Source organism: Hoplias malabaricus, chromosome 18 (assembly GCF_029633855.1).
Source record: "Hoplias malabaricus isolate fHopMal1 chromosome 18, fHopMal1.hap1, whole genome shotgun sequence".
Classification (NCBI taxonomy): Eukaryota; Metazoa; Chordata; class Actinopteri; order Characiformes; family Erythrinidae; genus Hoplias; species Hoplias malabaricus.
In genome coordinates, this window is record NC_089817.1 from 14,060,131 (window position 1) to 14,204,309 (window position 144,179).

At 38.1% G+C, this 144,179-nt stretch overlaps 6 protein-coding genes across 29 annotated transcripts in view; 3 read left to right on the forward strand and 3 right to left on the reverse strand.

Moving 5' to 3' along the window:
- The first annotated feature begins 11,300 nt into the window (after positions 1–11,300).
- Positions 11,301–15,541, forward strand: LOC136674905 (myb/SANT-like DNA-binding domain-containing protein 2). Of its 2 annotated transcripts, none has more exons than XM_066651210.1 (4): positions 11,301–11,742; positions 12,810–13,065; positions 13,465–13,528; positions 13,698–15,541. In XM_066651210.1, the coding sequence occupies exons 1-4, from the start codon at positions 11,302–11,304 to the stop codon at positions 14,575–14,577; spliced, it is 1,641 nt and encodes a 546-aa protein (XP_066507307.1). In that variant the 5' UTR covers position 11,301; the 3' UTR covers positions 14,578–15,541. The 2 variants fall into 2 exon arrangements, with proteins under 2 accessions (XP_066507307.1, XP_066507308.1); XM_066651211.1 differs by having other exon boundaries at positions 13,725–15,541.
- Positions 15,542–20,186: 4,645 nt separating this feature from the next.
- On the forward strand, positions 20,187–63,791 carry esama (endothelial cell adhesion molecule a). Its single transcript, XM_066651137.1, has 7 exons — positions 20,187–20,670; positions 58,910–59,049; positions 59,490–59,676; positions 59,943–60,098; positions 60,882–61,004; positions 61,237–61,366; positions 61,804–63,791. The coding sequence occupies exons 1-7, from the start codon at positions 20,601–20,603 to the stop codon at positions 62,273–62,275; spliced, it is 1,278 nt and encodes a 425-aa protein (XP_066507234.1). The 5' UTR covers positions 20,187–20,600; the 3' UTR covers positions 62,276–63,791.
- Positions 63,792–64,165: 374 nt separating this feature from the next.
- On the reverse strand, positions 64,166–85,118 carry fez1 (fasciculation and elongation protein zeta 1 (zygin I)). 2 transcript variants are annotated; one of them, XM_066651139.1, is made up of 10 exons: positions 84,836–85,118; positions 79,985–80,351; positions 74,495–74,546; positions 73,197–73,283; positions 71,386–71,551; positions 69,761–70,035; positions 66,840–66,920; positions 66,671–66,746; positions 65,365–65,430; positions 64,166–65,050 (listed from the first exon to the last, which is right to left on the reverse strand). In XM_066651139.1, exons 2-10 carry the CDS (start codon positions 80,299–80,301, stop codon positions 65,034–65,036), a joined length of 1,137 nt encoding a protein of 378 aa, XP_066507236.1. In that variant the 5' UTR covers positions 80,302–80,351; positions 84,836–85,118; the 3' UTR covers positions 64,166–65,033. The 2 variants fall into 2 exon arrangements, with proteins under 2 accessions (XP_066507236.1, XP_066507235.1); XM_066651138.1 differs by having other exon boundaries at positions 74,495–74,594.
- A 6,627-nt stretch (positions 85,119–91,745) lies between these two features.
- Positions 91,746–99,455, reverse strand: vps26bl (vacuolar protein sorting 26 homolog B, like). 2 transcript variants are annotated; one of them, XM_066651233.1, is made up of 7 exons: positions 99,349–99,455; positions 98,982–99,212; positions 96,862–97,018; positions 96,547–96,711; positions 95,620–95,795; positions 95,227–95,369; positions 91,746–94,527 (listed from the first exon to the last, which is right to left on the reverse strand). In XM_066651233.1, the coding sequence occupies exons 2-7, from the start codon at positions 99,202–99,204 to the stop codon at positions 94,393–94,395; spliced, it is 999 nt and encodes a 332-aa protein (XP_066507330.1). In that variant the 5' UTR covers positions 99,205–99,212; positions 99,349–99,455; the 3' UTR covers positions 91,746–94,392. The 2 variants fall into 2 exon arrangements, with proteins under 2 accessions (XP_066507330.1, XP_066507331.1); XM_066651234.1 differs by having other exon boundaries at positions 99,393–99,409.
- Positions 99,456–100,896: 1,441 nt separating this feature from the next.
- Positions 100,897–109,359, forward strand: ccdc83 (coiled-coil domain containing 83). 2 transcript variants are annotated; one of them, XM_066651428.1, is made up of 11 exons: positions 100,897–101,033; positions 101,411–101,504; positions 101,615–101,699; positions 102,687–102,855; positions 103,181–103,348; positions 104,646–104,737; positions 104,832–104,900; positions 105,067–105,188; positions 106,608–106,702; positions 108,136–108,308; positions 108,948–109,359. In XM_066651428.1, exons 1-11 carry the CDS (start codon positions 100,997–100,999, stop codon positions 109,122–109,124), a joined length of 1,281 nt encoding a protein of 426 aa, XP_066507525.1. In that variant the 5' UTR covers positions 100,897–100,996; the 3' UTR covers positions 109,125–109,359. The 2 variants fall into 2 exon arrangements, with proteins under 2 accessions (XP_066507525.1, XP_066507526.1); XM_066651429.1 differs by lacking the exons at positions 101,411–101,504; positions 101,615–101,699 and having other exon boundaries at positions 100,936–101,033.
- A 444-nt stretch (positions 109,360–109,803) lies between these two features.
- Positions 109,804–144,179, reverse strand: part of picalma (phosphatidylinositol binding clathrin assembly protein a) — a 42,694-nt gene continuing 8,318 nt past the window's right edge. The window contains exons 3-24 of one of the 20 annotated variants that reach the window (XM_066650264.1): positions 136,616–136,758; positions 134,884–134,959; positions 133,935–134,037; positions 133,096–133,189; positions 132,701–132,812; positions 130,954–131,060; positions 130,372–130,413; positions 128,557–128,568; positions 128,303–128,388; positions 126,556–126,679; positions 126,195–126,331; positions 123,480–123,577; positions 119,529–119,612; positions 118,835–118,942; positions 117,975–118,103; positions 117,846–117,876; positions 117,660–117,759; positions 117,398–117,421; positions 115,393–115,452; positions 113,373–113,477; positions 112,621–112,725; positions 109,804–111,465 (exon numbers count right to left, since the gene is read on the reverse strand). In XM_066650264.1, coding sequence (XP_066506361.1) covers positions 112,633–112,725; positions 113,373–113,477; positions 115,393–115,452; positions 117,398–117,421; positions 117,660–117,759; positions 117,846–117,876; positions 117,975–118,103; positions 118,835–118,942; positions 119,529–119,612; positions 123,480–123,577; positions 126,195–126,331; positions 126,556–126,679; positions 128,303–128,388; positions 128,557–128,568; positions 130,372–130,413; positions 130,954–131,060; positions 132,701–132,812; positions 133,096–133,189; positions 133,935–134,037; positions 134,884–134,959; positions 136,616–136,758 — 1,868 coding nt within the window. In that variant the 3' untranslated portion in view covers positions 109,804–111,465; positions 112,621–112,632. Of the gene's footprint in view, positions 111,466–112,614; positions 112,726–113,372; positions 113,478–115,392; positions 115,453–117,397; positions 117,422–117,659; positions 117,760–117,841; positions 117,877–117,974; positions 118,104–118,834; positions 118,943–119,528; positions 119,613–123,479; positions 123,578–126,194; positions 126,332–126,555; positions 126,680–128,302; positions 128,389–128,556; positions 128,569–130,371; positions 130,414–130,953; positions 131,061–132,700; positions 132,813–133,095; positions 133,190–133,934; positions 134,038–134,883; positions 134,960–136,615; positions 136,759–144,179 lie in introns of those variants that run through there. The other 19 variants (XM_066650274.1, XM_066650272.1, XM_066650265.1 and 16 more) reach the window with 19 other exon arrangements.

The window sequence follows — 144,179 nt, forward strand, 5'->3', positions numbered from 1 at the left end:
TTGATTTAAACTTTCAAACCATAACCTATACTCTTAGAAACCACTAAAACATAAGAAAAGTCTTTAAAAAACTCATTGAATCCTAAAATGAACTTTCTAATCCCTCTATCATCACCTATTACATCAGGTTTTATTTTGTTTGTTTGTTTGTTTTTAGAATAAGATTGAACGCATTGAGTGAAACTTTAAGGCCATAACCCAGCTCCTCTAAAGTTAGACCCTTTAGAAGCCACTATAAGAATATAAGTTAACTTATCTGTATTGAACAATGTAAACAGAGAACAATGTTCAGCCGCACTTTATAGTAGGTCCGCATTCATAAGGCTATAGATATATTTATATAAGCCTTTTACAGGATTTTTTTATGTCAGCCCTCTAAGCCACTAATATCATCAAACAGATTTGTGAATAGTCATTTAAGAAATCACCAAAGGCCTGTTTTAATGAGAATATAACAAAATCCGTATTTGTATTATTTGGGGTCTTTGCAGACACAAATCACCTCTAGATTTCTGTGTTTGCACATTGACAAAGCTGTCACATGCACTGAACCTATATGACACCCCTCAGGATAATGAGCAGAAAAGTATCTCAGCATGAGAATAGTGGTCAGTCTTAGCAGCTGCTGGGGGTAATGGCATATTGAGCTGTGGTCAGTGCCCTGGGTCAGGGGCTGATCCCTGTCCTACAAGAGGCAGAATGCAGCTGGCCCACAGCTGGGCCACCACCGCAGGCTGAGGTCTGCCCGGGACCCTCAAACCACCCCCCACCCACGCCATAGTCCGGCCAACTCATCACTCATATATCACTCACACAGAACATCAATCTGCAGCAGGCCACATTATTCACTCCCGCCATGCACCAACCAATCATTATTATAAAGACTCTCTCCCTCACCCACACTAGCTCCTTCAACTGACCATTACACACAGTGATGGACTATCTTCACTCTAACGAGCATATTATCTCTGCTTTTTAGCCACTTGAAAACAAAGTTGTTTCTGAACATTCTGAACAAAGGAATATTTGGGACGACTTGATGTTTCCAGCAGTTTCAATAGTAGTTTTGTTTATTTTTTTTTAACAAAGGTTCAGGCCGACCTCGTCAAATTACATTTTTTGTTGACTGTATGAATGAGAATAAGACATTTTCTTCACATTTTAATGCAGTTTAAAGTACACTACATTACAAATAATCTACATTAAGGGCTAGGAGTATCTCAGTTATAGTATATCACTTCGTAAATAAAACTTATTCTGCATTTTTGTTTTTTATACAAAGAACGTATTTTTGAAATCATTAATATTCACTTTCATTTCATTAGGGGTATCTAAACATTTACATGAAATTTTAATGAAATGAAAGTGGTACAGAAGCTTAATAATGTGTGTGTGTGATGTCCTGTGTTGGACTGGTGCCCTGTCCCTTGTGTTTTCCTGCCTTCTGCCCAGTGATTCCAGGTAGTCATTGGACTCACAGCTATATTAATCAAAATAAATTAGTAACAAAAGATGAATGAATGGATGAACACATGAACAAATGAATACCAACCAAATTTTAAAATAAATTATACAAGCAAATCCATTGTCATTGTCATTACCATGGCTTGAGGGCCCACTGGGGAGTAGGAGCCCTAGGCATATTGTGCTTATAGGAAAAACTGCCTTGCTTAAAAGTCTTGAGGAAAATAATAAACGATCCAAAAATGGTATTTCTTGTTAGAACATCTCCTCTAGTAAGGCTTGGTCATTTAGACAACCTAATTATGGAAAATCAATGGTAATTAAGTGAAATTCTAGCCAATACATTTGCACTAATCTTATTTTAGCTACAAATTAAGAGACACTCTACACAGAACAGATAACAAGATAATAAGGGCTGTGAGTATTGCGGATCTCTAAAGAAAAAAAAGATGAAGGAATAGCCCTCATGCTTTAAAGTGTTTTATAAGCATCTGAACAGACCTTCTAGTAATTATAAGCCTTTAGTTCATTAACTGCCTCATATGTGATACTAGCCTGAGGTTCATTTCAACCCCCAAATATATCAGCTATGTTCATCACAAAGCAGTTAATTACAATGCAAATTACTGCAATTACTCAGTCCATGATTCCTCTGAGAACACAATACCTTCACTGTCCTGTAAACATATTTTTACTGGTAGGACAAAATCTTGTTTTTACTTTTTACATAGTTTGAAAACTTTAATGCCTCTTTACAACGTGTTAAAATATATAGAAAAACTTAGAAACACAGAAATAGTACAAAATGACTTTAAAATATATAGTCAAGTTATTATTTTAAACATAAGGAAGATTTGTCCTGAGGGTGATGGTACAGTGATGATATTATCTGGAGGTCTTCACGTTTGGCAAATCTTTCTTAAACAAAAACAGGTTTACATACCACGGAAATTGGGTTTGGATATTTTCTAGTATAATAAAGATAGATTTATTAATAATGTAAATATGCTCCAATCAAAACAACAATTTTCACAGGACCTTTACCATATACTTTTGTCTAAACATATATCCAAAATGTTGGTACAAGTGAGTGAATAATGAGCTTCTTTAAGGTGCATTCCTTGAGAGCAGCATGAAATGAAACACGACCCTCTGGAGCAGCTGCACATGACCCTAAACACTGCCACCTTTGGGCTGTGGAGCAGTGAAACTGCTTTGTCTGGAGTGATGGAGCTTCATTTGATTTCTTTGGACCAGCTGGTGTGATGCTTGTAATCCAGAACTAGTCGTCTAATATCACCACTTAACTTCACTATAATGGTCATGTCAGAATTCCATCAAATCTTCACTGCAATGTTCCAACATTTAGTGTAAAGCCTTTGCAGACAAGTAGTATGCAGTTACTCCACCACAGGATGACAAACGCCCCTTTGATAGCATTCATTTTAAAATGATACATATCTTTAAAACTCCATTACCATTAATGTTATTTGGACCTACTAAGTTTTACAACAGTGACAATATCTCGAACATTTCACTGGAAGACTCTTAGCATTCAGCACTTCCCATTGACATGTGCCCTCCCAACTGCCAATACTTACCCTAGCCCTGGTGGGGCCTTGAACTTGGATTCCCCCACAGACAGCCCCCCTGCAGACAGCCCTGTTTTATTCATCGTCACAGAGGCGTGACATGGCTTTGGCCCTGACCTTGCTACCTGACTGCCCTGAGACAGGAGACTCTTTCCCTCCGTTATGGACTCATTCATTAGCAGCAGCTACGTCAGCCTCACCTTAATGAGACTGGCGCCTGATGTAAATGTTCTGCTGATGAGGGGCCGCGTGTGGTTCAGGGGGCTTTGTGGAATTAGCCTGATGTGTGATGGCAGATAGACACCTGGGCCTCGCCGCTGGAGGGGTTAACCGCCGGCTCGGTGGTCCCAGAAGACTAGGTCTCAGCTGTGGAAGGCACTGAGGTAAATCCACACTGGGAGGCTGGACAGCTCGGAGGGGGCCTTTCCTCCGGCTCTCTGATGAGCAAAAGTGGCTATTGTCTGAAGACATGCAGGAGAATTCAGGAGGACAGGACAGAGCTTAATGAGATAAAGGATGTGGGTCCGTACCAATCTGTCTGGCATGTGGCGTCATTTTAATTTGTCCCCCGAAATATTCATTTGGCCCATGCTGGAAATGGCTTACCACATAATAGGGTGAATAATAAGTAACCATTCACTCAGAAATGCTGGTGTAAGCAGAATTCTATCACTCAAATACTGATTTTACAGTTGTATAAACACAACTCACACATACAATATTGTGCAAAAGACTGAGACATTATAATATGATATCATTTATTTAATTAAGAATCAAAATGGCCAAATAATCATTAAATAAGTTACTCACCCTTTACATACAGCTTCCATCTATTTCAGGAGATTTGCATTGTTCTTCTAATAAATTAGCATGGATATATCCCAACATCTCCAGTTCAATCCTGCAGCTGGTTACATTTTCTCTTTATCACAATCCCGGTATCCCAGACCCTTCTGGGATGGTCAGGCCATTGGTCTCCAGACACCCAAGAAGCTTGTTTGTAACTTTTTTGTCTTTATTCAAAAGTTGCTTCTCACATTTTTGTGACCTGCAGCAAAAAAAACAACATGTATGTTTAATATCTACATTTGGCCTCTGCTGGATCATCTATTCATTCATTCATTATCTCTAACCGCTTATTCAGTTCAGTGTGTCCAGAGCCTACCTGGAATCATTGGGCGCAAGGCTGGAGGGGGCACCAGTCCTTCACAGGGCTCTGCTGGATCATATTTATTAATAATAATGCTCATTTTATTTTAACAAAATGTCAAAAATGAAGAATTGTTATCAACATATGAAACTTGGAAAAACATTTTAAAAACTTTAACACATTCATGTCAGTCTAAAAAACACCAGTGCTCACCAAACAAGTCTGGTACCCATATCAGTCTACCTCTCTCTCTCTCGCTCTCGCTCTCTCTCTCTCTCTCTCTCTCTCTCTCGCTCTCTCTCTCATTCATTCATTGTCTGTAACAGCTTATCCAGTTTAGGGTTGTGGTATCATAGAACACGTGTTACTTATTAAGTTCTGCGCAGAACTTGACACAAGGCCAATGAGTTTGAGGTTGAAATAATAATAAATCATATTTATTTTTATTTTGGGTAACATTGATAATGGGTCCCAAATAACCGAGCAACACACAAGGGATAAATCTAATCTTTCAATGGATACAGAATAACAATTAGACTGTATTCTGTAGAAATAATGTGCTGTTTTAACTGTGAAAAAGAAAACTGCCTCGGAAATTAAAACCATATATCCTGATATGATACCAGTACATAGTCTAAACACTAATACATATATAAACAAAAATTATATATGTAAACATAAAGGTTTTAAAAATCAACCCACGTTTAGTATTTTCCTTGTGGTTCTGACTTGGTGTCTAGGTGCTTTTGATGCATGCTGTTTAGAGCTAAGGCTGTCTCATTGTGTTAGTTGCCAAATTGCTAAAGTGCTCAAGAAGTGAATGCTTGTCTGCAGGTGCTGCAATCAGCCGTGCCACTGAGTGAATTTAATGATGATTCACAGTGGTGTAATTATGATCTGATCTCCAATCAGCCACGTCGCTCAGTGAGCCTAATGATGATTCACACCGCCGTGATAATGATCTGATCTGGAACCAGTCGAGGGCAATGAAATGAAACAGAATTTGAAGGCGGGTGTGAAGAGACATGCAACAATGATGACTCACTCAAAACTGTGAAGGTTGTGTGCCACGGACAGAAAGCACAGCAACACACTTTGTTTCATATCAAGACATTTCTGTATATTTACATAGTGTTCCCTGTAAGAAATGGGGAAACAAGAAAGAGAAAGGAAGTATATTTAGCACAGAAGTGTAGCAAAAAATATAAAAGTGATGATTATATTAAATTGCAAGTGCAACTCACATTAATAAAATATTAAATTGCTTTGAACGAAATGAACCAGTGTATAAAGCAGGTATACATAGATTATAGTTTTAGTACAGTATCGCTGGAACATGCAGGCCATTAGGTGTCAGATGGGAATCAGATGCAGAGCCTAAGGTAACCTTTGCTCTTTCCTATTGCACACATATTTCTTCTGAGTGAAATTCCTCACTGTGCTCAGTGACCCATCTGGAGCTTTTTTGGAGATCTCAGAAAAAGTCTCATACTATGATAACACTCCTAGTAGTTTTAAGAGAAACACCATTAAGTCTCCTTGGCTATCAATAAGTAACTTTTGAGCAATAAAGTTTTCCTCTGGGATTAACTCATCCTTCTTTTTACAGAAGATTCCTGAAGGTTCTGATTTCCTACATTTAATTTACCTTTTTATTTTCCTTGGACACAGAAGACCTGTGCCTTAATCTTTTTTGTTGGTTTGGGTTTATTTTTACTGCTCAAACATATCTTTGCAATCAGGTAATCAAGAAACCCTTCCCAGAGACCCTTCCCCTCCCCTTCCAAAGTGGGTTTGTTGGATCAGGGGAAATGCACTTCAGAAAAGCCAGCCAGATTTACACAAATGCTGAGTGTTCTCATTATTATAGTTTAAAGGCAGTAAGGATTAAGATAGTGCCTTGTAATGACCTAAGACTACATCATTATCAGATATTCACATCTCAAGGTTTAAAATACTTAAAATTATTATGACATATTAAATAGGAATCAAATATGGGGTGTCGTAGTGGCACAGCAGGTAGTGTTGCTGTTACACAGCTCCACGGACTTGGAGGTTGGGGGTTCGATTCCCGCTCCGGGTGACTGTCTGTGAGGAGTTGGTGTGTTCTCCCTGTGTTCGCGTGGGTTTCCTCTGGGTGCTCCGGTTTCCTCCCATGGTTCAAAAACTCTCATTGGTAGGTGGATTGACTACTCAAAAGTGTCCAAAGGTGTGAATGTGTGAGAGAGTGTCGCCCTGTGAAGGAGTGGTGCCCCCAACAGGGTTTGTTCCCGCCTTGCGCCCAATGATTCCAGGTAGGCCCCAGACCCACCGCAACCCTGAACTGAATAAGCGGTTACAGATAATGAATGAATGAATGAATGATCCAGCAGAAGCCAAATGTAGATATTAAACATACATGTTGTTTTTTGCTGCAGGTCACAAAAATGTGAGAAGCAACGTTTGAATATAGACAAAAAAGCTACAAACAAGCTTCTTGGGTGTCTGGAGACCAATGGCCTGAGCATCCCAGAAGGGACAGGGATGCTGGGATTGTGATAAAGAGAAAATGTAACTAGCTGCAAGATTGAATTGGAGATGCTGGAAAATATCCATGTATGTAAAGGGTGAGTAACTTATTTAATGATTATGTGTGAGTGAATGAATGAACTATCAGATATTATAATCGTAAATATGAAATAGTAATATATACACGTTTTGAGACCTTTCTCGTTGTTATAACTTAAAGGCTTCTTTTTTTAATGGTGAAAACAGACTTGCATATCAATCAGTGAGCTGGCTGAGACCAGCAGTAAGAACTGTGAGGGTGATCTTGGCACAGTTGTCCCTGTCAGCCCTGTGAGAGGCGAGAGGCAGCACATCTGTAACCCCATGTGGGGTCAGTCAGTCTGGACACTCCAAACACCAATTGCACAAACAGGGGAGAAAATTGCTTCCTGGCAGCTGAGATCATACGCAGAATGATGTTCTCATCCCCTTTCTACATGATTCCAATTCAAGCACAACCCCTACAGTGTGGTAGAACTTTTTGTAGATGTGCTAAATATTTGACTACTTTAAATATTGTTGCATACTGTGAGTTATGCATATTTGACATTTACTGAAATGCAAAGGAATTTAGACTCTTTAAGGCCACTTAAATTGCATTCAAACACCTAAAAAAACAAATTGGAAATATTAAGGTAATCATTGTTCATGTCCAAGAGGACATTAATGTTTGAAAAATTAATTATAATTTCTTCTCTTTCTGTCATTAAAATCCAGACTTCTCTGAGCATAATTGGCCACTGACTTGATTTCACTCAGAGGAGAAGAGTGTGATCTTTGCAGTTGATGTGATCTGACTGAGAATAGCAGTAGTTAAAGCCCTGCGATGGGAAACACTTCAAGAACGAGTCGGATCATGCTACCTCGGTCTCGAGCATGAGCGAGCATCTGCCTCGCCTCATTAATCTGTAGGTGTGGCACTGCATAACTGACGGGTATAATATGCACATGACATGAGTTTTCCTATTTAGATTTGCATTTGCAAATATCCAGTGATATATCCCAACATTTGCTGCTGAGATTTATATTAGATATTCATTCTGAAAGTGGGTTTCAAATAGTGCATGTCAGTTGGGACTGAGTGCCTTGATCATTTTAATATAATTTGCAAGCGAGTGGAATAAGACTGCAGATCTTTCATTGCTGATTCATTTTCTGAATTTCCCATCGTCTCTCTGCCAGTACTGTAACAATAGGAGAACAGTTGTACTGAGGGGTGCAGACCAACTACTGATCCACTCGTACTACAGCAACACACACTGTATGCTAAGTTAATAATAAATACATAGGAAAATATAATGTATGCTATAAAAATTAAAAGTGAAGGGGTATTAAGTATACAAAATAAAATAATGAATCAAGCTGCAAAGATATCCCCACTCGATTGGGAATGTAAAACTGCATTGGCATTTCAAACTTGAAAACACTTTAAATTTGTACTGCAGTGTTATACCCATCTAAGTAGAAAGACTCCAGTCATTTTACACTTTAATACACTCAGACATGGTGAAGTATCTGCAAGACCCTGTTGACCAGCTCCCCTCCTGTCCACAGCTGCTGCCTAGAAAAGATCTTTAGTGCTTAAAGGTTATGTTGTCTCTTGATTCCTCATATCTAACCTTTAGAAGACACAAAACACATGGAAGTTGTCAGTACACAGCACAAACATGCACACAGATATATTCGGCCAGGTCATGACCTCTGGCCTTATGAGAGGTAAGTGTTGGACAGCTGGCCAAGCTGCGGCTAAATTGAGCTGTAGTCCCTGTAGGACGACAAATGACAGCCCTTCAGCACAGAAAATCATCTCAGAAGCAGAATTACACTCCTCAATGGCCACTTAAGGGAAATGCATGCATGGACAGATCCGTCACTCATCACTGAATCAAGAGAGGAGCTCGGATACAGCAAGGTCTCATGACTGAAATTAATTAACAATAAAGAAGTGACCTTAAAAATATGTGTAAGTATAAAAAATATTGAAAAAAATCCATTTTGAATTTAATGTCTCTGATTTAAAAAACAAAGGCCGAAAGTTTTGTGCAACAGGTAGCATTGCTGTCAGCAGCGCTCGGGTTCTGTAGGTGTGGGTTCAAGCCCTACCTCAGGTGAATGACTGCCCGTGAGGAGTCTGGTGTGTTCTCCCTGTGTCTGTGTCTTGTTTCCTCCAGGTGGGCCAGTTTCCTCCCACACTCCAATAACACATGTGCATTGGCTACTCAAAATTCTCCATTCTCAGGTGTGAGTGTGAAGCCCCATGAATGGTGTGTTCCTATTTTGCACCCAGTGATTACACGAACGAATGTTTTTTTTTTTTTTATGAATAAAAATATCTACAATATAGTCATTGCAATATAAAAGTGCCATAATTCAATTTTTATACAAGCAATGTATGGATGATTGACAGTTAGTGTATAGAATACACTAGAATTAGTGTATAACATCAGTCTTTAAATAAATAAATCAATAGATTTATTAGTTAACAGAATTTACGTCTTTACATTAAAAAAAAAACAACACTATAGCAGTGTACACACCTAGATCTAGAAATATCTGACTGTCAGTTCTCCAATAAAGCTTTGCAGCGCCGCCTAGCGGACAAGAGGCGAGTTAGAAACAGATGTGCTAATAATATTTTGTTTGTTTTTTGTTTTGTTTATTTATTCATAGAGGGAAAATTCTGACAATTCTATGTGCTAAAGTTTGAACACCTATTATTAAAGGATTTATTTGTCTGAAAACGAGTTACATTTGTTCTGTTTAACATATTATATATTTAACCCATTCGTGGCAGTGAACGCACACACACACACGCACACACACACACACTAGGGGTTGTGAACGCACACCCAGAGCGGCGGGCAGCCATCCCCGGGGCCTGAGGAGCGTTTGGGAGTTCAGTGCCTTGCCATGGATGTTCATGCTGGTCCTGGGTAACCTACCGGTACCAAGCCCGGTCCTCTAACCATTAGGCCAAGGCTGCCCTCTATTATACATCAGTGAACGGGCAGATTACAGGGATTACGAGGATATAAGCTATTATACTCTAAAATGACTAAGGAATTAAAGCAGAAAGGAAAAGTTTTTCCAAACTTCAGATAAACTATCAAAAAAAAAAAAAAAAAAAAACACAAAAAGAGATAGCAGACTGTGTTCTTGCTAAATTCTTTGGGAATGTCATTGGCATTGCTCTGTAACTTTTGCCGTACAGTGCAAACTTATCACAAGCGAGTAATTTAGTCTTGAACAAAGAAGGAGTAAGAAGCCACAGGCACCCCTTGCACACTGACAACTTGTAGGTCAAAAACTGCAATAAAACTTCAAGAAACCTTTGTGTTTTAACTGCCACATATGGCTTGGGTGGACTGGAACAATGCTTTATATAAACTGATAAATACGAGGAAATACTTAATAAACCTTTAATAAACCTGTTGTTTACTTTGCAGATGGAGCATACAGAGACCTACAAAGTTTGAACTTTTGACTTCATTTAACTGTGATGATGATAATAAACATTTTCAAATTCATTAAGCTTGCACTGATTTTGCCTCAGTATGTCATTATCAGCATAATAGCAGTTGAGTTTTGTCATTATTGAATTAGACCACCATGGCAAATCAGAGTGATTTTGAGTGATTTTATTTATTATTATTAAATGGGAATGTTAAAGGGAGGAATAAAATAACTACATATTGAGAAAGAGTAAAGGAATATTAAAAAGACCAGCCCTGCACCCAATGATTCCGGGTAGGCTCCAGACCCACCACAACCCTGAAATGGATAAGCAGTTACAGACCGTAAATTAATTCATTACTTAATTAAAAGAACCATCATTTGAAAAATATCTCAACTTTTGACACTGCACTGTTGACTGTTCCTCGCATCTGACACGTATCTGAATAAGAAAGAACAAAAAAAATGGAATTATAAACCTTCAAAGAACATTAAATTGTCAGTGTAAACAATGTTGAAGTAATATTCAGGGGAAATATATTCTGGAAACTATAAGAAAATTTGACTTTTTTCTCTTTCAGGGAACATTTCCAAAGCAGACTTAAGAAAAACATACTGAGAACGTAAAAATTACTGAACAAATTCACCTTGAGGGAACATTCCAGTGCAAAGTTCCCAACAACCAAAGCAGAACATTATGGGAACATTCTAATAACATCATTTTGCAGCATTCTAAGAACGTTCGAAGGCAATGTTCCTAGAATATTAAATTATTGGTGTAAATAATTTTGAGGTAATGTTCCCGGAACGTTTTTGTAACTAAAAAAAGGTTCTCAGAAAAACTGGACAAATTCACATTGAGGGAACATTCCAATGCAACGTTCCCACAACCAAAATGGAACGTTATTGAAACCTTCTGAGAGCGTATTTTGTTTCCAGGGTTTGTAGTTCATATTTGAATTAGTGAATCGGATAGGACAAATAACAAAGGCCATAAAGAGTCGGTTCGGTGAACTTGAATCATTTGAGCCGTCACTAGTGACGCTGAACGTCTGACTCCCTCCCTCCTCCCCTTAGCAACAGAGCGACAGCAAGATGGCGGCCCCCAGTAACGCGGAGCGCTGCGCGGAGTCTTCTGCGCCGCTGAAGGCTCCGAAAACCGAGGCTCCGTCCCCGGACTCGGAGGAGCTGAGTGACGGGGCGCTGCAGCGCTCGAACTGCTCCACCCCTGGCCTCTTCTCACCGCTAAGCGCGGGGGTGTGCGCGGCGGGCCGCAGCGCCACGGCCTCGGCCGCCTCCAATAGCGGCTTCAGCACCGTGAGTCGCGGGATGTCGTGGACTCCGTCCGAGACCAACGCGCTTATCGCGGTGTGGGGCAGCGAGCGGCTCGCCGAGGCGCGACTGCAACAGCTGGAGGTGGCTGGGACTGTGTTCTCCGGGAAGGCGCCCGGTCCCGCCATGTACGAGCGCGTCTCCCGTGCGCTGTCAGAGCTCGGCTATGAGAGAACACCGTCCCAGTGTCGGGAGAGGATGAAGGTACAGCAGCAAAACGGCTTTTTTGTCAACAGCAAACACTAACCAGCGTTCTACAGAGAGCAGAAGCTAAACATTTGTCTTTCAACAGCAGACAAACAGAAGACAAGAAAAAAACACCTCTCTCCACAGCTGCACAGATGTGTTCACTCTGGATCACTGAGACAATAGCTAAAGCACAGTCATTACCTTCTATAGCGCTGCCTTGCCGTTTGCATTGCCTTTTTGGCGGCTGATTTCCATTTAACTCTCTAGATCACAACACAGTAGCAGTGAGTTACCTGTTTCCATTTAGTACCATGCATCTTGGCAAAAATATGTAAGTTTATATTGGTATACATAGTGTTAAATGATAACGCTGCTATGCTTTGTACTTTGATGTTAATTTAAAGCGATAAATCAACTCTTTCCTCTATGTTATTAATTCATATTTAGTTCCGTTGTTATAGGTTCAGTTTCATTCTGTATGAATACAGTTCAGTTTTTGTCACTCATACCTTTTAGTTTTGAGCTTACCAAGAGTATGACAAAATGATAAGCTGCTGTAGAACGTCAGTCTGCCTAATGTAACTAAAAAAGGTACACTGGATGTCATTTGTAACTAAGGAGTAACATTTTAATTCTTCAGACTGTTTCACTGAAGTAACAATTTTTTACTTAAAAAAGAGCGAAGGTGCACTTTAACTAAGTAGCACTACGAATTGGTTTGCTGCCTTCAGATGCTAAGTCCACTTACTGCATCCCTGATAACAATAGAAGAACAGTAAATGAATTGCATGACTCCATTATTTTGGCAGGTTAGTCCATGTACAGGTTGCTACAAATCATTCAGTCTTTCAGGATTTTTGCATTTATTTTGACTGAAAAAAATAAATAAATTAGTTCCTTTCCTTGCTCTTTAATTTTTGCAATGGCGTCCAGTGTTTACGTCTGCAGCTGACACCATACATTGTCCTTTGTGCTTATGCAGCACTTGATATATCCATACTTTAATCATACTCTGTGGTCTCTTTATTTAGTCCTTTACTATACACATATTTGACAGTGAATTTTTATCTTGTTTTCCACAGACCCTGCGGCGATGCTACAGCCGTGTGAAAGAGCATGGCATTGGGAAACGAAAGAGCAGTTACTCCATCGAGCAGCTGGAGAAGGTGTTCGGGCAGGGAGGCTGGGATTCCCAGAGCTGCCAGCCAGTCCTGATTAACAGCAGCGGTCTGTATCAGGAGATGGAGTCAGATGGCAGTACGATGGAGGATTACCCTCAGGAGGACTGGTGTAACCAGGACCTGTCTTCTGTTTTCCAGGAGGGAGAGATAGAGGCCGGTAAGTGAGCACAGCTGTGGTAGTGCCTGTTAATAAACACAGTCTGGTATTCTTGTGTTGAAACTGCAGTTTACAAAAAAAGCTGATGTGTGTTGCCTCTAGAGGGCAGAAGTACCTGTGCATATAATACTTTCACAGCCAAGTGTGCACAAACTAATACTATATTGTACAGATGAACTGGACTGTAACTAAGAAAAACATCTACATTTTTATTACAAAAGCCACTGATATATAAAGTTTATATGCTTCATTTTTTATGTCACAGCATTTCAAAATGTTTATAAGGTGCTAATTAATCATTTTTAAGTGTTATTATGGCAAAAGAGCATATCAATATTTTTATGTATTTTATGTAAATTACAAATGTATCATTTTCATAAAAAGTGTCCTACTTCACAGAAGAAATTCAGCTCCCAAAGAACAGAATTCTACAGTTAAGACCAGAGGCTTCAGAACATACCCAGTAAGTACTTTATATGAAGTATGGTCATTTCTATCCAACATTCCTTTTCCCAGATTCTGGTTTTTGTAGTGCATTGTGATATCAACATATACATGCAAATTGTAAATGTATTTCTTTTATTCTTTGATTCTGATTTGATGATACAATATTTGTTTGTGCATGTTCAAAGGAAACACTCTGATGTGATTTCCTGTAGGCGTCAGGACGTGATGCATAATGTGATGCGCATCCTGGAGTCTGTGGAGGCTAAATGGGAGCACTTCCAGACATGGACGGATTTTTCACGACTTCACCTCTCTAACAAGTTGGCTATCTTCGGCATAGGCTACAACACTCGCTGGCGTGAGGACATTCGCTACCATTACGCAGAGATAAGCTCCCAGGTGCCTCTGGGAAAGCGCCTACGGGAATACTTCAATCCCGAAAAGACAGAGGGCAGGGTCATCATGACCAAGGTGCAGAAGATGAACTGGAAGAATGTGTATTATAAGTTCCTGGACATCACGATCAGTGAGGCACGCTGCCTGGAGCTGCACATGGAGGTGGACTGGATCCGTATTGCACAAACCAGCACTTCAGGCTGCATCAACGGATCACAGTACCTCTTGCCAGGTGGCATACCCAAAACATATGGCCTCTATGCTATCGGGTATGAAGAGAGGACAGGGACTAGTTTCTCCGGTGCAGAGGACAACGGTTCCTCCTCTGGAGAACCAGAGACGGGTGAGAAAAGACAAAATAATTTGTCAGCCAAAGTGACCTATTGCTACCTCGGGATAGCGGAGGATCGCACCCTGCAGCAGTGCTTAGTCCAACACTTTCAAAGTTCAGGCAAACATTGCAGTCGCAGTGAGCCGTCTGCCATCACCAGGTTTCTACAGGATAACTGTTCTGGCCGGCCCAAGGACGAGGACTTCTCTTCTGGCTTGCCCATCTACATTAAATTCATTGAGGTGGAGCTGGACTTTCTCTCTGCCGGATCTTTGGTGGAATGTTTAGAAATCGCAATCGGGTATTCCTTAAAGTTCAACAAGAAAGACAGCTTGTAATTGCTTAAATTGGCTTAAAAATGTACTTGACTAATGTCTGTGTTGCACAACCATATTAAAGAAATCTAGGCACCAGTCACCTCATAATCTAGACTTTTCAGTCAGAAGAAAGAACTGGTTACGAGATTACAAACCCACTAGGTTAATTCTGTCTGTTGGGTCTGGTTGTGCTTTCAGTCTGGTTGCCCAGATTAAAAAAATTCAGGAAGGCTGATTTTTCTCCCTTGCAGTATCGCTTTATCAGGGAGTCTTGGGTCTCTTCAGGTTGAAATGAGGGAGAGAGTGGCATTTAGAGGACACCCTCTCCATTTTAAAACTGCCTTTATTTTTATCTATTCTGTCAATGCATCAGAGGTCAGAGGATACAAGCGTACGTTGGGACAAGGGCACTTTTAATTTCCCATTAAAAACTGGGGAAGAATGGAACTAAATATAAAGTTTATCGTTATAGAAGTCTATATATATATTTAAGATTATTGATGTTGTCAAGCATTCCAGCATTTCCAAAATGCATTGAAAAGATGTTTTCAGAGTATCAATATTTGTTTATATTTGTTTTTATTTGTGGACTCACACAGTGTCTTTTATGTATAATTGTTTCCAGATCACAGTATTGTTTACATGTTTGAAAGAAGGAAAAAAAAATAAATGGAGCACTATTCACTCATTTGCCATTTGATAATAATTTTCAAAACGTATGTGTTTCTTGTTTTTAAGCTTTTATTATTTTATTTTGCATCAAATGAAAATTTATAGGGACACGTTAGGGGAAAAACTCTGGAAATAAGTTGAAAATGTAGAATTGGCTTTAATGTTTAAGATAGAACATAGTTCGATATTGATTGATTATTGATTAAACATATTTCGATTGTGATGGGAAAACGAAGCTGTTTCTTTTGCTGTCCTGTATCAGTCTGATAGGTTTTAATAGCATGGGAAACAAGAACAATACATTAATATAATATATGTTATATAGTAAGTTGAAATTGGTTTTGTTTTCAGGGTTTTTTATCCAGTGTGAAACTCTCCTGAATTTTGGTTTTAGTGCATCACTAAAATGACAATGTAAAGCATTACCCCTTTAGCTGATCCAACATGCCTTTATCGGATGTTTGTATTGAAATCAGACCTCATTAACATTTGCTGGCCTCTCCAAAACAAACCAAAAGCCACTTTATTTTACTGATATTGTTTTAGTTTGTTGAAGTTCAAATGACTTGGAGTATTCCTTTGGTTCCCTTACAACCAAGAGGTGGCAGCAGAAACCCAGAGTCAGATGTGTTGCACCAGTCCTTGTGAATAAATTGTATGTATTGTGTTGTGGTAGAGTAGTAAATAATTAAGTTACTGTAAGTATGGCTGCCTGTGGAACGGTGTCGTGTTTAAATGTGCCTGTCAACCTGTCAGAGTGTGGCTTCATGGATCAGAGAAATGTATTACTTTAATTGAACCCAATAGGGCTGTAGTGCCTATGTGCTTTCACAACCATTATGTTCTAAATGGTGTATTCTTCTGGTCAGTGTGATAATATGTTTTTGCTGAACTCTGCTGATGTATAAGTGACCAAAAGCCTAGCAGACAGGAAATGGTGGTAGCTCTGACCTTACTTGTGTTGCTTAAACACATGCTTAAAAAATGAATGATTAAACATCTGACTATATTTTCCCTATTAACTGTGGCAGACTTGGCATAAGACATGACATAACTACACTGCTTAAGCAAAACTCACAGCCCTTTGAGGGACTTAAATGTACATAATTCATTAATATTCAGAATATTATTTATAAAAACTGCATTTCTGTATATTTGATGATAATAGACTTATAGTTGAATGAGATTTTAGTGCTTTAATTGAGATATTGTAAAGTTTTGGACATTTAGACATCATTTCAAGTGATTTGGAAAGAACAGTTACTTTAATTTGTTTAATTATTAAGTCATTATGACATTTTATCCTATGTTATGTTACTGCTTATTGTTTAATTCTTATAATGAATTCGTAACTCATTAATATACAGACACACACCCATTATATACTATCTGTTATTATTATATGATTAGAACACAACTGCACTTCACTCATAAACCCAATGAAAATATATGAAATATTAGACAATACTAATTAATTATTAATAAACTAGACATTTATTAATACATTATATATTTATTATTTAAAAAAGTCAGTTTAGGCTGCCTTGTACAATAACGAAAGTAACCATGTGTATGTTTAGGTGACAATACTGAAATATGACCTGGTGTCCTCAGCACTGATGGTTGTGTTTTTATTGGGGATTGTAAAATATTGATGTCTTCCTTTGCTCAAACAAACAGACAGCAGCAAACAGCTTTAGGTGGATGCCTGATTTATTTCACTGATCTTAGCTATAACATTATCTTTTACATTGTAAAAAACTGTTAAAAAATCACACAACTGTCTGTACTACAGTAACAAAAGAGATGGCCTTACATATTCTATCAAACTCTGTATTGTAACAAGTGAAAAACAGATTTCATTTTGCAAACAATTTGCAAGTAATCATTCAAATTCATGTTCACAGCACTATCAAGCAGCTTGTACATAAACATGGATAATAGCCTACAACCGTATTCAGTCAGTGATATCATTTTTGAATTAATGACACATACTAAACTAAAAGTACAGGCTACTAAAGAATTTATGGAATGTTACAGTACATTCAATGCCTATCAGCTAAAATTTAAGTGATCAATCTCAACAGAGCAGTTTAATACTGTCAGCACTTCATTATTGAATTAAGTAAAAACAACAAGCAAACAAACAAAAACAACAACAACTTACGAATGTGTAAATAGCTAAACTTTACCTCAGTGAAACATTAACCATCCATTAAAAATGTATTTGAGTACATGTAACAGTTAATGTAACAAAATACCATTACTACTATGTACTAGTCATTTACTTAAATAGCTGCTAGTCCCATGTACATGCAGTTCTGTTGAATTTGTAAACACCTGAGTGTTGTTTTACCACTAGAATATTTCAATAGAAAAAAAATAATTATCATTTCACACTTAGGTCCTATTTTGAGTTCCATCTCTGTCCCTTCCTCCATCCACCATTCTGCCGCTTGTCTGAAGTTTGAGCTTAGTTTGAAAGCCAAACCCACAAACTGACAGGATTGGTTTGTTAATTTTATGATGTAAGAAACCCTGACTGTCTGAATCTGCCTATGTGAGACTGTCTTTGGAACACTGCAGTTTCAAAGCTGAAATGCTCAGCCTGGAACGGACTGCTTATTTTGCACCACATGAACGATCCTGGTTCCATTTGATATAATGTGCTGCAGAAAATAAATAAAAAATAAAAGTGCTTAAAAATGCACATATTCCTCTGATATTCTCCTATTAAATTTGTTTTTACCCAAACTGTAGAGGCTGCAGTGCGATCTCTATTAGCCCTGGAAGGGCTAGTCCTAAAATACTTTTATCGTATGTAACCTCTGGCATGTTTTTAAATGCCCCCTGCTCAATATTCCCCACAGTGCACTATTATAGGGGGAAAATTCAGGTGGGTAGTAAATCTAGTGGTTACTGGTGGTTTTGCAACATGAGATAAAAACTGTTCAATATTATTTTCAATAATGTTAGTCATGTTTTCTGATTAATTTGTACACCAGACTGTGCCTGTGTCTAGATGTCAAGGCAACATGTGTCTAGATGCAATGTGTCACAATGAAACACAATGAAAAAGCCACCTTAACTGTCACCTTAAAAAACTAAATTATATATATATATATATATATATATATATATATATATATATATATTAAAAGATCTGTTTACTTAAAGTATTCTCTAAGAAAACACTGTATAATTTAGAACACTACCCCTATTGCTAGTCTGCAGCTGTGTGGAAGCTACTGCTATATTAACCGTCACACACAGGTTCATTGAACATAATCCAGCCAGAGGACAGTTTTGACCCTCATATTGCTTTCCTGTCGATCTCGGCTCGCCCTCCTGAGGTGGTGAGTAGCCTACATTTGAGAGACGAGCTGAAAAGCTTGAGGTATTAAATCGCAAGACGGAGCTCATCCGCCACTAATAACCGGCCGCATCATACCGCATCAGTCTCAGCGCTGTCTCCATGGCAACAAGCCAGCCGGCGGCGCAGGAAAAACACACATCCAGCGGAGGGGCGGGGTTTCAGGCACGGGGTGCCGCTCAGCAGCCTATCAGAAGTCGCTAATCTGCAATCCCTGCCCCCTCCTCCGCTTCATTAGCTCGGTGTTTTTCAGTCTTGCTGCTGCACTGCATATTTCAGCACTCTCCCTGCTCTAAAACTCCCTTACACTCAGCGATGTGCTGATGAGTTCAGTCAGGTGTGTTAGAAGAAAAGAAACCACTAAAGTGTGCATGAGCATCCTGGAGACCAACCTGGAGACTATTTGTCACAACTTTCTCTGGAACGGATTCGGAATTATGTCGAAAATGCCCATGCACAGTTCGTATTAATCATTTTGATTATTCCTTTTCAAGGTATTATTGTATATATACAATAATATATATATTGTATATACAATAATACCTTGAAATTGGATAAGCGGTTACAGATAATGGATGGATGGATGGAATAATACCTTGAAAATGAATGAATGAACACACAGGTTGAAAGTTGTTTTTCTCAACTCCACCCCCTCAGACTTATTCAGGACACCCAGCTATGAATACGCAATTACTCCCCGCCTTTATCTACCCCTTAACTGCTCATCTGCAGCTCGAAAGCCCTGCCCCAAAAGTTGAAAGATTTAGTCCCTTAATTTTTATTACATAAAAAAACCTAGCTCTCTGAATCCACCCTTTAGAGACAGATTTTGGAAAACTAGTTTCAAAGTGGAAATGCTCAGCCATGGCTGTGTCTGCTTATTATGCTTATGATACAACTTCTAGCATATAAACAACATCACATAGACATGATAAGGTTTAAACCTTGATATTCATTCATTTGTTTTTCTGTAAACACTTTATCGTGTTCAGTGTTGTGGTGGGTCCAGAAACTAACCGGAGGGGTGCCTATCCATAGAGCACCACACATTCAAAAATATGGACACTTCCGTACAGCCAGTCCACTTTCCATGTGTTTTTGGACCGTGGGAAGAAACCGGAGCAGCTAGAGGAAACCCAGGTAGACACAGGGAAAACACACCAAGGAGAGTTTCGACCCTACAACTCCTGGAGCTGTGTGACAGCGATATAGTATTGCCACTGCGGTTCTATGGAGACTAACCAAATAGTTATGTATGATATATATATATCATCACACCTGGAGTTTTCACATGGGCAAGATACTAACAAAAGAACAAGAACTGACAATAGAATAAATGCGTGTAATTATGAGCGTTTTTATTTCACACCCGTTTTCCGACCCCAGCACCATTGGTGGCTGTATTTATTACTCCCAAGCGGCCAGCCAATCCCGCCGCAGAGTGGGCGGCGCTTGTATGAAAACAGGTGTGGAGTGAAAGCGCACCGTGAGACCGAGCAAAATACAAAATCACCTGTAGGAGAAGTGGTCTAGGTGACGTGTCAGCCACGGTCGGGGGGCGTGTCTAATGCAGGTGCAACGGCCCCCGCTGAGCTAACAGTGTGAAGAGTGAAGAGAGAGACTCACATAGAGACAGTTACTCCGCTCACCTCCGTTAGGGCTGAGAGCTGGAGGTCGAAGTGCAGCTTAAACAAACTTGTACACTTCACAGTCGTCAATAATATACCGCTCACTTTATTCGAATCCATGGCACTTCCAGAAGTTTCTGTCTCGTGTTTTGAACCGAGAAGTCGTCGACAGTGAGCTGCGAGCCGTTTTCCCGCTCCGAGGGTCCGTGGTGTTCTTTAAGAGGCTCTTGTGTTTATTTAGGAAGAGCACTTGAAAGACGCAGCTAAGCGGCTCTGCCTTCGCTAAAGGCGGTACGCGTAGATAACGGCTGTCTTTCAGAAAGGACTGAGGAGGAGAAACGTGAAGACTCAGAAGAGAGAGCAGCTGAGGAATGGAGCTCCGCAGCGGAGAGAAACTTGGCACCTTGCTGTCAGCTTTCACATTTCTGTGGTTGTTCTCAGGTAAGCAGAGGATACGGTTTACTCTTTCAGCCTGTATTTTTAAAGAGCATTATATCACATTTTAAGGAAAGGGCATTTAACTGAAGAATTTATCCGAGTTTAATGAAACCACTTCAGTTGCTTGATACCATAAGAAGTCAGTGTAGGGTTCCATTATTTAGCAGTGTACTTTTGTTATGAACTGCTATGGGTGGTACAGACTGAATCTGCCTTTACAACAGGTTTTCCATCACAGAGGACCACTTAGTCAAGCAAAATATACAGTGTAAAATTTAGATATTGCTTGGGTAATTGATTCTCTAAGATGCTGCCATTACAGCAATAAATAACAGAACTGTTGTGTAGGATTTTTTAAAAACAGCACCAAAATGCCGCCTGTCCTAACAGGTATCAGGATTTTACCCGGTAAAATACATATTCATAGTAATTTAACACAGCTAAAAATGTGAGTAACAAGATAATCGCAATATATTTAAATTTCTCCCCCGCTCTTTTCCTCTCATGTTGTTTTTCTCAACTAGACCAACTCCCAGGTTTTTAATTGTGTTGACACAGCCTAATGTAGTTTATGACTTTAGCAGTGGTCTGTTAGCTTATTTTCACATATGTGTTCCTTAGCCTAATGAATCTTCCTTTATGTGCTAAACATTCCAGACATGAACTCTTAGCCAAAGGGCTCGGTACGGTATCAGGAGTATCACGATTTGTAACCATAGTTTTACCGTTTCTTATTCTACCTTTAAAAATTCTTTAAAGGATCCGACACAACAGGTTTCATCATGTTGATGTAAAGGAAAAACCACAGAGAATCTTTCAGCTAAGCAAAGTCCTTTATATATTTTGTGTAACTAAACATGTTCCTGTTGTATATGGTATACATAATTCTATTTGTAAAAAGATGGTGTAACTCAACACAGTAGCCGAAACATTATTTAGTTATATAGGACTATTTTAAAAGCATATACGCCTATAGCAGTTTAGTATATTGAGTTGTAAACTATTTTTAAATTCAAATAATTAGTTGCTGCGCCTTTACAAATGTAAGGCATGACTTGAGTTCCCACCGTGTAAGTTGAAGTCATCCCATGCTGTGCTTTTCACACACAAACACAAGTGTTTCACTTAGTGTTTTCCCATGAATAAGAGAACTACGTCACTCTCTGACTTCACCGTACTGTTCATCTTACTGTTTATTCTCACCTGTGTAGTGTGCACCCCTATGGGATATATATTTTCAAAACACATCTCTGTGCACCAAATCCAACTTGGTTTCATGGAGGTGTGGGAAAAAGCTGATTAAGGAGTAAGGCTGAGAAAATTTGTGTTTTCTCAAAAGTGTTGTACTTGTCTTGTGACACAGGACACAGGATGTCTGGTTGATTCTTATTGGTCAACATATCACAAACTCTATAACATTCCCTTTCAGAATTCTTTAATAAAACAGTGTTAAAGATATATGTCATAATACAAATAGCAGCTTTTTCCATTAGATTTAATGAAATCTTCTGCTTTATTAAGAAGTATGACATATATATATATATATATATATATATAGACTGTAGGAAATGACACATTTTACTTCCTTGTAGGGCTACTGTAGGCCTTTACAATGTCATTGACTGGCTATTGTTCATTTTCCTGTGCTCTGCACAAAATGAGCAGTGTGTATTTAGTAGGCAACAAGTTATGTCTAATGGTTTGACCTTGGCTGCTGTTGTGGACTGACGCATTCACAGGCACACACTGACTTGCAGGTGTGTCCTCCCATGTTCGTGGAGGAAGCTAGAGAGAATAGCGTCTTGTAAAACAGGGAGGGTGGGGAGGTAGGACCCGGTTGCTATGATGAATGTTGTGGTTCAGGAAATTACGGGGAGAAACAGTTGGCTATTTTTGATTATATGATGAAGTAATTGCTTTTCAGCAACAAGGGGAGGTGGGAAACACTAGTCTCTTATTGTTTTTCCTTTGCAGAATCATTTCAGTTTTTAGAACAGGGCCAATTAAGCCATAACATTAAAATGTTTAAAACAGTGCCTATAAAGCCAGAACATTTAAAAGACCTCCTTGTTTTTACACCAATATATATTTTATCAGCTCCACTCGCCATATAGGTGCAATTAGTAGTTTACAGCTATTGCTCTGTGCATATTCTTAGCCCCCATTCACCTTGTTTTTTCAATGGTCTGGATACTCACAGGACAGGGCATATATTAATGGGGTAGTTGATCATTGTCAGAGGATGTGGTGGAGTGTTAGTTTGTGTGGCACTGGTACGAGTAGATCAAACCCTTTTCACACACTGAGGCTTCTCACTGGCCACTTTATAAGCTACACCTATTTTGTCGGTTGATCTTGTAGCTGCAAAGTCAGAGAGGGTAGCTTATATTTTGCTCACCGGTTAGTGTACATCAATGGTCATAGGATACTGTTTGTTTGGTTGGTGGACTATTTTTAATCCAGCAATAACACTGCAATGTTTAAAACCTCCACTAGCATTGCTGTGTGTAAGCCACGTCTGCCAGAAAAACACACTAACATGTCACTACCATCACGTCAGAATCACTGCTATAGTACATAGTTATGTATCACAAACATATCAGTACCGTCAAGTCAGAATCACTTGACCACTGAAGAACAGGGTAAAAGAAGGCTAACAAAGTATGCAGAACCACAGACGCACTGCAGTCTGTGGCTGTAAAACTATAAAGTTCACCTTGAGCTGATAAAATGAGCAATGAATAAAGGAGATCACCTTAAAGTTTTGTCTGTTTCCCAATTGTTTACTACATACTAATACTATACAAGTGTGAGTTCCAAAAACTAGGATGTATTCTTAGTTTAATGAGAATAAAGAGGCTTTTATTTTTAAGTTAACACTGTCAGCAGCATCTGTGCTATACAGTATATTGCAGCTGACAGTTGTTGTAATACATACATAATAAAGAATACTTGCAGTTTAAGCCCTGGGCCAGGTGCTGAACTCTGGATAGGACAAATTTGATATCACACTGAAAAATGTCGTCACATGCTCATTTGACAAGTTTTAGATGGATTTAAAATGATCTCATGTGGTGTATGATGCTAAATATGAAATTGTTTTGGTAATGATATGTAGACTGATGGATGATAAATTCAAGGTGAGGTCATTCTTGAGGTAGCCTACTGAATATAGATGTGTGCCCATTGTGTGTTTATACCTGATAAGCAGAGGCAACCTGCTCAGTGTTATCTTGCTGTTTGCATCCATGGTCCTAAACACACCCTATCTAGCAGTGAACTCATAGTTAGTTTCTTCTTGTTGGCACAGAACCTGAAAGATTATCATTTTTACATATGCAGTCAAGATCAGAACCAGTGGTCAAGATAAATGCCAGTTTTAATATATTACCTACATTGAAAAAAGTGACACATTGAACTGACCTAATTTAATTAATTTATGCATGTGGCATGGTGGTGCAGCAGGTAGTGTTGCAGTCACACAGCTCCATGGACCTGGAGGTTGTGGGTTCGAGTCCCGCTCCGGGTGACTGTCTGTGAGGAGTTTGGTGTGTTCTCCCCGTGTCTGGGTGGGTTTCCTGCTACGGTCCATGGTAGGTGGATTGGTGACTCAAATGTGTCCATAGGTCTGAGGGAACGTACATGTTTTGGTTACTCCCTTGCGCCCAATGATTCTGGGTAGGCTCACCCCACCCTGGGTAGGACCCACCATGACCCTGAACTGGATAAGCGCTTACAAATTATCTCTGGATATAGATTATTTAGTTTCCTGCAACACTTTGATATAAAATATCAAATGTAATTTTTTCAATGTAGAAAAGAAATGCTGAACTAGTTACTTTGTCAGAGTCAGAGTTACTTTGTCAGTCTGTTCAGAGTCATCATGAACTTGAAGCCAAAGAGACCTTAGAACATTGCTCTGGCAATGATTTTTATAGGTATTTCTACCAGTCTTCCACATATATTGTGAAAATCAAGAGAAGATATGGTGTGGTACAGAATGATAAAGTAATTCTATTTTTCTTGTGGCAGAATGATCAGACACTTTCCTGATATCTGGAATTTTCAGTGCTATCGTTAAATATTTCTAAACGTTTATTTTAACAATATTAGAACCTTTTGTATTTATTTGTATTATCAACTGTTGTACTAATGTTATATGCATTGTTTTCAGAATTCTGTTCTGACTAATATTATTTTTTTCCAATCAGTTGACGGATTCATTTTACAGATGGTATTTTTGTAGCATTCCTGTGTTCTAATGTTGCTTTGAAATGATCATTTCCCTCACTTCTTCCTAAGATAACTGGCATCTTCGAGTTGGGACGTTTTTATTTTGTGGTTTGTCTCAGTTTACTTTGTCTGTTGTGTGTCCCAAAATACCAAAATGTCTCCAAAGGGAGGTCCTGGAATTGGAATGCACTCCCTCAAACTCGTACCAGCCTCTCCTTATCTATAATTACTCATTTCTTAAGATAATCATAACTGAATGCTTGCCATAAACCAGACCCTGTGCCAAGTATCCAAGTCATGAATGCAGTTGGTGACCACTGGTTTTGTTTTGTGGGACCAATTCAATTCTAAGGGTGTAGCAAATACCAAGTACTTTGTAAAATTGTGGAATCGCTCGAATTCTCCTCTCAGAGCCAGGTGGCTCACATATTTTTAAACCTCCATCGAAAAGAACATCACAGCTGGTTGTAATCCTCCATGTTGCTCTGTTAGTGTTTGCAAGAAATGACATGGTTTTGAGCAAAAGCCCCCCTGAGAACGTCATAAAGACTAAATGGAATCGCTCATATTTCCAGTTATCTTTTGATATAAGCAATTGCCTGTAGAGACAGTAGACTAGATTAAGTCAGAACGATATACTGTTGGATTTTTAGCTTCATTTTTTTAAATACTCAAATTACATATACTGGATTTTATAGACAATATAAATATACATATGTAGGTGTGTACACATTTTTGACTTGTAGTGTAAACCATGGGTTTCATATATATCACAGAGTAAATATATAACTCTATTAATAAAATGATGTAGGGTAAAGACTGATCCTAGAACAGCATCGTTTTAAGTTCTTAAATAGACCTCAAGCATTCTTGGACTCTGATATTGTTTGACTTGAGGCCAGATGAGTTAGTTCTCTCTGACTGCAGCACAGGCTTGATGATGCTGATGATGTGTGTGTAATACTGTTGTCGTTTAACGGCCTAAAGCATTCCCCCATCACACATCACATTGAGGGAGAATTAATGTCTCACTTCACTGACAGGATGTTTCATGTATGTATGTGTGAGAAGTCTCTTTCTCTCTCTCTCTCTCTCTCCGCTCTCTCTCTCTCTCTCTCTCTCTCTGTCTCTCTCTCTCTCCGCTCTCTGCTATCTGTCCCTAGAGGAACATGCTCAGTATGGGATAAGGGTCATGAGAAAACCAGTGGGCTACTTTCCCAAAACTCTTCCTGGTCTATGGACACACACATACACACATTTCCCTTATAGTTGTCTTTCACTTAAAAAAAAAGATAAAACAGTAAACTTATCAATGTTCATATAGTAAGCTATTGCCATAATATAATGCATTTATAATACTATTGGAATTTGTTAAATATGTGCACAAAATATAACATAATCACGTGATGACAGTTATTTAGGCTGACCACAGTATTTTCTCCCCAATATTTTTAGGTTTTGCAATGTTTACATTAAAAAGTAGAAAGGACATTTATTTAGAAATGTTATGGATCTTATGAAACGTACTTAGTTCTGACTTGGTGCTCTCATATATTTAGAAAAGCAAAATCGAGTGCCTTTTGTTGATGTGAGCTTGAGCCATGTCTGTTGAAAAATGGTATTTTCATGGTGCTTTTCTCCATGACAAAAGCACTATGTAAAAATATATATGATTTCTGTCCAAAAAAAATGGTCTCCAACATAACTTTTTAAAGAGAATAAAAAAAATACTGATAGCTTTCAATTGAAGTCACAGTAATTTGTCCTTTCATCATGAAATTTTCACACAGTGTAAAGGATAGCTGCTGTGTTTAAATGATGTAGTAAACTAAAACTTTTACAAAAATGGAAGTACATGTTTGTCTTTGGACAGTGGTGATAGGACACTATAATAGGACATTTTATTATTGCTGCTAACCAAGTAATTACAAGTGAATATTTATATCAAATGTTTTGTCATTGACATGGCATTTTGCTATCTTGATGGCAAAACAAATTCCACAAGGTAATTACAGAGGTCATGAGAGTATTATATCTGCCAGAGTCGAGATGCCAATTACACACTCACTCAGACTGCTGTAGAGCTACTGCACTGTGTTTAATGCCAACATTGCACTTTTTACAATACTGCATGGTCAAACATGTCTCATTTGAATCATTCTTTGCCCCAGAGAACTTTGCGTCAGCTGATGTATTAACTGGTGTGTGTGTGTGTGTGTGTGTTGACATGCTGTCTTCTTGTAGATTATGACAGTCTGCTGATGTTTCTACTCTTACATGCTAGAGCCAGCTCTAAGACAGAGGGGAAGGAAGAAAGAGAGAGAAATAATAGATACAGAAAGTAAAGAGACAGAAAAAGGGGATTTTTCTAACTGCTGTCAACAACATATAAGCTGGAACAACCCCCAAGTCATCAACTGACACATGGCAGACAGATGCTGCCACAGCATCAGTTTCAACCTTTAAAGCCACATACTGTCACTTAATAACGTGATATACACTAGGTGCCAGTTGCTGGGTGCCTAACCTGGCAGCAACACTAATTGGCCATTTTAAACTCTTACCAAACAGCTGCACTTTTTTAGGTTTAAAATTAGTGATGTTCTGTGGTTGTACAATGCACCAGCCATGACATCAATCTGATCCATCAATAAAAGGACCCCCGTTGGACTACCACTGGCCATATATTATTTACATGGTGGACCATTCTCACTCAAGTGTCACTGCTGGGTATTTATTAGTCCATGGACCAAAAATGTCCAGCGAGCCATAGTCCAGTGGTAAGAGAAAAGTGTCTAGTGATTAAATGCTAGAGGATGATCAACATACACTGTGCATTAGAAAATGTACTTGTAACAACTATCTAACTAATAAAATGTATATTCAAGAGAGATATGTTGTCAGAAAGTAACTCTAGGTGTATATCTCATTATTATTATTATTATTATTATTATTAGGACAGTTGTAGTAAAGTTGTTGAATTAGATTTAAATATAGTCAATTTTGAGAGGACATTTATTTTTGCACACAGTATGTGCAGTATCACTGCAGAATGGGTGTAATTTAAGCTTCTATAGAAAATTCAAGCCTATGATCTTATGAACCCTGGAATGCCAGTGCGTCTCAGGTCAGCAGTAATCTGGGCATGCTGCCTGAGCTTGTGAGGAAGATGTGATGCTAGACTGACCACAGCTGAAATCCTGGGTAATCTCTTACAACCAGAGGGAGCATCAGTGAATTTCAAAGAGTCTTATTCAGCATCTTTACCAGAGCTTATTAGGTCTGCATGACATGGACAAAATCATCCACTGCAGTTATAATGTAGTCTGTTGCAATTGTGATATGCCCAGGCTTGTGAAATGCCCTTTATAAACATAAAAATATTAGTAAACATTCAGTGTCACATGATACAACTCGTCCAAATATATTTTGGTTTGTCTAGATTCATCCAGAATGCTTATAATTTCTTTAATAATCATTAGGTTTTTATGCTTACTGAACTCTGCTCTTATGTCAGCATTACAGAAGTCAATATCATGATCATAAACAAACAATACATTACACAAAAACTACTATATTGTTGAAATTTGAAAAACCAAACGTTTTATAAAGATCAGTCTCAGGTTTAGTAAATAGAAGTTGTTCATGGAGGGATATGGAAGTCACTCTGGTGGAAAAAATGATTGTGTTCCCTCAGTTAGATGGAAGCCTGCAGGGTCGCTCACAGCAGTTCACTCTTCATGTCGGCATTCCACTATTTCGCTAATCATGAGGCACTCAGGGTAAAGTGGGCAGTCCTCAGGGTCATTGTGTACTAGTTTGAGGTAAACTAAAAAATAGCAGTTTTTATAGAGGCTGAGAGAGAGAGAGAGATTCTGTCAGGTGATCTATAACAGAGAAGACTAATGGCTTTAGTGAGTTAGTCAGGTTATAGAGCTGCCTGCAGTCTTTACAGCCACAAACACAATTCTGTTCTTTATAAATAATTACACACACACACACACCACACTTAATTACTGTCTAGGGGTTCCTCAGCATACCTTTGTACATCTCTAAAACTGTAATTTTAACCCCATTTTTATTATACATTGTCATTATAGTACCTCAGTCACAATGATGCTGTTACACCCTGTTGTTTTTGAGATGTGTGACTCAGTTATGTCGATTAAAGTTCAGCAATGGAACCTCAAGCCCTCACAATAAGGAGTGATTTCTCTTGTAAGCACACAAAAGATGATGTCATGCTCACAGGGGGTTGATTCATGACCCTGGCTTTTAAATATGACTCCCAATATCCTGTTTTTTACAAGTATTAATATGTTCTAGATCCCAGTCCAGTTTAAATCATGAACCTTGGGAGGCCTATTGGTTTCCTAAAAGCACACTCTAATTTATCTAATAATGTGCAAATGTGATTTTAATGGATACTGCCAAAACTAGAGGACAATGCCCTAAAAGCCACTGATGTCAGATTTGAAAGTGTGCCACTAGCTCTGAGCTGACTTTTGCGACTTTCTGTTAGCAGTGGGAAGGGATTAAATGCTCCAGAGTGAGATTACCATGTTTAGATTTAAACCCCATTGTCTAAGGTCACTGGCTCTTGGGCCCTATCCATACAAATTCAAGGAAGTCTTGCTTCAATATAAGGAAATGCTCCTGCAGTACAAAACAAGTTTACTGTTTATTTTCAGCACATATTGTATACATTAACATATTTTACGACAAATGTAGGTCAGTGTGGCTGTCCCAATGCTTTGTTTAAATGTCACACATAGATCTATACTTGCAAGAGCATTAGTAACCACACCATGTCTTCATAGGGGAAGAGTGAATTCAAAGTAGGATCTACGCGGATTATATCTGGATTTGAAGCAGTCTAGCTTAGCAAGACTAATATTTTGGTGCAGGGAGAAAAATGTAAAATTCCACATCAGCCAACTTCAAATGGGATCTTGCGTTTTTCGCATTGATGTGTAAAAGTGTCTCCCTATGAGTTCTCTTGATCAACATGTAAGAGATTAGGGACACTTTTATTTTTCATGTATTAACTAGTGTTGTATGTCTGCATTCTGGGCTGTCACAGGATAATGTGGTTTCCGCCCATTAACTGACACTCAGTGACCTATTGGTCCCCTCTCTCTAAACCTCATTGACATTTTGAGTGTGTACAGCTTACTTCATTAGTGACCGATCATTACTGTCATTGACTTTCTTACTTTTGCCATCCAGCCATTAAGGTGATGCTGCTGTCTCATTTAAAATGGGTTCATTATTTCTGGACATTTTAAATTATAGATAGTGGTTATATTTAGCCATCGTTTTAGGGATAAACCAGAAAGATTCTACTCTGATCTTTAGAAATTTAAATATTTCAGTCATTCTTAGCTGTTTTGTTTCTGCCTAGTTTTCTAACCATTCTTAACCAACATATGTTTTCATTGTATATCCATCCACCTGTTAAACCCACAGCAGTTACAGACTATTTACATCGAAATTATGAAGAGTGTTTTTGGAACGACATACAGTATAGAGCAACCAGTTTGTACAGAGGCCATTTACATAAATCAGAATTAAATACACAATAACAACAGCCTATTTAATTCTAAAAAAGAGGAGGGAAAAGCTTATGTAGAATGAATTGTGACTATTTTTATTACACAACATCATACAAAGTACTATGATGCACAGTACTATAAGTTAGCACTGTGTGTATAACTATGAGGACACTTGACATGTCACACTGCGTTGAACCTGTCACCCAGATGGCTAATAGGCACTGAAGGTGAGGGAAGGTGACAGTGTGAGGAGTTTTTCAGCGTGCAGTGCTGTGAGAGTCAGCCACAGTGTGAGCGAGTGTGCCTGAGTTGATGTCATGTGACACCTGAATCTAGGCTTGTGCCTAAAGCAGCTGCTTGGTTTCCTGGCTCTCCGTACTGTCCCAGCAGCACCACGACAGCACATCCTCCTCACGACAACGTACTGCACATAACCAACATTCTTAAAGCCATAGTTTGACAAATAAGTCAATTTAAACAATTTTCCTTACAACAAACGGTTGTACAAAGACGTGACGTTTGGTAGTTTAGCTTTGCAGTAGGACTATGAGGGGAATGTAGATAACGGGCAGTGGTGACTTGAGATAAAGAAACTACAGAAGTTAATTTCAGATTAAACAATGAATCACAAAAGGGAGTGTGTTCTTGCCCTTGTGGTTCAGTCAGAGATAGAAGCCAAGAGTGATTACTGGGAATAATCCCAGTAGCACACAAACACAACAGTTCTACAAAATAAGGAAATTAGTAAAGCAAAGAAAAAAAATACGGATCTATCTATCTATCTATCTATCTATCTATCTATCTATCTATCTATCTATCTATCTATCTATCTATCTATCTATCTATCTATCTATCTATCTATTTTTCATAACTAATAAAATACCTAGGGTGGCACAGTGGCGCAGTCACACAGCTACAGGGAACTGGAGGTTGTGGGTTCAAGTCCCACTTCAGGTGACTGTCTGTGAGGAATTTGGTGTGTTCTTCCCGTGTTGGTAGGTGGACCGGCAACTCAAAAATGTCCGTAGGTGTGAGTGAGTGTGTTGCCCTGTGAAGGACTGGTGTGATCCCATGTTGCACCCAGTGATTCTGGGTGGGCTCCGGACCCCGAAAAAACTAGAAGCAGAATTGCATGCTGAAATCTCTTTGCTGATCAGTTAAGGTCTACTGTGAATTCTTGATTTTGAGAATTGGGTTCAATAAAAATAGATTCCTTTAGCTTTAAATACTTTAGCCAATTCTCTTGTTCCCTCTCTCTCCTCTCTGTCACTATGACTTTCCCATACACATGTAATGTTTCATTGTTTCAATTTCCCATCTTCTTTTCTTGTCATCACTTTCTCACTAATAAGGGAATGTCACGATGTGTGTTCACCCTCCTTCCAATTCTGTTGAAACGTACAATAATGTTTATGAAAGCTACAGCCCACAGTTGCCCAGTGTAGCTTTTCATTTAAATCCACATTAGGGCAAACAGGAGGAACACCTCATCTGAAAGATCCTGTAGTATTCCCCTGCTGCTGCTACACTACCTGTCACTGACTGTTCGTTTCCAAACTCTGATCTGAAATAATCTGCGGCAAGCAGCGCCAGGGAGCTCATCTGCTCCTCGTCCGTTTAAAAATAGCCACAGCTGTCAGGATCGGGCTGCTCTCTCCCCTGACACTATCGATAATTCAGGCTGTAATTACTGTGTTATACATAATTGAGCACTTGATGAAAATCTGCGAAATGTTCATTTGAACAGCCTCACCCTTGACCTGCTCTGTTGCAGAAAATGAGCAGCACGCTGAAGGTCATTCTTGTTAGTGAGACCTAGAGTCTCAGATTTTTCTTGCGTCTTTTAGTTCAATTGGTTCTCATGTGGCTATCAGTCATTTTTCAGCATGCATCTGGTTTTGTGCATATGTTTCATGATTTGTGCTGCATGTGTCAGTATTTAATCATCTGGAACATTAGCAAATATCCTCTATGTTCTGTGACCATTTTCTGAAGAATGAGAAACGTGTTGAAGAATGTTAATATTTTGTAGAATGTTATAATGTTAGAACAGAAATATTCTAAAATGCCATGCAATAAAATTTATTTCCATTAATGTGCATTACAGTTAAGCAGGGTTTCCTTCTGCTTTATCGTTTTATTTAATGATTTAGATGTAAAATATTTGGTTTGACAGCAAATTTCCACAAATGTTGCAATGTAATATGTATGTAGTGTCCTCCCTCTTTTCCTAGCCTAGGTTTTTTTTGGTGACTCTCATGGAATCTGGAGAGATAAAACAAGAGTGTGAGCAGGTCTTTGTGTTCGATATTTCTCTGTTTTTTTTTTTTTTACTTGACTATAGCCACCAGTAGCTCCTAGAAAGTCAGTCAGAGTATTGCTGAGAAGAGGTGTCTGTTAAAGACCCAGAGTGCTACTGAGCTCCAGATTTGTCTGTTTAATCGAGCCTGTGAGGATTACTACAGGGATTATTAAGGCATGGGGAAGTATCAGCAAATTAGCTTGTGGCTTTAATCTGAGAATAGGACAAAGCGGCCTGTCTTGAGGGGGAGTTCATTGTGGATGTGTGTGTATGTGTGTGTTTGTGCCTGAGTGGGGGCTGTCTGAAATGTTGTAATATGAGGGCTTTATAGACTCTTCCTCTTTCCCTCCCCCTCTCCTGCTCAATCCTTTAGTCACTGGAGCATTTTGGGGGACGGGGGTTTAATCTCAAATCTTCTCATTTGTGTCTGCACTGTTGACACATGTATCAGAGCAGAGCCTCAGATGCTCACAGCAAAGTATAGTCTCTTTCTTTCAACCTTTCAAAGGCACTGCCAACAGCATCTGAAGAGTGAATGTAAAGTTTTCCAAGATTTTTAAAGAGACGCATATCCTACATTCCCTTCAGTTTCATATGCCCCTTGAGTAGTTCATAATTATATGACCATTTTCCAAGCTTTTTTTTTACTTATCTATTTTTTAAATAGAACATGCTGATTTTGCAGGAGATTTCAGTGTAAATGGCCTGTATTGTGCTTTATTCAAAAATAAACTTATAATAGGGGTCCACAACTTTTTCTTCTTAAGGTCTGCATTCAGTCAATAACACAGCATCAAGGGCCAGCTTCTTAGTCTAATATTATTATTCAGAATTACATACAGTATTTATTATTGCAGCATTAAGGTGATCTTAAGCATTAAGTGTAGTCATTACTATTTACAATGAAACTGTATTTCTATTTAATGAGAAAAGTGACTAGAGTAGAGTCAGGGTAAAACAAGAGGCCCGAAATTGGAGCAGTATGGAAACACTGATCTAGGTGTACACTAGACTCAGTCCATCTTTTGAATTTACATTTGATAGAATTTATTTTAAAAAAATGTGTTTTACAATCTTCGGCACTACATCAATTGTGCAGCTTATTTTTCCACACTGTTCAGAACCCACAGCTTTGATTTGTGAATAAGGTTAATGGCAGCTAACCAGTTTACCAGACCCTTGTGTTGTACAACCATGGACAGAGGCACAGACACAGATTTACACAAGTCCAAGCCTTTTTTTTCAAAGAACTAGGTCAGTTCATAAAAAATTGTTTTGCCAGAGTTGCACTCATGCAAGGAGAGCAAACATCTCAACTCCAAAAAGCTCTCCTGTCAAAAAACATCTCACCAACACAAAGAGATGTTCTGTGTCCATCTTATTGCAAGATGTGTCAGTGGTGAGTGACACGGAATCATCTTTCTTTAGATCGGAGACCAGAGCACACAAGCAGTCCTCACATATAGAGGGGGGTTGGCAGTGAGATCCTATGATGAGTTTCCAAATGGTACTTTATTTCAGCCACTTTACAGATAGCTACAGTTTGAGAGCATAGCAAACAAGTTTAAATAGCATAGCTGTGGTACAGCAAAATAAGATATATATGTTAATTTATTTGTTACTCAATATTACAAAAATATTTAGTAACAAATAAATGGCTAATTCTAAAAAATGAAAACAAACCCTTACAAACACTGGTTTCCACAAGATTAGCTGAAAATATTGAATTGTGGTTTTTCTGACCGATATTGAGATTACGACTTAAATTGCAATTTTTTCCTACAAATTAATGTCCAGGTGTATTTTAATACCAAGAAGATCAGACGATCTGGCTTAAACCTGGTTCACACTACTAGATAATCAGACCAATTTTGAGGCCGGTTTAGTCCTCCTGATAATCACAAGAGGCCTCATGATTGTAGGGTGATTGTAAACGATTATCTTTCCAGATAAAACGCCAATTTTTGGGTGTGAAATGTCACGTTAGCGTCATGCCTGAAAGATGATAAACCAATTAATTGGTGTGTTTTTGATTGGTGTGTAGACGGTGTGCATCTGAAGTTTACGGGTGCTTAATTGGGCCGATAGTTGAAAAAATAAATGAACAGATTAATTTCCTTGTCGCAGTGCTTCAGATATTATGGCATTGCTACAAGCAGTCTGGACCAAACAAGGTACGGGTGAAAACACACTAATGCTACATCAACCTGTTTCAAAGAGTCGGTTTTCCATGATGCATGTATTGAAATACATCTTTGTCGTTCACTGTTTTCAGAGAGTGCTAGTCTTTCAGCGCAGTCCTACTCTTTCTACAGGTTGATAAGGCAGCCTTGACATTGAAATCAATCAGTGTTGTAAAGACATTTCAGGACTGAAATGCATGGATTATGTTAATGCTTCAGGACATTATACCAAGGCACATTATGTTTCCTTGTGTGTCACTAAGGTAGCAGAGAACTGATAAAGCAGTCAGAAAATAGCATGCAAATGATTCTTCTTCTTGTGAAATGGTAGCTTTGGAATTCCATTATTATGCTTGAATAAATTAGCCTGGGTATCCATTTTTCAATAATGTCTGTTTGAAGTGCTCCAGCTCCAGGTCTTGCAACAGCACAAGGCTTCGAGAAACCTGCTGGAAGGTGATAAAGTCACACAACTGCAAATGGCCAGCACCATCCCCTGAGTGATTTTTCTATTTCTAGGGGCAGAATTATGGCAAAGCTCATGCCACTGGATCTGTGCAAACTGACTGAGCTTAGGCTCACCATTCTGTAAAAATAAATTTAAAAATAAATTAATAATAAATAAATTAAAACACCTTAAAGTGGAACATCTGAAATATTATTTATTGATGCAGTAAAGCGGCGTGAGGAATTTGCTTGCCCAGGTTCTGTCGACATGGCACCCAGGTTCACAAGCTTGTCCTCGGCTGTCTGTTCGAATCTGTGTGATCCAAGAAATAAGGCTGTGAATTTGGAGACTGTTTCGCAGGAGGAGGAGGTAAACAGACTGTAGTGATCACTTCATATTTACACAGTGCGCTGTTCAGCCCCAGACCGCAGGGCTGTGTGTGTTTGTGTGTACACACATTAGATATCTTACTCTCTGCAAAAGGCAAAATGCCATCTTCACATAATTCATTTCATGCTCATCAACACATTGCTTTCTTCCCACTTAAAAGAATATTCCAGGATTTCACCAGTTATTCTCAATCATCTCTGTATTGTGAATTTAGTTATTGCAGGTGATAATTCGTTTCAATTTTCGTAGTAAAACAGAAAACTGGAACTGCCCTTTGGTGTCTACTGAAAGTGAATATTGAGTCACCGATCTTCAAAGAGCTTCACTGACACAGTATGCAAGGCATAAATTGAAATTAAGTTGAAAATGCAGGAGTGTTTTTTTATATATATATATGATGGTTTTTCAAAGGAACGAATTTAAATTGTTAAAGCGGACAATGTTCACTTTGATCTTAATGGTTCATCCATTTCAAAAGATTACAAGAATTTTCTTCAAAACAGCACTTTTTATATTATATTAACATAATTCCCATTCAGTCCTTTGTTCTGCTTGTCCCTTATGTTCCATAATCCTGCATTTCATTATACAGTAAGTTCCCAGCATGCACATACTGCTAGTAGTGATGGGATAGTATGATAGTTTTCCTGTCATGGTTTCAGATCATGTAAGTTTTGTTGTTGTCATCATATTGTTATAATTTTCTGAAAATTTCACAACCGTTCACTTTAAAAAACAGAACAAAACAAAAAAGTAAATAAAATTATGATGGATGTGCGCTCAACTTTTGTATAAATGTAGTTGTTGCTGTGTTTGTTGTCAGCTCAAAGTCAATTTACATGAATGCTTCTTGTATGTGGTCAAAAAGAAAGCTTCTGTCATTGGGGGACCACTGGTCTGCATGTGATACCACAGATCCTGCTCCCTGGGCCCCGAGGAACACTGAAACACAAAAATTTAAAAGGGATTCCTCTGGGGAGGGAAACATCAATCAGCCCTGGGGATCCTGAAACTGGAGGAACAGAGTGGCCTTGTCCTTAAACAAGAAGGAGCATCACACCTTATGGAAACCAAAAATGTGAACTCAAGTGACAACCATCAACTCGCCAGAGTTGGTGTGAAAACAAAATTTGCTCAGTTGGTAGAGCATCAGTCTACAATGCCAGATAAGCCATTCTGTTTCTCCTGTTTGGAATTTCTCAAGCCAGAGGAGTTACTTTCAGAGTTCCTTTAGGTATGGTGGGTGGGATCTGTAGTAGCGCAACAGACGAGTGGCCCCTCATGCCTTTTCATTTTTTACATTTATGTCATTTGGCAGGTACTCTCATTGGTATGGTGTATGAATTTATTTTGGAATTTTGTATTGGAATAATTTTTGGTGCTTGCCTGGTAAGAGAATGAAATACAGCATTGAATTATTTGTGCGGAGAACTGCTGTAGCCACTACTCTGTACCAATATTCTTATAGCTGCAAAAACAAAAATATGAAATTTTACTGAAGGATCTCTATATTTTACCTTATCCATTATATATTGTATTACTTTTGTCACCATACCATTGCATGAAATGACTTGTTTTGTTTTAGTGGTGGGCAGCACGGTAGCACAGTTCAAGTCCCATGTCCCCCTGGGTTTCCTCCGGGTGCTTCGGTTTCCTCCCACAGTCCAAAAATACATGTTGATAGGCGGATTGGCGACTCAAAAAGTGTCCATAATTGTGAGTAAATGTGTGGATAAGTGGTTTTACAGAAAAGTGAATAAATGAATTAATGTTTTAATGGCGTAAGACCATAACATTTTATATAATACATGGTAAACATATAATATGACATTAACACTAACATTTTCAGCGGTTGTTTTAATGCAGGATTGCACAACTTGATAAACTTATTAGATAACAGTAATCATTTAACTGTTGTGTTCATTCTTTTCAGAGGAGCACCGCCGTTTGCTTGCGGGAATCTCAGTTGAAAGGGTAAATTTGCTGTCCCTGAGGGATGAAGGGCAATGCTTTAAGGGTCTCTTCCTCTCTCTCTCTCTCTCATACACAAACACAACATAAACACCCTACCTTATCTCTTTTGTAATTGCTCTTGCTGATCAAAGGCATGATCTCTGTGATCAGTCATTGTTTATTATGTAGATCGGATGCAAGGCAAATAGTACCAGGGCCTTCAAGACACCCTGCTTTAGACATCCATCTGGCACTACCAGATTGTCAGCCAGAGGTGATTGGCTGGTCATGTAAACAGTAATGTGTTCATAATTCTCCATGGGAATGGACCTAGCTGTAATGGTATTTTTATATATTGATGAGAGCATACTGTTTAGCTTTTCTAATGCTTCATTTTATCAGCCTTGAAGTTGTAAGACCACTTAGCTTCATAAATAAAGCTTGTGGAGTCTAAATTGTAGGTAGAAGCAGCATGCATTATTTACAAGCAGAGTGACAAAAATACATAAGTGAGACAAAACAGGAGCCTGTGATTATAATTTTAGACGTAGCTAAGACTTGAAATATCAAGATTATTTGAAGGTGCATACATAAAGTATAATGTGTCTCATTGATGACTACTCATCATGAAAATACATCAGAAGTAATTCTCTACTGATGAAGAACTAAAATCATTTTGATCATCTAATGATTATTTTGAAATTGGCCTACAATTTGTATTATTGTATACTATATACTATATACTATATTTTATACTATATGTATAATTGTATTACTGCAACATAACATAAAGAGCATATAGTGGAAATCATTACTGGTATTTAATGTTTAATAATTATGTATCAGAACTTTTCCCTTAATTGTACATGTACAAGTATAATGTGAAGTTATAATATAATTACTAGCTAATTAGAAACAATCCAAATCAAAAAAAGAAGAAACATTTGCAACCACTTGCTCTAAATCATGCATTCATGAGAAGTACATGATAATGGTTAGGGTAATTAGAGGTATTTAGGGAAAGTACACATTATGTAAAGATCTTGAACCTTGAAGCTATTGACTAATGAAGTAAAATGGATGTACCCTAAAAGTCCCACTTTGTTCTATGCCTCCACAGCCAAATGCTCATTTTCTCTACTACAAATAAAGTGGCCACACTGTAACCTGATCGTCTGTTACCTGATATCTCTGACCCCATTATTAGAATCTCCAATGCAGCTAGTGTTTTGTCTTGGTCTCTGTCATAATTTGGTATGGGAATGACATAGGGGTGAGTTAGCTCGGGAGGTGGATTGGTCCAACCATACATATAATTACCAGCTATACTGCATCTAAACCATTTTGAAATCAAGTTGTACAAGTTTAAAATTAATATTAAGATATATCTCGCTAACATTTATACATATTAATGATTGAAGAAGATTGAAGTAATGAATTAAGTAATGAGCTTATGTAGCAAAGTGAGTGAGCTAGGCTTTTGGCTAAACAAATGCAGGCAATAACATCTGTAATTTTTGAGTAACTAAAAAACAACACCCTTTAGTGAAGGCCCATTTAAATGTTTCTTCTGTATTATTTCTGTTCCGTTGTTTTATTATATGACATTTTGATTTCTGTAATGTTGATTTGTGACAGTAGCCATTGTATGTTTTGTAGATTATTCATTTTAAAAGGGTGACATTGGTAAGATATTAGCTGTGAGACAACCCAAGATAGAAAGGTTGAGAAAAGTAAAGGCTCAAACACTGAAGCAACCCTAAATAATGCAGCAGAAGTTGAATCAGGATTAACGGTTAGATATTTACTGGTCACTGTCACTGTTTTATATCTGATGCAGCCAGCAACACTTTCAAGCCTTTGTCAGTATTGCAGCTTTGACTGTTCTGCCACAAGATTTTTACTAAGCCAAGCCCTGAAAAGTGATACACTATTAAAACATATGTGATTATTAAAGAGAGGTGGGTGTTTGAAGAGCAAGAAAGCTAGGAATATAGAAGGAGTCTTAATATTCTGGGAAGGGAGAAAGGCATACAGGCGTCTTATGCTTTTGTTATGCCCAAATGCTGAGTTTGAAACACTTAAATGAAAGAAGCAAAGATGTATTTATGGTTGTTGACATCACCTGGGAGGGAGAGTGTGACACTTTGTGTGCTGTACTTTTCTCTGTATTGTGCAGACCATATATGAATCACACCAATTCTGCAGCATTTCTGAAACTTATTTTCTTTTGAATTTCAAAGAGAGAGAGAGAGAGAGATTGGCTGGTTAAGGATAGCAGCAGATCTGCAGGAAGCGTGTCCGTTCTGGCTTTTCCTCTCCTCTCTTCTCCACTTCCCCTCACAGCTGCCTGCCACTCCCTGATAAGCTCTGGCATTCATGCGCTCTGCAATTCCACTGCACCCAGATCACCTCGATAATGCCACAAAATAAATAAATACATTTCTCCAACCCTGTGTCACAGTGTTCCTCTTTGAGCCTGAGGCATAGTAATTCATTTAGAGGAAGGTCTCATGCAGGCCACAGAGCAAAGATAAAGGAAGTGTCCACACTATGATAGATTAAACTTAGAAGTTGCACAGTTTTTGTGTCAGTGCACTACATGTAATGCTAACCTTTGTGATTACACTTATACTAGTTCAATAAATTGAAAAATAGAATTAAGAATTTACATTTATTTCTCAAAGTTTTCTGAACCTCACTAAAGTTTGGTGGTTTTTAAAATTAATTTATTATTTTTTATTGGAAGGAATCAACATCATTTTGGAATACGCTCTTCAAGAAAAGCTGAAAATTACAGCTTCTGAATTGTTGACAGTAGTGGTAAAAAGAAACATCCAAATCTACAAAATCTACTACATTACATGAAATAATTAATACAAATCTGGGAATTATTTTGTAAAATATTTTTAAAAACTCTATTTTATAAACATGCAGGTAAACTTTAGCCAAAAAATTTAGAATTTACCACAATCTTAACATTACTTACATTTATTATAAAACTAAGAAAAAATTAAAATAAATTGACACTTTGAAAAATGTATTTGTTACATTTACATAATTTATTTACATCTCAGATGTGGATATTAATATGCAGACTTTGTGGAAAACAAAAGATGGAATTCCCCTTTAAATCAGGTGTTATTGAGTAGCCAAACTGGGCTAAGGCCCTTCACAACTGCAGCTGAACTCTGTTGACACTTTATGGTATTAACAGTTTATATACACTAAATTATGTACATTTACTGTAAATGGCTTATTTTGCAAGATATCTCTCTGCAAATAAAATCTTTCTTAGATCATTGTGATCTGGTTTGTGGTCTAATCTTCACAGTAAGGAGGGGAAATGTAACCCCCTTTGTTGGTCCGGCCTCCACCCATCCTTCCTGTTACGGGATTTTTGTTAGACATACAGCAGTAAAGAGACGCTTTGTAGGGTATTGTCTTCTGTCTCATGGGATATTGCTACTGAGGAAGGATATGCTAACAACTTCTGCTACTGGTTAATGCACTTGTGCAAGGAATACATATGTTAAATAATGCAGAAGCATGAACAGTGTATTAAACAGTGAAACAGTTCTTGGCAGTTTTAATGTAACTTGATGACCTTTTTACTTCTGGCTGCTCAATTTACACAGATCAACCATAACATTATGACAATTTTCTTGTTTCTACACTCACTGTTCATTCTTTGAGTTACACTGACCCTACAGGAGCACTTTGTATTTCTACAATTACAGCCCCTTAGCTACCACACTATTTTTGCTTTTCAGTGTCAGAAACCTCAACCTGCTGGTGTACTGTAAGTCTTAGATTTAATGAAAGTGTTCAGGAAGTACATTGTACTTAGCTTTTTACATTTAAAAGCAGCTTTGAGACTAGAGGATGGTCAGAAAGTGTCAATATAGCTTATAGCACCTGCTGAAAAAAGATGGGAGTCCAATTGAGGTACCTGAGATTTATAACACTTCTTACCAATCATCTTACACCAAAGCACAGCACCTTTACACCCACTGCATCATTGTCTTTTTCACGCTTCCTCGGGTTCAAGTCTTTTTGTGAGAGAAGGATGTGGATCCTGTCACGGACAGAGGTTAGCGAGTTTAGCGGTCAGCAGATAAGATGGCTTCAGAGAAACCAGGGCCACTGACTTGCATCTCCATGACCACACATCCTGTCATTCAGATCATTTTAAGCTTTTCCATGAGAATGAGCCAGGGGCCTTTGGTAGAGTAACAGAGAAACATGATTCATAGAAGAGGATTGGAAATTTTTTGTAAGCTTTTTAAATATTTTTTTAAATACTAGACACTGTGAACATTTATGCATATAGTCACTCAGCAGCTGTCAAATAAAACACATAGTTGTGTATTTTTGTACAGTATTTCATAACATCATCTGCCATTTTGAATGTATACAAATGTCAAGAAGATATGATCAAAGGAAAGATTTTTTTTATCATTTTAGAAATGCATGATTTAGTTACAGTGTGACCTTTAACTGAAACTTAGTTCATTCATTTTCTGTAACTTCTTCAGGGTCACTGTGGGTTTGGAGCATTGAATCACTGCACAAGTCAGGAACATAGCCTTGACAGGGCACTAGTCTATCATTGTACACTTTTGCACAACCAATAAAATAATCTAAGCATTTCTGGGCTACCATAACATTATATCCTAGAATACATGCTTTTTAAATGATATGCACCTCACATTTAATAAAACATTAAACTGCCCTGAATATCTAAGCATTCTTCACATCTGCATGGGTTTCTACCAAGTGCTCTGGTTTACACACAGTCCAAAAATATGTGCTTTTCTGTTGACCGGCTATGAAATGTAAGTGTGTGGTGCCCTTCAATGGACTGGCATCCTGCTTGCTTTGTGCCCTTTGATTCCCAGTAGGCTCCTGACTCACTATGACATTGTTCTGAATTAAGTGACTATAGAATATTAGTCAATGAATAAATGAATGAAGATCTGTGCATCATATTGAGCACTTCTTTCACATGAAATTAAGTGTTAGAAGCAAATTTAATCAGCTATGTAAATCTTTTTATTTAATGGGATAAACTGAAAGAGAAATATTATTGTAGTAATTTCATTCACTAAGAATAACAATTATGAGTCAGAAGAATAGAGAAGATTGCATTTTTAGGTGCGATTATGGCATGAAGCACACAGGACAGGTATATGTACATGCAAAATTTGTTTGACCCGCCTGAATTATGCTGTTGACATGCAGAATTTAAAGTGGATGTAATGGGGTGTCATGCTAGGCTGGTTAGGGGTTATAGAGGGGGCACCGGGGGCATTGCAGATTGGATTGAGGGGTTATAGACTTGATAACATTGGTGGGATATAGATTGGATGATGGCCTGCCTTGTAGCATGGATTTATAGTGTGGTTAGGTGGTACAAGCAGGTGTTAAGCCACGTAAAGTGGTTGGAATTTTAATATTAAACTGGGCTGGATTTGGAGGAGGTTAAAGAGTAATTTTAGCCTACAGACAAGATTATAAAATGATGACTGCAGTTAGGGTTATGAAGAGGAATGAGTTACAGTTGAAGTATACTGTGGGATGTGACTGAGTGTTTATGTTTCCACGGGTCTGTTATGACAGACTGTTGGTGAACTAGTGGTTAAGTCTGACGTCAGTAATGGACAGGGCACAAGCTGATACACGTTTTAGGAATATAAAATATAAATACAATAACAGTATTTAAGACCATACATTATTTTCCAGTCAAATTTCACCATTTTTTCAATGCCAGAAAATTGTTATAGATAAGTGCAGCGGTGGTTTTCACACTTCCAAAGATTCCCTTCCAAAAGTTACATAGTAAAACTTCGGCAGTGTTGATCCTGGAATAGCAAACAACAGTGGCTCTGTTTTTCCTAAGCTAGGTCTGTGAAGCATCACAATGATTTTGAAGCTTTAATTTTAAGGTAAAATACTACCTAGTGTTCCTTTAATGCACATTGTTGAATGAGTAAAATTATATGATTAAAGAATAACCTGCTATTTTTTCCAGTATTATAATATCAGTTTGGCAATGACAGTTAGTATACGATATATGGTGCAACCTTGGTCTGAACCCATAAAAATGACTATGAGTATGTGATAAGTTTACTCTAAGTCCCACCTGCAGTGCCAGCAGATATTGTGTGTTGTTTTGGTGTGTGTGAGTGTGTGTGTATATGTGTATGAATCGTGTTGTGGCAACTCTCAATAAGCCAATCAACCAGTTTCATAATGTCACAGGCCAATTATGTAAATCAGCTGCTCAGGACTAAAAGTCCTGACTAAAGGACACAGCACTTTAATCACTATGGCATTAACATGAAAAACATTTTGTCATGCTCAGCATTCTGGAAATTAAACTGGCATATGTTAATAGAAGTTGCTTGTGTGGCATTTTCCATGCGGCAGCGGATTTGTTCTTTAAAGAGCTTAAATGTAGCATGATTTTACACATTGTTTTACAAGACTATCTCCAGTGCTTTTACATTTTACTCATTAAAATCCTCAAGAATAGACACTTTGAACATAGCAAAACATGCAGTATAATTATATGCAGTGGGAGATGTAAAGGCAAAGTACTGCATTGATGGAGCATGGTGATGGTTTCTAAGCAAGAGTAACAAGTGTAAAATATATTTCTAGGGATGTGCTCTAATGTAAATGTTAGGCCATGATAATATCCAGTAATTTTCATGTGTACATTTACTGATTCTGATATATTTTACATTATCTTTAAAATCCAGTAAAACCCAGAATCTGTGATATGTTACATGTTTGAAGAAAGCACAAAAATGTCCATTGTTTTCACAGGAAAAGTAAATGCAACACTCAAGTGGTTACACCCCAAAAAAGTTGGGCCTTTTATATACAGCATATAAAACATTTAGCATACATTCCACTGAAACCCTGCATTATCTTTTATTTTATAATACTCACAAAAGATGTGAATGTTGGTGTTTTAGGGTTTTGTCAGTGGTACGTAGAAGTGACACTGGAAACACAATATTACATCCCACATGCAATTAGTCATCTCTCCTCCTGCTGGGAGACATACAGTTGACCACAGAGCAAGCAGATAACATCAGGGTGTGTGTGTTTCAGTCTCTTTTTCCTTTATGTTATGTTCCATCATATTTGGTCAGGAAGAGGCAGTATCCAGCAGTGACTGCACTCTTCAGGAGGGAAATGGTTCAGGTACACAGAATAAAATAACCTGAAATGATACATAATAGTGCAGGAAAATCACAGTGCTGGGTTATTACCTGGAAATAAGGCTGGTGTCTTATATGTCTGACCACCATAAGATGGTGGATTGAAAATAGTCCTGCTGACAGCTGTGTATCTCCCACTGACACACCCACAGACATACACACATCTCCCAGCATGTTTAGCAGGGTTTAATAGAAATCCATCCCTTCTTAGTGGTGGCTGAGAGAGCAGTATCTCGCCACTCATGGCAGGCCCACATTCAATGTGTGTGTGTGTGTGTGTGTGTGTGTGTGTGTGTGTGTGTGTGTGTGTGTGTTTGAGAGTGCACGCAAAACATTTCTGCTGTGTAAATTTGCTGCCACACAAAAAGACAAAGTCATGCAAATTTATTTTTCAAGGAGACCCCCCCCTCCTCTTTAAAAACACATCAAGATGAAATTTTGCACAAGCAATTTCTTTAAGATTTACATTAAGTAGTGTAATGCATTCAAAATAAGACCCTTCAAAATAAAGATTTCTTGAGGGCTCTTGAATTGAATTATTTGATTGTAAGTGATACCTTTAATTGGTATAGAACCGTTACACTATGTGGGGGTCTTTTAAATTTATTTCAGTTGTAAAGAGCACAACATGATTTTAATTTGTAGAATAGTAAGTACATTTATTATAATTCACATATAATAATGAATTACTAATCATTAGGAATATAAGTCACAAATCAAATGTGTTTTATAGTTACTCAAACTTACAAGCATAGATCTGAATGGGGCCCTGATTTATTCCCTTATATGTTTATAGTCTGTTAGAGATGTATTCATAAAGAACAATTCATTGAATGTTTCCTTATGCAGTAAAACATGGTTCGTTTATGCCGTTACTTCACTCTTTTTGGCGCCATATTTTATTATTAAAGATGCATGCATATTGTTGTGGGATTTCATTTGAATTTGCATTTACCACTTAATGTGCTTAATGAAATCAAAAGTGGCTATCATTTCAATATTTTGAAATATTACTACATATTTTATGAGTTTGAATCAAAATTGTGTGATTGCATGGCTTTTCAGATGAGGATTTTCCACTTTTCGCCATCAATACTACGACTATAATCTCTGTTCAAAGAGCAATAACAAAAGTAAAAGTGAGAATAATAAAAGACACAAAGATCAGCAGAGTCAGGTCTGTCCTCATATTTTGAGCTACTGAATGTGTGCATGTCTTGGTGAATGTATTCTCCTGATCTGTATGTATAGGGGGCCTGAGAAGCCATTAAACTGTTATAAAAATACAAAAGCATTATAAATCAGAAAGCATTTCTTATTCAGACCACCAGGCAGTGATCAGCGACTGCTGATTTTGTGAGTTTGACATCTCCAGTGTTAAAGAGTAGATGGCATATCCTGAGATTCTCCTGCTAGGGCAAAGTAGTTGTAATGCAACATGAAATGAAGGTCGTAGAACACATGTCTGTTATCTTAAGGGGGGTTTGTGTATAGAATGTTAAAACAGCAGAAAATATTTCTGGACCCTAATTCACTCTATACTGTCCTGTTTATAATTATTTCATGTATCAGCTTTCTGTGCACTACCTTTCAAAGGCACTGGACCCAGAAATTGTGTGATAAAAAAAATCATGTTAGTAAATAATATTTTGGCACTCTTATTTGTAAGTTCCATGCTTGATGTACCATATTTCGCCTTGTTTCAGTTTGTCCAAGTTATCATTTTATTATACTGTCAAGCCTTAAAGTGTAATGTTTTTATTACTTCGTTTCATTTCTTGGGCCCCAGGGAGCTGTGTGACTGAAGTTGTTCCTTTAGGAAATCAGCCAAGAATGGGGACACTCAATGTAATAGTATTTTTCCATAAACAGTTTTTCATAGGCCAAAGGAGCTGTGTTGTCATAGCCTCTTTTTTCCCCTGAACAAATTGTTTTCTTTTTAAATTTAGAGGCTGAGTACCATAGTGACTAAATTATGCTTTTTCCACTGAAGTAAACTATATGATAAATTCAGACATTTGTTCTGGGAAATGGCATTACAAAATAGTGTTAGGGTTTTACAGTCTCAAGCAGAAGTGTGTGTGTGTGTGTGTTTGTAGGTGGGACATGCTACTGGGCTCACATATTCTAAGCTTCTTTTTGTCTCTGATGACCTTTGAGCTAATCACAACTCACATGCTCAGCAGCCTCAAAGACAGCCACTTACAATTATTTAAAGCCCAACACAATATCCCAGATCCAGCACTACTGAAACGCAACATCCTCTTTGCTTCCTGTCACCTTTGACCTTCCCTCTGTGCCTACTGTGGTCTGTTTTTGGACTCTGTCATCAATTATTTGGCTGTTTTCTGGACCAGTTTAACAGTGGAATTACACTGCTCAACCCAGACTGGATGTTTTAGTGAGAGCATCTCTAAACTAATTTGACAGTGTGTGGGAAACAGTAACCCCCTAAGGTTAGATATACATTAATCCATCTCCATGATGCCAGGCCTGTATTTTGGCTTTGCTCATTTTGTCACACTTTGTGGTTGCTATGTTATTTTTATTTATGGATCTGTCCAGTAAAAGTGGTAAGGGGGAATATTAGAACAAATATACTTTAACAATGATTATATTACATCTGTGTCTATGTCTAAAAATTAGCTTGTGGCTAATGAAGAAAAAATACTGTAGACATCTGTTCATATCTTGGATGCTTGCACTGTTCATAACATTTTCAATTGGTCACTGATTCACTCATCTTCTGTCACTGCTTCAGACTGATCAGGGTCAAAGTAGACCCAGGTGCAAGGCAAGGGACTCCAATCCGTTAAACAGCATCACACACTCTCCTATTTACTCACACACTCAACCTGTGGACAGTTTCACAAAACCAACTCATGTTTTTGGATTGTGGGAGAAAGCCAGAGCATCCATAGGAAGCCCATGCAGTCATGATGAGAACATGCCAAACTTCTCACAGACCATATTTGACCTTAGTACCTGAGGCGAGGGTCAAACCCAGGACCCTGGAGCTGTGTGGCAATGTCACTACCTATTCAAGCTGTATTTTGTAGATTTAATTTAAAGTATTCATGTGCAAATAGAAAATGCTAATGTGTATATAGAATATGTAAATAAGCAGATATATCATTTTTGTTGTCTAGTTTTATTTGCAACAAAACTAAAAAATCCTAGAAATGATTATGGTTGTGATCTCTACAGATCATAGTATTAATGTATGTAATAGGACAATTAATAATCAGATCCACTAAAATAGGTGTCAGATCCAATTCCGGAGGTGCTGTCTTTGTCATGCATAAAAGAGAATGTGTGAGCTATAATGATATGTAATGATGAGTAAGATTAATGCTAAATCCATTGTGTCAGGGGAAGTCAGTTCTCCATTTATCTTGTACACTAGGAGAGTAGCAGTGTTTAAATGTAATTTGTATGATAATTTGCACAAGTCTTGCTTGAATTTCTACTCTAGTATTTTGTAAATGGTCTGTAAATCTTTTAATTCAGTTTGTATCTATGCATCTATCTGTCTACCGACACTATATGGACACAAAGCTTGGAAATATGCTCATCCAGTGTTTCTTTTGAAATTGCTCCATCATTTTTGTGCAATGTAAGTCTGGTCCAGCCTGGTCCTGCTGTAATGATTCTGGGATACTGATCTTTTTGTCTTTGGTATTACATGGTTACCTCCTTTACCCTTGCTGTTGCCTCATGGTTATCCTCAACATAAACCTGACATCTGGCCAAAGTGTGGAATGTGATTAACATGCCTTTAAGAACCATCAGACCAACATAAGCGATAAGCTTTGCCTCTAGCACTGGATCGGATAGATGTGAGACATGAGGTTTATGTGTCAGGGATGATCACGTTTTACAGGTTGTGTAGTATATGAAGCAATCCAAGCAGAACTCATCATGTTAATCCAGGGCATCCTGAGCAAACAGCGTCACCCGCCACTCTTCAGTGGTCCACACATCCAGCTCTTAGCTGTCCAAGTAGACCATGTATATTACTGTAAATGTTAAAATATGAAAAGAAACCCGATCACATCTCAACATTCGATCACATTTCAGCCTTGTTTGTGTTTTTTTTTAAACGTGTAGCAGAAAGGGAAATGATGCAAATTATAGGTGTTTACAAGGAAGAAAAAGAAGATACGTTATAAAATTTCTTCAGTCATAATACATTATAGTGTCGCAGTCACACGGCTCCAAGGGCCTGGAGGTTGTGGGTTCGATTCCCGCTCCGGGTGACTGTCTGTGAGGAGTTTGTGTGTTCTCCCTGTATCAGCGTGGGTTTCCTCCCACAGTCCAAAAACACACGTTGGTAGGTGGATTGGCGACTCAAAAGTGTCCGTAGGTGTGAGTGTGGGTGTGTGTCTGTGTTGCCCTGTGAAGGACTGGCGCCCCCTCCAGGGTGTATTCCCGCCTTGCGCCCAATGATTCCAGGTAGGCTCTGGACCCACCGCGACCCTGAATTGGATAAGCGGTTACAGATAATGAATGAATGAATGAATAATACATTATTTATTTATTTATATCTGTAAATGTAATCATCTGTAAAAAGAAATCTGCTGAAATAGTTTTCCACACATCAAATATTTAGTATTAGAAGCTCATTGTGGTTTTTTTGTTTTGTTTGCTTCTCATGATCCAAGTAATCCCAAACATGCTTAATAATGTTTGATGACCACTTGGGTGGACAGTCCATTGTTCTGAGAACACCTGCTGCTTCAGTGTGAATCTCATAGTAGATGTCTAAACAGTGTTTTTGTGGTGTTTTGATGTTTAATGTTATCGACATATTTTAGTATTTTATTTGTCTGCACTTTTGGAACCCCCTGTTTTGTCCACATGTTTGCAAGATTATCTACTCAGACATCCAAAAAATCACTTAATCAATTTTAAGTTAAATATTTAGCTGATTTTTCATTTGTTCATTCATTTTCTGTAACTGCTCCATCCTGTTTAGGGTTGCGGTTGGTTTGGGGCCTACCTGGAATCATCAGGCACAAGGCAGGCACACACCCTCACACATTCACTCATACCTATGGACGCTTTTGAATAGCCAGTCCATCTACAGGCATGTTTTTTTTGGATTGTGTAAAGAAACTGGAGCAAGTGGAGGAAACCCATGCAGACACTGACTCCTCACAGACAATGAGCTGAGGCAGAGCTTGAAACCACCCCAGAACCCTGGAGTTGTGTGTCAGTGACATTACCGCCCTGAACTTAATATACAGTATTTTAGAAAAGATAAATCACTGTGCAGAAATAACAGCATATTTTATATTTTTCCAGTTAAACATGGCCCATAAAGTAAGATATGAAAACAAAAGCTAAATAAAGTCCTGTGAAACTTTTATTGAATGCAGAATACATTATCTTCCCATCAGATAATCTTTTTTCCCCCTATTTTAGCTCAGTAGTTTCGAGTATCAGAATGATTACTTTTCCTCATCTTCACTGTAATAAAAGGTTGGGTCCTTGCAGAACTCATCATGCCTAGCTTAACCACGGAAATGGGTGTAGCTCACTGATGCACGTAACTGGTCTAGCTTTTCAAGCAGCAGCGGTAGTTGGAAAATATAACAGTATTGAAACATGCACTCTTTCCTATTTAATGATCTCTGAAACAACCTTAACATTTGACCTGTGAGTTTGATCTGTATGTGTACGTTTGTATGGGATCTTTTTAAGGGTTAGGTTAATAGTACATACACTGTCAGGGGGAAAAAAAGTGTATAACATTTGTTTATAAAGTCCAGCTTTGTTCCGTAAAGCTACATTACTTTCTCATCCCCAGAAGGAGAGGTATATATTTGTAAGCTTTCATTTACGGTTCAGTACGGGAGATGAAATGGTACACATGATAAAGGCAACATATACAACCTCCTATCAATATAGAATATGGTACACGTGTTTGTGTATGTTTGTGTGAGTGTGTGTGTGTGTGTGCGTGCGTGCTTGTTGCCTGATATTGTTGGAATATGTCCCAGGCTTTGTTTTTATCTGTAAGTGCAGGTCTTTCCTGTCTCTCCTGTGTGTATAAAGCAAAGGAAGTATGGAGGAGGGGAAGGAACACATGGAGGGAGTCTTAAGATTCCCTGGCTGTTGGTCTTCTCCTCCAGGTGCTCTACGAAGTTAACAAACCTGGTTTTTATTATCTCAGGGTGACTATCCACAGTAGTGCTGCCAGGTTAAAAGAATCAGAGTCTGTATCAGATGGCTTGTTGACATGAACACATTTCTCCAACGTTTCTGCCTTGAATTCCTTCATGGAATTCTTCAGCATAGAATCACAAATCATTTCTTCCTTCATTGTTGAGAAGTACATATCTGAACAAAGAGAAAACTTTGGAAAATATGTTGATATATTTGTGTATATCAGTCAAGGATCAGCTTCTCCTGTCTTATCTTTTTCCATGTTTTTTTTACAACAAGGTATAAAGCAAGGTTACACTTTGATTCCAGGATGACTGAAACTTAAAGCCAAATTTGCAGTTAAGGTGCTGCAAGCGTCCGGAGCAGTGCAGGGCTCAATCTGATTTCATTACGACTTTCATTAACCTTCAGCTTCTCAACTCCTCTAAAGCTGAGCAGTGGGAGACAGTTATCAGCTCTGTGTAATGTCAAATCCATTGACACCCCCCCACCCCACACACACGCACACACACACACACATTCTCACATATACACTTAGGCTCAGATGCTAATCCAGCACATATGCACAAACACACACAGATGCCTACATTCACCCTTTTATATTAAAACACACACACACACACACACACACACTCTCACACTCATACACAGATCCTCTGAAAAGACTCATCCTCTACCAGCAATTAAACTAATGCCCTATAAATACATCTCTGCTGAACTGTCTCAGAGTGATAATTCAGAGACATTTTCTCCTCTGTTGTCTATAATTACCATCTGTGTGTGTGTGTGTTTGGGTACGTATGTGTGGTGGTGGTGACAGTGAGTTCTTTTTGGCTATCTGATCATTCGCATTGCTACTTTTTTAATTCTTTGAGTGGATCGGTGCCTTAGAAGTTTATTACGTCTGTTCTACCAACCAAAGCAAGACACTAGACCTTCCACAAATGAACATAGGAGCTATGTGCAGGTATGGCAGGAAGATATTATGCATGTACAAAATAAAGGGCATCCTTAGCACCAGGTTTCATATGTGAGACTAAATGACTAAATGGGTATTTGGGGAAAACAACCTCAAGTAAATTGCATCACATTAAGCAGTTACAGATATTTAGGGCCTCAAACTAAATTGGGCTGTAAAGGCTCAGGCTGTAAAGATTGTGACTTTTATGGTTCCTGCTAGATTAGTTAGTAATTAGTCTGTGGCAAAACTAAGGGTCACTGTGTAATTGTCACTTTCAGAACAAACCTAATACTTGTGAAAACAAACAGTAATTTCCAATTATTCGTCTTCAATTATTGAATCAGCAATTAATGACATCTAGAGGTCAGAATCAGAAAGAACTACTCTCTGGAGTATAATGGTCCATTCAGGGACTAAATTGCAGTATGCTTTTCCTTCACTTAATTAGATAATCACCTCTGGAAATATTGGGCTTTTGAGGTACAAACAACTTATTGCTTCTTTGAATTAATTGCAAATATCTGTTGCTTTTAATGCTGTATTTGAATTTTATGACAAATGCATCGGAAGAAAGGCCCAGAATACATTTTTAAAAACAGCCTTATGTTTCATTATGTGTTATAAACATATCCAACTTCTAAAGTTTAACCATCTGCTGTTTCTTGTAGATATTAAATTAAGATTATTCCGTTACTGGGACAAGCGAAGCTTATAGTAATTCCACTCCTAGTCTCCTTACTCTCCAGCCTTTCAGTTATTCTGACATTTGCCAGGAATGAGCCTGGCAGGCAGATGGAGCTGATGGATGGAGCCTTTTAGACACATCCAGCTTCTTTTAACAGACAGCTGATCTTCATCAGCATCCAGTTAGCAATTACTCAATGTGCCTAGGCTTCAGAGACATTCAGCACAGTACACATTTATCTCCTGCCCTAGGGAACGTGATGAAGACTCGATCTAGCTTTGAGTTTACCAGTCACTCTATTGCATCTGTTATCATGCTGGGTGTGAACCACATTTCAAAGCATTGACTTTGCCTCACAATGTTGAAGTCAAAGGCTAGAAGAAGGGCACGGTGTTCTGACATTAATTTTGTGGTTTACATAGAGGTCAAGGAGGAAGTGTAGCCTTCCACCCCACCCTCAGTGTGAACGCAAAGCATTCTTCCGGTCATTCCATCATAAGTGGAGTCTTGCTGGTGGAGAATGAGGAATAAACACACATCTTTACTCTTCCTGCAATTACCAGTGTTAACAGTTCAGTCCACCTCTCACACGGTCTGTAGCAGTGCTGTCCACTCTACACACTCACGCTGTATTTAACAGCACTGTTTTGTACGACGGAGTATAACTCCACCATAGTTATGGCTCGCAAACACTTATTTTTTGTCCCTTGTGTCTTTCTAACTACCATCTGCTTCCCTGTCTTCAAAAACTAGAGATTGTACATGAAACAATAAGTAATATATATAATAAGATACAGTGTCATTGCATTTATACAAGCTCATCTGCTTAAAATAACACACAAAATTGTGTGACACAAAATTGACCAACTGACGTTTTATGTCATGAATGAAGTGGTATCATTTATGAATTCATAGGTTCTGAGATACCTTTTGTTTCTGTAAGCAGTAATTTTATTTTATTTATAATAGAAGGCTATTTTACTGTCATGTAGCTTCTATTATAACACATTAAGTAACCTTGAAATCATATGAATAAACAAAATTGGTATTTGATGACAATTTTAAGCTCCTGAAGACCTGAGGTTACCTTACTGCATTTCTTAATTTACTGTATTTGTATCCCAACATTTTATTTCTAATACCAATCCAGATTGATCACTTCCTGTTGGGATCCATGTTAGAGAATGCCGTTTCCTGTTCTGTAAACTTTGTGAGAAAGTGATATACTGCACAGAAATGTAAGGTTAACACACTTTGCTTCAACACATCTTTTTAAATTTGCAAGTGTGAGCTTGACTCTGGACCAGACACAATGCTTTATGATGCCTCCTACAGCATTTGATTAATGTTAGCCACAGGGCTATCTGTAGAGCACAAGCTGATCAGTTCACTGACTCATTGCCTTCTCTTGCTGCCTGCATAAAAAAGGACCACATCTCCTAGGACATGAAATATTCACCTCTCACATCTTCACCCCTCTGCATTTTGTATGTGCTAAGAGCAGTTGAATACATTTGTGTTCAGAAGTTGACCTCTCTGTGGTAAAGGTGTGTTTTTCATTATAAAGACAGTCATTTGGACTATCATTTCAAAGAGAATGGGTAGTGAAACTTGAATTTCACTACCCATATGAATTCATATTTACTGTGGCATGACTTTTACTGTAGTAGTTCATTTTTAGTCTGTAATGTTAATCTCAAAACAGTGTCAAAGTGGAAATAAAAAATTCTACCTCATAAAAGCTTCAGTAGTTTTACTCACACTGATATTTTCTTTTGTTTTTACTGCCTAGACAACAAAGAATACACAGAAAAACGTGTATTAACATATACTGACATGTAAAAGTCACTCTTTTTAATAGTGTGCTCAGGGAATATTTAATATATGATTATGGTAAAAGAAAAAAAATGTTAGAAATTTGTCTTGACATACACACAAAAGAGAACAGTACACAAATATGGTAGTTTAAAGTTCAGTTTTTGTACTGGCATAATGAATATAAAGTTCTCAGTTCAGCACTCTGGCTTTCTGTTTATTTCCTTTAAAAAGATGTGACATTGCCCCTGTATTTATTCATTATTACCTCTATTTGTTTCCCTGAACGTAAGTGAAATATTGAACACTTCTTCATTAAAAATGTACCTATAGTTGAAGTATACCTTTAAGTAAAGTTGTAGGAATTCATCAGTCAGTAGTGAAGCATGGTTTCTTCGAGAGAAGAGCTACTGAAGTGAGATGAACAGACCATGTGTTTCACATTCCAGTCCGACAGTCATTCCTTAATGTCACTCTCTGGTATATATAATTTAGATCTGACCCAGCTGCTGCTGTGAGTGGATTAATAACTACAGATCAGAAAGGGGAAGGGCAGATAGCTACGTCTCCCCTTTCTATCTCTGTTTTGTCTCTCTCTCTCTCTCTCTCTCTCTCTCTCTCTCACACACACACACACACACACACATAGCTAAGGGCAGGCCCTCCATTATGCAGGAGATTACTTTAGTGTGAAAAGTTCTTCATTCCTCATTAATTAACAGGCTACATATCTCCCATATGTCTCTCATCCTCAGTGCTGGCCTCCTTCATTCATCTCCATGTTCATCTTTATCTTCCCTCTGGATCTTCACATAAACCCTCTCTTTCTTGGTCTCCATCACAGATTATACATTCTGGTGCCTATTCATAATAGGAAAGTTGAGTAATTCTAGCGATTCTTGCAACAAAAATGACTTTTTTACAAGCTGCCACATCAAACGTTTTGTGAAATCCTAATCCTTGTAAATTTATATCATTTACAAATAAATATCTGATGTGATGTCTCTAGACAAACAGCATAATTCAAATCAAAACAAAGGAAAACAGTTATTGCCGAGAGTGATTCAGATAAGAAGCTGGAATGGCAAAGTCATTTTGTGGGTCATTTGATGAGCTAATGTGGAGAAATAGAGTAAATGAGATTGGTATTCAGGCTGATGGGAACTGTCATTAGAGAGCTGTGATAATGGCTGATGATTATCAGCTTTAGGCATGGCTCTCTCGGCCTTGATTTCTGAACAGTTTTACATTGTGGGTGTCTAGTCAGCCTTATAGCTGGGTGCATTTCCACATTTCCTCTCCTGTTTTGCACTCTTCTGGATTGTCTGGATTATGACTCAGGTGTCCTTCGTGACAGGTGAAACGTCTTCATCTAAGCCACCACTGAGTCACAGTCTGTTGGAATAAAACGTGATTTCTCAAATGGCCAGAATACTCCAAAGCCATGGGGGTGTGCAACTTCACAGAGAGGATTAGTTTTGCTTTATCAGAGTAAACAAAAAAAGTGCTTAAAAAAGTTTGTTTGTATAAATTGTCTTTGGAGTTGGAGTGTTGATCTACAAAGGACGAGCTTTGATATTAACACAATGGCATTTGAAGTGGTAGAAATGCATTGGCTTTTCCTCTTACAACTGCAATTCAAAGTACTTCACATAACAGTACAGAAACTAGACAAAAATGTTGCTTGTGAACAACTAATATTTAATGTAACAGCAATGAAAAAACAATACATAACACTGAGCAATGCTACAAACACAGGTAAGAAATTACTGTTAAATATTTGCTGCCCTCGTCTGGTGACAGACATGTAATGCTACCATTCCACCACTGGTCACCATTCCTGTGGGGTATTCCACAAAGCAGGATTTCTCAGTTAGCTAGCTAACTCTAAGCCCGAAGTTGAGGACTGTCCAACAGGAATCTCCCTCAGCTCTTTTCCTATTAGATGAGCTTGACTTTGGGCTGGCGTTGACCGTGCTGTAGAAGTAAACAAGGTTTAAACAATGTATTTTTATTATCTGTAACCGCTTATCCAGTTCAGGGTCGGGGTGGGTCCAGAGCCTACCCAGAATCACTGGGCACAAGGCGGGAATACACCCTGGAGGGGGCGCAAGTTCTTCACAGGGCAACACACACACTCATACATTCTCTCACACACTCACACCTACGGACACTTTTGAGTCGCCAATCCACCTACCAACGTGTGTTTTTGGACTGTGGGAGGAAACTGGAGCACCCGGAGGAAACCCACGCGGACACGGGGAGAACACACCAACTCCTCACAGACAGTCACCTGGAGTGGGAATCGAACCCACAACTTCCAGGCCCCTGCAGCTGTGTGACTGCGACACTACCTGCTGCACCACCGTGCCGCCCATTATTATTGTTATTGTCAAGAATTATAACTGCAGTGTACTATGGTACCAGTTTGGTTACCTAAATAAAGGTATTAAATATTAGTCTGGTCCTACGTTCCTGCCTTGTCAAGTTTATTAATCTACTGAATAAAATGACTGTGTACATGTATTTGTTGATATATGTAATAAGCTCTGCTCCAGCTGCCTATCATATATATATATATATATATATTTTTTTTTTTTTTTTTTTTTCTGGTAACATTTGTGTTTAGGCTGAGGCTGAACCGCAGGCTTCTGGTGAGGCTTTGCTGCAGAAGAGAAGGCTGCTAGGAAGTGACCATGTGGCTATAAGCCTTCCATAAATGGGGAGAAATAGTACAGAGAAAAAGTGCAGCCCATCTCCTGTTTAAGGATTAGAGCGCTAAGTCTTAGTGATGTGGATTCTGGGAAAAGATGGTAGATAGGGCACTGTTGTGAGGGCAGAGTCCTATTAGGGATATATTCTCTTTCTCTCTCTCTCTCTCTCTGTCATTATTGATTTTAGCCATCTGTCCTTTCTCTCTTGCTTACGCTAATCATTTTAGGGCTCTTATTGATAACCATTACCAGTAATTGATAGAAAGACTTATAAATGTGTTTGGTTTCTCACTGATGAAAACATTTGTGGTATAGTGTAAATAAAGCTGGAATTTAATTATTTTGTTTTGACACCAAAACTATGTAGAGTCAGCATGCTGAGTAATAACCAATCACTGCTGATTCATCTGGAGGATAAATATTAATCATATTTTTATTTAAAATGTAATAATCATAATTTACATTTTTTCCTTTATTCTCTCCATCTAATTATTTACTTTCACCAATGTTCTCCAGCTGATTCTGCTTAAATCTCCTGAAAGAGTGGAGGATTTGGAGTCTATCAAAATCTGGTAGTGTCCATGTGTTGGTATTAAGTGTTTTGGTCAAGACCTGGAGTCAAGCTGGAGCCTATAGTCGAGAGAGGAATACTGGATGGGGTTTGTTTATTTTCACCTGGGGGAATGTGAGTGATTCAGAAGTCTAAGGGAAACAGACTGAAATTATCACATATTTTAATGTATTTCTTGGTACACAAAGTCAAATTTGGGATGCTGTAATATTTAGAGAAGTTATATTTATGAGAACTTAGTAGATTGGTAAGGCAAAGTGTGTGTGTGTGTGTGTGTGTGTGTGTGTGTGCGTATGTACGTACACTGGTGGTTATTGTAAGAACATGATTGGGCAGTCAAGAACATTTTACTGACGCTGTAAGTGAAAGTTGTTCATTGTAAGGACATTTTACCTAAGGCTACTATTTAAATAATAAAGTTACAGAAAATGAATGAAAATTCAACTGAATCACATCAGTCCTCCCTCTGTGCATTGTATGATAAAGCTGAAAATCTTTATACTTACATCATTTCTGCTCTGATTGTAGACCTGCCTACAGCAATTACTGCTATTACATCATCCACATATTCTTTCCTCCATGTTATTTCATGGGTGACACAGTGGTGCAGCAGGTAGTGTCGCAGTCACACAGCTTCAGGGACCTGTGTGTTCAAGTCCCGCTCCGGGTGACTGCCCTGTGAGGAGTTTGTGTTCTCCCTGTGTCTGTGTGGGTTTCCTCTGGGTGCTCCAGTTTCCTCCCCCGGTCCAAAAACACATTGGTAGGTGGATTGGTGACTCAAAAAAGTGTCCTTAGGTGTGAGTGTGTGTGTGTTGCTCTGTGAAGAACTGGCGCCCCCTCTAGGGTGTATTTCAGCCTTGTGCCCAATGATTCCAGGTAGGGTCCAGACCCACCGTGACCCTCAACTGGATAAGCGCTTACAGATAATGAAGGAATGTTTTTTCAGCCTCTTGCCTCTGCTAACCATAATTTTATAGGGAATATGATGTCAACATATTGTTCAATTCTCCTTCTCTCTTTCTGTAGGTGTCCTTGCTAATCTTGTTCTCCCACAGAAAAGTGTGGAGGTGATCCAGGGGCAGACAGCTGTACTACAGGCCAGCGACAAAGTGACTGTCCTCTCAAAGGCCACTGTTATATGGAACATGGCTGACAAGGCTGAAATGGTGGGTGATTGACTGCTTTGTTTCTGTTTATAGAGAAGAGAACACAACTGTTGAAAAGCCACAACTACCGCAGTCTCTTTGCTTTCTGAAATGGACTCGAATTCAGTATGTTCAAGCACCAGAGACTGATTAGAGTAATACAAAAAAAGCATAACAAATGTATCTAATGAACATCAGTTCACTTAAAATTCAAGAAATATATTTAGTAAAAAATGTAAGCCAGTGAAAAATTGAGGCTGAGAGACTATTTAGTTTATTACTATTAATGTGACGTCACGTTCAGTGTGTAAAGTAGTATCTTTAGATGTGTAATCTATAATCACAATCATAATCACTGATTTACTATGAGTTTGGTAGATTTTCTGTTAGAATGAATGTTGTTTTTGATATTTAATTTTCTCTAATGACCCTCACGTTACTGTCTCTCTCCCTCTCTCTAGATTATTACATATATGAATAATCAAGAAAACCGTGGCCCTCAGTTTAAACACAGAGCTGGTTTCGTCCACGCAATGCCCTTTTACAACCTGTCTATCTACATCAATAACACTTTGGAGTCAGATTCGGGGACATACGTGTGCCAAGTCATCCCTGGATCCCCCAAGAATCTGACACTTACTGTGAAGGGTGAGTAAAATTCCATAATCTTATAAAATATTCACTAAAATCTCTGAGAAGACAAGGCTTTCTCTAAGTAAATACTATGATGATATTTGTTGTTTGTATATTTCAAAACTACTGATCAGCTTTTTACCACATTCTGGTGCCCTCTGAAACGAAGGTGTAACATTTGAAAATGTACTTTTCTTTTGAATATATATACAGAAAAACAAAGGATTAAAGTTCTGTGAAGAGCCATCTCTCACTGTCAATGTTATCTCTGTCTGTTATAGTCCCCCCTGCCCCGCCTGTGTGTAAGGTGGAAGGGAAGCCAGTTCTCGGAGCTAACATCACACTCTCCTGCCACTCCAGCTCTGGAAAACCTATACCCACATACAAGTGGTCCAAAACTAGCCCCGTTTCAGAGGTCTTCTTCTCCCCCATGCTCAGTATGTCATTCATACACAAGCTTCACTGTTTAAGCTATTGTAATATCACATATGAATATAATCACTGAATACAGACAGGCTTATCTTTAAAGTACTAATGTACTTTACTAATTTATTAATTTCTAATCAAAAAGCTATAAATGCAAATTAATTTTTAGGATCTTATTAATGGTAAAATTTAAGATATTCATTCTTTATTTAAAGCAGATTGTGTACGTGGAAAATAAATTGAAAGTTAATTCTCAAAACTGGATTAATGTTTACAACTGGCTACTTATAAAGAGAAGCATACAGGTTATTTTTTTCTTTTCTTTTCTTTTGATCCCAGAACATACACCCTACAGGGTATCATGAGAAACAGCCACAGACTTCCAAATGTAGTTGAACTGTTCAGACAGATATGAAGTGAAAAAATTATATAGCACTGGGTACACTAATAGAAATGAGACTTTTGAGAAGTGTTTCATGTGAGATAATGTCAAACGCAGCAATTAAACAGAGTAGCAAATGGTGGAGTGCTTCAGGGTCAGAAGAGGACAGGTAATTAATGACACTAATGTGTCTCAGTTTCCAGGCAGAATTCTTTGAAAAACCAAAGTCCCCTGAAAAGAAAACAATGGACGGCGTTAAAAAAAAGTGTTGACTAAAGCACATGAAGCCAAGTTTAAAACTTTATTTAAATTTTAAGGCGTCTGTGGGTGTTGTTTGTTAAACGTATATTTCTCTTGTTTTTCTTGATGGTGAAAAATGCTTTATTTATTTTTATTTACTGTTGTATTTCAGGTGCGACTAAAGGCACTCTGAAGCTCAATAACCTGAGCGGTAATATGTCGGGGAAGTATGAGTGCACATCCTCCAACTCTGCTGGAGAGGACAAATGCCTCATCCTCCTGGAGGTCATCACCGGTACGTATCGTCCAGCTGTCTGGTTCTATTTCTGCTTCAAGCTATGGTCTACTTCTCCCCTTATTAATTTAATGCCGTATTTAGTTTTTCAACCTTTTCTTGCTTTCTGAGAGCAGTAAGCACTGGGTAATCACTGAAGTTAAGTGCAGAATCATGTTAAACTATCAAAACGCATTCTGGACGACCTGTTGTAATTAACTTGAATTTTATGTGTGTTTTTCTGACTCCATAGCGACAAGTGCTGGGGTGATAGCTGGCGCCACAGTGGGCGTAGTGGTGGGCGTCATTCTCATTGTGCTTTTCGTCATTTTCTTATGGACAAAAAGAAAAGACATGGAGGAAGATCTGGCCAATGATATTAAGTATGTTTTATAGGAATGCTACACTAGTTTATATGAGAATAAACAATAAATACACTCTATGAATTAATGTTTGAAGGCATCATCCACCATTTCATCTAAAATTGTGGAAATATATAGGTAGTTTATGGCATGGCAATGCTTACCATTGACCATAGTCCCCTTCGGCTGTGTGTAATATTCTCCACAATCATTTGTACATGGTGTTGTTTAAATATTCAAATTAATAATTTTTAAATGCTAAGCTTTATTGATTGTATTATTTTAACTAAATTATAGACACATTCTTATGGATTCATCTGTACATTTGTTTGTAACTGTGGACCTCTCCAATGGCAGAAGTTCCTGTTTATCTGCTAATGCATAGGTTTCACTGTGGGTGAGGCGTTATAAATACAGCAAAAATCACTGCCCACTCTGACCTTGTGTTTGTGTAACAGGGAGGACGCTCAGGCTCCTAAACGCGTCTCTTGGGCCAAGAGTGGTACAGGCTCCGACATTATCTCTAAAAATGGCACCCTATCTTCGATCCAGTCCAGCCCTCATCCCAGAGACACCCACAACCACTACCAGCAACACTACCCCCACCACGCCACCGACACAGCCTCCATCATCACCGCTACAGGCAGCACAGCTGGGTACCGTCCACGTCCAGTGGCCAGCTCCTCCACCCCGGAGCGCACTCTGCCCGGCTACAACACTGACCCCACACTGCCCAGACAGCCTTCCATTCAGCCCCCTGGTCAGCCCAGTTCGAACGGAGGCTCCATGTCCCACATTGATGCCCAGACACAGCAGATGCCCCACCACCCATCACCCATCCCTACAGGAGTCAGCATCGCTAACCTTTCCCGTATGGGGGGCGTGCCTATTATGGTGCCAGCACAGAATCAAGCTGGTTCTCTGGTGTAGTGTCAATCTGCGTTAACAGCTCACAGAAATATTACAGCGCTCACTGCTGGAGCTATGGACCAGAGATCACAGTAACTGAACATCCTTCAGCTTGACCAGACAAGTGGTCTTAACATGGAAGGTGTGTCTTTAATAACCCCTTTAAACGACTCTGTCCAAGAACGTGCAGTATGACGTAACTTTAGTGTAATGATTACTTTATGTTTTTATATACACACCTTATATTATGAATTCATGCAAAACAAAGCTATAAAAACTAAATTTGTTTAATATCCTATTATTTAATATATTCTCTTTTTACAGAGTATTCCAAAAATGTCTGACCTTGATGTACATTTATAATGAACAAGCAAATATTGTTAGTACATGAGTTTATATGGTTTTGATGCTGTCATTACTGAAAATACTGTGGTTTGCTCTTAAAAAGACGTTAAAACTGAATTCAAGGCCTAGTGTACATGATTTACATTATGATTTTGCATATTATTATATTATTGTTTACCTGTTTGTATATAAGCAGCTGCAAAACAAGACAGGGGACAGTTCGTTAATATATTTGCCTTTCAATGTTCTATGGCCAAATAACTATAGAAGAATACATGGTAGTTTTTGTAACTGTTACACTATTGTAGCAAAGACTTAACATAGAATGTAGAATTTGGCAAAAACAAAGTAGTAGAGCAGCAGTTTGGTCCTATTTTAGTGTTACCAAAAAAATAAAGATCGATAAACTATACAGACATCTACCTGAAACAACTGTAAATAAGATATTTATTCTTATTTTCTGTCGGTGATCAGCTTTTTCCCCAAATTACAAGTGACATTTATGGTTTAATTTCATGTTACTTTCAAAACTACAAAATGGACATAAAGCCAAAGATACGCTGTGAGAGTTATGAATATTTATGATCCATGAATGGTATTTACGTAACTTGTGGATGTTTGTGGTGTAATTATGTGGACATACAAAAGATTCATTAAGTAGGGGTTGGGGGGGGGGGGTCATTTTTCAGTACTTTTTAAGGCCATTGTGTACAATATCACAATTATCAGTAAAACCAGCAAATCAGTAAGTCCTTGCTGACGCTTCACTGTAGAAAAAAGCTTTTGTGTCTAAACTAATGCATTGATTTAATTGATTCTATTAATATTTCCTTCAGAAGCTATATTTACCAAATGCTGTATTGTTTTATATTTTATTTTTAAAGCATTGCTCAGTTTGATTTGCATGAATAGCTGTTGCAGGGGGGCATTAAAGCTATGTTTGTTTTTAAACTGAAATCCAGAACTGCTTTCCAGCAAAAAGATGTTTTTCACTTTTGAGTGAATGTTTGACAAAGCATATTCCTTTCGTATCTGGCCAGACAAGCTGTGTTTCATGTACATACCCCAAGACATTGTACATTGGATTTTAAAGTGCATTGTGTTCTGGAGGAAGCTCTTATGTATATGGGACATTTGTATTGATATTTTTAATTAAATGGGAACTGGTGAGAAACGTGTTGTTACAGTGTTATTTTAATCTAAAGCATTTAATGGCAATGAGTTTATAGTTTTGTTTGTGCCATGCTTTATTCCATCCATGATCTCTCTTGAAAACACCCAGTTGTCCTAGTCTTTAATGGGGAAACCAATTAGATTCTACACAAGGCACTGCATCAGGACACTGTCTTTAAATATAAATGTAGGAGGAGTACTTGTAATAGTTTAGCATTTTTAAATATCCCTGAAAATGTTAAATTGTTGTCAATGTTGCTGGATTTCTTGTTTTTACAATGCTTTCGTAATTTTTCCACAATGCTCTCATCTACAGGACTCAGGCATTCCATGTAAATACAATCATCCAGTTGCTTTACCTCAAGACAAACAGAAGAAAATAGAACAAGAAAAGCTAGCATTTTTTTTCCACAGGGTTTGACATTTATTTGAAATTTGACTCAGCCATACTTTGCTTTCCTCCATGCCCCATAATAAACAAGAAATATATACATTAAAGATATGAGTGCATTATGGCATAATAAAGATGATTTACACTAATTCTGTGCAGAAACAGCACAATGGTAAGAAATTACATGAATAAAAAAAGTGATATAATCAAACAATTAATGTTTAAAGAAATTACTTAAAACAGGATTTAAAAAAATAATAATAAATAAATTTCTCTGGTTGTCATCATGGATTTCCCCAGAAAATTGGCATTAATGGTGAACATTAAAACATGCTAGCTGCTGAAATGAAGCCACAATACTGAAACAGCAAAAAGCAGGTGACAAATGGAAAGACTATTCAACAATGTGCGCAAACAACGCATCTAGGTTTGACCTTGTCTCTAAGTAATGTCCCTCGGTACACCTGCGATCTGGACGGATGAGAATGACGGAAACGCCCTTACACGGGCTCAGTTTAGAAAAGGAAAATAATACAGAATACCTGATCAGAGACTGAGACGGATTCGCATTTACCTGTTTTCCCCCTGACATGCTCCATATGGCTTTTGGCCCATTGGAAAGTATACGGTAAAAAAAGGTGGAAAGCACCGGGCGCCGCTGTACTGGCCTTGTGGATATGTGCAAGCGCAGGAAGGACAGTGAGATGAGCTGGATTAGCAAAGCGAAGGTAGGATGGTTAGATGTTAAGGGTCCCTCGTTGATAAATGGGTTGGGGAGCTCATGCAGTTGGGACTGGAGCACAGAGAGAGAGGGATGAAGACCACCAGCCTTCCTCACAGTCCCAAAGACAGGAGAGCACACACAGCAGTTTACGTAGGACACAGGACTGAAACACACACATCACACACTGTCAATGCAATGCACTGCTTCTGACCAACTGAACTGTATTGTGCCTCAATAAGAAATATAACACGAATGAGGAAACTACACTGCTGTTGGCTGAATACAGGAACGTACGTAAATGAGTTGTATTCATAAAAAGCACCAACGACTCTATGTCTGGATTGTTGAAGGCATTTTCAGAACTGTGCCTCTAAATCAAGAGCCATTTAAGGGGCACTAGCAAAACTCAATATCATATTTAGACTGTTGCTAAATCAATAAAATGCAGTGAGAATAAACAGCCACATTACTCTTTACCTTTTAGTATATAGTCAGTTAGCAGTGTTGGGACTTTTTCGCTGTCTTCTTTCATGGCGTACAGAACTGAGAGAGAGAGAGACAGACACCAGTGTTAAATTAGCAATATTATGAGAATCACCTAGCCTGCGAACTTATTGGTAAATTTGTAAGGTCACTTCAACATTGAAAGACTTACTTTCAGCCACAAGTTCAGAGGGAGTGAGCTAGCATATCGTCGCTGTCCAACGACAAACACGCATCTCCAAAATACTAACGTTACAGGACGAGGAAATAACCTCAACTTGAAATGAGTGTAAAAATATCCTAGTAATTTGAGCATTTCTATTGGTCCATTTATCATGAAATTCTCAAAAACAACGTGAAAACTTCACAGCTGCTGTGTAGTAAACTGAAGACGCAAAAATGATACATGTTTTTTATTGGACAGCAATGATACATTTTTCAAAGTTGCACTAATTAATATGCAGTCACCTAATGGCTCAACACACTTGGAGCAGAACAGCAAATGTCAGTTCCTATGCCAGCTATCAATGCTTGTGTGGGCTAGTATTATGCAGAGTGACTGGGAAGAGGACGTCCATTCAGCAACCCTGTAGTTTAGAGCTGTGTCCAAAACTGTACCCTACGCACTGTATAGTGCACTATTTTGGTGTTCCATTTTTTTTTGTAGTGTCTGAAAACATAGTGGACAATTTTCAGTGCACTTAAACAGTCCCACAATGCACTGCAAAAAATTGTACTCATGTACACTAGCAGATAGTAGGTTACCCATAATTCACAGTGGCCAAAATAACTACCCTCCTGAATTAACTTCATATAATAGTGTACTCTAGTGAATAAGACACCATTTTGATTGCAGGGCCAGACACCCAGACCAGGACAGACATGGCATCACCAGGCGTCAGGCTTGTGATGTGTAAATGGTAGATGCACCACTCGTGCTTGTCTGCCACACACTAACCAATCATTACTGTGGTAGTCCATCTCTGAACATAGGGCAGCTTTTTACCAGGTGTTATTTGGATAGCACAATATAATTCAGAGTGTGTGGAGCACAGGAAGGTGGACATTGAGCCCGGGGTCTGAAACTGTCTGTTGATAAAGAGCTAGAGGGTGAGTAACACAATGTGCATCAGCAGATATAACGTCCAAATATGCATTAATAATTTGACCCTATAATTAGATGTTTCTGATGAGTTGGTTTGTCAGGGTTTATGCAGTTTTCAAAATATTAAAATACACTTTGAATGCTCAAAGACAGCCATAGTTAATGACTCATAAGCACTGTGGTGTCTTCACTTACTTTTTGTGAGCATTTGAAGCTCATCCACAGTTGGAGCATATCCCTTCTTCTCATAGGGGATAACTGTGTTTAGGTACTGCACAATACAGGGAAGTCAAAGAGCCATGTTTAGAGAAAGAAAGACATAAACATATATGCTTTGATATTTTGATGTGTCATGCTTCCTCACCTGTCTGTCTGTCCCTGAGTTGCCGAATGTCTGCCTAATGCCCGTCTGCAGGATGTTAGACAGCCCCTCCATGCTGAAACGCTGCATGGAGACATCAGAGACATGAAATATTAAACAGCTCTTATATAACGCTCCTAGAAGGTTCAAAACCAAGTTCCTGCAACTGGAGGATCATTCGAGAACAGAACACGCATTCTAGAAATGCCCAAGGATTGTATTTCTGTAACGTGGCAGCTCACCCAGGAGTGGATCCGAATCCCAAACCCTTGATTTGTGAGACTACAGTAAACAGGGTGAGCTACTAACCGAGGACCGGAGAAATAGAACTCAAGTGCAGACACAAACAACCCTCTGACCTTAGAATGCCAGGAAGAATGAAACAAAAGAGAGGAAAACTTAAGATCAGCTCAAAATTACTGAGCAAAATGAAAACAAAAGCAATGAAGAGTTTCCCAAAACAAAATGGAGGAAAAAAAGAGTCACAGTCACTGGCAAAAGAACAAGAAACTTATTTTATTTTTATTTATTTATTTATTCATACACAAAATGGGAAAAGGGAAAATACTGAATCCCAAGGAGAGAAACCAGAGAAACCCTCTGAGGTTAACTCAAACAGAAAGCTCTGGTGGAGAACTAGAAGATGGAGAGAAAGGGAGACCCTGGAGAAACCTCGAGGGGGTTTGCCATATTACCAGCCAGTCCTGTGTAGTACTCTGATAACAGAACCCCAAGACTGAGCACTGATGTGCAGGTTGGTGTCCCTTAAATAGGAGTGGCCCAGGTGGAACTAATTGCCTTAAATTAAGGAATAGTGTTTCTATGTCTCCCTCTAGTGGCTGGGGGTGGCGCAGCAGGCAGCCTTGCCCCAGCCCCAGGCAGACCTCTTACAATTTCCAACAGAAATGTCTGTCCGGCACTGATTGTGGCTTTATGCTTTAACAGCGTTTTCTACCAACAAGTAGAATCAGCTCTCAGTCAGAACATTTTTCAGCTCTGTTCAGACAGACACTGATTGTGAGGATGCTGTGTTTAACTCTGAACTCTGGACTGATCAATACTATTTTTATGCCGTCCATGCCAATCCAGATTTCTAATTGTATTACAGATTTGTCATCAACCTTGATGCTAATATGATTCATATAATTCAGTTTTCAGCTGTCTGCCAATTCAGATTAATCCAGGGAACCTTATAATGATTCCATTGAACTTTCAGAATTTCTGCAGTAGACAATTATTTAGATGATACAGTCGTTCGTTATGGTTTGCTGTGTAATGTGCCATACACATGTACAGATTGAAAAGCTTCCTTCTTGAATGTCATTACAGAGATTCTTAGTAATACTTCACTGCCGCTTCACTGTGTATATGTTTATGCGGAGAATCTAAAGTCAAAAATGACCCAGCACTGCTTCATTCATTCATTGTCTGTAACCGCTTATGCAATTCAGGGTCGCGATGGGTCCGGAGCCTACCCGGAATTACTGGGAGCAAAGCAGTCCTTCACAGGACGACACACACTCACACCCATGAACACTTTTGAGTAGTTAATCTACCAACCAACGTGTGTTTTTGAACCATTTGAGGAAACCGAAGCACCCAGAGGAAACCCATGCGGACACAGGGAGAACACACCAAACTCCACACAGACAGTCACCCGGACCGGCTCTATGACAAACATGTGAATTATGCTTGTGATGATTTGTGACAGACACAACATGGAAATAATTTCCTTAGACTGCAGACAGCAGCAGTGGGCTTTCCACCTGATGAGGCTGAGTGTCTGGGAATGCTTCCTCTGCTTTTCCAGTAAAGTGCAGTTAAAGCTAATTGAGGAGGTCCATTAACCCAAGACTAAGAGAGAGAGAGAATACTCTGCAGAAAGCATCTCACATACTTCTACTTACTTTCACTCATTGTCTCTCACTCTCTCTCATTCTTTCTCACTCACATTCAAACATAATACCTGTCAAACTGAAACACTCTCTCCACTGCTTTCTCATGTCTCATGTCTATTTCAAATTGCTTCCATCTCCCTTTGTGTGACTCCATCTGCCATCCTGTAGTTCTCTTCTTTACACTTTCACAACTGTTCTTTTATCTAGTCTCTCAAAGTCTGTCTTTATCATGGTCTTTCTAAATCTCTCACTTGCCATCTATTCCTCTTGCCATCTTATTTTACATCTTATCTCAGTGTCCCACTTCTCTCTCTCTCTCTCTCTCTCTCTCTCTCTCTCTCTCTCTCTCTCTCTCTCTCTCTCTCTCTCTTTCTCTCACTCACAAACAGACACACAGGTGTTCATTCTCTCTATCTTAAGCCCAATTTATATTTCTGCGTTAAACCTATGCCATAGGCAACATGTCGAAGTGGACCCTATGCTGCAGCCTATAGCATGGCCTGACGTTGCATTTACACTGGTTCCATCAGCCGCAGCTGTGCGGTGCATCATGGGTCTAGTGTGTTGAGATTGGGGAATGCGGTGTGGTGAAAAATTGAGCCGAGATTACATGTATGCAAATGAATCTGGCCAACGGGACTCGTCTATCCAATCAGAAGACAGCTGGTGTTTGCCTGCTAGTTGCAAACACCCACACGTAATTTAATTGAACAACGCAGCCAGTTGGAGAGGTCCGATGCGTTCACCTCCGTTAACGCATTGGAGCAATGTAAATGCAGCGTGACTCGCTCGTCTCCAGAAATGTAACTATGCATCGCATCAGTGCAGACTGCTATGACTGGTCAGCAGTCGGGCAAACATTGTTTATACAGAACCGAAGAAGTACAGGAACACAAACTCCTCTCCTACACACACACAGATGCAGAAAGCAGCAAATATAAAATTCATAGTGAGAATATAAACCGGCCTTTACACATTTAAATGTATTCTCTGCTGAACTGTCTCCATTATTTTCCTCCTACATACCTTCACTGGCATGCTGCTGGACTTGTCTGAGCGTGTTGACCCCTGCAGGCTCATGGCCTTGTCTTTACGGCGGCGCTTGCTGAGCTCACGCTGCTCTTTCTGCCGATTCTGCACTTCCATCAGTGCGGTGATGAAGGTGTTCTTCACTTCCTTTTCAAACTCCAGCTCGTCTCGCCGGGCCAGCTGAGCTACCAGCTCCTCCGAATATTCCCGGATAGCAGCCTCCACTCGGCACAGCAACTCCATTAGAGCTGAGCTCGGCATAAGACTCAGACCTGACATACAGTAAACACAGCTGAGTTAGACATAAACCTAAGATATAAACAAGAAGAATAATCATTTATTCAGCAATTTTTCAGATGATGAATTTACTGTCTGATTCAGACTCGGCAACAACACGACATGTTCAAGACACACGTTAATGGAATACATTAAAGTCGACTGAATCGGTGACATATTGTGTTTTTTTCTCGGTATTAGTTCCTGTTTTCTTCCACTGACCAAGTTATATTCCAACAATCAAGAACCTCAGAAACATTTACAGTAACTTGATATTGTTCTTGATCAACCCCAAATAACAAGTCCATTTTTCACAATCTTCTTATCCTTGTATTTCCATTTTTATCTTTACTTATATTCTATTTATGTTGTTATATAATTTTCTGACAAATACATCAACAGAACCTTAAACGTTACGAACATTAAACAACGTGGTGTTAAATAACTTTGGTGTAAATTTATATAAAATGTAAGACTTTATGCTTCTCCCATATAGTGTGCATTTTGGAGACAAAGAATTAGACAACGAGCAACAATATTTATTTATTCATTCATTATCTGTAACCTCTTATCCAGTTCAGGGTCATGGTGAAATCACTGTGCGCAAAACAGGAACACACCCTGGAGGGGGTGCCAGTCCTTCGTGGGGTGACAAACGCTGAAGCATTCACTCACAAACTCACACTTTGAGTAGCCAGTCCACCTACAAATGTGTGTTCTTGGACCTTGGGAGGAAACAGGAACACCGGGAGGAAACCAGACACAGGGAGAACACACCAAACTCCTCACACAGTTACCCAGAGCAGGGCTCGAACCCACAAACCCAGGACCCTGGAGACACTCCCTGCTGTGCCACCGTTTCTCAATTATAAATCAGTTATATAGGGGTTGTTCAAGTTTCCATTTGGTTCCATTATGACTGTTTTGAGTCCAAACTTTCTCTATTGTTTCCTGGAAAACTGCTGATTCATGTCTGTGGCTTTTTCATTGAAATTCCTTTTTGCTTCAGAACAAGACTTGATTTGATTCCAAGTAACAGAGCTTGGCACAGATGCAGACAGTGATGTATTGGTCAGCAATATGTTGTGTACAACATAACCACAAGAGGACACCTTTATTCTGGCCACTGAAGCAATGCACTTTTTATTTTGTACTTCAATAAACAAAGGAGACTATTTATATGGGCAGTTACTTTATCGCAACGTTTTGTTACACACTAAAAGTAGTTTTGCCTTACGCTCACAATGACAGAGACTTCCCCATTAATAACCTATTATAATTTGCATTTTCATATATATATATATAGTAACAGACCACATAAAAGACTTGAGATGTGAGTGCCTCACCTTCGTAAGAGCAATTGTTGTTGGAGGCCTGAGACAGCTGGCGGATCTCCTCCAGGAGAGAGGGACTGTTTTTAGAAGAGACAACAACGCTTTCTTCCTCCTCCTCTTCCTCAGTCTCTCCAGGGTCTGGAGAATTCTCCATCATCTCCACAATCTCCTCAATCACCTGATAATGAGGTGTTGAGATGAGGGGGTAAACGACATTTACAGAACATGATAAGAAAGCTCTGAAATCAATACATTGGCTTAAAAGCAGTGGGGACAACAGAAGAACAAGCAGAGCTGAGCTCATATGCTATTTCTTCAGCTATTAATGTGACAAACCACACTGGGAAACAATACCCCAACAGCTACACACCCATTTCCCCAAAAAAGATGTTACAATCGTAACAATTCACAAATCCGTCTATACCATGGGTATCTCATTTACGGAAAACAAATATTAAAAACACTATCATATCCATTAAGGTGATGCCATTCAAACTTCCACTATGCACAGATTCAGTACTAGTATATACACCACATGTTTTTAAATTCAACATCCAGTTCCATTAATAATAATAATAATGATGATGCCGACTGCTTTGCCTTAACTGGCCAATAAGGAATGTTACAAATTAGGTCTGTAACTCGAGTGCAGCTAAATTACACTATTAAGACTAAATAAATAAATAAAGAAATAATCTAAATCTAGTTTACTTCAACATTTCTAGGTAATAACACAAAGGCTACACGTCAATTGAACAGAACTACACCCACTTTGTTGCCACCCACCATTAAAAAAGCAAACCATAGATTAAAATGTAACCTCTGCTTAAAACCAACACACAAAAACACACATTGATGTCAACAGTACTTTTTCCAACGGTGTATGATTTCTTTGAAATTCAGAAAGTACAGTAAAGATCACTTAGATGCAAACAGCATTACTTTAAAGGAATGATGGTGCACAAATAAGACTGTTACCTAAACAAGGGCATTTGGCCAAAACAGGTTTCCTATGTTAAACTTGAGCCAGACTTAATCCCTCCTACAAATCCCCTACAGCACCATGCAATGTTCCACTAGGACTGATATGATTAGACTCACTCAATTAGGTGTGTTCTCTCACAATGTACACAAAACACAGTTCAGTGTCAACTGCAGTTAGCAAGCCTTGACTTCCTTCCTGCTATCATGCCAATCATGTCATCGAGACTGATTCATTAGAATAAAACATGACTAGCAGAAAATGGTTTGCACAAATATCTATCAATCATAAATCATTCATTTCTGTTATGGTGTTTTAGAATAGGATTAGGCTGTAGAACTGAACATGTTGATCATTTGGATATGATTGAGACCACTTTTAAAAATAAACTGAAATACGATATGTTCACAGAGGTGGTGATAGGAACCAGACATCCTAAGTCTTTAAAGTGTTTAAAAGCTATCTCACTGGAAGCTATGGTAAAATGTTAATAATACACTATTTTTACCCCATATATTGCTCTACAACAGATTTTATGTGAAGTAGCATATGTGGTCATTTTGGACATAAATGAAATGGCCATATTTCTGTTTAAGACATTTTTATCTTCCTACCACCAGCGCTGAAACACAGAGTCTGAGTTTCACTAAAACACACCATTTCACGTCAAACCATTAATGAGGAATCATTAGAATTACAATTTAAAACAATTTACAACACTTTATTTGGATTTTGATTCTTGAAAATAGCCAGGATTCAACTGCCATTTCAATTATGATTTAGCTGAAAAGACACTTTCCACTAGATGTGAGCGGAAACTGAAGGGTGTTGACCTGCTCACCTGGTCAGCTGTGATGAGAGGTTCCTCACTTAGACAGTTGCCATTTTCATTCTTTTCATTCATCTCCTCCTCCTCTTTTTCATGTATCTGTACAAGATTTATGAGCAACAGGGTTATTAAAACAACCTTGACTGTAACTCTGATCATATTAGTGTCATGCTCACACATAATAAATGACAGAATAGAACTCTACATTATTCCATTAAAATGTACTGGCGAGCGCTGCTGTACTCTGGCCCGGACTCTGAGCCGTATTTGAGCTTGCCGTATGATGAACAGCTTCAGAGAAAGGAAGTCCATTGATCTTTTAAAAGAATTTTCCTGACATTTTTGATATTATTTGTAACTACGTGTCTTTGTACATGTATTTACCAAATATTTACCAAAGTCAATATTTTGAGACATTTCTTGTAATAAAATATATATTTTTAAATGTTGAGTTAACACACATTTATTTTAGAAACAAGTTTGCAGCTCAATCATAACTTTCCCTGGAGTTTCAATTATGACCCAGAGGTTCAGCTGAAAAACATTACACTGAAGCATTCCATGAATGGTTTGATTTAATCTGATTATTCTTTTAATTCTGATCATTTTCACAGCTGCATATTATAGAGTGAGCACATTTTTTTTCTCCAATTCCACAAAGTGCCATGTGAGGCTGTCATTCAGCTGGAAATTATCCCAGAAATGACTGACAGAAAATTCAGTGCACTTTACAGGGATTTTAGCAGTTTATTATTATTAGATTGAACAGCACATGTCCGACATAGAGCTTGGTTCTGGCTTCAGGTTGAGGGCAAAAAGAGAGAGAGAGTGATAGACAGAGAGGGTGAGAGAGAGGGCAGGAAAGTGAGAGAGGGTAAGAGAAAGAGAGAGAGAGAAAAAGAGAGAGAGACATGGTGAAAGAGCAAGTGAGAGAGAGGGTGAAAGAGAGGGCAGGAAAGTGAGAGAGGGTAAGAGAAAGAGAGAGAGAGAGAGAGAGAGAGAGAGGGAGAGAGAGAGAGAGAGAGAGAGAGAGAGAGAGAGAGGAAATGGTGAAAGAGCAAGTGAGAGAGAGGGTGAAACAGAGGGCAGGAAAGTGAGAGAGGGTAAAAGAAAGAGAGAGAGAGAGAGAGAGAGAGAGAGAGAGAGAGAGAGAGAGAGAAAGGGCGATGACAGAGGGTGAGATATTAATTGTATGATACTAAATCTATTAATACAAATACAATTTTGTATACGTGAACTTGAACTTGTGTGAGCTAGAGAAGACAAGAGACAATTCAGAGTTTCCTGATTTAAGGTATTAACTGACTTACCTCGTCATCTGAGAGGTTGCCGTTCAGCGTCTCCGAGTTGGGGCCATCCCAACTGGACACAGAAGACGGCATGTAGTTATCAGTCAGTGCGTCCCACACACTACAAACACAAATCCAAGCACACACATTTATAACCACAAACACTTACACACTCAACACACACAAGACAGAGCCAACATACAGCAGCTGTGCAGTAGCAAGCCTAATAGAAGTGGTAGGTCTTTTATTTATATGTATATATAAATCTGGTGTATATATATATATATATATACACACACACACAAACACACACACACACACACACACACACACACACACACACACACTCCAGAGGGTGTCAGCTTACTGTTCAAGGTAGTTCAGCTGGTAGTAAAAATGGAAGGCAAAAATTTACCTTTTAAATTCAAGCACTGCTTGGACTGTACACTGATATTATATTATTTCCAGTAATCAGCTAAAATGACTGCTGCTAATTATCACCAGTGAAGAAGCTGAATGAACTGATTCATAACCGCATGAACAATCCAACACATGATTCACTAATCAGTTATTACAATTTTAAGTGGGATACAGTGTCACCAAAGTGACCCATATGGCATTGACTATACCTTTATATAAAAAGGTACAGTGTGATTTAATTTAAAGAGATATTCTGATGTAGGGTTGGGAAATTAATCGAAAATTAATCAAAATCGACATTCAGAACTAATCGACATAATCTTGTCTATATCGATTATATCAATTTTTTTAACTGTTTTTTTTGTTATGTCCCCACCGTGTGTTCATGCACTGTGCCTTTAAAACCACGTTACCAAGCTGTAGTCACGTGATTCAGCCCCTATCTGCCACATGGAGGCCACCTAAACGCAGAGGCCGACCAAGCAACTCGAGCAGCTCGTACCAAAGAAAAACACAGTGTCTGTGGTTTGGACGCGCTGCGTTTGGACTATAATTAATACGACACTGAACAAAAAGAAGTGAAATGTAAACGCTGAGAAAAAACAGTTCCAGCGGCCAAAGTACACTCACACACCAAATATAAACACTGCTCAAGAGAAGAACAAGCTCCCAGTATCATTAGAAAAAATATCCCATATTTAATACTGGAGCATATTTACAGTACAAGCCTCGTCACTGAACTATGAGGGTCAAAAATACAAAAACAAAGTAATCGTTCATTAATCGTAATCATGGTAAAATGTACAAGTAATTGTGATATTGATTTGCTCTCATATTGCACAGCACTATTCTGATGTTTTCTTTTTGGCTCTTGATGACCCCAACACAGTGGCTATAACCTATATAAGTAACATAATATAACCTAGAAATCACAAAGAACACAAATACGTCAACATTTTCAGTTGTGTACAGCTGATAATCCCTGTCACATTTAAAGCAAGAATACTCAGGAAAAACTTACATAATAATTCAGAAAATAATAAAATGATGATCCAAAGCATCAATAAAAAGAGATTTAATATTTAACAATGCTTTAATATAACTGTTTTTCAACATACATGGATTTAGCTAGAGACATTTCATATTCACATAACAGATGGAGCTGCAGATGTTTTTCCTTTTTTCTGCATTGTGTCCATTGGTATGTGTCTATCCGTAAATTCCCAGAGCTACAGTTTAGTCAGTCAGAGAACAAGCACTCATTCACAAGTGCCCTGACCACCAACAAGCACAACACCTCCAGTACTGCGCAGCATCAGGAACAAACTGGTACTGACCCATTGTCTTTCCATAGTCCAATGTCTAGAACTACCAGACTACTTCACAGCCAGACAAAACAAATCTTAGATCATCCCAGTTATACAACTGACCCCCAAATGTGTTCTTTCCTAGTTAGTGTTGGCAAGTTACCGAGCTTGACAGAATGTTGGCAAAACTCCAACCTAGCTCACTCTACTAGATTAGTATGTTTTAAATGCTATTTATTTTGCATTCACGTGGCATGTAAATAAATGTGATACATTCACAGGTTTTAAATTCCCTGGTCAAATTACGTTTTCTTGTCAACAAACATAAATCGGGGCTTTTCTTCACAGTGTCTATTTGTGAGTTTGACTTGTTGGAAAAAATAACAAAAACATAAAATATTAAATATTTCATAGTTTTGATAAACTCTGAGCATAATCTAATATGATGGATGTGGACTGTGTATGTAGAATTTTTTTTAAATGGAAACCCAAAGCTATGCAATTTTTCTAGAGAAATACTATTCAATTTGTGTTATTTATTTTGACAAAACTGAATATTATCAAGGTCACAGCAAATAGAATAGGATTCCATGAGGCTTGAACAACCCCTCGACATTTGTTAACAATGAAAATATTTGTGGTTCTGTGTTGAGCACAGAATCAAACCAGACCCATACTAAATGTGTGTGAATTATTAGATCCAGATTAGAGATGATTCTAGGTTTTTGAACAGGTTTTGTGTTGGAAACTCTGGAAGAGGGACAAAACAAATCTAAGCCAAGAACAGACGCTATGGGGAATAAGAACACATCACAGCAGGAGCGTCTGTGTAAAATAATTTCACGCTGGTCCACAAACTGACTCACATCAAAACAAGCCATCAAAACAGCCTTCGGCGCCCAACAACTGCAGTCACCTCAGACAAAAGACTAACTGGGGAAACTGATAAAAATTCCTCAAGAGTTCACATTAACTGTTGGATAAGCAGTGATTATGAAGCCAAAGCAGTCAAGCGCCTGCTCCAAAATATTATGTAAGATTGACTTGTTTTACAATTCCCTGTATGAATATGTATAGTGTATGTATGGTGTGTGTATAATGCTGTATAGTGTGTATTACTAAGCAATAATACACTCAAGGTACATGCTACAAGCAGAAGGTGAGTACCTCATGTTATAGCACGAACCTTGAGTGTATTGTTGCAGTTAAACCACAGTCCGTTATCACTGTTTTTTTGGAAGAATACTTCCATTCCGTCACACATTCCTTTTTGGCCAATGAACTCTGGATCTTTAACTTGGGTGATCCTCCCCAGGATGTTTTAACTTTGGTTCTCTCCAGCGAGTTGGTCCGTGTTCACATCAGATTTGTTGGGAAACAAGTTCTGCATTATTCAGAGAGCAGCTGAAAAATATGCGCATTGACTCGAGTTAAACACAATCACAGAAACTACGTGGACGTAGCAATTTTCTTTTATTTATATCCGTTTTTCTTTTGTTCACAAATCGGAAAGCATATAACGGTCCACCGCGTCTTAACTATTTACTCTGTTTAAAATAAGGTGCACAAATGGAAAATGAACCGGTTCCCTGTTGTGTGAATAAGTCCAGGTTTTGTAAGCACTGGCATCATTGCTAGGTTACATTTATTTTGCGGAGTAATATCTGAAGTCAGATCAGTCAGAGTGCCATTATCGTGCAATATGAAACATCTCTCAGCCAATCACATCGCAGGGTCGGAATTAACTGTGGTATAATAATGTATATATCTGGTGTGTTATGCACACAGTGAAATATACTGCATAGAGCTGTTTAACATGTGTATATCTGACACATTCGGACTACTTTGAAAGTCAGTATAAATACAGCATATGTGATTATGTATAACTCTAACAGTATACATATAAGCAATATTGTGCAAAAACATGCTCATACCATGTTTTATCTGAAATTAAGGGTATTAACTGTGAGTTTGACATTTTGCTACAGTAATATGTTCAGATTTTCTGGAAAGGCTTCTCATGAGACAAGATGAATTGATTTAGTCTTACACAATACTTTTGCTAACTTTATATTTTTAATAATAGTCTTTATGTGGTAAGTTACAAATTTCCAGAAAAGCTGGGAGGCTATGCAAAAATGCATATTTAATCCTTATTGTGATTAATTATAGCCTTGCTGGTCTATTATTTCAGTTGTTAATTTTAGCACTGACACAGTACTGGGAGAATGGAGGGATGTGGGTGATACACAGTTTTGATGGACAGGTCTAGCAGCCAATGGAGATACTTGTTAAACAAACTGTGTCATTTTTCAGCATTGGTCATTTTGATATTAGCTGCTATGAACAGACAGTGATTAATGCCCACATTTAACCCATGTAAAAAGGTGAAAACGGAGATGTGTGTTTATGTGTACATTAAATATTTAATATTTTATATGAAAAAACTAAATATAAGTTTTAAATGATTTGCTTTATTATTATTAATATTTTTCACTGCATCGCAAGTTTTCTGGAACTGGGGTTTGTATATTAAAACGTGGAAACAATATACACCTTCAGGAAACAATATACACCTTTTTTTTCAGTGTTTGATGATGTGTGTTTACATGCTACTGAAACATAAAGACATAGCTAGTCTGTCATTATATTGACTTTTAAGGTTTTGTTGGTTTGTTTTGCTGAAAAAGCATAAATCATAAATAGGCCATGGTTTTGGCTTTTGCTGACATAGTTTTATTGATACATGGTGTGCCCTCTGCAAGGCTGGATCAATAAGAATACCCAAAAGCACCTCTGCACCACTGTGCTATATTTGGAATGTTCATATTCCAAACTCTCCCCACTGGAAAGCAGAGCAGTGACAACTAGCTGATAGAGACAGGCCCCAACAAACAAAAAGCTCTGAGGCGTATAAAAATATGCTAAATAATTCAGGGCCAAAGTGCGCACACACACACACACACACACACACACACACACAAATACACACACACAGCAGTGGTGAATTGAGAGCATTCTGGTGTTGTTTGACAGACACAGCTGACAGACATCACATCAGTTCACTGGTGGCTGGTTGCAAAAACTGACTGCAGCTTCTGAAAGAAGAGCTCATTTCACAAGCTGCAGTTACATGACTTGGACATCTAAGGAGTTATTTGTAGATGACATGTTTTGTATTGCCGTCACCATTAAGGATTTTATTTTTGTGTTTCTATATATGGCTATTAATAACTTTTTGCTTCTGCTTGTTTTGGACATATTACTATGCCCTGTTGCCTGAAATTGCTTCCCATTTTTGTTGCATTTTTTACTAGTAATTAAATATTAAGTATGTAAAGCTCTAATGACTGGAACACTATATAAATTACATTGATTTCTGTCTATAAGTGCAATTATAAAATATGCTTTGGACGTGTTTGGACGTGTTTTTTTAAGAGGAAGGTAGATGTTTACAGTAATAAATGTACTCTATTTGTCTATTTATAGACATTTTTGTCACCTTGAACGTGTTTGGACATTTGTGCCAGACGTTCTGTAACATTACTACAACATTGGCACTTGAATATATTAAGAGTATATGCAATAGAGATTTCCTATAGTATGAAGCAATATCCAACCCGTACATTTTGGGGGCCAGTATTTCCGCCTCAAGATTTAAGCGGATATGATTATATAGTTTGTTTAACGTATTAAAATAATACACGTAAACACAAAGTGTTAGTTTGTAATATAAAACATTTCATCTTTGCACTTTTAATGAAGAAAAGTAAAGATTACGCACTCTTCATCCTGAAGTCTTTCCTCATCCTCATCAGCATGTGATTGGTTGCGCACTGGGGCCAGGCCCTCCGTCTTGGTGTTGTAGTTGTGAAAGCAGACGTTTAGCTTTTCATCAAATTCATTCACCAGATCCTCCATGGATTTAAAACTCATCATCTCTGAGAAGTTCTCCAGCTCAGAGAAATCTTCCCGTCCCAGAGGGGCCAGAGGGATGGTGCCGTATGGTCGACGGGGCACTTGCTCTGGTTCCAGCTCGTCCATTTTACACGGCCTGAGATCTTCAAACTCTTCATCCAGACACACCAGAGGAGCCTCCATACTGACGCCTTCACTTAGACAACCACTTCAAGATCAGCTCGATCACAATCCTAAACAAACCAGCCAATAAATACAATCATCAATTGCTGTATGACAAACTTAATTCTGCAATACTACCAAAACAAATGTTTGGTGAATGTCAAATTTCCACAGGATAATTTAGGTTTGTCCAAACTTGATTGTTTAGTTTTGCACAAAAGCTAATACAGCTTATGAATACTGAAGGCTTACCATCTACAAATGATGAATTTGACATTAAAAACTTTATTATATCATTATAAGAGGAATTATAACATTATTATAACATGAATTATATCAGCCCTATGCATTGAAATATCAGTTCCATTAGTCCTGTACCAAATCCAAAAATAAGCTAACTAGCTAAATTATACACCAAGATACACATAACCCACACTGAGGACAGCTCTAGTCAAAGCTTCGCTCTATGTGTAAAGACTAATATCAAATCTTCAAATGCCTGCAATTACTGTAACTGAACATGTCAAAATATTGAATCTACTAAGGCTACACAACTGAGAATACATCAAGTTTATTTCCTATTTAAATTATTAACAATTTGCTTTTTCTAATTAGTTTTAAACTTTAAAAAATATGTAGTAAGACCTTTCTGACCCTGTGTGGCCCTATAGTTTATGTTTTATTCACAATCTGATTAATTCAGCAGTGCTGTGGGGGAACTTGCTGATGAACTGTGGGACTCAGGGACTAGGAAAGGAATGATTACACAGACCTAAAACAATGTGCTTCCCAAACAAAGGACATTTCTTAATAATAATGGGTACATTCTCACAGCTGAATACAATACATAACACTTGCAACATTACCTACACTTTCACCATAAAATAAAGATCTTAAAAATATTCTCAGTGAATGCTTGTTTGAACTATTCTTGTAACTGTAACACCGATGAGACATAACATAAATACCATCATGTTTCAACATTCGCTGTCTATTTCATCATTTCCACTGACTATATACTTGTATTTTTGTAGGTTCAAGGTTTGTAGGTTCATAGCCCTAAAATTACAGAAGGCCATCCTTCCTAAGCTCTCCATACTTTGCTAGCCCCCTTTCACACTGTGGTGCGTAGTAGTAGTTCATTAAGGCTGATTGATGTATATGAATTGAATAACCTGCTTAAAATCAAAATGCAGTAACCTCTATTTTCTAAGAAAGTTCCCTTTCTGAGAGATGTGAAATGCTAAGCTTGTAAAATAAACCTTCATTCCGTATCTGCACAACATTGGATCCTTTTTATTTATTCATAGCCTATGCCTGTATGGCTCCTGGCTGTTTTGACAACTGAAATCTCCCAATAAGATACAAGAACAATCAAGAAATCACGGTCCAAAAGGTGAATCGTAAAGAGAATACAGGTGCTTTTTTAAGGATGAGGTAATCTTATCATCAAAACCTGGCATCATTCCTAATAGAATTAATATAGTAGGAGGGCAAAGATAACAAAAAAAACAAAAAAAAAAAACAACAAACAGTTGAGTATGATTTGGACTTTTGGTTCTATAGCCATGAATGAGGCAACTGAACTTGCACAGTAATGGCTCTGTTTTAAATCTTCAGTGCAAAAGTAAACCCTTTATCTAAGTCCCAGGAAAAGAAGCTAAGTCATTAATTTTTCAGGGGAAATTTCAGATGACTAGGGTGTGTTCCAGCATTGAGCACAGTGACTCTGAGTAGGCTTTGGACCCACCCCATCCTTGAACAGGATAAAAGTTCACACAAGTTTAACTCACCTGTGTTAAACTAACACAGACAGTGTTCAAAAGTGTTACATTTTAACACTTAATGTGTTAATTTAACATGAATATTGTTGATATGGCACTGATAATTGTAATGATTACAGGGAAAATGTGAATGAATGAATGAATGAATGAATATTTCTCAGGAGAAAAATAACAATTAATTTTCACAAGAAAAGATAAAAACAGTAAAGCAATAATAACAGAAATCTGTTGAAAGATTATTGCAAGAAGGACTACTAATAACCATGCAGCAACTTTTAGACAAGTACTTTTTATCATTGACAAAATCAACATCTCTTGTGAACTATGAAAAAAAAAATCACCAAATGTTCGTTAATTCCTCCACTGTGAGAAGTCAACTGAAAACTCTGGGTCTGAAAGAATTTGTAGATGTTACAGAGAAAAAGAAATAAAATTGTCTGCTAATCAAAAGAATCTGCTTAAGTTCTCAGAATAAGGAACTGCCGGTCCAAAAGCCCAGACATTGGTCTCACTGAAGGTGGGTCTTTTACATAAAGAGAAGCAGAAAATGAAAAATGCAATCATTATCTATTTTGCAACCAATTGCTGAACTTGGGAGATGTGGAAAAAAATGTCTGCACATTTCATACTCTCTTGTGGATCAAACAGACCTGCATAACATTACAAATGCCTTAATACATGGGACTACCCATACACTTAAATAAAATATAACAATTAACTGTTTTATAAGGTTTCTCTTTGGGTAAAAGAAAAAAGAAAGCATTACTCTATGAGATTATATTTTCCTGGAAAATGCTGTCTGTACTGTCTCAGTGTAGTAGACTTAAAAGGGGTGTGGGAATTTAACATCACTAGGCAAAAGACAATTGGATAAAAATCCTTTTGAAATGTGCCTGACATAAGCCTTTCCCTCTGCACTGCATTACTCAGCAAAGTGCCTGGCCACTAATGCTTTACTATTTTACTGTACCAAAGTGTGTGTATGCTTAAAGTAATTTACGTTGAGCCTTTGACCTTCTACTCAGGTTTAACCTCTCCGGGACATGTCTCTTTCCATGCTTCCATGGCTAAAGGCAAAAGCAGTCCAAATAAACTAGGCTCTTTTATACATTGGATAATCAGAACACAAAGCTGAGGTCATGTAGTGTAACATAGTGACATGGTGGGGAGTTGCTGGTCTGATTCACTCTGGTGAAGAGGAAAAAAGCAGCATTGTGCCGAACTGTAAATAGAATGTGGACAACATAGTAATCGATGGAACACAGACGTCATGGCTGTGGGGAAAAAAATCACTGAATACTTTCCATAGCTGAATGACATAACTCTGGAACATATGATAAATCACAAATCTCTCAAAAAACAGAATGGAATTGTTACTTTTCTATATTTCTATCGTTATATAATATCTTTATCTATAAATACATATTACTCAAAGTGTTATGACTATGTTTACAGTAAATTTCCCAGTTTAACATGACTCCAACAGCATATTTCAAGTGTTAACATTCTTAAAATTATTACTCAGGCATAATGGGTTTTAAATATTTCAGTGTACTCTGCATTAGTGTCACACAGAGGAATACACTGTTACAACAATATTACTGCAATTAAAGATGCATGATATCAGAATCAAATAATTTACATTTTTTTTAATATATTAAAAAATACTTTTGGGTATTACATACTAAATATATAAAATATTTCGATTTTTAAAAGATCACACTGGACAGATGCTTCCATTTTTATTTTATTTTAAAAAATACTGTTTAATTGTGTCATTATTAGACTGTGGAAGTGCAAACTATTTTAGACAATGATGGGCAACTATGAGAAACAATTTGTATTTTATTAATTGGCTGCATTTGACACCAAAATTAATATTCTGTTTCTCTGAAATAAAATCCAGAAATACTCTTTGTATATCGACTTTGGCAGATATAAATATAAAAAATAAATAAATATGTCAGACAATTTCTGTATAGTTACTCTATATATCTGAATATAATTATGCCAACTGATGCTTATATTACATTAAAATACCAATTAATACCGTCATTAAAAACAACATATCCCTAAAATATTTATTTGAATTAGACCGGTGAAGGAAATCCCTGGAAGTGCTATCACTAGCTAAGTTTCTGGAGTTTACCTGTCTGTGCTAAATATTAGCATCATAACGACAATCAGGACACTAGCGTCGAGCTGAGGAAAAAATATGGCGGCACGAAAAAACAAAAAAGCGAGAAACAGCAAGCCTCCATAAATCAACCCTGCCAGCCCGAGGAGTGAAGACTCTTTACACTGTGTAAAACTGATTCAACAAAATTACACAAGCATTGGCAAATATATTATAAATTGTTGTACATAATGTCCAATGACGAAATCTCAAAAAAAAAATGTCGCAGAAATATCACAATTATAAGAGAGAAGAGGCATCTTATTTGTCAATAGATGGAATTGTCTCAGTAGATGGAACACAATTCTACACCTAGAGCGAACTATTATGAATAATGCATTGTAAGAGGAAATGAGTCCAGCTGTGTTGTGTCTAATTTTAAAAAAACATCATACATTACATTTTGTCATGATACGAACACATAGGGAACCTGCTGTAGACACAAAAGCTGGGTGAGATGAAAGGGGAATAACAATAGAATAGAAAGGATGGATGAGGAACGAAGATCAAGGTTACACATTCCCTGGAGAAAGAGAGGATGGGGGGAACAATGGGGGACTGGAGCGAGAGAAAGAAGGAGAGATGTAATTGTTACCTGCAGTCGAGTTCTTCCTTGTTGTGCGGCAGGCTTGAGAGAGCCCCTCCTTAGTACAAGCAGGTCAGAACCACACCACCATCATGGACCATGAAATGACGGCAGACACTTTCATTTCTCTTTCTCCCACTCTTTTCCACTCTCATACACACTCCCGGACTCGCTCACAATGGCCGTGCCACTGTTTTCCACAGTCTAAATCAAGTGGAGGGACAGGGACTCGTCTTCTGATCAATAAGCAGCAGCCTTCCCTCATGGAGCCTGCGCATCGCTACGGCAACTGACCACATCACCGTCACCACCCACCCAGCCCCGCCCCCTTCGGCAGCTCTCCTCATCGACATCATCAATCCCTCACTTTGACCACGCCCCCTCTCCGTCCTTCCACCTTCCCTGTCTGGCACAGGGCGTACAGACTCCATATTCATGAGGCAGAGAAAGAAATGGAAGACAGTGATGACGGGAAAAGCAGAGATTTTGTGTGGTTTCATTCACACCTTGCTGTCTTTTGTCACCACCATATACTAGGTTGGTGTTTGGCCACTCCAAACTCATTCTCAGCCCATTCAGACTGTAAAATGCAGGACAAATATGCACCCACTGCATATAAATAGGTCATTGCTAATGACATTCATATATTTCCTAAAGGTTATCTCACTGTACATAGGAGCAGTAAATGCTTGGGGCTTGTTATGCTGTAAGAGATGTATCCTACTTTCTAAATACCACTGCCTAGCATATAATATTATATATGTATATGAATAAAGAATATAAAATAATTGGAGCTTGGTGTAGACTAGTGGGCAGCACAGTTGATTTCATCATGACAAACCATGTTCGTTTTTTCCATCAGTGTAAGCTCACCACTCTACATCAGTAAGGGGCCTTGGGCCAGACTCTTAACACCACAGGTGTTACCTGTGTAAATTTTACCTGTTTAAAATGATTAGAAAGGAATGTTGCTCTGGATCAGAGCATCTGCCACATGTTGTAATTGTACATACTGATAGTCTGAATTAAATTTCATTCCAGTGTATATAGTAGATCATTGTAGACAAAGCAAAAGACACAAGGAGGGTGTATCAGCTATAAACATAATTAAAAAAAAAAGTGTCTATCAGGTATGAATGTGTACGTGTGTTGCCCTGTGAATGGCCACCCATCCAGAGTGTTCCTGTCTTGACTGCCTAGACTCTGGACCCAGTGAAGAGAGAAATAATTGATTAATGTATTGTACAAAAAAAAACAATTCTTATGTTGTTTTTTAGAAAAAAAAAAGAATTATTTGATGTGACATGAGGGAAAACTGTTCTTAATATTGATTTAAAGAAAGACCTAGAATTTTCTACAAGAGGAGCCACATATACTTTTAAATTATGTTAAGACATGAATGTTTCTATGGATCATTTAACTTTTTTCATATACATTTCACATTAGACTTTACTGTACACACAAAAACAAAAAGGAGGACTCTAATCTCTGTCAACATGTTACTGTTCATTGTAATCAGCTGCAGTTTGTAACTTTATTACAAGAACTACAGTCACTAACTGTAATATAAGGTGCACCTATATGGTAAGTAGAGATGATACATGGATAAAGAGTGTAGAAAGCCACTCACACATTGTAATAAGTGTGCTTGAGGCAGTCTGATTTTATAGCATTGTGCCAAGAAATTTCAATTGTTAGAGTTTAAGAGTCAATGGATGACTTGGGACGGTATTTTTGAAAGTCTATAGGATCAGATCAACAGCAAAATAAAGCATTCAACTTATTTAGATTTTTTCAATATAATTTATAATATATATGTAGTAGATATATATATATATATAGTAGACTATGTATGTGTATATATATATATATTATATATATAGTGTACTACAACACATCCAATATAGTACCTTAGTAAATTAATACTGATTTATTTATATGTAAATGAGCACTGTATATGGATAAATGCCCTGTTTATGTTATTGATGGACCTAGCTAATATGAAGTGACAGAGCATTTATACGAGCCATCAAATCACTCCCACTCTTCCATCTTAAACGCCCACACGTACATTGGTGATGGCACATCTCCCGCTTGTCCCTAATCCCTGACTGGGCTTAATCTGAGCTTCATGCTTTAAAAAGAATTGTGCGTACACACACACACACACACACACACACACACACAGGGTAAAGGGACACAGACAGACATACACAATCTCTCTCTAAAGCCTGAATACAAATCAATCCTGTAACAGAGCAAGCGTGTGGTGGCGTGTCTCCAGGCTTTATGCATATGCAACGGATTAGCATCTGATCTGGCAGATTATAGAAAAAACTCTCTTAGATTCACACTCACAGCTCACAGAGCATGTGACAACTGTGGGAGAGAGGAGGAGAAACGAGGAAGGTGTTCATTAATAGCTGAAGCGTCAAAGCCTTCTATTTGTGCTATGGTCGGCCTAAGCAGTGTACTCTGCTTTCATATAGTGTTGTGAAGAATGACACTATATTCAACCAAATGAGCACAGACATGAGGGAGTGGACCAGTTACAAACCAGTTCTAATAGGTGCTGCTATAAAACAATGAGATGTTGAAAATGTGCTTCAAATTTATAAGTTAAAGCTCTGCTTTTCAATTTCTTGGTGATAAAATTGCAGTGCATGAAATGGAAGTAATGCTTTATTAAAACATTCCAGTCTAATATATTAAAAGAGAGGCAGAGAATCTGGCACAGAATCCACACAGCTTCTGTCTGTAGAGCAAGGAACACTTTGGCTAACTGAAATGACATCATCCAACTCTCATGGGAACCCACCTACTTAATATACAATAAACACACACTCAGACTATTAAAATGTAAAACAATGCAATAAAATGTGCAAATGTAAATACATTATTAGCACACCAGCTTTTATACAACATGCCAGAAGAGTGAAGCTCCGTTAGCTTAAAAATAATTTTAAAAAACAACAAAACAACACATTATGCTGATAATTACATGAGCGCTGTCTTTTTGAAGGCTCATTTCCCTGAGTTGAATTTCAGTCTTGATTTCATGATCTGTAATAAGGATGTGAATAAGGATGTGAGTGGGATAAACCAGTAAGCCTACTCAAGGACAAACTGTAACGACCTGATTTTTCCTCAATAAAAGGACAGCCCTTCCTAGACCCCACCCCCTTTTGAAACACACCGCACACACAAAGCTCCCTCCACAGGAATATTTGGAGGGGCCCTGTTGCTATAGGAACCTAGGAGTGCAGCTGAGCATTGCACTTGAAGCAGTTGCTGTGGTTATCACTGAAAGCCGCTTTTCTTCACCTTGTGCTTCACATAAAAGAACCAGTGACGATATGTTTACAGAAGCAGTCTGAAACTATAGGCCTGTATTATGGTCTCCTATGGCACAAGCCTTGTGTTAAAAAAGCATGTCAAACCATGCACATACAAAAAAGAAAAAAAGACCTCTGCTATACCACTTTATATGCTATGCTGGTGTCAAGTGTGGTTGATGAACTAGCAGCAGAATCTCTAAAATAACCGCTGTAAACCTATATGAGGAATACGCTTCTGATACACTGACTGGTCACTTTAAATAGGGTGACCAGACGTCCACTTTTTCCCGGACATGTCCTCTTTTTTAGACTTAAAAAATGTCCGGGTGAAATTTCACAAACTTCCGGGATTTTGTTTTTCTAGAGCTTACGTAGAATTTGGAGAAACGTTTCGTTCACAAACTAGTCCCGCCCTCCCCTACTCCGATTGGTTCACTTGAGTGAGAAGGGGGCGTGGTGAAATCGCCTAAAATCTTCGGATTGGACGGTCTGACTGTAGAGCTACCGTTATTGGTCCTCTTTTTCATCATCTAAGATCTGGTCACCCTATTTTAAAGTACATGTTAGGTAGTGTTTAGTATTCCACACCTCTGTAAATACTAAAATCATTATCATAAAACAGGATATTTCAGTTAGCAAAACTATCCAATAGTAAGCCCCTCAGTGAGTTTGTACAAGAAATCTATAACTTCCTGTCAATCATTCGTTCATTATTCGTTAGACAATCCAGCCATTATACTGACACCTAGTGGCCTGGAATTTCTACACTAACCAGACAGTGAGCATATATAGGTCCACTGGTGAAAAAAGGTTGGCTCACCACTGACTGTAGACAACTACTGATTCACCACTCAGATTACTGTCCTGTACAGGATATAACTCATTTCTAATCTCCTCAAACAGATTTTAAATGCACAGAGACTTTTATTCTGAAAAACAAACTGATACAAATATTACCAACAACTATGAGAGATATAATATAATAATGAGTATAAGCCTGATATAAAATTATTATGCTGAAAATGTTGACGCTGTGCTAGATTAATATAATTTACTAATCTAATTTATAAAGAATAACAAAAGAACCTAATGAAGGAAAAAATAGTAAACTGGACTTTGAATGGAAAAGTGCTAAAATGTGGCATTTTGTAAAAATTCTTTTTAATCCCCGGTGGTCCACCCAGAAAACGCTGTGCAAAACGCCTGTGGACCTCCAACTTTGCCCTCAGTGGACCAACCTCCTTGCTATCAGGGTATACCCATTTCAAACCATAGCTGCCTCATGTTTGGGCCCACTCTATAGAGCATAAATTGTTTCATTCAGAGATTTCAAAGAAATTTCATGAATCTGATGTAGGTTTGTCTTTATAGAAAAACAGAAATATGTCAGACATATTCAGCAGTCTGAGAGGGTGGAGAGAACCCTGTGGCGGTGATCGATACAGAGAGCTCCTCTGACTACAGTTTTCAGCCTGAAAAACACAGGCGTAAGCAGCACTCTCACACTGATCAATACTGATACATCCTCTCAGCCACAGCTCTACTGTAACACACTCTGCTGATGTTAGCTGAAGGAGATTTTTATGGAAAATGATCAATGCTTTCTGTACCTTATAAGTCACAAGAGTGTCTGCTTAGGGCCCTCTAATAATTTAATAGGGGGCCCTCTAATAATTTTTTTTATTTGGACTTTGGGCCAGTTAACTTGCTCCTATCACTGTGATTGGATAATCTTAAAATAATAATAACAATAATAAATAATAACCCCCCCCCAAAAAAAAAAAAAAAAAAACAGCCTGTTCACACACTTTATTTAGGAATGTAGGAAGGTTTTTGTGTTCAAATACTGATCAGACAACATACATAATGAAATTTAACACCACTTTCTAATGTTGAGCAAGTTTCTAATCTCCTATATACAGCTGCCATTTTAGTGTGGGAGGTTTCATGGCTAAATTGGAGCAGCCTGGTGGCCAATCTTCATTAATTGCACCAGTAAGACCATGTGCATCCAATGGTTCAAACATTGTATCCTGAAGGTGGTGCCATGTATCAGGACGACAGTGCACCAATACACACAGTAAGACTGGTGAAAGATTGGTTTGATGAACATGAAAGTGAAGTTGAACATCTCCCATGGCCTGCACAGTCACCAGATCTAAATATTATTGAGACACTTTGGGGTGTTTTGGAGGAGCGAGTCAGGAAATGTTTTTCTCCACCAGCATCACATAGAGACCTGGCCACTATCCTGCAAGAAGAATGGCTTAAAATCCCTCTGACCACTGTGCAGGACTTGTATATGTCATTCCCAAGACGAATTGACGCTGTATTGGCCGCAAAAGGAGGCCCTACACCATTCTAATAAATTATTGTGGACTAAAACCAGGTGTTTCACTTTCATTGTCCAACCCCTGTATATATATATATATATATATGCACACAATATCAATATGTAGAACTCAATATATATGTGTATAATGACTGTAGTGATTGTGACTGATTTGTGCTATTTGTGCCAGTTGAACTTTTTGAGCCCAGCTCCCTTAATGAACACGTAATTATTTTCAGCTCAGATCTCATTATTTGTTCCTTTTCAGCTATTTTAGCCTTTTAGATCAGAACAGTGATATTGTTTCTCTTGTTGAGTATATATCTCCCACATTTACTCAGAATTTTAGCTTTTTCAATCAGAGATTTGCTTCTTTTTTTCTTTTAAATTGTAGAATTAGTATTGAGCTTCTTTCTGTACACCATACCAGTCATCCCTCTACAAACATACACCAGTGTGCTGTTTGCCACAGGCTTAAATGCAGGGACCCACAGGTGCACCTCATTAGCACTGATTACCCATTGAAATTCTAGTACTTTCGTCTCCCAAAACTGTGTGCTGCTATCGCCCTCTGCTGGCAAACATCTACATAGGCTGACTGAATGTATGTGTGTTCATTGCATGAGTTTCCTTCAAGAGCTCTGGTTGCCTACCTCCGCACCATTAAATCATATATGCTTTTTAATTACTTACTTGCATTTATAAAATGTCCATCTATATTACTGTAATCACCTTCCAGGTATCTGTAATATACACCTTTTCCACATGTAATATTTATAATGTCCAAAGGTTTATAAACACCTTTTTCAGTTACATTAAAATGAATTCAGCCATTTCAAGATGCACCTACTCTGGGCAATATTGTTTAACAGGTTTGCAGTAATATTTGCAGCTTTGCTTATAAGCCACAAGTGTTTGTATAAATAAAATAATGCTCGATGTCAAGACAACCTTCTCTATCTCCAAAAAAAGTATCCAGTGAAAGTTAAAGGCATTGGTCTATTCATGAAATATTAAATAATCAAATAGTTTGAAAAACATTTTTCAGAAGACCTACTCTCCTTGGTTCTTCTATTATGATGAAACCCTCTATTTATCTAGGAAAAGGCTTACCAATATGTTTACTATGAACAAACTGTGAACAAGTGTAAAGCTATATAGTGTCGGTGCTGACAAATAATCAGCTCAGGCCCAGTGCTGCAAAAGAAACACTGTAATCACAAAAGCAAACAATGAAAATTTCATAGGGCTGTTTTAATCAGGGCAATCCAAGTAAAAACACAGTTTCATTTACAGAACATGGGATACAAGCAGTGACAGCACTGTCAGTCTTCTGTAAGAACTGCTCATTTCATATTACCATCTAGCACAATACAGGATTTTGAAATTCCCTTTTCACTAATTTTGCAAGTACCTTAAAGCTGGTCATAAGCGATTTTAAAGAGTTTGTTTCAAAATCATATATACTTTATTTTCTGTAAATAAATTTTGTACATACATAATATTAATATAGAAGTATAATTGTTTGTCTAATGCTGTTCAAAGCACTATTTTTTTTTTCTTTTTCACACAATGATATATGATTAGGATGTTAGAAACTGGATCCTACCGCAAGCAAATAAAAGACATCTTTTTTTCTCCTCACTCTCAGAAAAAGACAATGATCACCTGAAACATGGAGAATGGACAGCATGACTGGCGTACCAAACCATGGCTTCCACAAAACTAGAAGCAAAACAATTCACACTGGTTTCAATGTTTGAGGGATCCCGTTGAAAGCTTTGGCCAGGTAGGCCATGCTGTGCTTAACAGTGACTATGCTCTCAACCATTAACCAGAAAAAAATGCCATAAGCAATGACTCTTAAAGGGCATTTCCACTGATTTTTTTAAATGCATTCATAAAGGGGAAAAATGAATAAAATTAACATTGTTATGGGTGAATTGTAGAGAAACGTTTCTATACAAAAGGTAGTGATAGGTACCAAGGGATGTCATATCTGTAACACAAGTAGAGAAATTTTATTTCAGTCATAACAGTCTGCAATTTTTTCTTTGAGCACACACTGGGTCATTGATGTGAAGCACGGTATAGCCTCACTTGTAGACCAGCTCCTAACCCACTGATTTTGTATGTGACTGAGTGAACAAGTCTCATGCCAGTTTCATGAGGTCTTTTACATCTTTAAAATGATCAGACTAGATCTGATCATAAAGCAGTTATCAAGCAGTCACATAGGAGGCTTGGTTCCTACCACCACTGTTTCTATGTAAACATGTGTTTCATATCAAACCACAACACATTTTTACATTTTAACTATTTAATTATGCATATACTTTAAAAATACTGCAAGTTAGTTGGTAAGCTATCAGATGCTGGTCATAAATTCCCTTTTATCTGAAAGACAAAAGCAGGGCTGGGCCACAAGGCCAATATCAAGACACAACTCTTGCACCTAGGACAGATATGATGTCCTGGCTGTGTTTGGGAGTAAACATAAACCACCTTCAAAGCCATACACATAGAAAAATCTGAGATTTTAACAGTTGGAGGAAAAACATGGGAGTAAAATAATCATAAATCAATTATGAAACCGCCACCACAAAGACTTGCGCAAGTGCACTGGAATGACTTAGAATCACTATAGTTAATTCTCTGAAGAACATTTCAATAGATGAATTTTTAAAATAGCACTTCTATAAATGACTTGCAAATGGGAAGGACATATTTTAACTTCATCGAACCTCCACAGACTGTAAAGATTCAATACAATCACATTTCCCTAGAACTGTAAATCTAAGCCAAGTTTTACTTACGAACTTTTATATTTTAAGCGCGTGGGTTCTGAATTCTGCTTCACTATTTTGCACACGAGTAATTTCATAAGCATTTTTGAAGGACTAAGAGCTCACACTTCACCTAAAGCTGTAACAGTCAAAGATTCTATCAAACAGCAAATTCCATGAGTTAGTTAATGGTTAGTTTGAGTCTCACTTCCAGTACTACGGAAGGTGTAAAATTGGTAGGCACAAGAATTAAGACATGATTCTAATAAAGTCCCAGAAACTGTGGCATCACATTTACATAACTATAAGAAACACTGAAAGAAGGTGAGGCATGTCTAAAAACAGGCCCTAACAACTGCATTTCTTATTCAAATGCCTTTAGAACATGAAGATAATTAGCAGACATTTAATACTGAGCTCGGCAGCCTCAAAGTGTGTTGCTTGCTATAAATGTTATAAAAGTCACAATTAATCCAAGGTTTGGTCCTGCTTTCTGCTACATTTAACCTGCAAGCAGCATCCTCCGAAAAAATCAATTAGAAACACAAAGTGCTTTAACAAGACACAGGAATGGCAGCAAATTCAAAGGAAGAAGGCATGTACATGGACTTTGAATGCATTAAAGTTGTTAGAAATAATGTTCTGAAAAAAAAATGGACTGCAGTGGATTTCATCATGGGCAGTGACTAAACAGTTATGTAAAAACAGAATATCAAAATATCTTAAAAAGAAGTTAAAAAACAAATCACATCTTACTAGGAAGCAGAGACTGGAATGTGTTTGGAGATTTTAGATGGACTGTGCAAAACAAGAAGTAAAATTGTTGGGATTAATTCATATATTGGCAGATGAGACATGTTTCACTCTTAAACAATTAAGCTTTTCTTCATTTACTTCCCTTTTGAAAAGCTTTTGGAGCTTTTTGATCGCAAAATTCAATATTTAGGATTGGTGAAGGTCATCATGCCATAGCTGCACCTCCAAAAGCATACATTCACAGCATCTGCTCTCACACAGGGTCACACAGGCACCCACTTTCTCTCTCACACACACACACACACACACAGACCCTTCTTTCTGTTGTTAGATATTGAGCTGATGTGATTTTGTTCAGTTGCTGTCCTCTCTAGCTTGGGCCAGTGCCTTCTCTGCATTAGCTGTCCCCTCAAAGCGCTGGGAGGCAATGGCAGCTTGATGAGACATGCTCTTCCTCACAATATCACCCTTCCTCCATAACGTGATCTCCTGCAAGGTCAGCGCAATTATAGCCATCAATGCAAAGTGAAATCATGTATAGATGTATCTGGACGCTGTTTGGTTATAATTTAGTAATTTAAATGAATTATGATTATGTAACACACTACTACTGCACACATTCACCACTTCTCTAGTGAAAGTACTGAATTTTCCAGTTCAATATATTTTTTTGTGTGTTTGCTATGCATCAGCATGTTTTCATACATCTCTGAAGCTGTATCACAGGATTAGGAAATCCTACCTTGTATCCTAAGCTAATTGTCCATTTTATCAGCTTCACTGACCATAAAGGAGCACTTTTTAGTTCTACAATTAAAGACTGTAGTCCGCCTGTTTCTCTGCATACGATGATAGCCTTATTTCACCCTGCTCTTCAATACACTGAACGTAGATACAAATTAGGGGTGCATAATCCAGTGATACTAATGCCGAAGGGGAAGTTACTTGCTAGATTTTTTGCAAGAGACTGAAATAGCTGAATTTTGCAGGCAGTGGGCAAACTGCTGACTATTCAGTGTTGAGCAACTCAATTCATTTTACTTCACTATTCCTCAAGTAAACTTTAAATCACTTGATAAATGTACACTGTATGACTCCCTTCTCCTTTTAGTATATAAAACCTTTGCATTCCTTGCTCATAATTAGGCCTTAACTATCAAAAGAGAAGTGTTAAAAAAAAGTGTTTACCTGCTGTTTAAAGTAACGTCTCTCCTCTTCGTCAATGAGCACAAGGTTGAGGTAATAACGAACAGAGAACTTCTTATTGATGTCTCTCATTGTGGGAGTAATTTCATATCCAGCCAAGAAAAGTCTAATTGGGATTGATTCACCTGCACATGCCCAGAGGAAAAAGTAAGAACAATACATCTTTGGTTGCTTCAGTACAATCAAGACTTGTGTCAATTCTTCACATCACTGAATGTACTTTCAAGCTTCAACACAAAATATCACTTGCACCACCCTCAATTTCATATTTTAAGAATGTAAATCTGTATCTAACTACAGAAGACAAAAGTTTATCTTTAGCACTTAAGAAAAAACTACATAGACACAGAACTAAATAGGTCTAGTTCTCTGTACCTCTGACTGGTGCCCCATCCATGATTTCGTACTTAGCAATGGTGTCATTTTCATGATAAACGTTGGGCCCAGTCCCTGTCGTCTCCCTCTTAATGATGTCTATTTCCATGTGCTTGATTTTAATCCGCACAAGCAGGAAATAAATCTTACCCACTATCACATCCTTCAGATGATACCTGAAAACAATTAAAGAAAATAAACATCTTAAAAATTACGTGTTACATTATAATTATTATTATACCGTAAGCAACGCAAGAACTTGTTGTGAGTGTTTATACTTCTGTGTTGGTGTCTGTATCACTCTGCAATTACACCACCATCCCACCAGGATTAAATCTCAAACATCTTCCTCTCCACTGTGCAGTACACAATGTAGTGGTGTAGTTGTATTAGATTTATAAATCTTTAAAGTGCGCTACTTATTGAGTATGTTGTTGTCTGGGACAGAGCATAGGTTACATGAAGTGCCAGGAAAGAAACAAATGCAAAGCCAGCATGTTATTCCCATGTTGTTTTTCCCTGAAATAGTATTTTCGATATGTTATAACAGCTCTTGTGAGGAGCCTTTAAGTTATATGTTGATAAACTGCTGTGAGTATTTGTGTATTACATTCCACTACATGTATGACTAGCTCTTCATCATAAAGTCAACTCAATTCATCCAAAACTACTGGATAAAACTCCATCACATACCATACAAAAATTGTCAGCACATTAGAATGTGTGTCAGCAATCTGAGCACTTTAACTAGCTGTTTGGTGTCTGCATATCTTTGGACATATGACTGTACCTATTCTAACTAATGATGATATTTAGTAGCATGAAAATGCTAAGGCAAGGGGTGTTAGATTAAGACTGGTACTTAACTCTGCAGCAAGGTAGCGCTCAAGTATATTAGCAAACATATACCTAATACATAACACTTACTTGGACTTGTTGTACTCAAATTCGATGTGTAGACAGTCCTCAATTCCTACTTCCATCTTAATAGAAGAGTTGAGCTCAGGATAAGTGCTGAGTGTGTGCACAACAATGTCCATCTCCTTGCTGATGTCATTTAACCTTCTACTGACAGTTGCTCGCAGAAAATATCTTGAGGAAACAATACCAGTAGCAATATTCAGTATTATATAACAACATAAATCAGAAATTAGACAGGAGCCTTAATGAAATTACGGGAACAAAAAAAAAAAAACATTTCTTACATTAACATTAAGCACGTACTTTGTGAAAAACACATACCGGAGTTTGACGTTCTGGCCTGTGTAAGACTCGTATGGTTTTTCCACATGAGTGAATTCAAAGTCAAAAGTCTGAGACTGGGTCATCTCTCCTGGCCGAGCCAGGTCTTTCACCAGAGACACAAACTCATGATGGTTCCCTCGGTCATAGTACAGCTCTGAAGAGAAATTAAAAAAACAAAACAAAACAAAAAATACAGATACAGAGCATCACTATAAATTCATGACCCATTAATCAGTGTGACTATTAATGGAATTGGGAACAGGTTCTCTCTTTGACAATAAATCACAAACGAAATTATAAATAAAAGACTTCTTAATATGCATAATATCATACACACAGACCATGCATATATTACACACAGTTATATTCTAATGTGTGCTCCCGCCATTTGTATCCGAAGTAACAGTACTGACTCTTAATGTATAAGGGGCAGGGATAAAGCGGCAGGTAAATGTACATAAACACTGTTTATGAACTTTTTAAAATATGAATTAGCATTTCCTTCCTTTTTGAAAGAATGTTTAAAGGGATGCACTCATACAGCTCCAGACAGTTCCTTGGTTTATCGTAATACATGCTTAAGATTTTTGAAGAGAATTTCAAAAAGCAGGATTTCTCAGTAAGCACAATATCTGAAATCTAAAGCTGAGGATTGACAAATGACAGGGCCCCTCAGCACTTTCCTATCTGACACACTGGATTGTGGAGTTAAACGGGACAGATTATGGAAAAAAAGATCCCACTTTCAGTGCCTTCGCACATTAATTTGGACATCTAAAGCAAAAACCACAAAATGGGACCCAATCAGATTTGCCTAAATCAAAATGGACTCTTATGGGCTTATGTGAGGGTAGTGGGAGAATGGAGAATGAGAACTGAGCAAAATGGCGAAAATAGGGCTTCTGTGCCTTGCATCTTTAATATGGAAAAGAGTATGATATATCACCTTTAATTCTGCTTTGATGCAGTACAGTCCAGGTCTACTGTGCTGAATGTAGTTACAAACTTTCTAAATCCACCTTATGAATCAACCTTAACTAAAGCAAGCCTTTAAAATAAATGAAAATGTAGCCTAAACTCAGCGATGCAGTTTAGTATTATATAAGCAAACAGTGGTCTAGAAATTAGTGTGTATTCCATCCATTGCTCTGCATCTTTTGTTCACATCCTTTCACCCCGCTCTTCAATGATTAGGATCCCTAAAGGACCAAAACAGGACAGGCAATTTTGGGTTGTGAATCATACTCGGCGCTGCAGTAACATGGATGTTTGGTGGGGTGTTAGTTTTTGTTGTGCTTGTACAAGTGGATCAGACAGCTGTTCTGCTGGGGTTTTAAAACACTACGACCACTCATACTTAACTCTATTAGACACACTTAACTTGTTGGTCCACCTTGTACATATAAAGAAAGAGAGAGTATCTCAACTATGGCTGCACAATTTCTGTTGACCATTCTTAAGTCCTTCATCAGTGAACATTGGACACACTGGTGGCTGGAGGACCATTCACAGCCCAGCAGTGAAACTGATGGGTTTAAAAACACCAAAAGCAATGATGTATCCGATCCACCCATACCAGCTCAACATACACTAACACACCACTCCCTAAATATCTGCTCTGCTGTGGCCCTATCCATTGAAGACTTGGTGAAAGGGGGCTGACTAAGTATGCAGAGCAACAGAGGGACTATAATCTGTGTTTGTAAGTCTACATAAGCACACCTACATGGTCAGTGGAGCTGAAAAAATGGACAACGAGTGTTGAAACAAGGAGGCGTTTGGATCAGTGAATGTATGAAGTGTTTTCACTGGTCACGTGCATTTAGGCCAAAGGGCAGCTGATATAAAAACTCGTTTTCTGCGCCGGATATCACGTGTGTCACGAGACAGGAGCTGCTCAGATCCAGACATGTTGCAAATGAATGAACTCTCCAAATAAATGTCCATGTTAGTCTTTCGTTTTAGAAAAAAGGCAGTGTGTTTATTGATCTGGTTCCTGTTTGCGTCATTACCTAATAAACACTGACCCGCTGCTGTAAACTGTCCACAGAGTGAAAATTACATTGCTACTGTTTACACTGTTTAAAATGTGTGTGGGGCAGGGACTTGTTCCTCACCGATCTGTCCTATGAACTCGATCTTTATTCCCTGGTGCTCCAGTCTCTTTCCCGGGTTCTTCAGCGTTATGTTGACTTTCCCGGACACCGTCTCTCCGTCATAAAATAAGAAATACTTGTCCTTTTTCCCATCCTCCGTCTTGTGTTCCACCTTCTTTCTCGTTTCGGCGTCATTCAGGACGATGTCTATTTCAGCGCTTTGCCCGAAGCTGAAGAAGCTCATTCCGGCTCCTTTACAAACCGAAGAGGGTCCCGTTTAATTTCAGCACCTGATTCAGACTCAGTTCAACATTTAGACTCTAAACTCCGTGTCTACGCTGACTCCGTTACTGAACCTTCGCCAGTAAACACTCCTTAAATAACTCACACACTGTCCTGTTAGTTAAATCCACCGACGAGCGGAGACAGTACCCAAGCTGGAGATTTTTTCAGAAACAAGCGAAGTGAACACCGAGACGTAGCAACACCGTCCACGAAGGCCCCAGAAACAACTATGTTTCAAAATAAAAGTCCCTAGTTGTCGCGTATTGGTATTAACCAGCGTATTCATGTAACCTGTTGGCTTTCCGTTATAAAGACTATTTAAACACAGAATTATTTTATATATTTCAAGCATGTAAATCACCGCAGTAATGGAGGAAAAAAATCAAATGTAGTTTGTGCTCTCCACAAGTGACAGTGATTGCTCTCAAAACCTTGTGTATGCAATGACAGACTCGAGTGCAGTGTGAAAGTTTCAGGAGAAAGCGACTGTCTGAATATTTCTGTACTGAAGAAAAATAAAATAAAATAAAAATCTTCAGCAAAAATGTCCACTGACAAAGAGAGACAAGACAAGACTCAACCCTGGACTTTTCTAACACTGGTGCTCCGGAGTTATGGATAAAGACAATATAAATAAGATATATATTTTATTATTATAATATTCCATGTAAGTTTTCATGAGTGTCTGGCATCATAATGTTAACTGTTACTGATTAATTAGTTTTTAATTATGAGCTCGGGGGTAGCACGGTTGTGCAATTAGTGTTAGACCTGGAGGTAGTGGGGTTGAGTCCCGCTCCGGGTGACTGTCCGTGAGGAGTTTGGTGTGTTCTCCTCGTGTCTGTGTTGGTGTCCTCCAGGTGCTCCGGTTGGTAGGTGGATTGGCGACTCAAAAAGTGTGTGTGTGTGTTTGGGTGTGAAGTGTGTGAAGGAATGGTGCCCCCTCCAGGGTGTGTTTCTGCTTTACGCCCAGTGATTCCGGGTAGGCTCCGGACCCACCGCAATTGGGTAATTCTGAATTGGATAAGCGGTTACAGACAACGAATGAATGGATAAATAATGAGCTCAGTTTTGCACAGTGTTTAGCAGCTCCTGCTTTTGCTGCGAGAAGCTGAAAACACAACAGGATGGGAGTTACGAGGCTGAAAGGAATGGGCATGGCTGAATAGTATTTCTTTGGATCAGAGATGCTGTCAATGCCATAATTAATTCATAACACTTTATCTTCTCTAGTATTAAACCAGACACTGAGCTGAGGAATATACATAGCTTTGTTTTATTGACAGGCTGTGGCAGTATGCATGGATATTTATTGCTCAAATATCAAATGTTTATTTTGTGTTACAGAACTGCTGTGGACTAGTATAAAGACACGAGTTAAAACTTTAAGGAAAATATTTTAAAGTCATCTGTCATCATTGCGTTGTGTGGGGGAAAAAAAAAAAAAAAAAAAAAAAAAAATATATATATATATATATATATATATATATATATATATAAAAATATATTATTGTTAATGGTTTTTGTTTAATACTACTACTAATAATAATAATATAGACAATAACCCATGCTTTTAAACAAAGCGGCTATATCTGTATCTGTCATTCGACAGTGTGTGCGTTTGATATTCTGCGCATGCGCTGTCCAAATTGGGCAGGAGTGCAAATCTTCCTCAACAGTTAACGGACAATAACGCACAATAAGATACAGAATAATAGACCCCGATTATATCATACTGTCAAACATATGGAATGTTTTTTGAAAACCGTATGTACCTCCCGCAACAAGGTAGCTGTGAAAACCTTACAATGGTGGCATTTTTGTGCAAATTACCTGTTTATAATGTTTAGATTTTCATATTCCTTTTTTTTTTTTGGGAGGGGGGGGGGTGTGTTTATGATGTATACTCTATTACAAGAAAACAACATTAAAAAAAAAAAAAAAAAAAAAAAAAAAACGGTTGTTGTGGTTTCCATGGCAGAAACTAAACAAGTCTATGTATCTATGTATCTCTCTCACGCTGCAGTAACGACCGCTTGTTCGTTTTACACTATTTTAATTATGTTACGCTAGTATAAAAAAACTGCGGTTCGGTTCTTAGCTTTTAAAGCATTATTTTGTATCTGAAAGCTGAAATCATTGACTTGTTAATGTTCAACATAAAGCAAAAATATCGCTGACATACCCTTTAATGAATATGACCAGGAAGAGGGCAGATAGAGACAAAACTACGCCCGCGGAGGCGTTTATCCGCTTTCAGTAAGTAAACGCTCACTTTACTAGATTAAATGTAAATGTATTATATATAGTCCTATAAGTCGATTTAAAACGTTTGGCGGTCATAGTCATTCGTGCTGTGTCTTAAGCAGAATTCAGGTTAAAAGAAAAGAGATTGAGGAGCTCAGCGGTGAAGTGAGTGAACTGGAATCGAAGAACCGAAAGCTGTCTGAGCTGGTGAGACTCTGCAAACACAGACGTTCATCCAAAACCTCACATTTCCCCTCTAAACAAGGGTACTCATATGGAATTGCTGTGGGAATTTAACTGCATTCAGCCTTAAGAACTGAACACACTTACTGAATTGAGGCTAATCAATCTCAGGATTAAAATGTAATTTAATTATTACACTCACAAAAAATGTGAAAAAAGTTTTTTTTATTTGCATTCAATAAACGGTGGTGTACGGAATCCGGTGTGAAAAGCAAACGGGTGGAAAACGAAAACGGGCGTGGACGTTGGTGTTCTTTGCGATGTGCATAATGCTATAAGCACTTTGGGTTCTTGATCAACTATATATTCAATATATTTAAGTATAAATGACTAATAAACGATTATTAGTAAATTTGGAGACCTGAATCATCTGACTTTAGTTTCATGAATATAATCAAATTTGCAACTTGCAAACTATTTACTGCTCTGTTTCGTGTTATTCAGTGTTACTCAGTCCTTCTGAGCTAAAGCACTACACAGATGATTAATTGCAGGTGGATGAAGACCATAGAAATGTAAATGCAATCCAGTATGCATTTCCAATTCTGAAGCAGGAAAAGCACATTTAGGAAAATGGTTATCTGGTTTGGGAACGCCCTTTTAATTTAAATAATTATACTCAAAATGTCTCATTCTTGGGCGGCACGGTGGTGCAGCAGGTAGTGTCACAGTCACACAGCTCAAGGGACCTAGAGGTTGTAGGTTCGAGGCCCGCTCCGGGTGACTGTCTGTGAGGAGTTTGATGTGTTCTCCCTGTGTCCATGTGGGGTCCCGCATGAAGGGTTGATATAACTACTCCATAGCTTCTTACTGGGGAACTGTAGAAAATAGGCAATTGGCTTTACTTTTTTTGGATATTGTACATATCACAGATTGGATAATTTGGACATAAGTACAAATCTTTGCCACATTCTGCTTATACATTAATGAAATGGTCATTATGTTCATCAGTGGGATCAGCTGAGAGATGAACAGCTGAGTCATATCCGTGAGCTTCAAAAACAAGCCAAGGAGCAGGAGAAGAAGCTGGAGCAGGGAGAAGTGGAGAATAAAGAACAGGTGGAAAAGGCCCAGCAGATGAATATAAAGCTCATACACAACCAGGAACAGGAGCTAGCAGGTAAACATGCATAATTATGCATCACCTCAGTCAGCCAGTAGGCAACTGAGGTATTCACACTGAATATTCAGGTGTTCTAAAAGATGGGCAGCATTTCCCATTCAGGGACCACGGTTAGAATTAAGCACAATTTAAGAGCTGGAGTCCAGAAGTGCACAACTGCCCTAAGTGTTCTTCTCCAAGTGTGCTTGGCAGTCCAGGCTGTTTGTGTTATCAGCAGTTTGAAAAGTAGTGGTCTGTCAGCTAAATTAGAGAAATATGAATGCAGCTTGTTGAGGTCTTATATGTGTGTGTGTGTGTGTGTGTGTGTGTGTGTGTGTGAGAGAGCTGTGCAAACGTTCAGCAGACCTGCAGGTGAGGGTAGCAGAGCAGCAGCAGGAGAGGCAGGTGTGTCTTAAATACAAGAATACGGAGCGCCTCAAGTATCGGCAACAGATCCAGACTCTGCAGTCAGAGCTTAAAATTCTACAAAAGAACTATGAGGATATGTCAGGTTTGTATGATCACAGAATGTACACATTTATTACTAAATAATATTTCATAGGGGGCGGCACGGTGGCGCAGCAGGTAGTGTCGCAGTCACACAGCTCTAGGGACCTGGAGATTGTGGGTTCGATTCCCGCTCCGAGTGACTGTCTGTGAGGAGTTGGTGTGTGTTCTCCCTGTGTCCGCGTGGGTTTCCTCCGGGTGCTCCAGTTTCCTCCCACGGTCCAAAGTGTCCATAGGTGTGAGTGTGTTGCCCTGTGAAGGACTGGCGCCCCCTCCAGGGTGTATTCCTGCCTTGCGCCCAATGATTCCAGGTAGGCTCTGGACCCACCTCGACCCTGAATTGGATAAGCGGTTACAGATAATGAATGAATGAATGAATATTTCATAGGAAAATATATATTATGTTAATTTTAAAACTTAAAATAACAGCAAACAATACAATTCTGTGTAAATATATAATGGACAAATGTGTCCCGAGAATATCACACACTGTGTTTTGTTCCATGCTCTTATCATTCCCAGGCCTGCTGCATTTTCATATTAGGGAAGGGCAAGGCCTGGAGAATATGAAGCATTTTTTAAGGTTTGAGATGCTGGGGCTCTAGTGCTACATCTAGTGACAGCACGTCAAATATATTACTCTTCAAGTGACTGTATAATACAAAATAAAAACTGAAAACTCTTTATTCCTGTGAAAAAAATAATATAGAATGTAGGGTAAAAATGTAAAGTTTCAGAATGTCATTCAATACCATTCCCTCCCCATCTCATTTGGTCCAAATTAGGAAATTAAGACACAGTGCAACCTAAATTCATAGTTTTGTCATGTCACAAAAAACAACTCATTTATGTTTATCCACCTGTTGAGCCTACAGCAGTTTAACCTCCTCTAATCATGCTGAAGTTATAAGGTGTGTTTCAAACTGCATTTTGAGGCACAGTACTACCCCAATCAGTCAAAAAGCACAGTGAAAATGTAAGAAATAGATATTTTATAATACATAAAACACATTTAATATACAAAAAGGTGGGGCATTGTGTAAAATGCAATAAACAAATAAGAGCTAAGTTTTATTTAACAGATAGAAGAGCACAGAATATATATCCAGTGTATATAGCACATATAACAAACTTCAAACTTGACACCTGCAACCCACTTTAAAAATATTCGAACAGAGGCAGGTGTACCGCTGTGTTACATCATCTTCTCATTTAATTATAGGAACTGAGCATACCAATTTTTAAAAGTGTTTTACGTGGAATTTTTGTGCATTCTTTAAAATGAAATCTGTTTTCTACAGAAAACATCAAGTGTTCTTTTGATGCCACCGTCAGTGAAATTGACAAGAAGAGCTCTCAACTGATAGATGCAAAGAAGCAACAAGCTACAGAGGTGCGCACATACTCCCCAGAACACTATGTATATAAAGTAGTGGGATTTGAATATGCAGTGTCTCAGCATTAATTATACTTTTATACTGTTTCAGAAAGCAATAAAGCATCTTGACAAATGGAGCTGCCAGGAGATCAAAGAGAATGACTGCCTTAAGAGAGTGGTAAGACCATCCAACTATAAAATGGCCATGTATTAGCGTCTTGTTCTGCTCCAATTGGGAAATAATTAAGAATCTTATCTTTTGATAAAACCCTTTTTTTGAAATGGCAATCTGGTGTAGATATAAAAGAAATGAATGTAGCTTTGTTTTGTTTTTTCAATGTGAGCTTGCTATATACCGTAAGGAGGTCTCTATACTGGATGCTACAGTGACAAGTCTAGAACAGGAGAATTTAAAGCTCTTGAAACAACTTTTCGAGGAACGTCTCAGTGATCTGCAGACATCAAGGTAATGCTGACTGTAATGATAATGGTTCAGCTAACTCTAATATTCTCAACCTGGATGTTTAATTCCAGTAGGTTTATAGGTTTAAATGGGATGGAGAAATTGACTAGCTGCTACATTGTAAAAAATAAATAAATAAATAATAATAGTAATACTTTGTTACGGGTGGCATGGTGGCGCAGCAGGTAGTGTCACTCTCACACAGATCCAGGGTCCTGGGATTATGGGTTTGAGTCCCGCGTGTTCTCCCTGCGTCCACGTGGGTTTCCTCCGGGTGCTCAGGTTTCCTTCCACAGTCCACAAACACGTGTTGGTAGGTGGATTGGTGACTCAAATGTGTCCAGAGGCGAGTGTGTGTGAGAATGTACGCTGTCCTGTGAAGGACTGGCGCCCCGTGCAGGGTCTGTTCCCGCCTCGCGGCCTGTGATTCCAGGTAGGCTCCGGATCCAACGCCACCCTGAACTAGATAAGCGGCTACAGACAATGAATGAATGACTGTTTTGTTAACAGCTTTCTATCTCGTACACCAATGATAACACAAAGTCATTATGAGCTTTAAACGTAAACAGACTAGTCTCAACTAAATATCAGTGTATGGCAGCACATAGCTGAACAGATAAGAACGTAGCTACACTTAAATATTATGCTTCTTCAAAAGCTCTTCAGCAGAGAAAATAGTTCTTATATAGAACCATGGACACTTAGAGCCCTTTGCGTGATTCATAGTAAATGTGCTACAGGGTTCTACATTGCACCTAAATGGTTCTTCTATAGTTGTGATCAGGGGCAGAGCAAGGTGGGGGCTTATGGGGCCTAAGCTGCATAGGATTTGCCAAAAGTCCCCCCCCCCAGAACTTAAACTTTAACTGAAGTTAAAAAGAATTCTCTACTTGGACTGGTAAAATCAATGCTCAAATAAATATATCGCCTTCTAATTAACATTAATTGAAGATTTAAAACCCATGATAGAAGTTCTTTTAGCTGGTTATAAAGTTTTACTGAGTACTAAAATGTTAGATGTAGAACTGGGGCTTGTACGATGTGTGTCTGACCCATGTGTTTTATTCTGACCCATTACAATAGGTGAAATGCCTCTTTAGACATTATATGAAAATGTTAAACTAAGAAATAGTGAATAATATTTCACAGATGTAAAGTTATTTACATTTTTAAAAATAATATATTTATATAATATTAATATTTTAAACCTCCCAAATCTATTGCACATGCTCTGTCACTCCAGAGAACATGTACCTTTGCAACTCAACCCCTTTTTTGGGAGCTTTATACCCCTTCACACTTAACTACGGGCTTTGTGAACTTGTGTGCTGCTCTAAATCGTTCCATTCTATGCAGTGCTTTTCTATGGAGACTGTTAATTTAATGCTAACGTGGCCGTGTTCTTTTTACGCTTTATTACAGGAATGGGTTCCTCACTACAGAAGCAGAGCTGAAGCAAGATGACACCTCCAATATGGAACAGTCTTTACACAAACTTACTCTCACTGATAAAGCAGGTGATCCATCCACCTGACCTCACCCAGTAGCAGCGGTAATGCTCTTCACACACCACAAGAGGGCGCTGAGAGAATAGTACTTGGATAAAGCACTTCACACTAAAATAAAAGTTCCGCCGGTTACATGTTGACAAGTGCGGAGCCTTGCCTGCTTTAAAACGTTTGACATGTCTCTCAGAAACTATTAAGTAAGTAAATTAACAAAATGGTGAAAACATATGATTACTTTGTCTAAAAAAGTCTACACAAATGACAAACTATGAAAAATATTTCTATGGGAACAAATACTTTTTCCCCCCATTATTGTAATGCAACAATTATTTACAGTGAAAAACTGAAAAGTTTAACTCCTCCTTAGGTCATTGATTAAACTCCTAAACACATGTCTGTTCACCAAAATTATTTATTTGTTAGTTATTTGATATAAAACTGGCTTAGAGTGGAGCCACAGATCCATAGCTAAAGAACCATGTTTGAGAGACGTGTGAGTGGGAAAAACCTTTGAAAGGTTAAAGGATCATAAGGTTCTTTACACGTTTAAACATTATTAGCAGAAAATGATTCTTTAAGGAAATTAAAGTGGTTCTTCTATGGCAACACTCAAAGAACCCTTTTTGTAGCTCCTTTATTTAAGAGTGTGCTTAGTCATGACGTCATATTTCTCTGGATATGTCTTCTAGCATAAACATACACCTCCACACAGACATGTTACCGAAGTAAGTTTCTTTTGGGACTGTATTCAACACATTTAGTTGGCCAAATAGCCCCAGTACAGTTTAAAAAAAACAAATGTACAGGTTTTTTTTTTAACCACATATAATGTAATTTTAATCAGTTAAAATTACTTTAAAGAAGAAACATTGACTGGGTGGCAGTGTGTTGTTACTGATACAAGGAAATCAAGAGTGTTGCTGAAAGGTTTTTAAACACTACATTTACTGACTACCATTTTAGTCACACCTACCTTTTTGGTTTACTTCACACCTTAGAGATGACAGCTCACCTCTTGTGGTTCAGGCTGTTATCCATCCTCTTATCCTTCAGCAGAGGTCTTAACTCTGGCTACAGGGTGTTACTGGTTGGATATTTCTGGATGGCAGTCAATTCTCAGGCAAGTAGTAACACAGAAAATAAACACCAGTTTACTTTCATGACGATGTGAAAGCACGACTGGAAATCAACCATCATCCAGCTAAATACCTGCTCCAATGGTGGTCCTACCTGAGGCCTATGAGGTATAAAGAACTTCTCTTGTAATGGAGGAGTTATGTCAGCAAATGTGAACACTCAAGTCTCCCTCCATGGCTTTACCAGATAAACTGCAAAGCCACTTTGGGCATGTATTTGCCAACCACAACACCCAGGCCTGATTAGCATCACTCTCAGTATAAGATTCCAATCTCTTCTGTCCTTTCTATCTGTATGTTTCTCAGCTGAGCCAGGAAGCAGACTTGTGCCTCCCCCTGACTCCAGAGCGGAAGCTGGGGGGGTAGAGCAACAGCAGGCTGTGGAGTTGGAGGGAGATGAAACAGAACCCAGCTGCAAACCCCCCTCCTGTGCCCACAAACTCCCCTTGCGCCTGTACGGCAACCACAACGACCTTAGGGTGAGTTAGTAGCCTTTCTAAACCCATTGGAAGTGGGTAAATTTTGCCAGATACATTTCACACCCTCCAGCGTGTAATAACAGTACATTTCAAAAGCAGTAAACTGCAATATAAAATATGCAAAATATATTGTCACAATATAGGGTTAACTGGCTCAGTCAGGCCATGCAGATATAGCTTGAAATCTTACTCAGCATGCATTATACAACAATTCAGAGATTCTCAGGACTTTTTTTGGAAGATTATATATATATATATATATATATATAATTATTTTTTTTTTGCTATTGGGGAAAACCTAACCAAGTTTACTGACAAATTGGGATCCAGAAGGATTAGAAAACAAAAGGAATAAGGTTCATATTTATTTGCTTCAGTTGAGTCTTTGGAGATGTGTGGAACTCTTGAGATAACTGAAAGCTCTGAGACAAGTGTGAACCCATTGCATTATTTAATTTTTTTTTTTGTTAAACCCTCACTATCTGGCTGGCAGTGGCAGGAATACAGATGGGCTTGGCAATGCCCATAAACATTCAACCTGCTTTTTTTTTTTTTCCTACAGTGAGAAAATAAAAATTCTGCAAAAAATGAGGTTATTTCTCTCCCCCTCTATATGTGTGTGTGTGTGTGTGTGTGTAGGAACCGCTGAATATGGACCCTCTGGAGCAGAAGCTGTTAATTGTGGTTGGTCGGCCCATGACCCTACACACTTTACACTCAGACACTGAGGATTTAGCCACGTCTACACACCTTGACCAGTTCCAAACGCAAGAATGGTCTCTAACCACACGCTTGATCCACAAGAAGTTCCAGTAAACACACATGGCATGGAAATGTGAGATAATATCCCTTATCTCCTTTGATGTCTGTTAAGGTCTGAGCTTGTTAAAATGGTTTTATGTTTATTAAATTTTAACTGATCTAACAAAACCTTTTGTCTGTTAATGGCAACTTAACAGAACAAAAATGTTCTTCACTTGGGTAAAATCAAAACTGCCATTATATAATTTCTAGTCAAAGCAACCATTAAAGCACGAAGGCATTCAGATATTTGTGAGATTCAGTACAAAATTTAAAGAAAAGTTAAGATTCCAGGAAACGGGACAAGACCAGGAAAACAGTCTCGACCTTTAATCAAGACCCACTATTCCTTCAGACCAGGAAAACAAAAATCCAAAAATATTCATCCTTCCACTGTGACAAGAGACCTCAAAAATTTAGAACCATGTCGTGTCCAACCAGAGCTCAAACCTTAGATTGTGAGGTGCAGAAAATGCAATAAAATTCTTAAAATTTAGAATCATACAGAACTGAAATTGGATGTATACAGAAAACCAGTAAAACAAAAAATATAATTTGTTGAGGCTTCTGTATAATTAGCTATTTCTGCTTGTTTCCTCCTAAAACAGAACTTAAAAAAAAAAAAAAAAAGATTTTTGTTTAGAAATAAAGACTGCAGACTTTTACATAAACACTGTATTTAACAGATTCAGGCCCATATTCTAAAATTTTACACAGATTAAAATAAATAAATAAATAAAATACATTTAATGTTAAGATGATATTGTGAGGAACGAGATGTCGTCTCTAACAGCCATAAATACATCTATAATATGAAATGCTTCAACCAAGTTCTCTGTAAAGACCACCCCAACCATAATCCTGTGTAAAAACTAGAGCACTGAGACAAACTCACATTTGTGGAAGCTGCTCTTTTATTTGAAAATCAACCAAATTCTGCTCACATACACTTTATATTTATATATATATATATTTATATATAAACAAAAATAGAATCTGCAGGGACAATGCAGCAAATATGCTTAAACCGATGGAGAGAATAACCTTCATATTGGGACCATCCTTCATGCGCTCTTTCACTGGACAGGGACAGGTTTATTTACACAAAGCACCGATCAACAGTGCTCCTCTTTTCTCTGTTCTACTGCACCTACTGCTAATTTACAAAGACATTATCATCCCCACCCTGATGACAGCAACCTGAGACAGGTACACATGCCCTTCCATGTGCTCCTACATCAGCAAAGGGTGCCCCTTAGTGCATGTGCAAGGAAAGATGGCCCAAGCCTGAAGGTAACTCCACACATTCAAGTTGGAAAAGGCAGCCGTATAATAGTCAATGTAAAATAATGACATGCCAAGCGTAAAGCAACACAGCTCCTCCCCGATGCAATGCTGTTGAATCACAAATGTAGTGATGCTAGACTGATAAATGTTCCTTTGCAAAAAAAAAAAACAAAACAAAAAAAACAACCCTAGGCACGGAATTGACTGTGTGGGTTAATAAATTGTACATTCCCCTCCCATTTCCCCTACAAACGCGGGGGGCGTGTTTCCGAGCTACAAAGAATTGCACTAGACAAGAAATGGGGTTCAAAGTATACTCAGTGCTCTGTCATTCAGTTTACAGGTGGTTTCATATCATCTCTTTTTCATAACTCAGTCACTCTCAGAATCCAATTCTACAGTCATACCCATGAAAACATATTCCTACAAACCTTCCACAAGGGAAGAGCTCCATATAGTCATTATTCTTTTTTCTGTTGTCATATCCTCAGTGGGAAAATCATAAATAAATACAAACAATACACAAGGAATGTCTACTGCAAATATATATATAAAAAAAAATATTGAATAAAATCATAGTAGGAACAGAAGTCAGCATATTTAAATGATGGTGGTTAAATTACGTAATGCATGATTGCTGAACAGAAAGAAAGAACCCACCCCAAAGGCCTGCCCCTCCCCACCCAGACAATTTGAAAATGTGTGATAATCCCCACTAACAACTCCTTGAATCCTGCAAATATTACCCATGTGCCTTTACAGACACTAACCGGTCAGAATTCATTTCTGTACAGGAGGAAACAACTGCAGCTCTGTTACTGTTGTAGACAAATCACAAAACACTAGCCAGACTGCCTGATGTCTCTCACTGTACCAACACCCATGACTTACCCTCAAAATAGCACCCCCACCCCACCCCTCCCTGGTTCCTGTCCAAGTCAGTACTGGGGCCACGGACTTGGCGTGGAATCAAACAGTGAACTGGGGACAGATTAAAGGTTTGAGATTGGCTGCTGTGTGACTCGTCCTCAAGGAGCTCACACTTGCTGCGGCTTCACATGAACTGCATCTGCAACAGGACAAACCACATTGCACAATAGTCTATCAATTCAGCACTGTCTCCAATCTGAGTGAACATACAAAACATAAAAAAATCAAAAGACCCTGTAGACACCTTGCTATATGACTGATATCTGTTTAAAGGCTGGCATTTGTGTGTGTCTTGGGAGTCTCCTGTTGGCCAAATTTAAATCCAACTTGGTAATAAAATTTAGCTGAGCTACAGTTTAACAGAATTTGTCCCTTCAGGTAGCTCAAATTCACTTGAAAGTTTGAAGAAACTCGTACAACATCTGGCTAAGATGTGTTTCAGTCCACCTTCTAAAGCAGTTTGCATTTTTGAAATTGATCGCCATCTGGGTAAATAAAAAATATTGATGAAAATGTTTAAGATGAAAATGTAAAAAGGTTTAAGCAGGTATTAAGAGGGCCAACATTTTTCAAAAACATCCCATCTGTACAGAACAGCATCTTAAGTCTGATATTTTAGAACATAAGCAAGAGATATTGGGTTAAATTGAATATAATGCAATACTTGCATGACACTTGCATGATAATGGAACCTGTTTATGCTTCATGGCTGAAATGACAATGATGTAATGGCGCTCTGGTCAAGACGTTTTAAAATACTGAAAACAGTGTTTGGTCTTGATCAGCATTAAAACAACAGTTTCTCCAATTGAAACATAAGCATAAGCAATGAGTGAAGAGATGACTGCACAGTTGTTAACCACAAAGGGTAAAAAATAATCACATCATGATGCAATTAGCAGTAACTTAAGAGATTTAAAGAGAAAATATTCACCCCAGAAAGCCTGATTCAGGCAAGATTTATTTTCAAACCCATGAAGAAGTAGCATTAATAAAAAAACAAACATTTAGGTCAGTTCTCAGTAGAGTTTAGGGAATGATTTAAAAGAAGAGACAGTAAGAAAGCTATTAAAAACAGGCAGAATTTGTGCCATCTAGCGATGCACGGATACAACAAATACTTGTGCCCTCATTCTACAAATCCATTTCTAATAATACAGCACATTTTTGAAATCTCAGAATATCATTTAAATTTAACATTACACAGATATTACATTGAAAATATTGGATCAGTGCATCCCTAGAGTCATCAACATGCAGCACATACACAAACACACAGCCACGCATGCTGTACCTAAGAGAGTCTCTAAAGGAAATCCTTGAGAGAGAGTTGTGCAAAGGGGTCCTGTCCTGGAGGCCTGAGAGGACTCTGACTGGAGGGACTAGAGACAGCTGAGGGCTAGTTCAGAGAGAATGAGAGTGTGTGAAAAAGTCCACACATATACAAACACACACCAAGGAAAATGAGTATCACCAAGCCAGAGTGACAAGAGGTTGGAATAACAACTCCGTGTCAGGACCAGGGATAGGTCCTATCAGAACAAAAGACTGCTGGCTGAAACCAAACCAGACAATATCACCTGCCTCTCTCTCTCGCTCTCTCAGAATTAGAGTCATTATGCACCATCAACTGGCATACTGCAGAAATTAAAGTGTGGCTGAATCAGGATATGCATCCCAAATAAAACGCCATGTTGGTTTTTATGAGCAAAAATGAAATGCATATCCTCTTTAATAGACTTTTTTTAAAAATATATTTTCATGCTAGCCTTGTTCAGAAGAGCACTGCAATGGAGCATGGAGGTGTATGAAATTAATTCAAGCGCTTTCTGAACAAATCTTCTAATGCTCTAGAATTGCTATTGCTCCTGGAATAGAATTCCAATAATCCATAAAATGATACTTCTCCATGAAGAAACAGGAGAAGCATCTAGTGTACAATGCAGCAGCACATTCAGAGGATGATCCATGTGATTTTCCCAAATAGACTGGGAGTAGTGGACTTAACAGTAAGGTTTACACAAAGATGAAGCTATCAGGTCATACCTGCGCTCCTGAGACTGGGCCAAAGGGGTTAGCTGGCCGCATCACAGGCTGTGTGTACATCATGGTGGGCTGCGTCATCATGGCCACTGGGGCCATCTGAGGTGGCTGGAGTGAAAAACACAAACACACATTGAATATAAAAGTATCATTCTCTATCAATCTCTCCATTAGAAACTATAAAGAACTTTGTGTAACATCTTATAATTACCACTCTTCGAACTTCATACTACTGCTATTACCATTGGACTGCTATTACCAACCAGGTCAGTACTAGCACACTATTATGTGCTTTTATTTCAATGTTAACTTCTTTTCAAATCATCTGTCATTTTCTGTTATACACCGCAGGATATGATGTTCTACAGGTTCCGGGCTGATGCTGTCATGTTCAACAGAGAGTGCTGATGGACTGTTCTGTTCTTGCATCATTTGCCTCCAGATACTGGTTAAATGCTGTCCAAATAAACTCTTCCATGTCATACAGGTGCACAGAATAAAAGCCTCGTTCAGTTTCTTTAAAACATCCCTTGCACCAACAAAACCATGAACTAGTATGTTTAATAACAAATATTAATTATTTAACATGACAGTTGGTCATTATGAATATACTGCGGCCTTCTGTATAGAGAATGGATACCAAAGATCCAAAATAACAGTGATAAATCAGTCTAATCATTGATGATCTTATGTCTGAATGCTGACCCTAAAAAAAGAGACTGCATGTGTGATCGTGTAGTAATAGGATGAGTCAGAGGCTACGTAGGTAATGATGCAGAGCCACGCAGCAGCACTCGGTCAACATGCTGCTCTCTGTTAAACATTAACTTTAGCCTGTGCTTTTCTGCTTCATGTACAAAGACTCGTATTAGAAACTAAAACAAATGTATAAATTACTCTGCCTTGAATTATTTCAGTCTTTACGCCCACTACAAAAAAACACTACACAGCTATGCATAAAGGAGACAATGGCACTCATTTATCAAATGCAAGCCTCTTGACTTCTCACTGAACAAGCAAAGAGCACCCTACACAGACATTTCAAACACATTCTAAACTCCAGAGTTACAGCAGAAACCTGTAGACTGAAATAAAGATGAAAATCTATTAACAGAACTAGGAAAAATTGTGTAATTATGAGGTGCTTCAGTCTGAGTGTTCTACACCTCTCCTTTTGTACATCTAGAACCGTCAAGTCAACAGTCACAAAAGCAGTTTGTGAATCTAACAGCTGGTTAAATAACTCATTTATAAATTAGCTTTACCTTAGTTATTTTTCAGTTTTATTTCTTTTCACAATTTACACAGTACCAACTTAAATAGTACTTTCTCCCTTACATTCTAGTCCTGGGAAAATGTAACTCTGAGAAAACCCTTGCCCCATCACACCTAATACAGCTAAGAAATGACCAAACTGGGTTAAGGATCCTCAGGGCTGGAGCTGCGAACCACTGGCCTTTTCATTGCAGAATGGGAAAATGTTGCAGTATCTGGGATCAGAGGTCATTTACGTGGTGCTTTAGCCAAAACCTTCATTACATGAAGTACCTGCATTGCCGGTCCCACTGGACAATCTCAAGATCAAGTGAATGGACTTTTAAAAGGCCAACTACTACCATTAATGCTCAATTGCGACTCAGATCTGATATGTATCCTATCTAGTATTGCATGTGAAAGTGACTCATACCTACGAGTTACCATGTAATGTAAACATGACCATTAAGAGCATGGAAACTATAATCATAATAGCAATTAATGGGTGGAGGAAAGACTATAATCTTAACAGCAATTTTTATTTATTTATTTATTTTTTAATGTAGCCCACTGACTCATACACCCTTCATGTAGTCTATATCTAAATTATTTGGATACATTATTCATCAGTCTCTGTATACAGATCTATTCTTTCTTAACAATTCCCTCCTACACGTTTTATACGAATATTACATATTATTCTGGAGAAGGGGGGGAGAAAAAAAATTCCTAAGTATTCAGTCTGTGAAATGTGATTGCTACTACTCACCATTGCGTATCCCATCATTCCCGTGGGCGTTGTGGCAGGGAAAGCCATGACGGACGGTGCCTGGGAGGACATGGGCAGAGTCAGAAAGGCCAGCAGCACAGAACACAGCAGTCAGAAAGGCTGACAGAGCACCATTCAGCTCAACACCTCCAGAGTCAAAAATTCCACTCAAAGGAGTGTGCTGAGACCACAACAACCCTTTCACTTCCCACCTTTCAGACACGCGCACACTACAGTACATAAAGAAAACTTTGTGCAGGTGGACAAACAGGACACTTTTTGGCTCAGACCCTCTGGCAGGGCTGAACTCACATCTGGGAGACATTGACAAATGTGTTCACGATGTTTAAGAAAGAGAGAGAGAGAAGGAAAAAGAGACAGACGGACAGAGAGAGACAGAAACACAAATATCTAGATATCCAAAAGGACCTAAGCAAGACTGAGTGAGTGTGTGCGCATGTGAGCAAATGTGTCTTCAATGGCAGTGTGGCTAGTAGCAGGTGCAGAGCTTGATTGAAAGAAGAGTTCTTTGTGAGAGTGCCGTGAGATTCTCAAAGAGGCTGAGCTCATAACAGACACACTTTTGTTTCTACTTACAGACCATTCAGAAACATGAAAGAGCCTTCTCAGTCTAATCTCTGATAAGGCTATTCATTTTACTGAGAGGATGGGTTCTGAACAGAAAACATACAGGGGGGACGAGAGAAGCAAAAAAAAGTCCATCTATAGTGCAAATGTTTTAACACTGACAACTATACTTTTGAGCAAATGCAATATTTGTGGACTTTTTAAATTTTAATGCAGGTCTAGTAAATGTTTGAAAAAAACATTCATGACGTATTACAGAGAACAGATAGTGGTCTATTAAATTAGAGCTGGGCGATATGGCCAAAAATGTATGAATCACAATTCTATATTGATCGATCTCGATATTTATCACAATATAAAATTGCCACACTTTGACAGAGGACCTATAATTATAATATAAAGATAGAATAAGCGTTTAAAACAAAAACTAATAAATAAACATTCCCAAGTGCTGAATTGTAAACATACTGCACTTAACCCATTAGGCGGCTTAGATCAGTGCAGGAAAGCTAGAACGTTTTCAGTTTCGCACGTTCATTCATTCAAAGTCTGTAATCATTTATCCAGTTCAGGGTTGCGGTGGGACCAGACCATGCCCTGGTGGAAAAGCTCTGCCCTTGGGTGTGTTTATTTAAGAGAAGCAGCCTGATCAATGGCATTGGGTCCAATTAAAAATTCACGAGCGGATCACGCTTCTCTAGAACTTAACTAGAGATTGAGGCAGGTCCTCATGTCAATCATCAGTGTATGATCTCACATAAATTTCCCAGAAGACTGGAAGCTGTTATAGCTCGAAAGCATAAAGGCACTATATCCATTAGTGCCTATGGATATAGAAAGGGATATCACAAAATCTCCTGCAGGGGGTCTCAATATATTTTTACATACAGTGTATGTACCAATGGTTAGATGGCTGCATAACTGAGGAGCCCAGAGAGGCTGTTTTTTTTTTTAATGTTCTTACTATAGCAGGTTTGGCTTGTCATCTGAAGTGTATTGCCAGCTTAGGTTTTGTTACTGCTAGCTCCCAAATCCACCTATAGTATCATGCAGTCAACAGCTCCATACTACATTAGAAAACCATTTCGATGGAAAGGCAATTAAATAAAAAAATAAATAAATAATTAACCTCCACCTCTCAGTTAAACTACCTGGAGTCCTGTAACGGGAGTCAACAAAAAAGTGACCAGACAAATCAGAATTATATAGGAAAAAAAATCATTCATGCTGTGGTGGAAGCACTTTGTTAGATCAGCTAGTCACAATGAGCACGGCGGCTTCAGTGCGACTCTGGTCACTGTAAGCACATCCGTATGCAAACACACAGTCCAGTCTCACAGTACTGTGACCACAGAAGAAGCTGTGAGGTTAATAATAAACTCATGCTTTCAGAGAACGGTTCAACCATTTGACTTACGTATTGTGGGAAATGCATGCCATTCTGTTTATTCCCCCAGATGAAAACAATTTCACAATGCAACAAGACCGTTAGGAGACAAAAGGTACAACGGACATTCATTTTATATCAATGAGTATATTTCCCCGCACACACCACATATGTTTGGTTACTGAACAAATCTGGGTTAAGTCATTTTTTTTATTATTTGATTTTTTTATTATTATTAAGACAAGTGTTAATTAAATAATCTCAAAGCACTGTAAAATATGGCTTTTCTCACCATTGTGGCAGGGTTCCATGTTGTGGTGGGAGCAGTCTTTGGTTGCCAGTTGGTTCCACCAGTCAACTTCTTCTCACCAGGCTGACTCCAATGGATGTCACTTGGTGCAAAAAAGCAAGGCTGAATTTAGCATCTGTTTAGGGTTGCACTGATGAGTGAAGTTACCTTGTGTATTGATTGCCTTACTTTTTTGCTGTGCCATTTCCAATGCCCAGATCTACAAAAAAACAAGAATATTAACTGGTAACATAGACTCAAATGGCAAAATCAAATTACAAATAAGCTTTACAGCTTGAAAAGTATGAAGACACATACTGCCCACGAGGTTGGCCAGAGAAGAATCCAAGTCGTCAGACACCAGTTTGTTAGGTTGCTGGATGCTGGGTGGCAAGCTCTGGTTTGGAGAAGCTACTGTGGGTTTAAGGATACCACCTAAAACATCATCTTAGAAACATGGAGTGGGATGAGGGGGAAAAGAGAGAAAGAGAGTTAGAAAAAACTGGGGTGGGCGTTATTATATATAAATGTGGGTAGAAGGGGGGAAAAAAACAAAAAAACAAAAACACAAACAACTGACCACATACTTTTAAAAGCCGCATCAACTCACCCAAGCAATGCATGCCATGCAAAGCCAAGACCCAAATAGAGGTTACCACAGCACAGAGATGGAGAGAGGGAGGAAGAGAGAGAGAGAGAGAGAGAATGAAAATATCAATTTAAGAATACCAACACGCTACACACAGTCTCACATTCAATATAATGGACTAAATTGAAGAAAAAAAATGAATACACCTTCACATGGTTTAAACTAATTAATTACATGGGGCATGTGGAGAGGATTCTTCCCGTTTTAGTCATTTAATCCTGCTAAAACTAAATGGAATCTAATAAGGTTATCTTTCTTTATTACAAGTTTACTTTTTTTCCATCATTATTTCCTCAGTGAAGCTAAAGAGACATTGATTGTAATGATGCATGCCTTTTGTGAAATTCCTGAAAGCACAAGCATTCATGTGGATGAAGATGGTTCTTGGATCAAAGATCCACAGTGTCATCACACAAAGCACAGCAGTAACTCCAGGCCTTCAGCCTTCCAAAGCAGTGAGATCGGCATGAGGCAGAGGAGCAGTAGAGAACCAGGCAGTGACTGTTAAGTAAATTCAAGTCTCTCTTACCAGCGGCATCTGTGCTGTTAGCGGTGGATTTATTGCCAAACACAGAGTCAAAGTCGACGTTAAGGCTCATGGAGCTGACAGGCTGGGGGACTGGAGATGCTGAAAACCCTGCAGAGGACAAAACGAGAAGGGCAAAGCACAAGTTACTAAGTTAGACTTTAGACCTGGAGGGCAAATGTGCCATTCAATGAAGTCGTTCCATTGTGTGCTGTCATTTTCTCAACATGAAATGGATCAATTCACTTCCACTTCTTTCACTTTCTGAGAAAGCCAGGTGTTAAAGCCAGCATGGCTGGGGGCATTTCAGATAACATTTACTCTTCCAGGAACTGCAGCACACATGCACACACACACAAACTGAACATTGTTTAGTAAAGCTACAGAACCATCACATTAGTAAAATCCATATGAATGACACAGTTCTGTCCGTATGAATTGACGGTTCTAGTAGCAAAATAAATTTTTACTAATGTAAACAATATTTCAATGATCAAAAGTAATCTAACTTTGAAATTGTCAATTAATATAAGCAATCGATGTTATTTGAACACTAAGGAACCATGCACAGACCCATGCAAAATGCCACTGCAAATAGATTTAAATTAGTCTGAGAAAGATACAAGAAATATGACATGGGGAAGAAGACTACTAGAAACAACAGACAAGGTTGAGCCAGGCAGAAAAAAGGACCTACCTCCGAATAGTCCAGCTACAGCGGAGGGCTCGGAGTGGAAGAGTGAAGTGTTAGAATAAGGGACTGGAGAACAGAACGAGTCTGCTAAAGCCACAGGGGAGCAAAAGAGGAAAACGAGAGACGCAACATTAGTACATTAACTGACTAAAGGCAAGAAGAACTGGATTACCCAGACACAGTGGACTAGTCTCAGAAAATAAGGCAATGAAGAATCACAATCAATCATAAGCACAGTTTTCACAGTCTCTCTCAATTCAGGCAATAAGGATATTTGCTAGCCACTGATATCACCAAACAGCAAAGACAAAACACTTCTGCTGTGAGTATTCCTTTCTGAAGCCTGGTTTATAAATCTGCATAGATCCATGCAAAGAGGAACCATTAGTAAGTATAACAGGCAGAGGTGTGCAGACTTGTTAACATGCCCTCTCCTGTATCTCAGCTATATGTCACAAAGCTCTGTGGAACTGTGCATCAAGTAAATTTTCATTCACTGTCATATTTTAATGGTCACAAGGCCCAAACAACATTCGACCTAAACGCAAAATAGCCTGAAAACTAAGTGGAGCAGTTTGAGAATTGGTTGTCAAGGAAGTACAATTTGATGTTCATGTGTTTATTAACTAATCTTCCTTTGATTCCTAGAAATCTCCTACTTCCATTCAATCTGTACAATGTAACAAAAGACTTTCTTCGGTTGCTTGTTTTTATACAATCTGGTTTGGACGCTCCTCCTAGAACACATGACCACATCACATTTCAATATGTTGGCTGACACCTGTGTGAATGTCTGCTTATGATGCCTGCATCGTTACACAGCAAGATTTATACGTCCTTTTCATATACTGGCATGTTAAAATTCTTGTAAATATGACCAATATTGCATACATATTTTAATAATCATCTTGGCTAACCCTATAAAATGTGGTGGTATAAAAAGCTAAGCTACATTATTAATTGCTAGTTTTAGGCTAGGATGCTCCTTTAAACATACACTATTGCCAGTTTGAACACACTTGCACTAAAAGTAACAAGTACACTACAGAAGCACGCAATTTGAGACAATGCAAGAATAGGCTATTCATGTATCCAAGAAACCAATTAGTAAATATCGAATAAAAACTAAAGCAGGCAGCAAAAATAGCAAATAGATATAACTATTATCAATATTATCAAAGCAAGTGGAAACTAAACAGCCAAATTAACCAGAAAGGGTAGGTGGGTTAGTACATAAGACCAAAAGCCTGTAGAAAACAGCAGAACAAAAAAAAAAAAAAAAAGGGGGCTCTACAGCATGGAGATGTGTTTTCTGAACTCAGAAACAGTCACATGCGGGCATCTGTACCTGAGAGAAAACCCTCAATCCGAGCAGAGGGCTCAAGAGTGCAGGCAACAGAAGAGCTTGAATCGAGAAAGGGATTGTAATGATCTGGAGAACCAAAAAAAAATTTACATTCTACAAACTACAACTAAACTTAGACTATTAATGGTTGAAAAGAAAGCCAGAGCAATATGACAACAGCAGAATACTTCATATAACAGACGTAAATAGGCTGAAATTTCTCCTTGAGAACACAAGTCTAGGTATCAAACCTTATGAAATTTGTGACATACACTGATTTTGGGTAACTGCCAACTTAACTGATAACACTGGCTGGTATAATATATCAAAATATAACAAATTACTTCAATAATTTGATTAACAATTTAACAGCCTGGTGCATTGCTCTCTGCTTTGACCGTCAGTCAAGTGAACGACCAAATTCCCTAAATGTTCACATCTCTTAAGCTCAAGGCCCCAAAAGCTCTCAAAATACAAAAATTACAATAACGGGGTAGTGTGGTGACTAAATCGAATCATACAGAAATAAGAACACCATCAACAATCACCAAAGGAATAAGCCAATTTTCTCTGTATACTTCCATATTATCAAGCAAAACAGATGACATTTTAGCAATTAGCTTATTATCAATATCAATTGCCTTATTAATCTGTGGAGCCTAAAGTTTGTCTGATTTTATAAGTAAACCAATGAATTGTTCAGGCAGTACTGAAGTCCTCACACATTCATGATCACTATCAAGGCTACTAAATATTCATGGTTCAAAGAGTCGGTGTATGATTTAAACCACAGCCAATTAAGTCTTCAGTGCAGGTTCAAGTTTGATTCCATAGGGGTTTTAGTAATTAGAGCAATATATAGAGGATTTATTCTAAATTACACACACACACGAATAAGGATGTACTTATTCCTAGTTTTACACAGGAAATGTATTAAAAGTGCAGTGGAAAATGCATCAAACAAGAAAGGCAAACAAATATTAAAAAAATAAAATATGCAATGGGGAAAAAAAAAATTAAAGTGTTTACCACCAAACATTTCATGACTGGGTGTCCTAGAAGAAAAACTAACAGCATCTGAAGACACAAGAGGTAGATGTACAGCATCGACAGGTTTGGAAAGGAAAGGGTTTAAGTTTGGAATGTAGTCATCGACAGTCTCTGAGGTAGTGAAAGGATCTACGCAGTTGCAAAGAAACAGAAAGCAAGACAACAGAAAGAAAATGTTACAGGTGATGGGACAGAAACAGGGCATGCAGATTCAGATGCCTGGAGGTGGAGAAGTCAAAAAGACAGAAGGTACAGAATAAGCCCAAGTGTATATTTGAACATGATCAGATTTAATTCAAAACACACATTGTAAGTCGATTTCCCAGATGGATATCAAGCCTATGCCTAGAGTAAATCTTCCAATCGCGATTCAGCCACTTAACTAAGCGGACTGCTACTTAGTCCACTCACTAAATGAACTGCCACTTAGCCTGGAACCAATTTTACTTTGTGTCTGGGAAACCGACAAAGACAACTTTTCTTACATGAAGCACAGTAAACCTACTACAAGTATGTTGAAGGAACCATGGTGCTATTAAAGCCATTAAACTCTTAAACATCTGGAGTACTACAGTAAGTATTTGCCAAAGCTTACCTTGACTGAGCAGCTCTTAAAGAAACAAAATTTAAAAAGTAAACTGAAATAAGACAACTATTTAAGACTCAGTTGCAGTGTTTCTGCAATCATAAAAATCTGAAGAGAAAAATAGAAATTACATAACTATGTACATTAAGATACTGATTACACTTTGCACATTATGCACTTCCTATGAACAGACTGTGTTTATATTTTACTTTACCGCATGAGGTAGATGTATCATGATCTATGTATATCCTTTCCTGCAGTGTGCTAGCTTTAGAGAGAGCAAAATCTGGTGATCGAATGGCATATTCCATTTAAGAAGAAGAAGAGAGAGAAAAAGCTGTGCTGAAACAAGTACAAATCAGCAAGCTAAAGGTCATCATACTGATAAAAACAGCAATTACAATGAAGCAAAGACCAGGACGGTCGCCAAATTAATTCACTGAAAAGCAGCTGTTGAAATGGCAGATCTTGACAAGAAAACCAATGTCCTGCTTATAGTGCAAACAAATAAAACACAAAGGGTGTATTTATAGTTCTTAACTGGCAAATCCAAAAATACATGAAAACTGCAGGTGATGTTGTCCATAAATGACTACCATAAAGCTTTATAAAAAAAATAAAATAAAAATATCTGTGGTGTCCAGTTTAGGCTCCTTAAGTACATAGCACTCTACCACCGACTTTTCCAAGAGCCAAAACAAACAATCCCTCCAGATTTATTAGATTACATATCAGAACTTGAATACTATCTCAAAATTTTGTCTGGAAATAAATTCAACAATATTAGCACAGGGCCTGGCATGATTGTGCTATCATGTTTGCCCACAATATTTAACCAGTATAAATTCCTCCACTCATTCCTTTATGCAAAACAGAAGTTGCAGATAAGGGAGAAGATTGTATTTTACATGTATGTAGTAATGACTGCTTTTGAACACAAGACCATGGTTAGTTGTGTAGTGTTTGCACGCACCTCCCCATGAGTTGGCTACAGGCAGACCAGTCGGGAGTGGCAGAGAAGGCTGGAACGCTGGCTGCAGGTCAAGAAGATCACTCGGCACCTTCGAAGTACTGGAGGGGGAGAAAAAAAACCCCACCTTACTCAGAAGGTTAAGAATTTCTGTCTCACATGTGCTAAGACAAACTTGGAGTTTGATTTTAGATGCTTAGTCTAGACCAGCATTTCTTAACTTTTTTCGATCACAACACCCTTTAAAAGTATGCAAGATTTGATGTCACAGCAAAAAACAAAATCAGAAAAATCCTCTCTGCATCCGTCTGACAGCCAGAACACACATGGCACTGACAGCTGTAGTCAGCAATAACTTTTAAACATTCTTTGTCCATCCATCCATTATCTGTAACCGCTTATCCAATTTAGGGTCGCGGGGGGTCCAGAGCCTACCTGGAATCATCGGGCGCAAGGCGGGAATACACCCTGGAGGGGACGCCAGTCCTTCACAGGGCTAAACATTCTTTGTTGAAAATAAAATTAACAGCAGCAGATATTTGGATATTTACTGAATAATTTGCTTGGGAATGAAATGTGTTTCTTGCTGCATCCGCTCAACGCAAACCCACTGCCGCTCTGCTGATGAAAAATACTGACCAACTTCTCAGAGAATTTTTAGGTCAGAAAACTCTGAGAATTTCTCTAGATATTCTCACTTTATTCTCAAAATATTAATACTTTATTTTATTAAATATTTAGACTTTATTCTAGAAATATTCTGGGACGTTTCTGACTTCCAAGCATGCAGAGCGTGTGGCGTGGACACAGGCGTTGGCACATGAGTGAGGTGAGGTGGGTGCAAGACGACTACAGCTTCGCTTTTGTGAAGCACGTGAAGTGTGTCATCCCCGATTGACAAGGTGTAAGTAAACCATCCCTAACCCTGTGGAGGTGAAATTTTTCAGGCCCAGCTTCAGTTTTATTTCTGGCCAGGTCACTGTTCTGACGTTGTAGCTGCATTTTCATGATCAAGTTTTGTGACTGTCGTTTTAACTTTCATGTCAGTAATGTCAGAATATGTTTGACGGCACCCCTGAAAGCCAGGCGGCACCCTGGTTGAGAAAGGCTGGTCTAGACACCAGAGGCTGTGGTTAGAAAATGATAAGAGATTACATAAACTCAGGGTCTCTGAGAATGATTGGAAGCCAAAAGTTTTGGAGCATTAAAATCAATTTAAACAGCACTGTTCAGACAAAATTAGTTTTACTTATGGATATATATTCCATATATTATGGAATAATAACAATTCGGACAGCATTCAGTCTACTGAGTTACTCCAGTAATATTTATAACTTCAGTGCTTTTTCCAGAGTGCTCATTCCTGTTCCAGGAAATATTCTGAAACGTTCTACCTACTGTAAAACGGGCAGTAAAAATAACTCCAGTTTATATTAATCCTGTGCTAATTGACATGCAGGTGAATATTTCATCATATCCTTTTTTCCCCCACAGGTTTTCTCAAAAAATGGAGGCGATGGAGGTGGCAATTAGTGATATAATGTATGGCAGAAATTAGACTATTTGCTCAATTATGTGGTGAACCCGAGGTGTTCAAACACACACACAATTCAAATACACAAGATGCCATAAAGAAACACTCAGTGGAACAACATTTCTGACAGCTGTAGGTAGGTTTTGTGCACATGAGCATCGGACATGCAGGTTACGAGCTTGTGTCCCACTCAATTTACTGCCCATTCATCGGTTTATAATAACTGTTATAATGTGTGAAAGAAGAGTGAGTGAACTTTTTTGCCATCATTTTGCTCATTACCAGTTATGAAAAATACATAGAAGAAGTTGTTCGGCTGTGTGGATAATTTTGTGGTTGGGCTGTTCTCAGAAAAGTAGTGACAGTTTAAAAACTCCAGTAGCACTACTGTATAAGGAGCCACTGTGTGATGGCAATCCATGAATCCAGTAGCCACAACTACCTCTAATAGGATCTCAAAGATTTATCTGGTGCGAATTACATTATATCTTGTTAACACATAGCATTACACCCGATTCCACATTAAACTAATCCCATCCGAAAAAGGCTACTGAGAAAGACTTTTACTACTTTTAACTACCATTTAAGTAATTTTGCATATGTGAATGATTTTAATTTGTAAACAATCACTGGATAGAAACAGATGTAAATCACAATTTTGTTTTTTTGCAGAATGTGTATGTAAAATGTCTATCATTTCTACTCCTTGCAATTTCAGCTGTTTATCAAAGTATAACATTTTAAAATTACATTAAGCATCTATCAATTTATCAAAAGACTAGTGATTCCAAATTACATTACACAATGTACATTTTTTTTATGCTGTATTATTCCATTCCACACAGTCCTGATTATAAAATCATAAAATTAAATTCACACTGTAAAGCTTTAATGTACTCTATTGTTTATGAAAGAAAAATGCTGAAACAACTTGTATTTGTTGTGGTATTCAAAATAAAGTGAAAGAAGAAAAAAAGTTAGTGGTATTAGGTTAGACATGAGAAAGGAAACTATATACTTTCCACCTTAACATTTTCCCCAGTCACAATAAAACGTTTGACGAATTCAAAATCAAAGCAGCTTACAAAAACTGCGTACTGAAACAAATTAGAAAAGAAACAGCTGAGCAATAAAGAAAAACTTCCCTATCCACCTTTGTCTCTCTCCCCCTGCACTTCCCTTACCTGCTGGTGGAGCTGGGTGTAGAGAACAGGTCAATGGCTGGGGCAGTACTGATGCTGCCTGTTGCTGTGGAGACCGGTGAGGCAGCAGTGGTGGAGGATGTTGAAGGCTTTTTGGAGAGTTCCTTCAGGCGTTGTTCCTGTAAAGAGAAACAGGTTTAAACACACACAAACATTCAAACAATCCTAAAAATAAATAAATAAATACATTTAAAAAGTGTGCACCTTTTGAATTACACATTAATATGTATTACAACAAAAAAAGTGCACATTTGATGTCCTCCTTATTATGCAAAACCAGTCCTGAAGTGAATGTCAGTAAAAGTAAAAAAGGTAGAGAAGGTGCTGAGCCCTGTAAATGTACCTTAAGTGCTTTTAAACGAGCCTGTTCCTCCTCAAGAGCTGCCTGCTTTTCCCTCTCGTCCACTTTGGTAAAAGATATGCTTGTGTTCGCCAGAGACGACACTGCATTGGATAGCGTACTGGCCCTATGAGAGAGTAAGAGACAGAGAGGAAACATGCATCATATGCAGTGCTGATGAATGTAAACTTCCCCAAGAATGTGGCACAACCACAGATCAGGTTATAACTGCTTCCCACCCAGAAGTGTCCTCTGACCCTTGGCTTCTGCCCAAATGCTGGAGTTGGCAAAGCAAATTACTGCTGAATCTCATCATCATTTAAGGTGGAATGGAAAATTAGAATACAGTTGGAATAAAGGCTGTAACAGCATGTTGTGTGGCGCACTATGTTCACCTACATGTAATGTTCATTATTGTTTTCTGAATGTAAATGTTCTGTTTTGATACTATGTGAAGAAGCTTTGTAAAAGGAGCTGTAAAGCAGTTGTAAAAGGCGCTATATAAATAAATTTGATTTGATTATTTGGGGACATGTGCATCCAGCACTATGTAACAGTTATTCATAGTTTTACCGTTTAATCCATCCTTCACTGTAGATCTCCACTGTATCAGCCTATGTTTACTTTCTGTGCTCTGTTCTTATTGGCCGTTGAAGGGACTCGTTCAGCCTTGAGTTGGTGGAGAGTTTACATTATGGGGCTATGTCTAAAGTTGGTTTTAAAAATGTTTGATATGTTGCAACTGGTCGGAAAAAAATAGGACTAAAAGTCATGTAACCCCAGCATGAAAAAGAATACTGACTTAATTCAAGCAACCACAAAGAAGCACACTACCTCGGGTCAGCAGCAGTCCTTAGGAAGTGCAATTCACAGATGTCATAAATATCCTCACGACAGTGTAAAAAGCTGTTAAGTCAGGCTAGACTGTGTCTTCATGACATGTACTTGTACTGTGTATTTCTTTGTACTTATTACTGCATTGTGTAAATATTTATATTTTCATGGCTCTGAAATTTTAAGTATATTAATGTGCAGTCAACAAAGCAGCAAATGTTGTTCATTCAAGCATATTATATCTTATTAGAAACACAGAATACTGCTTTAACAAATTAAAATCTGTAAGTATAGCAATATAATTATCTGGATTTATAGGCACCTATCTAGTAGTTAAGATAGATAGAGTAGGTATCTGTACTCGATATCGGCAGATACTTGAACATGAAATATTGGTAAGGAAAAAGTCGTATCGGTGCATCCCTAATTTTAAACAAGTTGGTTTCTTTTGTTTTTGTGGGGGTCCTGATATCAGATCAGTATCTGGATTAGCACAAATTATTTGAAACTATTCCATTAAACAAGATAAAACATGTTTGATAAATCAGTTCATTATCATGTAACTCCATGGCAAAATCCACTTAACAGACTTGAACGCGTCAAACCACAACCAGCATGTACATTTTACAAAAGAATTAAAATGAAGAATGCGTTAATATTTTCACTACACTCATATCACTTTCAATCCCTAAAAAGACTTGAGAGAACACTGGTTTGTCACTACTTTCTGACAGGAGGGACACCTGCTTTATACATCTGAACTTCTAAACACAATAAAAAACAAAACAAAATCACCTCTGAATGCACTCTAAGCCAACTACCACACACAGACAAAATCTCCCATGCTTGCCACATTTGGTGGTTTTGTACAACAGTATGTCTGGAAACAGAAAAGCAAAGTTAATAATGCAAATACCTGCTGGCCGCCGTTGAGTCCTTCACCTTTTTCCCCTCTAGTGAAGCCAAGTGCTGCTCCAAGGCATCCAAGAGACTACTGGGGGCCTGCAGATGGAAAAGTTCACTATTTTAGTGCTGCACACATGCACACACTGTCTCACACACACACACACACACACACACGACAGCAAGCATGCAAAGTCATTTAACATCACCACGAAAGGAACAAGCTATCAAACACCGAGAAAATGAGAGGGAGATACCGATACTTACACAAACCGTGAACTGAAAACAGAGAGATAGGGAAAGATACAGAATATAAAGGAGGTAATTTGAAGGAGGTATTTTCAGAGCATTTAAGAAAAGAAGAATGAACCTCAAAGGAATAGTTCAGACTAATTCAACGACCGAGTTACAAATATTTATATATATGAGACTTATGACGGACAATGATTTCCCTGAACATAAATGCGAGTTCCTCTTTAATCTGTTCACCAAAGTCATTTATAGCATTTGCCAAAGTACAGACATTGAGGCAAGTTCCTATTTGCTTCTGAGATATATACACACTGGTTCAAGTGACAGTATTTGTGAAGTTTCATACACTCCTCTACAGGGAAAACATTTATGCACCTATAGATTTTATAGGCCAAATGTAACGTAACATTAAAAAAAATAAAATTTCAGTACAAATTGGTGGCACATTTAACATTTTGAGAATTGCATAATGAGGCCTTTTCTCTGTAGAGAACGTGGTGATTTGCTCTTAAGTCAACATTTCTTTTAGTTCTTTTCTAAGCACATGGTATCTTTGATCCATGGTAACTGTCAAAATGCTACAGATGTGTCAGACAGTGTCTGGAGTACCCCTTTAAGGACTTGGCTACAGCTTTCTTGGACAGTCATGCCCACCGGTCAACACCGGTTTCTTTAGACACTATCATTTTTCAATGTGAATGCTGGCAGCCAAGCTCCAGAGAGAGGTGGGCCTTGTTCTTGTTTCTGGAGATCACGTCTGTAAACTGCCAGCTTGGCTTCAGCACCTGAGTGTGGTGTGCTCCTGGATAAACTCTGAGGAATGAATGCTTTGAGTTTTAATTATAAAACCTCACAAACCGACCAGTCAGTAGAAGAATTTTTGAATGGAAATCTGGATCGAACTGGTTCCTCTAGTCTGCTCTGGTAATAAGAAATCAGGGGGGGAAAAAAACCCTTTATGTCTGTATATGCAGTGTGTGTCAAACACCTTTATGTTTGTATATGCAGAGCAGTGGGTGAAAAGAGAAGTTGCATTTTCGAATCAGCAACATGCAGGGGGTGCTGCAGGCACTGCGCTGAGACAAGCCTGAGCTGAGCCGTGCTGGGAAGAGGGTATGGCACAGTTGTTAATGTATTAATGTGAAGTTCTGCAAAAAACTAATTTACACTACTTTCCACTTTCTTCAAATATAGTTGAACTAAATGTAGTAAAAAAAAATACTGTTGTATCTTAGCGAGAAGCATGGAGGTGTTAACTAATCACTGCTTATACGGTCTCTTACTATAGCATTCAGGATGTGGCCACTACATCATACAGCCACAACACAAACCTCAATATTTTCATAACGCATAAAATACACCTTAAAACAAGTTGTGCTATAGGTAAGAGACTGAACTACAAGAGTAGATGGCACATTTGCACATACGTACATTGCAAAACTAAATGACACCAAGAAGAGAACTTAGGGTCACTAGATGTGATTTTTGCTGATGGGCTGCATTTATGATGAGGAAAGATTGTGTAATTTATTTATTTTTAACTGCACTACCACTGTACATTACCACACTAGTTAAACTTGTACACTCAAAGTTGGGTTCTGAAGTCTTAAAGCTTAATGCAGAAAACTACGAGACAGGTCAAATCTGTGTACAGAGTCTAGCTGACAGGCATGAAACAGTGGAGCAGGACGGTGTGTGCACACACTTGGTTAAGACAGCAAGGCCAAGCAGACGTTAGAGAGGTCAAACTTCAGTCAAAACCCACAGGCAGTAGCAACAGGTCTGTATGACTACGCTTAGAAAGAGTGTTTCAAGAGTTATGGATCTTACCTGTGACAAGTCCGGAATGTCCCCTCGGTCAATGCCCACTTGCTAAGTTGAAACAAACAAAAAGGGGACTATTTTTTATTTTTCATTGTTTGGACTGATACGATCAAGTATACAGACATCAAGTCATTAAAACATCACCGATCAAACATTTTCAAAATTGCAACCTAGTAAACATGCATTAGTGTTGTTTTCGGCATCAAAGCTAACATTTCATGCTGAACTTTAAGTAATAGAAGCTTTTAATAAAAAAAAAATGCAGCTTAATTTTGCATGGAATCTTATTACAATGTCAACTATGTGTAAAATGTTAATTTGTTCCATTTCAGAGCCCTTAACAAGACAACATGATTTTGTCTAAATATAATTTTGTAATCGAAAAATTGCTGTTTTGCCAGTAGTCTGAAATGTTTCCCTTTATCCCTTTGCTCCCAAATTCCTTTGTTCCCACATTTTAACCACGCTGCATGCCCTACAACCTGGGGGCGGGTGGCTGGGGGTTGAACTAGCTTAAAGAATCTTGTTTCACATATAACACGTTCATACTCAGAACTCCGGCTACACAGCAGGGGCAGGCAGACTCACTTCAGCAACTTTGAGGAACTCTGAGATTCTTGTCATCCGAGTGAGGAATTTCTTGTAGATGTCTAGCCCCTCTTTACATTGAGCTTTCTTCATATCAAAGTACTTTTCTGTGGGGAAATGTGAAGGAATTAGAAACAGATAAAACTAACTCTCTCCAACCTTACAATAATTTTCCAAAGCTCCATTATCATTTCAACATCAAACTTCACAAAAATTCCAATTTAACTAATTTGGAAAGATTGTTAATTATGTTCTAAAAGTACAAATGTTTTACAGTAGAGGGAAATATCAGCACAGAACAAGGGTGACCTGGAGAGCTGCTATCCAGCATGGTGTGGATTTTTCTGCCCACACACACCTGATTTCACTCAACTATCAATTTCCAGATTTAGCCAGTTTGTTTTAAAAAGAGGGAAAAAAATAATTTCACCAAATTTTGCTGGACACCAGGTCCTCCAGAACTAATCAATAAGCCAGGCTTTTTCTATTCACACTGTGGTATAACTATATATGAATCCAGATTCAACTCTAAGACAAAGACTTGATCCATTTTCTGATATTTAAGAATGTCTAAAAACCTTTATTAGCTCAGACTTGGATCTAAGATTTCATTCCTAATGCACAATCCTCAAAGAAACTATAGATGTCAACAAAAGCCAAAATAATGGCCAAAATACACAGCCTATAGGATTCAAGATCCCATAAAATATGTATAATCATTAGAGTGCACAGTTTAAACATATCACCACTAACTCTACTCTGATATCTAGCCTTAATCATTAACAGTGATTCTACAAAACAGCAAGTGAGAAACACTCTAAAAGAAAGTTAGGGGCATATTAGAAATGCAGTTTTAAAGTTCAGCAACTGTTTAAGCATCTATTCTTTAGAAAGTTTTGATAATGCTTTAAACCATTTTACTCCTTCTTTAAGGAAACTGCTTTGACTAGGTCAATTTCAGTGTGTTAACAGAGCAGTTTCAAGGATTTCACAAGGGCTGGTTATTTCTCTTATTTGTCATTAGGACAAGATCCAAAGAATGTCTCACCAGTCTGCTATTCTGCAGATTTGTTTATGGCAATACCACTCTGGTATTCACATCAGCTCCTCATTCTGCCAACATAAACCTGTTCCAATATGCCAACATAAACCTGTTCTAATATGCCTATCAAACAAATAGCTGTTAAATTCTCAAGATACCTCATTAAATTTCATTGACTTATTCCTAAAAACCTCTTTATACCTGCAACTCACTATATTAACACCTCAGACAAAACTCCATAAAGAGCTATGTAGCAACATTCTGCATAACCTAAGGTTATAACTTATAACATGAATGACCATCAAGAGTTATAATTATAGAAGGCTGTTTCAAACTGTAGCAGCAGCCTTCAAAGCAGGGAAATGGCTCAAAGCACATTCTACTGACTGGGCTACATCGGGTTAAAGCAACACCAAGCTCAAACCCTTCTTTACCGGGAAACAATTGAGGGCAGGCAAACAGCAAAAGTCAACAGTCAGCAGGAACCATCACAGAAAATGTATTCTTTAGAGCAGGGATATCCTAATGTGAATTTTTAAAGGCCCACTTTCAGAATTTCCACAAAGCTTTGCAAGTGTTCATTTTTCCAAGGGGACTGTTAATTTCCCTCTCTATGTTTTGTTGCTGGTGTGTAATAAATTGTGTGTCACCATAACCTGAAGTCCTCCTATTGAGAACCGCTGCATTAGGGTAAAGACAACTCACCAAGTAGGTTGATGATCCCTTCGTTGTAGGCAGCAAACAGTCGGATGGCATCTTTAAACAAGAGCATGAAGGCTGCATTGATAACTCCATTGGTCAGTTCATTGGCATTTACCTGTAATTAAATGTAACAATATTACTGATGTAATTCAGAAATTTAAAATATATTATGATTTTAGTAGAGTAAACAAATAATTATATATTCCTCACAAAATATAAACTGATGACATTAATCTGAGGAAAACTTTTGAGTTAAGGAAGAATAAATCTTAATACATATTAACAGTAAAAATTGGCTAAAAACAAACATACATTAACAGTTAGATTATATATATGAACAATATATTTCAATTAGAAGATGTTTCAATAATAACATGCATGCATTTATAGGCTCTTACATTGAAATCAAGAAGAGAGTCCATCTGGTTCTGGACAATGGGAAGAGTTTTCAGCAGCTTCTCTGTGTTCATCGTTCTCATTACACCATCTGCCCTAGTGTGTACAAAATCACAAGGCAGTCAGACTAGCATTCACATATATGTTACAATATAAGAGCAATGCTATAAATAAGCTCTGATTTTTTGGAATCACTAACACTAAAGGCCTATTCACACAGAGTACAATTTTTTCACACAAAAATACAGATGCGATTTTTTATGTAGTGTAACTTTCACACCAAGTCCAATGCGTTTTTGTCTCGACACACTGAAATCATGGGGAGACACTGGAAGAGGATGAAGAAATTGGTTCATTGGGTAGGATGAGTGGTGAGATTATCACTTTAAGCTCTGCAACTAAGCGACACACAATGAATCGACTTCAGTCTAAAGAAGTTAGTGTTTTTGTAGGTTACTGGGGAAATTTGAAGCTCTGCTTCTATGTGTTGCTCCCCTCATTAAAAGACAGTACATTATCTTTAACTGCCACAATTTTCTAGTCAGCCTGTTGCTTTGCTCTTTAAGCTTCTGTGTTCCACAACGAACAAGACAAGCTGTTTAGCCACCGCCTTCCTGTTCGTTTGGTCTGTAAACATGACAAGAGCTCTCTTATTGATCAGTATGATTTTATCGATTCCATAAAAGAGAAATACAGAAAATAGAACAGGTTGCTATTCAAAATCTGACACTGTACCGCAGACTGTCTCACTCTGTGTCAGACTGTGTGAAAGACACACACACACACAACCTGCTGCTAAGACAAGGCAGGACTTGGCTAGAGTGAAAAGAAATACACTTACCCTCTTTTCACTTTAGTGAAGTCAAAAGCCACCTGTCTATAAGACACAGCCTTTTCATTTAGATAGCGGCTATACCTCCGGATGAAAGTAGACATATCATAGCCTGGAAAGGAAAACACAGAATAATGATTACAAATGATGCTATATGAAAATATTTAGTATTTCAAAATATAGCAAAGGCAAAAATACTCCAATAATTCTTTGACCAATTTACAATTTTTCCAAAAACTAAATTTGTCTAACATGTTACAGTGTCTGGTATATTCAATATATATTCAACGTTTCAGGATATAGATGCTAACCTGAGATCAGTTTATTATATAGCAGTGAAAGGGACTACATGAACTGATGAGACCTGAGCTTATGTATGTGTTCTTACTTTGAGAATCTAGATAAACATGTGCCATTAAAAAGTGAGTAACCACCAGATAGTATGATTTTATACATACAAAGTTAGCATTATTGTATTTACAACAACAATTATGTAATCAAGTATTTAGAATTTACAAGGTGCTATAATAAAAAGACTGTGCAGCAAGTTGAGCCAAAAATGCTCTTCAGATCCCACTCTTTATGAGAGCTGGCTACAAGGCAGCTTGTTAACATGGGAAAGTCTTGGATAAATAAATCCAGGAGTAGTTTGTTTAAGCTGAAATTCAGCCATGCTGCTGAACATACACAACGATAAATGGAAAAAAGAAAGAGTAGGAGAGAAAGGGGCAGGGGTGAGTGAGAGCTTTGACAGCTGCCACAGGTCCCTTTGGTCCTGTCCTATCACATACTGACCCCAGCCAAGCTGTCACAACAGTAAAAGCTCTGGTTGCTGCAGGCCTGCAAGCAGGCCTCCTGATTTACAGGAGAAAGCAAGCAGAGCTTCAACTTCAATACACTGGGGTTTGACTTACTGACACTGGCAGTAGTCACTAATAATAAACTTGAAAGCACCTACCTTGTAAACCACTTTTGTCCAAAAAATTACTGAGATTGAATAATGTGTTCCTGGAAGCCAAGTACTGGATAAAGCGCTGTGAACATAAAGAAAAAAAAAACATAAATTTTCCATTTGAGGTCACTGAGATGTTGTAAAACAACTGCATTAGAACTGAAGTGAGATAAGACATGGACTATGGCCTTCTTATGACAATAACAGTCTATATATAGTGGATGCTATCACAAATGGTTAAGACATTATAGCAGGGTGGATACACACAATACATTACTGAAGACAACACATAACAGATGACAAATAATGAAATTCCACTTTCCACCCTTATGTTCCTATAGTTCATAATGAGCTACACTTAAAGTCTAGGGACCACATCTTTTGGTGTCTGTCATGAAAAGTACAGTAATCAATACTATTGCTGTAGCCAAAACCTGCCTCTACCTGCCCGCAGCATGCCATTTCATTAGAATACAAATAAAAGCACATTTGAAACAATTTAGCTAGGAACTCTGTTACTCTTTGCAAAAGCTAATGTTTATTTTTCAAAATCATGTATTGTCTACATATCTAACATCTCCAGCCATAAATTATGTTTTTCACAGACAAATGACAGGACTTACCTGCTGTGTGGAGATCTCTATAAAAAAAATTACTAGATCTGTTAAAGTTTCAAAATACATTTGTTTCCACCTTAGGTCCATGTTCATTCACTTTTAACGCATTTCCTGACAGACTACCCTCAAACATTCTCATTAAGAGACATGAAGCTCAATAAAACTACATCAAAATGCGTCTAACCTTCTGGAAGATTTTAAAACAAAACTGAAAATATGCAATACCGAGCATGTAACAGGAAGGGCAGAATTTATTGCTTTTCCTTAGGGAACTCATGTTAACAGGACATCACTTTCACACAGGCTTTACATGTAGTGACGCATCAAAAAATTATATCTGTAAAACTTCATTGCTCAATATGACTAATGTATTACATGGGTGAAACAGGCCCAATTAGATTTTAGAAGTAGCCGTGCCATGGCTAACCAAGGGTTCCAACTTCAGGGAAAAAACCCACTGACACTGGTTAGAGTGGGCTTAGACATGCAGGAGCAGAAGACTTAAGCTCCAATTAGCACTTTATTTACATCTTGTCGGGATTTTGGGTCTGAATTCTCTGCTGCTTTTCAAAGCAAAAATGCATGTCAGCTCATGGAAATGGCTCTATAGCCTACAACTGAGCAAATATGAACCCTACCAAAGTTTGTGTCATATCTGTAGTAGTTTTGTCATACAAATCGCTCCGTCCAGAACCCTGCTGCCCATTTACAGCACATCATATATCGCTATGATCTGAATCTGCTGTAAAAAAAGAACAATCAATCACCCTTGCATGACTCTGTCCGTTTATCCACAGAGACGGTGGAACAGAGCAACCTGGCAATGCCCCCCGCTGAAGACATATCTCTAGTTCCACATTCTGTTTCACATGAGTGAATTTGTTGGCATATACTCATTTTCCCATGGCACGGCAAAAATGCATCAACTTTAGCACTGCCCTAGCAGTCATCCACTATTCACATAACCTTGGTTAAATTCATAACCAGCCTTAAGCAAACTGAGAGAGACTTGGTTATGTGGTTTCTGAAACTACATGCCTTTAGTATAAAATAAGAAAAACAAATGTAAATCAGAGAGAGCGAGAGAGATCCTGTGTGTGCGTGTTTTGTGTTTAACTGACCTCATTGCCGTAAACCATGAGGTGGTGTGTGGCGATGAGGGATTTGAAAACTACCACCCAGCTAGTGTTGGTGGTGCGTTCAAACAGCGTGTCTGCCAGCTGAGGGATGTTCACATTCATCTCATTTGTACACTGGATCAGATCTGGGGAGTGAAAAGATGGACAGATTAATGGTTACCATTTGGAGATCAAACTATTCATCCAGGTGTTTACAGTTATATCACAATGGCCAACGATCCAAATATTAAGGTCCATAATATGCATGTTTTTCCCCTTCTAAATCGAGCTAGTTTTTCAAGAGGGAATTTCAAAATATCCCGAAAGTTAATACCTCATCAATGCAATTAGCAGACTTTGGAAATGTACTAGATAGTGAAGGTACTGATAACACTGCTAAAAAATTAAAAACATTCAATCTATTTTTAGTTCAAGGATTGCCTGGAAAGTCTAAATGTGCGTCCTTCTTATAAATTAAAAGTTTAATGCAGAAAGCAAAAGTTAAAAAATATATCATTCCTTATCAATATATGTAAATTAAAAAAAAGCACAGAAAACCACAGGCACATTTGCATTGAACATTTCACTTAGACTATAAATGTACGTTACCTACTTACACTAAAGCTTTCAGCCTGCAGATACAGGCCAATACAGGAGAGATCAGTTACAGATATTTGTCTTAAATAAAAAGTATCTATTTGAGATTACATTTTTTTAAACGCACAAGGCGTACTCTCAACCAGGAACAACTGCATCAGGCACTAGGGATTCACCCAGGACAGAGTGCCAATCCATAACTGGGCATACACACATGCAGACATTCATTCACATACACACCTGAACAGTTCCTAGAGAAGCCCATTCACCTAACATCAGTTTTTGGACTGTGGGAGGAAACCAGAGACCCTGGAGGAAGCCCACGCAGACACAGGGAGAACATGGTAACTCCATCCAGATGAGACACAAGATCCCAGTGCCAAGAGGCGAACGTGCTACCACCAATCCACTGTGGCACCCCAGTGCAATTACTACAAGTGACATGCTTTATGTGACCAATGTAGTGTACCTTTTCTTGTGAGTGTGTATTTTGCAGATTTTATTTCAATAGACCATGAAAATGCTTTCGTGTACCAAAATTTATCTCCACCATATTGCTCATCTATAATGTGATGATCCAACTGTTTGTTGTTATACTCTACAGGCTGCTGATTCATAACGTGAACAATTTTTCTATTTTGTAGCATCTCTCTCACACTTGTAGAGAGCGAAGAGAAGAAAAAAAGAAAGAAAAAAAAAGTTACAGAAGACACTAATTATAGTGCAGCTATGACGGTTTAGCCATGATGGTTTGGAGAGTTTCTTCTTAAGTGGGAGAGCAGTATGCTTATGTTGGAGAGTATATGGGTGGTCCATGGAGCACCTTTTCTCTCATGAGATGCACTCTCCATTTAAACCTATACAATGCACCAGGGACATGACAATAAAAGGCAACAGAATGCAAACAAAATGTACTATACATCAAAGCAAACAGTAAAGAGACTTTACAATAGAGTGAGAACAAATCCACTGCTAGGAGGGGAGATTTTTTTTTATAATCAATCCATCTGCTGTATGAAACAGATTTAGTTTGACCATGTATCTACAAAAAGGTCCTCAAACAAACAACTATAACTGAGTCACTTCAGAACCCATAGGCCCAACTATAAGTCTTACAGGGAGGAGGAAAAACACCTAACCAACAAAAACCAGAAAAACCCATTAAAAAAAAAAAAAAAAAAAAGATACATTTTTATTTTTAATATAAAACCCTAGATCACCATAATCACCATCTATATCTACAATGTCTCTATCTATAGAGATAGATAATCTATGAAGGACATTACACTATGCATGATCTGTAAACTTTAGAAAATAATACATTACTATTTTGTCATAATGAACTACAGACTGCAAAACAACAACTACATTATGTTGACCAGTCATGAAATACAGAGCTTGCAATCTGCTGTTACATGTTCTGTGTGCAAATACGTCCACTCAAACAGCTAACCAGAGCTTCCAGCCATGTGACTGTCACATGACAAAGCTTGCTTTCAAGTCACATGATCAGTCCCTCCTAGCCTGAGTGGAGAAACATGACTTCATTGATGTAAATCTAACTGTCCCTACTCCTTCATTACATTAGAGAGAGTGAGAACGCAAGAGTTTGCAAAAAAAGAAAAGACACACAAAAAACACCAAATATGGTTACCCCTAAACCCTCTATAACCCTGTCATTTGTACGCCTGCACATATCATAAGCCTCTAACATTCCTCACTTAATTCCATAGGGACGCACTCAAATGCCTAGTTTTGCCCATTAGTGGTTTCCACAAAACATGGTAATGAGAGACTCTCAGAAGAGACAGGGGGCCCACATCAGTTATTTTATGATGGGTGGAATGTATGAGAGTTTATGGCACTGTGAACTGCAACTGTTTTTTCAACAATGTAAAAGCCAGCAAGAATTGAATCTTAACACATTTACATTCTATGCTGTGACATAGTGTTAAGCAAAACAGTATTAAGGTGGGTTTCTCTGTAAATGGAAAGGGTTAGGGGGAGAGTCAAGATTATTTGTTACAGGGTGGGCAACAAATAAATAAAATAAATTACATCATGATAGCTACAAATATATTTGATATGTATTACAATATTCCAGTGGAACAAATTATTTAATAATTAAAAACAGTGATACAAAATTTTACATGCAACAGAAACAAAAAGGACAAAATTGTTTCCAATGCTAAATGTTTTGCTAAAGTGGGCAAAAAATCTCTTAAAGAAGCACAAGGATTTAATTGAACTTTACAACAGGTGATCTCTTTGACATTTTAAATAAGTCCTTCATTTAAAACTGGCTCATTTTTCTTAGTACAACATACTGCCTATACTTTTCTAAGAACAATGCAGCATTTATATAGTGGATAGACTGATGCACATGACTGGAAATGACTGTAGGGGGAGGAAAGACTTAATGTAACATTTATAATCAACCCCTTGCCAAACAGAGTCTTGGCAATGCACAATGGCAATCTGATAAATATTACAGTGACTTCACATGGACTCATGAATCAAAGCAAATGATTCATCTGAGAGTGCGCAGATATGTATTGGTGAACTTATCAGACAGAAAAGCAGATCTAATGTGAGCTTGTGTTTTCAATGTACACTGCAACTATCTTTAGACGAATGCGGTATAGCCTCTTTCCTTTGTGCTTATACAACATTTGAACCTTGCTTTTAGACTTTGGTGTAGATGGGATTGGGATTAAGGCTTAGACACCTCTATACGAATGACTGACATCTAATTTTTTTTCCATTTGCATGCACCTACAGAACTTACATTGGCACTTTTCAGGTAGAAAGAGGACGTCTCCCACAAAAGTCTGTTACTTCACTCCAGTCAAAGTCCAGAATATTATTTATACATATCACTCTAAAACTGACTTAAGCAAGACTGCAAATCCACTTGCTGTTACTGCAAGGTTAGTGATAGGAGGACTTCACAAAGGAGATGAAATATGAGATTGAGATTATATTACTATAAATTGTTCTAAACTCCACATAAAACATATGCCAAATACCTTTAAATTTAAGGGGCTTTGTGTTGTTGTCTTTGTTGGACAAAGGCCAATAAAAATGAAATATTATGCAGCACTACAGGGGTAGTTAAGTCATTGTCATGGGATTCTTCATGGAAACAAATTGTTGGAAAAAGTTAGTGACATTGCATGCATTTCTGTCAATAAATAAGCAGTAGTGCAATGGCAAAACCTTAATCTTCCTATAGTAACTCGTTATTAGGAATATGGTTGTGCACCAAGTCAAACAGATAACAGAACAGCAGTAGTATAGAGTTTCTACAACCCCCCCCCCCCCAAAAAAAAACTTTAAAAGAAACAGCAAGACAGTTTTTGGTCATGTTTTTGCAGTCCTCGCTACTAAAAAGCAAAAAAGACTGACTCAGTAAGCGGACGTCTTGCGCTTCCTACAACTCATGACAGGAAACTGAATCGACATTAATCCATGAAAACACAACAGAGAAAAAATACAACCCTGAAGGGAATATCTGGGATCTACACCAGAGGCCTATATCCAAAGACTGACAATCACAAAAAGAGAAAGCAAGATGGAATAGCCCCCAAAAATTCACCAAGTTATTACAGTAACATATCACAACTCTCACCTCACACGAGTAGGCATGAATGGAATGACAATAAAACCTAAAAATCGCTTCTTGCAACTTGCAAAATATATATATATATATATATATATATATATATATATATATATATATATTCACTCTGCAATACGTCACAGACATAGTGCTGTTCAGTATGAGCAGTAAAGCCATTCAGAATTAAAACGTCTTGTATTGTCCACAAGGCATGAGAGAAATGAAAACCCAGAAGCATTCAGTGTAGCTACAATCTCAGCTCCACATAAGTGATGCCATTTAAAAAGCCATAAATTTCACTTTCACTTTCCATAGATGTATTTGGCCAGGCAAGATAAGTTTGATGTCCAAATTTTACTACTTTAGTACTGGAGCTATAAAATCTCACAAATCCATAAATACACCCACTGAATGCAAGCTACTCACTAATATTTAGGCCTTCACCTAAAAATCCTGAATAAATTAAGCTTTAGAGTTATTCAAAACAGGAATAGTCAATGTAATCAGTAGCGTTCAGTAGTGTGTGTGAGAGAGAGACAGTCAACCGTATTAGGTAGAAATAAAAATAATAATAAAAAAAAAAAAAAAAAAAACACATTATAAAAAAATAAAAACAAAACAATGTGAAAGGACAAACCTTCTAAAGGCTTCTTAGCAGTGTACTTCTTTGGCTCGTGCAGAGGAGGAATTTTGACTACTTCTTGCTGTGTATCCAGTCAGTAAAAATACCTCTGCATTTAACGTAGTATGGTGCATTGTACTGACTTATTTTTTAAAAACCATTCTGGTTAGCTTGCATGTTTATCAGCATGAACACAAAGCAAACCAGGACTGAAATATAAAAATGATTTAATTGATTTGTTATAAGTTACAAGCAAAATCCACCAAGGTCAAGATGTTATTTTAAATGCTGAAGCCATAGCTAAATTATGTACAATGAGACCCACCTTCATAACAGCAATTAAACATAAGTACTTAAGTCAACAACAAATTTAAGAAATGCTGTCCGAAAGCTTTGCACCACAGTGCAGATCAGACACTGATATAAGCAATATCCCATAAAAACACAAAACTCCATGTCCATTTACTCCCTGGAGTCACATTATGCTTCGGCATGCTACTGCTGCTGTTGTGAACACATGCAGCAAATAAACAAAAACAATTCAGGATTTAAAGAAAAGGAAAAAACCCCCACTAATGCCTTTAAGGGAAGATGGGATGGGGAACAAGAATTTGCTTTGAATGTTTTTGTAAAATGTTAACAGACCATACGCCAAATTGAGCTACACAATACATCACTTGTTAAATGCTGTTGCCATACTGATACTAAAATCTGCGGAAAGCAAAGAAGCCCTTAAAAGAAATATCAATTTACATGTGTCATTACCTATATTACACTGCATATTATATTGATACATTTTGCAGATGCAATCAGTATTAGCAGTTTCTTTCATAGCTATAATGCTAATTGAAGCCATGATTTATTACCTTCCATATGCAAAAGGTTAACCTAGAAAATTTCTAGAAATATACAAGAACAATATTCTGTTCCTCAATCTGAAATGGTGAGTTTGCCATTGTTTACACTTGTTTTAATGATTTAATCTCAATTTAAGCACACACATGAAACTGTGCACACTACAATGTAGGATTCAGCATGAGCAAAATGCACATTTCTTTGCCATTTCCTGAAAACAGGACGTAGCTTCTAAAGTACAGTAGTGGCAATTTTCCTGATTAAGCTTGGTCTTGATGGCACAGAGTCCTGCTATCACTCCAATCTCATGTTTAATCAGCTCCCGACATTTTTGTGATTTATGTAATAACTTCCTTTTGGCTGTTTACATTACAAACAGCTGACAAACCAAAAGAATGCAGGAAGAGCCTTTTTTTATATATATATTTTTTTTTTTTTTTTTAAATGAGGCTCACAAACTTCATACTGAACCGTGGGGCTATATTACAGAGTTAAAGACGAAGTTGTTACCTTTTACATGCCAGGAAATATTAAGTGTACGAAGGCAAAACTGCAGGATGCAGCTCAACAGAAGGTATTATTATACCATAGTATTTCCGTCTAACTCAGGCTTCAAGGTTTATGCTGTAGTTTTAACTATACTGCATACTTCTGCCCATTTTAGATTTTACAGATAACAGAAGGTCAGAGTCATAGTACATAAAATATTTATATAATACATCATCTGAAACTGACATTTAATTTTTTTAGCATTGTGCAAACAGCATGACAGATATCAATGATTATTAGCTGATGCAAGCGGAATACTGGGTAAATGTGTTTAACACAAATTTATAAATTTTTTTAGAATAGATTGAAATCTATTGCTCCATGCTCCAAATCAGTATTGAAGCAGGAAGACCAAAGAAAACACAGATAAATGATATACACTCTGTTTGTGCAACTTAAAGGTCAACTTCCATTCTGAAAGCAGATAATCAGCCAATACGTTCTGCCATAGTGTTAATTTCTCTCCATTTTCACTAGGAGAAGCAGTTAAGCAAGGCAGCATAACCTTTCTCTGCAGGTTTAGGGACTTGTGTGATTGGTGCTCTTGTGCAGGGATCATTCAAACCCTGGGGGGCTGCAGAGTAAATTCACTAACAGCTGTGCTGTGTAAAATGGCACCACCAGAGTTTAAAGGCACAGATAGAATCCCAGTGTAGAATGTCTGTATCATGCTGAAGGGCATGAAACACACACAAAGAAAGCACAACAGGAGTGTTCTTGTGCTACAGGTGGTTAAAGCTACAGCTGGCATATACATATGGGACAGTTCATATAACCTTATCCATGCAACACCATTTAATCAGTAGAGTCATATACATCAGCTAGAGATATAAATAAGTAAATAAATTAAAACAGCACTGAAGAACCCATAAATATTAAATAAAAAAAAAATAAAAAAACTCAGTTTTCAGTGATTTACAATACCATTTTCTTGGGAACAGCAGGGCAGCACACAGAACAAATGCGTAAATCTAAGACATAATTTATATATTGAATTTAGAATTAACATGTATAAGTAACTCACAATAACATATTAACCAAACAGAGCACACGTTAACTGATGCTTCTGACTCTACACAACTCGACTTGGGCACGCTTAAAGCTTGTCGCTTTTCCACTGGCACAGCTCCCCTGTGAAGTCGCTAAACTCCATCTCGAACAGGAAATCGCTGGCTTTGAAAACCACAACAACAATGGCGGTAAAGTTAGGCTCTGTTTACTCATCGTGTATTTGTGTGTCGATTTTGTATTTTGGACTGAACATGGCTTTGCACCCCAGTTCTCACAGATCAGCCTTCCTTGCTGCATGTTCAGCTTTCACT

Excerpts from the sequence above, each read along its gene's own strand:
- LOC136674905 (XM_066651210.1), top strand. The coding sequence starts at position 11,302 with ATGGCGGCCCCCAGTAACGCGGAGCGCTGCGCGGAGTCTTCTGCGCCG. Across the intron at positions 11,743-12,809 it reads AGTGTCGGGAGAGGATGAAG|ACCCTGCGGCGATGCTACAG; the intron begins GTACAGCAGCAA and ends TGTTTTCCACAG. Across the intron at positions 13,066-13,464 it reads GGAGGGAGAGATAGAGGCCG|AAGAAATTCAGCTCCCAAAG; the intron begins GTAAGTGAGCAC and ends CCTACTTCACAG.
- vps26bl (XM_066651233.1), bottom strand. The coding sequence starts at position 99,204 with ATGAGCTTCTTCAGCTTCGGGCAAAGCGCTGAAATAGACATCGTCCTG. Across the intron at positions 95,370-95,619 it reads GGATGGGGCACCAGTCAGAG|GTGAATCAATCCCAATTAGA; the intron begins GTACAGAGAACT and ends GGGCATGTGCAG. Across the intron at positions 94,528-95,226 it reads GACGTTACTTTAAACAGCAG|GAGATCACGTTATGGAGGAA; the intron begins GTAAACACTTTT and ends CTGACCTTGCAG.
- ccdc83 (XM_066651428.1), top strand. The coding sequence starts at position 100,997 with ATGTTTTTTGAAAACCGTATGTACCTCCCGCAACAAG. Across the intron at positions 101,700-102,686 it reads ACCGAAAGCTGTCTGAGCTG|TGGGATCAGCTGAGAGATGA; the intron begins GTGAGACTCTGC and ends TATGTTCATCAG. Across the intron at positions 108,309-108,947 it reads GCAACCACAACGACCTTAGG|GAACCGCTGAATATGGACCC; the intron begins GTGAGTTAGTAG and ends GTGTGTGTGTAG.
- esama (XM_066651137.1), top strand. The coding sequence starts at position 20,601 with ATGGAGCTCCGCAGCGGAGAGAAACTTGGCACCTTGCTGTCAGCTTTC. Across the intron at positions 59,677-59,942 it reads TCTGACACTTACTGTGAAGG|TCCCCCCTGCCCCGCCTGTG; the intron begins GTGAGTAAAATT and ends TGTCTGTTATAG. Across the intron at positions 61,367-61,803 it reads GATCTGGCCAATGATATTAA|GGAGGACGCTCAGGCTCCTA; the intron begins GTATGTTTTATA and ends TTTGTGTAACAG.
- fez1 (XM_066651138.1), bottom strand. The coding sequence starts at position 80,301 with ATGGAGGCTCCTCTGGTGTGTCTGGATGAAGAGTTTGAAGATCTCAGG. Across the intron at positions 70,036-71,385 it reads CAACAATTGCTCTTACGAAG|GTCTGAGTCTTATGCCGAGC; the intron begins GTGAGGCACTCA and ends ACTGTATGTCAG. Across the intron at positions 66,747-66,839 it reads ACTCAGGGACAGACAGACAG|TACCTAAACACAGTTATCCC; the intron begins GTGAGGAAGCAT and ends TGTATTGTGCAG.